Source organism: Puntigrus tetrazona, chromosome 22, assembly GCF_018831695.1.
Source record: "Puntigrus tetrazona isolate hp1 chromosome 22, ASM1883169v1, whole genome shotgun sequence".
In the NCBI taxonomy this organism is placed as follows: domain Eukaryota; kingdom Metazoa; phylum Chordata; class Actinopteri; order Cypriniformes; family Cyprinidae; genus Puntigrus; species Puntigrus tetrazona.
Genome location: NC_056720.1, coordinates 9,148,609 through 9,276,475, shown reverse-complemented (window position 1 = coordinate 9,276,475; position 127,867 = coordinate 9,148,609). Strand labels below are relative to the sequence as shown.

Below are 127,867 nucleotides of genomic sequence, written 5' to 3'. Positions count from 1 at the left end.
TATATTAGAAAATCTAAATACTAGTATTTATAAAATCTACACTTGAATTCAGAAAATGTAAAGTAAAATAAAATGAAATTACAAATAACAAGCGATTAGCAAATGAGTAAAAGTGGAAATAAAAAATATGTGAAAACCAAAACTAAGCTAAAATTTTAAAATGAAAAGAACTATAAATATTAAAATAGTATTACTAAAATTAGAAATGCTGGTGTAAGTCTGAGTTGGACTTTTAACTGGAATAAAATAGTTAAAACCAAATGAAATTCAAATAAATGAAACCTAAACAGTAGTATTTGTATAAATAAATATATAAATAAAATAAGACATTTAAAAGAGTAAAGTATTAAATAATACTAAAATACCACTGGTTTCAAAAGTACAGATAATGTTCTTTTGTTTTAAGTATTAAAGGATATAACTCCGGATGTGTTTTTTACTGTATGTCTACATGGAAACAGTAGAGAACCAAACCTCAGTGGTCTATGACAAACACATCTGGTTCGTCTTCTGCATGTAGAGGCATGTTCAGACGCGTTTTTAATTCAGCAGTGAGCTATAACGTATTCTGTTCTTCAACAGTCCAAACACACACACACACTGTTTGAGCCCATACGTCCTCCGCAATCCCATCATGCCTCTGCTGTATCTACAGCTTCACGCTTCTGAGCTCTTTACAAGAGGATTTCATTTCAACCGCCAATTAACCAGACGTCCATACAATAATATATATTATTTTCTAGATATAATAGTATCTAGAAATATTATAATTTTCTAGAGTATTTTCGAAATATTAAAATGTAAAAATAATAGGTTAAAACTTGACTAAGGACTTCAATAATCAATTGTTATTGCGATTTGTACTATTTACTGTTATATTTATGTAAGGAGAACGCTGAGGGTTTGAGACAACAATCATAAACGATCATACTCAAGATAGCAACAGGTAGAACGATAAAGGCTCGGTAAGACAGGTACGCCGGCAATACTTCACATTGTCCTGTTGAGAGCCTCAGAATATAAAGGCCTCCAAACAAGAAATGATCAGAGAAGAACCTGGGGCCGGGAGCCCAGCTAGTACTCGGGCGAGGGCTCCCTCTGCTGGCTGGATGTTACCATTTATACTGTTATATTAAATACTATTACTATATAAAAAAAAATTCATGAACAGTTTCATAAAGATAATTTATATTTACATTATTATATATTGATAAAACATTATTACAATTATTATCTAATAATTATCTATCTATCTATCTATCTATCTATCTATCTATCATACAGTGCATCTAAAAATAAAAAAATAAAATATTTTTTTGACAAGAATAAAAGTTTTTGTTTCTCTGTATTCTGTGTATATTATCTATATATAAATACACTTACATTTTGAAAATATTTGCATGTATTTACATGGATACATTAATTTATATAATAAATACATTTTATAAACAATATTTTTTTTTCAGATATATATATATATATATATATATATATATATATATACTGTTTATATGTACATAGCACACATACATATACACAAAAATAATTTTGAATTATTATGTGTTTTATAGAATTTAATACATTACTTTTATAATAATAATAATAATAAGTACTAACATAAAGAAAATAAAAAAGGAGATGAAAATGGCATACAATAAAAACATTCAAAGCAATAAAATGATTAACTCACTGTAAAACAACCCAACAAAAAAGTTACAATCAGCAAAGCAGTCCATTTTATTGACAATAAAGTCTTGAGATATCTTAAATGTAGTTGTTTGGTAATCTCTGGCTCTCCGCACTATTGGCTGGCTCTATTCTGAACTGGCTTTAATTCCTCTCGACTACAGAGGGCTTGGAAGCAGCTCACAGCATTAACCAATTTCCAGCCTCTAGAGCTCATAAACCTACTCACAGCGCTTGATGCCAGAACAGTGACCTTTAGAAGAACTCATATCTCGTTACGACACATGCAGCACAGGGAACGGAATATAGCCTTCTCCACTTTTCACCCATTTATTTATTTTACTGTAATATTTTACACCTTAAGTTTTTTTTTTTCCCATCTATAGCATTAAACGAGTGAGGTTATCTTGTGAACCAATCAAGTAATACCTCACTGTAATCTGCTGCAGCGTAAGATGTTGTCTTTGCAAAATCTCAGCTCCTGTTTTTCAATAATTCAGAGGAGCACTCCCGCAAACCTCCATCCCCAGCGGTTTTGGTCGTGTGCGTGGGTCGAGTTCATCCGACAGCTTCTGGAAAAGCTCTTATTTCTGCGTGTTTCTTCACGGAGTGTACTGTCGGTCGGCCACAAAGCCCAGGTGCAACCAGTATCTCTGTTAGAAAATCTCTTCCCATGAGATTAGTGCAAAGAGGGATGAGGGCTACATTCATGTAAGGTGTGCGGCATGTTGTCAAAGTAGCACAGAAATCTAAACCCAACTGCTTTCGACCTGTGATGATGCTGGAATAGCATTGCAATCAGGTTTGGGGTTAAGTGACATTTCTATCACTATCACTATTAAACTGATAAACCACAAGAGAAAGAGTTGGTCTGCAGGAGCGTCTCTCACTTAAAAGGTAGCTATCAATTGTTGCACCCTGTCATTTCTGGCTACTAAAACTAAAATACTTATCAAAAATGCTTATTTTTATCATTTTTTTAAGCGGGCGTGGCCATCTGTAACTTGAACGGGCTTTCGGTCTCTTTGCTCCAGGGTTGCCAGGTCTGCATAACAAAATAACTCAATTTCTGCTCAGAACCAGCCCAGTCACACTCTGGGGTAAAACGGCAAACATATTCGGTGTTTTTTTTTTTGAACGCACTGTCATGACTTGGCAACTTTGACAGTTTACTCCATAAGCCTCGCGCTTTCTGCGTTGAAGGAAAAGGTCAAATAACGCGAAAACGTGCAAATTAAGCTACTAGGTAGTGTCTTTCGGAGATAGCTTCGCGAATCGCTAATCGCGCGTGTGGCTAACGGTTGCCATGACGACGCCCTCGGGCCAACGCGACCTGTTTGAGCGCCGCTTTTCTAATTAGCCAATTTTCCTAGCTACCTAACTACACACACAACCTGCCTCAAAGTCATGAGGATGTATAGCTGCGAGGACAAACGCGTTATTTATAACCTATAGCTGATACGGTTTATACAGCAATACGCGAGTATTTAGACAAATAATAAACAAATACAAAAATACAAATAAGGTCATCGTCACTATACTACAATTATTCCAAAATTGTCTTGAAAAATACATTTCCGTCGACCCTATGCTTTTCTATAGCAGTACGAATAAAACAAAAACAAGACGTAAAGAGACAAATCCAGTCGTACCTTCAGCGAATGTCTGTAGCCCGTTTGGAGAGAGGTCCGGAGGCGAGAGCTCGATCATACCATCTCTCCTCCGATTACTTCCACACAAAGGGACCAAAAACTTGTCCTCCAGACCCGAAACCCGCCGGTCTACATGTTTCGCTTTGAGGAGCAAGTGCAGGAGACAGCGCGAAAGGAGGAGTTAGTCCCTGCGCGGAGAGAGACGCAGACTGAGCATCAGATGATGGAGACTCGCTCTGTGAAGGTCAGAGGCTGAGGAGATCTGAAGCCGTCCGCTGCTGCTGAAGAAGTTTTAGCGAGGAGTTTCACGAAGCAGAGTGTACAAATGAAACTGAAAACATGCCCCACTTTTGCTAGTGCTGTAGCTCGAGCTCCATCACGGCTGAGGGGACAGCGCTCAGTTCCACGGGTATAACTTAACAGACATTTTATACAATAAAAGTCGTTCATTGAGTAATGGAGTGTCCGTAGAGTTGTGTCGGATGACAGGGGTTAACTTGAGACCGGAAATAAGGGTATTTTATTGGCAGTTAACCCATTTAATCCCAAAATATTATCAGATATGAAAAGTGTCATTTGTAACCCCCTGAAATGCGCTAATTAGTATATATTATATATTATTTTTGAATGAGAAAGTGTGTGTTTTATGGTTGGTCAGTTGTGACCGGTGGAGGCCTGCTGAAATTTAATTCTGATATGAAGTAGGCTAGGCCTTCTAAACATAATATGAAAACGATAATTAATATTACATGCATACAGAGAGAGAGAGGGAGATTTTGTTTGTCTCACTTTTTACATTAAAACAAGCAACAGCGAGATGTAAAACAACTGCCTGTGCTGCTTAATATTGCAAACTGGTATCATTTTTAATGTTTACTGCATTTCCAATAATGTTATTTGTCCAGTTGTTTATCTATAGTTAAACTGAAGGATGAGACTTATTTTTATTTTACATTTTTTGTGATAAAATTAATAAAACAAGGTGTTTGTGAGCTTTATTATGGCTTTATTAGATTTTTGACTCAAAACCATATTTGGTTGAGGTATATGATAACTCGGTAACGAACATTCTGTCCACATTTCGACTCTTGGAGAGACTGCTTAGCTGAACAACAGGTCTCTATGGTAACCAGTGGCATCTTGGCAGGGAAAATGTCCGCGTGGGTCAGTTAACCAGGGTAATACGATTTGCCATGCAGCAGTGTGCTTTAATTTGATCCCTATCAGAGCTCTCTTCCCTCTTGCATTCGCACAAAGGCTCTCCTAATGGCATAAACCTCCGCGTCATTCTCCAAATTCTCTAAAAGTTCATCAGTGAAGAGCTCTGAGGCTTCGAAAAGGACAAAAGAATCACGACACAACCCATTTGGTGGCGGACGTGATTGTTCTGATGCTCCACACTGAGATATGATTTTAAATGAAGTCCTTATGTAATTTGTACGGCTCGTCACATGAATACAGACATGCTAGCATTGCTCTAACAAACAGTGGTGTCACCACAAAAAATGACTCACTGCCTTGTTTTGCTTATCGAGTTCATCTTCCATTATTGGAGCTGGCAGAGGTTAGCAAAAGATATTAGAATTCATCAGCTGTGGCAAAGCATATTATAAGCTTGACGAAACATAGAGAGGAAAGGCCTTTTGACTGCATGTGATTTGATTTTATGCTTCGTTTTCATTAAAATAATAAAAAATACTGACGTGCATTGTATTTCATAACAATAAACAGTTAATGGAAATGCAATCGACCTACCGCTTATGAGTGTGATCGCTAGTTTCTTTGTGTAAGAATAATTTCAAATGTCTGAAAAAATTCCCCCGAAGGAGGGACTTTTTTTTGGCTTGGAAGTATTAATTACGCCCAATATAAATAAAGTCAAAGTGAGATTCAACTGACAAGTTTAAATTTTGTGATAAGAGAAAATTGTGGGATTAAAAGTAGATGTGCAATAGAAAAATAAATAAAAATATAGTACGCTTAAATTGAGATATCAGGTTAAAGTAATAGGAAAACATTTAAAAAAAAATCTTATAAAAATATGTAATCAATGACTTTAATAAGAATTGATTTTACATCTTGCAATTTTTTTACTGTACATTTAAAGTCAGAATTGAAAGATTAAAAATAAATGTAATAATAAAATACAAATATTTTTACAATGTATGAAAAAATATACCACACTTATAAAAAGGACAAAAATCACACTTATAAAAATGTCAATTCTCAAATCAGCTTTTTATGCCATAATGCCATGTGACAAAAATGGACATGAAAAGGTATAACTGTGACAGTCAAAACTGACCAAGCCCTGATTTTTTTATAGCAGAAATGAGTTTTAATACTGAGAAAAATAATACTTCATTAGCTTAGCGTCCAATGCTAATTTGGTTTCTGCAACATTCAGCTTTTGTCCCTCCCTTCTTTAAATGAGGTCATATTTTTTGCTTCCCCAGCTTCCCCTCGTTAAGATACCAGGCATCTTCGGGGCCTTGAAGAAAGCCCATTAAGAAGCCATTAACACTAATTGGTCCAAACAAGGAAGATTCGGGAACGGTGGCGCTCCAGCAACCCGTGCTCCTTCCTCGGCTCCACTGTTTGTGTGGCACATTACGGATGCACTTGGTTACGCGACATCCTGCTTGAGTAATTTAATATTTCAACATGTTCAGTGGAGCAAGGATCCTCCCACGGAGGACTAAATATCCCAAAAGGCGGAAAACCAGTGGGTGGAATTGATCGAAGGTACATAAAATAAAACAAACAGGGATGTTGGGAAGCCACTGATTGAATTTCGTACACTGCTGCACGTTTTATGAACGATCCAGTGAAACCAGAAAACACTGGTCACGGAAAGATGAACAGAGCATCGGTAGCATGTTGGAGTGACCAATTTTTTAAAGAAAAGTCCCAGAAAAGTGCTTCAAGCCATTAAATACTCGTTTTAAATGCCTAAAAATAATATCAGACGCAAGACGCACACAATTTGATAATTTTCTGTGTTTTTTTAATATATATATAAAACATTTTGGTTCTTGATAAAAGTAAAAATCTGAATAGAACACCGAACAAGCAACTTAACGAATCAACAAACAAACGGCCGGTTCATGGAGAAAACACACAAAACGTCAGCATGCTAATACATCAAAATAAAGAACGACGTGCTGCTGGAGAAACATTGCGCTGAAAAAGAATAAGAAACTTAGCCACTTTGTCGTTGTCTGCGGCTTTTTTATGTATCAATTGATATATTTCTGGGATGTAACGAAAGAACTTAAGTTATTAAATATGACAAAAGTACAAAGCACGCACTACTTGTGGCCGGTCAGGCTATGTAATTGGAGCGCCAGTGCAGCATGTTAGCCCCGGCAGAGAGACGGGCGGCTGGTCTCAGGGCTAGCGGAGATGTGTGCTGCTGGAAGAGAGGGTTTGGAAGCGGTCCCAGATGAAATGGACTGCCGAACAACTGCTTCATGAAGAGGGAGAGCTGGGGCTGGACCAGATTAACAGGTACACCTGGAAAAACTAGGAAATCTCGTCGTCAAAACCAACGCGGTTGATTTGGATTTCACGAGGAAGCAAGTTCTTTGGTGGCACCGATGTGCGGTTACCTGCATAGCTGGAGTTGATCCTGATGGGGTCAGGGGTGTAAGGTCTGGTGTGTGTGAGTGGGTTGGCCTTTGGTTCAATCAAGGACGCGCGCGCACCTGTGGTTCACACACTGCTGCTTGGACGGGCAGAGGAGCAGGCGCAGTGTGAGGCTACGTGAAAAAACACAGGGAAAAAACCATTGATGTGGCCATGTAGATCATTTAATTTGTTTTTAAAAAATGTTTAGAGGAATAATTCACCCAAATGAAAATTGTTTCATTAATTAGAATGCCGTTCCAAACCCGTAAAATGGAACAGAAATTAAGATACTTTGGATTAAGGGTTTGGATTAAATAAATGGCTTAATTATAGTTATCTCTGCACATTTTAGCAAGTATCGTAAAATATATTTGCTTAATTGTACAATACTGTACAATTTTTATATTAATTAATAATAGACAATGTTAATGTGTGCGTTAAAATATTTTCCATATTTTACACATTAAACAATTAACGTTTTAACATTTAACATTAATATAAGTATGTAAGCAAGTATTTCGACATCAAAAATGACGCACTCTAGCTTTAAGAGAAACGACAACTGCTCAACTAGATTCTGTGGTTTCATCCCGCAAACAGCTGAAAATGACTACTGCATGTTTCTTGTAGAAACTTGCCTTTTCCAATGAACCGTTTTGTTGAATGATTAAACAGATGAACCTCCGCGGAGAGGCTAATTAACATTCTCATCTAATCACCACACAATTAAGATCAAGTGCCTCCCAAAGGGCTCAGCAGGAGAGCAGGGATGTAAAAAGAGGAACAATACGTCAGGAGATTAAATCTCCAGACGCAGAGCACCTCGTGTCATTTTGAGTGATGACTGTGGGCTAAACGCCACAAGGATTGAAAGTCTAAAGCTTCATTTATGAACGCTGGGATCAGATTTTTACCTCAGGCTTTACCCCTTTTACTTGTCAAAAGCGTGCGACACTGCAAAGCTGCCATGTCATGCCTACTGTGGACAAGTTGGCATCCTTACTTTCGATTCGTCTTCGGTCTTGACGTCAGGTTCTAGTTTGTTCTTATCATTTTCATCCTCTGCTGTCCATCCCTGATCCCATTCACTGCATAATGAGTCTTCAGCCTGCGGAGCCTCAGATGGATTTACTTTTCCACTCTGAAAGGAAATATGAGGTTTAAAGAAATTAATCTGAAAATATTATTGTGTGTGTTTGTATTTTATATATATAAAAATGCGACTCACTTTAGCTGCAGTATTGAAGTCAGGAATATTAATAAACTCAAGGGCAGGAATGTCGAGGGCTGAGTCCACATATACAGAGGAAAAGCTGGTTTCTCCATTTTCAGAGCTAGAAAGCTGGAAGAAAACAAACCAGGATTAATGAACTCCTTACATTACTTTGGTTAGCTGCCCACAAACTTTATTATAAAGCTACTGCAATATAACTTTAATACAATCAAAATATTACTATAAAAAAAAATTGCACAACTGTTTCATTGCTTGTAAAAATACTTATTATACGTACATTTTAATATAATAGTGCTTGAGTTTTGTAGTTTACTGATGAAATATGTTGTTTCCATGGGTTTAAAATTTATCTTCAGGAAATTTACATACAATAGATATTTTTACAAGCAATGAAACTGCATTGTGCAATTATTTTTTAATCATAATATTTAGTATTAAAACAATGTTATATTGCAGTAGTTTTATTATAATATATACACACACATTTTTCAAAAATTTGTGAAGAGACACCTTGTATATGAATTTGCTTAACTACATAGCAACATGCAAGATAATTCCTTTTGTAAAACAGATTTGCATTTGACTCACTATAAAGTAATAGTTCACCCAAAAATAAAAAAAAAAGTTACACCGTAATTTACTCATGAAAAATTATGAAAATGAAAATTAGCCCATGATTTACTCACCCTCAAGCCATTCTAGGTGTATATGAATTTCAGATAAAGACCATTAGGAGTTCAAGAAAAATCTAAGTTAGGGATTACGGTTTATAAAATAGAGATTTTTCACTTTAGGTGGTCCTTGTTAACCCCCTGGAGGCGTGTGGAGCACTTTTTATGATGGAATGGACGCACTTTAGTGGGCTTCAAAATCTCGACCCCCTTCACTGCTATTATAAAGCTTGGAAGAAGCAGGACGATCTTTAAATAAACTCAGATTGTACTCGTTTAAAAAAAGAAATCCATATACACCTAGAATGGCTTGAGGGTGAGTAAATCATGGGCTAATTTTCATTTTTGGTTGAACTATCCCTTTAAAAGCTCCCGAACACAGGATCCATTGATGCTCACCGTCTTCCCTTTACTGACAGCCTGAGCAGACAGACATACATAGAGCTTCACTGGCTTAGAGCCCATCAGTGCTGTTCCATAAAGCTGGATTTGTATATTAAAGATACCGTTAGAGAGGAGTTCTTGTTTTCTGGAAAAGATGTGGACGGTGAGAGGCACTCCTGTACTTCCCCAAGCTGATCATCTCCAAAATAACATGTCACTGGGTTAAACTTCCCTGACACCTAAAAAGCCAAACCAGAAGAAACCAGCAAGCACTAAAGCACTGATACTTGTTGGGTTTTATGCAAGAGGTTTTAAATAACGAACTGAAACCAGACCAATCCATAAGCGGTGATGGAGGGAAGGGCGTGGCCCTCCTTCTGTAAAGCAAGGTGAACGTAAACATCCTCCTCCGTGTTTGTGTCGCACAGGAAGAGCAACAGGAAGTCCTCTTGGTAGCTGTGGACGGCGGCCACCAGAGTGCGCTCACAGCACATCCTCTGGAAAGCGCTGATCGCACTCTGAGTCCAAGTGCTCTGAGGAAAAAATAGAGAAAGAAAAAGGACGTGAAGAAAATGAAAATAGCTAATGAGCAATAAAAGCTGGTTGTCCATCTACTGCATGGAACGCAAACACAAATAGTGTAGTCGGATTTGTGAATGAATGACAGATTTAGAGGTTAAGCATTTGAATCAGCCTAATGAATCACCTGCTCGGAATCAATTCATTCAGTTCACTGAATCAGTATCAAAGTCGTTATTACTTTGTTATAAGAAGCCCTTTTGCTTGCATTGAAAGAAAATTACGTAGAAAAGACAGACTGCTCATTTAAATACATTTTTTAAAAAGGAATACATTTTATTGCATTTGTGTAATTATTCATTTTCAATGAAAATAAGTACCAAGTAAAAAAAACTGCATCAAATATAAATCATAATACATCAAAATTCTTAAGAATGTTGAGATATTTGTGATTTTTATCTTATATTACCCAACCTTCATAGACTATTTTAAAGTAATAGTTTACTCAGTTGAATAAATTGTGACATTTTACTCCAAAAAAAGATGAAAAGATTTCATTGCAATCAACACAATGTAATGATCTATTTTGGTTTTAACTTAATTTTTTTTTTTTTTTTAAATGTTCAACAGTTTTAGTTAACAATAAAAACACTGCTTACTGTGAGGGGCCGAACTCCAGCTAACATTGCCGGGACAGCCTGAGCTGGAAGATCAGCATAACAAGCTCTGGAAAGATTTTGAGATTATACAAATGAGCAGAGATAAAAAACATTTATAGAAGCCTATTTCTGTCTCTAAATAAATAAATAAATAAAAATAAAAAGGTTATTGCAACTTTTTAATTTCACAGTTCTGACTTTTTTTTTTTAGAACTGCGTGATACAAAATCGCCATCCTCACTTTTGCAATTGCAAGTTTATTTCTCAGAACTGCACATTTATATCACGCAATTCTCAATTTATATATCACAATTGTGAGTTAATTTCTCAGAATGTCATGCTTATGAAATACTGACTTTATAAACCACAGCTGAGTTTATTTCATGCAATTCTGAGAAAAAAAAAGTCACAATTGTGAGATGTAAACTTGCAATTACAAAAAAACAAGAAGAAAAAAAAAATAGGGCAGATTCGTGAGATTAAAAGTCGCAATTACCTTTTTTATTTTTAATCTAGTGGTGGAAACTGGCTTCCATATATACATCCTAAACAGATGCAACATCTATAATTTATGGTGATGCCAATAATTGTAAAACAAATCCAAAAGCTCATGTAATCATTTACATGAAAGGTTTAGGTTTAAACAACACTTTCATTAATTTATTACATTTTATGAACTTACTTGAGAAACCGGAGGCTGTTTCGTTCCACTTTTGTTATGTCTCCAAAGTCAACATAGTACACCTTTACTTCAGTATCACTGAACAGCTCGTGGATCACTACCCGGTAGAACCACATGTCTCTGGGAGCCACACAGCACACTTGACCCCGCCGCACATACTCATCAGGCAGCCGGTATCTCTCCATCACTTCCGGGTAGGAGTAACAGCTCCTGGAAACGAGTATTAGGCATGTTCAAAAAGACATACTACTCAATCCCAGCCCACATGATACTGAAATAAATCGGTGACAATTCAGCGTAATGAGCAAGATACCGCATTTCAATCATCATGTTCTCCAGGGCTCTGGCTTCTTTGTTGTTGCTGAAGCGGATGTAGAAGTGGCTGGGAGACTCCGTCTGCTCCACCAGGACTGGCACCAGCTCTCTCTCCCTCCTGTGAGCCGGGGGCTTCAGCTTCTGGCAGCGCACCGCGTCTGGAGGAACCGCCGAAACTCCACTCACCACCAGCTCTGGGAAAAGATCCGTCATCTACAACCAACACATTACACTCTTATGATACTCAGTAGACTTAGTTGATCTTAAGAAGCACTAAAGAAATCATTTTTAGTATATTATGTTGTTCCATTATATGTAGTATTAATAATGTTAATTATAAGTAAATACCACGCAACTTTACTAAAGTAAATTTTGTAAGTATCCTTAGGATTGATATTGGAGGGAATGATAATGGATTATCAATAATGAATCTTAACCTGATGGATGGTTTTATTGGTGATTCTGAGCTCACTCTGGGACTCTTGGGTGTCTGTGCATTTCTCCACCTCTTCGCGCTCCCATGCAGATTCGGCACAGCTGAAGTAATTGGCTTTGCTGGAGGGATTCTGGGATTCGTTGGCGGTGGTGCCGTGACCCGGAGATGATTCTTGCAAAAGTTATACATCACAATCAAAATTTCATTAAAGATGATCAATAAGCAAGAAGCCCTCATTTGTCTTTTCAAATCAATATGACATAAAAGCTAAGTACCAGGTTCAGTGGGTTGTATGTCATTTGGTTTGAACTCGACAACCATCCATTGGTTTTCACTTTTGTCAGCACCTTCTTGGATGGACAATGTGTCACTCAAAGCCCCAACCATTTCGGTCACGCTCAGAAAGCCATACTGGGTCACCGGCAACTCCTCGCCATACATTCGCTAACATCAAAAACAGATAAAACAATAAGAAAAGCTCACTTGTGCCTTTTAGAAACTCTAGAAAAAAATATTGCGGAGGATTTTGCGATTCAAAAACAATACAATAAAAAGCACATATTGGCTATTAAATTTACTCAATGATAGATGTGGGAAAGTGCGAAAACCCAAGTTCGGTATTTTCAAATCGTAAGAAGTTTCACAATTACCTACTTTATTTTATGGCGGGGAAACAACTAAATCAAAAAGATTAAATAAAGAATAAAGAAAGTCTGAACTATGAGTTACAAATGTTTGAGAAATAGTCAGAACCTGTGGCAACAACAGGCTTCCATGGAAAAAAAAGAGATGCAGCAAAGTACAAAAAATGCTTAATTTTCAGTAAGCAGAATTGTCTTTTTTTTTTCTTCAGATATGAACTCCGATGTGGTTTTGACAGACTTTGTGACGATACCTTGTATTCTGTGGGAAGATTGTGAATGGAGATCCCGTTGCCATTTTCAGCTACAACCTGAAACAAGATCCATATCTCAAAAATAAGCCAAGGCGAGAAGATGAGACAAGCGAGGCTGAGTTTTAAAGCATTTACGTCCGACCTTCCGTAGCTTATCTTTCAGCTCATGGCTGACGGTGCCAGCGGTGCCCTTCTCGAGGATCTGCTGCCTGAGCTCCTCCTCAAGCTGTGAGAAGATGCATCTCAACAGTATTGATTCAGGCACAGCGCAACACCAAACGTCACCCTACTTTCATGTCAATATCCAAACCTTAAAAATGGTTTCTTCAAAAGAGTGCTCTGCCTTCACAGGTTCCGGTTTAGAAACATCACGGGTGGAATGCGATTCTTGCTGGTTCCTCTCTGGGGGCGAAGTTGCTTTAGGACTGATAGGCTTCTGTTTCGCCACCAAGGGAGTAGCCACTGCATGGAAAAGACAAAGAATTGATCTGAACCAAAAACAAGAGCTTCTGTCTCCAGAAATTCTATTCTTATATGCATACGTGGCTTTTTCATCAGATGTCTGATCCGATTTTGTGGCATTATGGCATTCCTCAGCAGAAGTTGCGAGCCTGTGCGACTCTGCTGCATGATTATGAAATCCGCGGCGGATGCTAGCATCTCGGAAATGGAGTAGAAGCCATACTGCGTGATGTTGAGCGGCTTTCCAAATTGCGCCATATACCTGGACTCCAGCTCTGATAATCTGACTGGCCCGTGAGATAGCAATTGTTTTAATTGGCTACGCAGTTGAGCGGGCAGAGCGGGTTTTGATTGGCCACGGCGTGGAAGAAAAACGGGTTGGTTTCGTGGGTAAGAGATGTGGAAGTTTCCTGGTGGTCCCCTCCGAAAGTTAGATTTTGTTTTGGGGTCACGTTGCTTAGCCACCAGCTCTTGGATGCCTTTGGTGCTCTCATTTACAACGGCTGCAAACAGAAAAATAAAAACAAAACAACTTTTAATAGTTCTAAAGGCCATGATATACCTGAAGCAAAATGGAAGAACAAACTGGTGTTACATTTTTGATCGCATTAAAACACATTTCGTTTTGAGTGTTTAAAAAGGTGTCCCACACATTGATATTTTTGTATCACTGAGGTAATTATTATTAGTTTTATTCATATTTTAATGTTTTTTTTTTCATTTTTATTTTATTGGTTTACATAGTTTTTGGTCATTTTATTTCAGTTTGAGGTATTTTAATTTAAACTAAATAAAAATGAAAAATGTTACCTTGGCAACTAGATAGGATTGTTTTTTTGTTTTTTTTTCATTTTTACAAATATTTCAGTTAAACATCAGTTAACGTCATTATATATTTTTGTTAACATGCTTTTTTCTCCAGGTCACATCTTTTTTTCTTTTTTACAGTTTTATTTTTTAACAGCCCCGGACCCACACACAAACTTTTTGCATGTGCAGTGTTCGAATAAATGCTGAATACATTTGTCCAAACCGAATTACCTGAACCAAAAATATTTGATATAAATGTTATTTACACCCATACTTTTAACAAATATCAAGGCTAAATCCAACTAACACATTGATATTTTTTAAAAACGTAATTATCTATCCACGTTTTTTTAATGTAAAAGTTTCTATGGGTTTAGCCTCCGGTCTCATCCCCACCCAGCTATTTTTAGTTGTCCAAAGCAGTTTATTTTGCTGCTAGATAATTGATGTGTCTTACCATATTATTTTAATGTATAATTTTAATTATGCACACACTGATTTGTAGTGCAAACTGTTTTACCGTTTACTGCATGTTGTTATTCCTCTCTTTATTTAACTATAGTGACTAACAAACCAGAAGTCCCGCCCATAGGATAAACAGATAAAAATACCAATGCCGATCGTGTCTTTTCAGAATTACCGGCCCAAGTCTTTTTTCCCCCTTCTCCCAAAACAGCTCTTACTACTGTTTCAGCAAATATTATTATAATTGTATTATTTGTGATCATGTAAACGTAGTCATTGACTCATCTTGCACCTGTGGGTGTGTCCAAATGTTTGTCCAATCAAATGCCGACTAGAGGGAAAGAAAACCCTCCCCCAATATCAACAGCTTGCGACTAGCAATACAACGCAGTAATTCATAGAAACCAAATGTAGCAACTTCAGGGTGCATTCAAGAAAAGGCATTCTCTATCCCATAAATGTTGATCGACAGCCAACCAAACTGATCAAATACTAATATCACCTTTCAAAACGATGCTGCCATCTGGGTGGAACTTCAAGTGCACGACATCCGGCATTTCCTTCACCATATCCAAAACATTTCTGAATCCCAGCAGCCTGAGGGGCATGGGGAAGCCCAGCATGGTCTGGTAGTCTTTCTTGAGCTGCTCAGGGGTCAAACCATGCTTAGCAGAGACCAGAAGAGAGCGGACGTCCTTCTTCAAACCGACCAGGAGCTGATCTTGGGTCATCCTGACAGCTAAAAACACAAGATGGACTCAATTCGCTTACTTCATAGCTTACAAAAACATGGCAATTTAACCTTAAATGTCATTCCTCCCTCCTGTCAACACCCTAAGCATAACCGTTTTATTTGCTTAAAAGCAAAACGCACGCGCTTACACGCTTTTAAACGCGTATATCTTTGCATTCGCGTTATTGTTGTGTTTTGTGGACGAGGCATTACCTTTTGCACACGACGAACGCGTTCTGTCGTTCCGTTGAGATCACGCGACAGGAAACGTATTTTTTTTAAAAAATGGGAATTTTGCGTCACAGTTGCGCGAGCGCTTTTGACACAATGGAAATTGCGTCAAAAATGTCCTCCGAGATTGCTTTTTTTTAAATCAGCAGCGTGCGCAAAGTCCAAAAGCGTGTTTTTCTTTAGTGTGGGCAGAAGCTGCAGACTTCCCGGGGCACGTGCTTCATCAGCATCAATCAAGCTCCTCGTGCTGACGATTAACTTTCTGACTTTATTTGCAGACGGCTTCACAAGGTTTTCTGATGTATATTTTAATTTTTCCCCACATAGTATCATTTTCAAATTTTCTTAAAAATGTAATTAAAAAAAAAAAAAAAGTAAATGCTACTAAAACGGCCTGAATGTGTAAATAAGCGTTAAAAACATTTTACATAGGATACATGCATTACGTTTATTATGAAAAAAGCCTGTTTACATTATTATTTCTTTCCAAAATTCTGCGATTTATTTTTTAATATAAAATATTGTGCAAAACAAAAACAAACTGAAAATTGTCACATGTAAAACACTCATTTTGCCAGATTTATACGTTTAAGGAAGTAATGTTCTGTACATATTTATAGCTATCTAATAAACATGACCTTGGCATTAAACAAAGGTCTTAAAATAATAATCTTGATCTTTCCTATTACTCAACTTAATGTACCCTATATACATGTTTGTTTCACAAAACATTTTGCTTTGCTTTTAGAAAATGATATAATTATACAGTTTATAATTTTAGAACACTAGGCGATGTAAATGTTTAAAAACTTTCACAAACATGACATTTTCCCCTGGATTTAACCAAATAATGCTTTTCGAAAAATGTTGCTCTTAATAATTATATATTTACTAAAAATAAATAAATATAGATGGATAGATAACACATATTTTCCAGCCAGTACCTCTGTGTAGGATGTTACCACTGTAAAAAATTAATTAAAAGAGTGCAAACACTCCCCTTTCATCATATGAACCTGCAGAGGCTTTCAGAGATACTCCCTGTTCAGACCCACAGAAGTTCTCAGGAGCAGAGCAGACATCAGATGCTTCTTATGAGCGAGGCCGTGATGGAGAAAAGAACAGAAACATCTCAGCAGTCTTCAAGAACTGGACGGGTAACGCGAGAACCATCGCCTTCTGCTAAAGAGAGGAAAACCAAAGCCCCCAAATCAGTGAAGCTCCAAGAGCCCCACAAAAGAAAAGAAAAAACAGAAGAGGAAGAAGAAAGAGCTGAAGCCAAAGAGGCTCAGATCAACTCCAGCAGCACTGTTGTAAATGTAGACAGTGTGAGGGAACGAATAAAAGAAGATCGAGAGGAGTTATTGGGATTATTAGAGACTGAAGGGCCTGGAGAAGGTAAGTGTGGAGAAGAAAACATTACAGAAAAGATGGAGAACCTAAAGCATGTTCTTCTGTCTTAAATGTTTTCTAAAGCCTTGAAGAAAACATACCTTGGAGTTTGCGAGCTGCTTCTTATCGTTTTTGTCCTGTCTGTGGTGATCTTCTTCTTTCCTATTTCCATATGGTTCTGTGTGAAGGTATGCTTTCGACTTATGGGATTAAATATTGAAAAAAATTATATGTAATTGGTAACTGTGTTCAACTTTAATTATGTATAAAATTGTTTATTTGTAGATTGTGAGAGAACATGAGAGAGCCGTGAAATTTCGATTGGGACATTTACTGCAGAAGAGACCTAGGGGCCCTGGTACATTTTAATTTATACATTAACATTTTTACAGTTAGCCAGGTTCTAGTTAGCATTTTATGTGACACGTATAAAATTTTTGGCAACTGATACATTTATTTTTAAATGCTATTTGATTTTTGTTCATATTTTGATATTCAAATGTATTGAATATATATTACAATTTAATTTAATATTTGAACAAATTTAATGTTATTTTGGTATGTTAACATTAATAACATTTATTTTCTTGTTTCATTTTGCTGCAGGGCTGATGTTTTATCTCCCATTTTTGGATGTGTGCCATATTGTCGACATTCGTCTGAAAATACTGAAGATCCCTCCTCACACGGTAATTTCTTTGCTTTCAAAACAACAACAAAAAAAAAAGCCTCTATATTTTCTGCACGCAGATTTTAAATCAAGTTTGATGCCATACTGTATTTAATGTGGATTAAAACTAGCATGTAAGGGATAGTTTAAAAGTCTTTACAATGGAATGCACTGTACGAAAGTCAAAACTCACGAACGGTTTTATTGAGTTTTTGTGTACTGAAAGTTTGTTTGGAGAGATATATTGTCTGCTGAACATTCAACAGATTGCAATGTCCAAAGCACTGTCCTCCTAGCGCTCCTATCCTCCCTTTCATTCCTGGAAAAAACTTAATGACTACTGACTATGGTCTGTGTAGGCAGCGTTGTAGTTTCTGAGGTGACCTTTAAGTCGTTTAATGAAGTGCACTGTAAAAAAGCTGACTGTGAAATACACCATCTCACTCACACGTATGTAAACATAAGGGTGTCAACTGGTCGAAGACTAGTCCAATCAAAACACCCCCTTTAGGTTTCTAGATATGGCTTGGGTCTTTCAATGCAAGTAAAAAGAAGATTTGGACCCATTTGATCAACTGGTGAGAAAGTCTAATATACTATAAATCCAGCAAGCCATATAATTCCATGTCATTGTATCCTCAGGTGGTGACCAAAGATCTGGTGTGTACCGAAGTAAGCGCGGTGTGTTACTATCGTATCGAGAATGTGTCTGTGTGTTATTCCTCCCTTGCCGACATCCCAGATGTGCTGCAGGCTTTGGCCCAGGTGTCTGTAAGAGAGGTATTGGCCCGTCACGCCTTCACTGACATTTTGCTGGACCGCAAACGCATGGCCCGGGAGATTCAGGTAGATGTCAACAGATACGACACCTCCTGAGGGCTTGAAACACGATGTTTACTAAGTTTTCACTTGTTGGGCAGGTCAGTTTAGACTCGGTAACCTGCAGGTGGGGTATCAATGTGGAAAGAGCAGAAATGTAAGTACACAGAGATTGGACAATAAAAGTCATCGCATTACGGGACTCATTACATACTGTACGTTTACTGATGCAGAGAAGAAATCCACCTTCCACCTGAGCTGCAACGCAACTTTGCTGTGGAGGCCGAAGCGAGACGGCAGGCACAAGTCAAAGTAAGGCCTTCTGTTCAAAATGGGATTTGAACCCACAACCTGTCAGTTTCCAAACTCAGCTTTTTAACCACTACGCTTGGCACAGGTGATCTCTGCAGAGGGAGAAAAGGCGGCTTGCGAGGCTTTGAAGGCCTCCGTAGAGTCTCTTTCTGGTTCTCCACTGGCTGTGCACCTTCGTCTCCTGCAGCTCCTCAACAATCTGCGCTCTGAGCAGCCCGCCGTGGTCCTCAACATACCTTCTGATGTCCTTACTCAATCCATCAACCTCACCAGTTTGACCAGACCTGCCAATCAAGGTCTGACCGCAGGTGACGGCTCAGATGATGCAAACAAAGACTCACCCATGATGTAAAGACAGCTGTAAGTGTTTACTTAGGAAGAACACTTACTTATTTTACCGATACAGTATTGACCTTGCACTCTCATTTTAACCTAACATACTAATAATCTACACTGTTAAAGCTGCAGTAAATTTTGGTGCTCTAGTGAAAAACATATTATAGGTGTAGTGTAGTGGTTCAGAAGAACCAAAACCAAAAACTGTTTGGAAAGTGGATTTATGATTTACTTGTTTATTATCTTAATTGTAAACAAAAAAAAGTTACAGACTGCAGCATGTAATCTTCAGCAAACCTCATAATGAATAATTATTTTACGTTATCTGCAATACAATTACACTTCAAATTCAGATGTGTTTTATGTTTTTTTTTTTTTTTTTACCACGCATAAGCTCCAGTGTGGTATTTTGTCCCATTTAGCGTTTTTTGGTGACTCTGGACAGTTTTGGGCTGGCTTCAGGTTTCTGACTTCTCGTTTTAGCTTCAGAAGGGGTGCTGGGGGCCTTGTGTGAGGGTGCTACATTCTTCTTGCTCGCTGTAAAGGGTAAATATAATCAGAAATGAGAAACAGGTCAGTTTCATACTGTATTTAAAAATTTACATACTGTATTTAAATTTCACAACAGGTTTAAGTTGAAGTTGGCCAATGGAAAGCTGCAGGGTTTGAAATGTACTTGAAAAGTCATTCACTACTAAAAATATACAACAGACAATAGACCTTATTGTCTGCAAAATTTTGAAAATATTTGGCTAATGTGACCACAGCATTAATCTTGTTCTGTATCTAAGTGTTAGCCTCTGACACACTTACACTTGGTCTCCACACTGGGCCGAGCCTGTAGCTGTCTCTCCAGATCTTGAATCTTGTCCAGAGCTGCCTGTAGGTCTTCCTCTGCCTTTAACGCTCGTACCTCCGCGCTGATAGCTCGCTTTTCTACATCCCTGGACAATACAGCTTATGTAAAGACCACTACTGTACAGATCTGATTAAAGTATTAGTTAACTTCCAGAATACAAACAATTCCTGATAATTTACTAATTTAATTGTTCATGTGTTTCTTTCTTCAGTCAAAAAGAAATTGATGTTTTAACAGGGACCAACATGTTGAAGGTTCAAATGGCAGTCCCATCGCAGCTTCATTGTACTTTACACGATACTAGCCAAGCATTAAGGGCCTTATCTAGCAAAATGTCTGGTCATTTTCTAAAAAAACTAAAAACTTTATGATGTGGAATACTAATATGATGATTACGTACTCATGTTGGAAATATGTCAGACGTTTTAAGGTGAATCTACATCTGCCTATATCCTGCATGACTTTCGCAGAGCTACTGCAAGGCAAGAATTTGTGGTTAAAAGGTATATTCAAAGGTATATGTTTTTTGTTTTGTTTTTTTTATGACTGATTGTTTCACTAGATGAGACCCTTGTTACTTAATCATGATTAAGATCATATAGAGCCTTTTCCAGAACTTCAACCTGTTAGTCCCTGGGGAAATCCACTGTATAGAGAAAAAAAAACTCTTTTCCTCAAAAACATTGTTCTGAACTAATCCTTAAAGAGGAAATGTATATGTCTAATACTTACAGAAGCCCTTGCTGAAGAGTTTTCAGTGTTTCTAATGCATTGAAGGCGTCCTTGGCATTTTCAGTGTGAGGAGATACCACAAGTTCTTCCGTCTGGTAAATAATAAGAAAAGTTTTATGCTTTACACTCTGTAGATAGGAAGCTGAAGGAGATGTTTGGCCAACCCACCCCTGTAAGTTGGACTGTGTCTTCTCCCAAGTTCTTCTCGATGATATTGCCATCATAACCAACAAGCTTCATGACTGAGCCATCTTTGTCATGTGTGCTGGCCTTTTCTTCAGCCTGAGGAGAATTTGGTTTATTTATTTGGTGTTAATCCATGTAACCAAACTAGCTATATGGCTAGCAATAGCTTATATGGAAAAAAAGAGTGAAAAAAAGTGTTAGTTACATATTCATCAGCACTTTGGAAAGAATAAGGCCCAGTGGTGTCTTTTATGGTCAAGTGTTCCTCTTCATCTACTTGGATAGGTTCATCTGGTTGTTGTTTGAGCTAAACAGATATACAAGAAAGTTACTCACATTATGTACTAGCATAGCTATATTCTACCAGAGAGCCTATGCTGTTGATGCTCACAGGCTGTGGAACAGTTTTTCCAGACAGCTGCAGGTCCACAAGGCTTCCCTTCACATCTGACAGTAGTATTCGACAGGCCTCCACCCACTCGCCACACTCTTTCTGACCAAACATAATCAATGGCATTATAGACGAGAAGTAAATTTAAAAGAGTTCACATTGGTTAAGAAGATCAGAGGGATCAAAAGCACCTGAAGTTTAGCAAGTTGATAGAGCTCATTCTCTGTGTCATACTGAGCTGAGCTCTTCTGTATTGCCTGCTCCACAATAGCCTGACAAGAGCTGCAGGACAATTGTGTAAAGAATTTATGCTTACTACAATCAGCAAAGATATATCTTCTTGATAAATTGAGTTTAATGAGATTACCTTGTGATGTACTTGGAGAAGTAGTCAAGCTTCCCAGAGAGGTTCCTGGCATCATCCTCCAGCTTCTCAACAGACACGTCCACAGTGGTGTTTAATTCAGGCATTGGAAGATTGGGTTCTTGGACTGGCACCATCATAAGCAGAAGGTCCACCATCCATCGAATCAACTTGGTGTGAAGAGAAGTTACCTGAAAACAAATTATGAGATCATCATCATTCATGGCTTGGATCTTGGACATCCTGTCCTAGTCGAGGAAATCCACCTTCCTGCAGAGTTCAGGTCGAATTGTGGTTAAAAATCCCTGAACCAGGTAATCCGAAAATGACTAAATGTCTTCGGCTAAATTTCTACTGGTACTAATGGTTTCTACAACATACTTAGGCTTACAATGCATTTGGTGAACAAATTATATCTAAACTCTGAGGTAGGGTGACCTCCAGGAACAGGAGTGGATGTCCCTGACTTAGGGCATGCCAGAAATGTTACGCAGTCTTGGGGAGTACCTCCTCATGAAGCCTCATATTTTCACAGTTGAAAAAATTTTCTTGAGAGAACCGGAATTCCTTCATTGCCTTTAAGACCTCATTCATTTCAATCCTGCACAGATACAAATAGGGAAATGTAACAATACATGTTGTGTCAAAGCACAGAACAGTATTAAATTTGGAGAATAGTGTGTCAGTAATGTATAGTAACAAGATTAAACACTCAATTTTCAGCTAAAGGCCTTTCATTATTGAATGCAGAGATGTTGTCTAGAATAGCTCAATTTCAATAGAATCTTTTTAATCATTTTGTTTAGGATGCCACCTTAAAAGTAATCCATTTTGCAAGATAGCTATAATGTTTGATCCTTGGATCTGTCTTACTTGGTGTGGGATTTCTTTTTAGCCCTGTCCCGTTCTGACTGTGTGCTGTTCACTAGTTGGAGAGCCTCCTTAGACAGATTCATCAAGTTAACAAGAGCTTCCTCCAACTTGAGCCAATCACCCAACAACTGCTCCTCTGTAAGTCCACTCAAGGTCTTAAATCTTCTTGACCAGAACTCCATATTTTCAATAAGCAACATTAGCGTTGCATGGATCCCTGCAAAAACAACCAAGAACAGATGTCAATATCTATTGAAAAACCAAACAAGACTATGTGAGGAAATAAAGAGCTTAGTTCTCACCACTTTCTCCACTAATACGGATTCCCAATTGGTTCTGGAGCCCTGTAATGGCCTTTGCCAACTCCCTCATGGCCTCTTGTCCTTTAGGTGGGCCTCCATCTGCACCAGGGTGTCTCCTAAAGAGCTGTAGACAAACCTCAGTCCAGGACTCTTGTATATTTGTTAGCTTTTCAAGTGTTTCCTGAGCAGACACTAGGTCCTCTCCTCCATATCTCTCACACTGCTGTGTCAAGACCTACAAGTAGACAGAGATAGCTATAATTTTTACATTTAAAGAGGAAAGTAGGTCATTATAAATATAAAAAATGATTGCTAACCTTTGACCATTGCTTCAGGTCCTGGGACAGCTCATCTTCTGAAGACTTGTCAGCATTTATATTAGGGTTCCTTTAAAACAATAGAGCAAAGTTAATAAAGAAGTAACAAAAATACAAAGAAAAAATCCCTTTACTGACCTTGATTTCTCTACATAAAACTTGTGCCACTTGACAACATTTGCACGGATAGATTCTATGGTCTTGCGCTGTATATTTTCAGCCTCTCTGAGGTTCTCCATGAAGTCGGTCAGTTTATCTTTCCATTGGTCAGTCAATTCCATGATGTAAGAAACATCCTCAGAGTCCTGTAAATAAAAATAACATGGATATAACATTACATGTCAAATCTTCACAGAATCATATATTGAGTACTTTATGTACCTTTGCTGTTAGGAAAACAGTGAAATGATCTGCAGTCTTGGCCCAGGTCTGCTCACTAATATGTAGCCGTCTGACCAGATGAAGTTTATTTATCTTTATTATCTGAAAGAAATATGTGCGATATTTAGACTCGGATATAATAAATTTTCAAAATAAAAGTCATTGAATTGCCAAGCAGAATGAGACAAAGTCACCTTGACTGCAAGACTATAGGTGGCTTTTCTCCAGAGGTCTGTTTCATCACATAGCTGAGACATCTGTCTTTCAAGTCTCCTTCGCTGCAGCTCATAAAGCTCATGGTACTCTGCTACAATACTGCAGAAAAGTCACTTAATTTGACTGACTGACTGATGTAAAATTACAATGAATCAGCGAAGGTCTGTGTTAAACAATAGGGGCCAGATTTACTGACAGCTTTTGTCAGTGCAAACCGTCTTTAGTATTGTCAGGATTTACAAAAAAAAACATGAAAAATTATCGATGAAATGGAGTGGACAGTTATTTTTGCACCTGAACTCAATGAACATTTACAAAATTTATGGGAGGAAAGTATTAAAATTAATCACACTACTAACAATTGCGCTTATCAAATGACTGCTATTTGCACCTTTAACGCCCCAAAAAAGCTTGTCTTTAACTATTTTGTGCCTGTGTCGTAAGTAGATCACCCCAGCCCAATCTCACGGCATACATATTTTATGAAGTGGCTAATTCATACGGCCTCAGTTGTACAAATTTTAAGTTAGTAAATTACCTGCAGAAATTTCCACACCCATAGGAATTTCGCTCTTGCTCTAATTTGCCCTTTTCAGTAAATCTGGCCTTACGTTTAACCATTTAACGCACTTTGCATTGCGTTGTGACTCCTCCAAGGCTTTAGCGAGCTCCTCCTTGACTTCCTCTGCCTCTTTGGACACATTCTCATCATGTTCTTTCATAGCACTCAGTTCCCTTTTGCAGGTCAAATTTACACAAGGTTAAAACTATCAAAAATCACACTCGGTCAATCTTTTAGAAGCTGTATTCAGCTTACAAATTAAGCTTTGCAATGGAGCTTTTGAAGTGAATGATTTCTTCAGTGAGCCGGCGGTCTAGAGCCTTCTGCGCTAAGGTTTCCGTGTGCAGACCCTTCACCTGCCGTGGGATACGGTCAAGTAGAGCCACGTACCTCTCCCTGGACAAGTGGAAGAGGAAGTGAGGTCACTCTTTAATGAAAAGCCAGTGGAAAAACAGAGGTGAAGCTATGATGCAGACCTGATCTTGGCGAGGAGTTGTCCTCTTTCGACACACTCAACGCTGACCTGACGGATTAGCTCGTGGAATACTATGTTGTAGATGTTCTGCTCGATGTGAACCAGCTCCAGTAAATTTTCAATCTAAAACATATGTTTTATAAACATACACTTACATCATTTAAGTCATAATTGTATGCATTATTTTTTTACATATTAACCTACATACGTAAACATACCAACCTATGAGAAGCTAAATGATATTCCTTTCTTTATTGATTTATTGTAATCTTTTTTTTAACTAACCTGTGAGAGTTCTGTTAACTCTTGAAACTCTTGATTGACACCTGCTTTTTCCAGCATTTTGTCCATCACTTTCATTAACTGTATCACCTCAAGACGTCCGCTTGGTTTCCTAGAGGTTGTTTAGACAATTTTATAAATATTACCATTAATACTAAAAATTCAAAAGAGATTAAAAGAAAAAAAGAAAAGTGGTTGATTAGAAAATATAAAGTATTATAAATATTTATATTATTAATGATTTTAATATTGTATGTAATAAATTAGACCATACATATGTCTTCTTAAAACATAATTAAAAGATAAATATAATATTATAAATATTCAGAATACAATATATATAACCATTATGTATTGATAAATATTATATTTTATATATGTTTATTCTAATGTTTTTAATAAAAAAATTCTTCTTTGTGGTTGTTTAAAAATATTTTTAAATATTTATAACAATATTTATAATAATATTTTTTAACAAAAACTAGATCCTAAAACAAAAATATTGGTAATATAGCATATATTCTAACAAAAAAAGAGCAATGTGTCATAAACATATATTATAAAATAAAATATTAACGAATAAATGATGTTGGGTACAGTTGGGGATAGATAAATAGATAGATAGATAGATAGATAGATAGATAGATAGATAGATGAATAATGTATTGCAGAATACGACTCACATTGATGGAAAGACTCTTAGCTTCTGTTTGTCATCTTCTAGGAGAACCGTAAATTTGCTATAAAAGAAATGAACCTTGTTTAGCTGTAGAACGAGACAGATGTTGTTACTGAACCCAACAGAGACGCTTACTCGTCATAGCACTGCAGTCCCTTAAGGCCTTTGTTTTTTATGATGTGATATTCTTCCGGGATTAAAGTTTCCAGTGAACTTGCGTCCTTCAACACAAAAAAACACCACAAAGTTTCAACATACAAAACGATATGAAGAACTTAGCACCAAATTCAGGTTATTCTCCCATCACGTGCATTTTGATCTCCCTGAGCGGGGCTTCGTTCAGCCGCTGGTGGGAGAGGCAGTCGAGCATCGCAGAGGAAGGATATGTCTCTGTTCGGATTCAAACAAACACAGTGAGACAGAAAATGTCTCGGTATATACTTGTATAAAGATTCATTCCAACCTTCCAGCTCCGGTCAGTGAAGTCGGCTGGTTGAGAAAGTATTGGTATTTCTCGCGTCTAGCGGGATGGTGCCACACGGCATCAGTGCGATGTATTAAACAAACCTGGGAGAAGAGGTAAAAAGAGATGATTTAGTTACTAAATACAATCTGAAAAAGAAAAGGTGGCACAGACCTTAAAGTCCCTAGGGGTTTTGGTTAATCGGAGGGGTCCGAGTCTGTTTTGAGGACAGGTGGTGGATGTTAAAGTTGCGAGGAGCTCGTCTGGAATTAAATCATCACGGGCTTGGAGGCTGCTTCTGACTTTAACAGGTGTCCTCTCTTTCACCTGAGGAAGATCTGCCACCACTAGACATTAAATAGACACAAAATTATGAAAGATATTGTATATATATATATATATATATATATATATATATATATATATATATATATATATATATATATATATAAACACACACACACACACACATATATATACATATATATATATATATATATATATATATAAATATAAATCACACACAAGTGATGAATGAAAGAATGAAAATACAATAAAGTAATGTGGAATAATAAAAACATTAAGAACAAAGTTGGTAATTAGGCATAAATAAATATGAATAGTAAAAGAAAGGCTTTGTGATGTGGCATATATAAATAAATGTTAAGAATAAAAAAAACTTTTGAGTGATATTGAATAAATGAATGAATGGGTTATTAAGAATAACAGAATTAAGATTGTGATATGAAAAAAAAAAACGTTGACTGAACATTTTTAATATTCAGAATAATATATAAAAATGAATTAAGAACAAAGTTGGTGTTTATCAATAAATTAAATTAACAAGAATGATAAATTATTTGTAATGTGGCATACATAAATGTTAAGGATAACAGATATCAAACCTGATTGGTAAATAAATAGGATATCAAGAATAACAAAGATGGCAGTTTGACAGAAAGAAAGAAATAAAGAAAGAAAAAGCTGAATCTGTAGGCTATTAATAATAACAAAACATTACAAGAAATAGATTTTGAATTGGAACAAATATTAGCTAACAATGAAGTTTATGCTAGCTTTAAAAACGTCGGATTAACAAAGAAAAAAATGGAACACATGAATATTAACAATAAAGTTACAGAAGAAAGTTGTTGATGTAGCTTTAAAAACTTGTGAGTGTAGATGTAGTCCGAGCTGACTCACGGTCGGTGGATCTCCTCGTCCGGCGGCTCTCTGCTCTCTCTCCCTCCGGAGGAGACGCGCTGCAGCCGACGGACACCGACATACTCACACCGGACAAACTCGCTGCTGGACGAAGGACCGCGAAAAGGCGCCAAAACGTCCAAATTTCTGCCGTTCTCCGTGCATCAGGTTCGGCTAGCGCCTGCGCGCGCGAGCCGCTAATCCAAACCCGCGGCTAATAAAAGTTCGTTGCCATGGATACGTCGCGTCTCTAACTTACGTAACTTTCCTGAGTAACAGACGCTCGATGAACATGAACAAAACATAACCCTTTATATATATATTACAGTTCTTTTATCGCTAGCATAAGTTGTTTCCTTAGGAAAATTAACCCTTTTTAAATATTCAAAAGTTGTCTTATTAATAATTTAGCGGTTTAATGATGCCATGGCAGCCAAACAAATGAGTTTTCTTTTATTGTTACCTTAAATTAAAATTATTAACTTTAATTGAAAAACTGGTCATCACTCGAAAGAAGTTGAAGTAGCCCACCAAAATGACTAAATACTGAAATATAAATAAAGCTTTACCGAAAAAAGAAACACACAAAAAAATGTAAAACAAACAAACAAAAAGGTAACGGCACATTACAAATTTACTAAAAGTTAAACTTAAATTAATACGAAAATTTAAATTCTAAAAATACTGATATTAAATAATAATAATATTAACATCCTTACTAATTCTTATTCATAAAAATAGATTAATTATTAATTCTGGCTAGTTAACGTAAGCAAATGGCCAATAGTAAAAGTTAATATTATTTTGTTCACATAAAAACACAAATAAACTGAAGTACTAAAATTACTAAAGCTAAAAAAAAAATTTAAAAACACAAAAATAACAAAAAGAAAAATAACAACAGCACATAACAAAATTATTTTAGACAAAAAAAAAACAAAAAAACTTTAACATGACAATTGAAAATATAAAAATAAAGGCTATACTATGGAAATAATAATATAAAACTATACAAATAATAGAGAAGTTTTTCTTTACAAAATGTAATTCTAAAGCATATTATGGTTTCTAATTACAATTTCAATTAATAAAATGAACATGATTAGACGTTGGAATAAAACGTGCTAAATATTATTCAGATCTGAGGTATAAGGCTTTGCGTTCACGTCTCCAAATTTTTATTCACAATGAGAATTCAAGATAAAATACATTCTTAAAAAATGATTTCCAGCAACTACTTATTTTCAAATACAATGCATATCTGATATATTGAGTGCACATATTTTAATGAACATAATCCCTGATAATCTAATACAGTTATATATCATTTAGATTTTTGTCCTCTACATGCAAAACCCACCATTTCTATGTCACTTGATTGAATCCGTATCACTGGTATATTTGTTTGACTGAAAACATGAGATCTGGAGGTAGCCGTGGCTCTTCAGTGTGCTTCAGTCTCACCGGAGGATCTTGTGGTAGGGGTGCAGGTTCAGGGAGGACGTGAATGCCCGGATATCTGTTATCCCGCTGGCTTCGGCGAGATCGGACGAGGCGGGGAGGAAGATGAGCTTGGACACGTCTCCGTATGAGGAAGTCTTCGCTTCTGTATCCTGAGACTCTGGGGACGAACCGGACCGATCATCTCCATGGGTTTCCTTCTCTTTCTCTCCGAACCCAACCACCTGTTTGAATCACAGTGCAGCGATTTGATGGATGCCAACACGATTAGCGGCTTAGTTAGTTTGTAATGGCCCTTTTCTATCTTCATTTGGGAAAATACATTGATTCGTCAAATAAATAACATACATGTATGCTTAGTTTTCTACTGCTGGCGTGTCTGTGCTCCATGAAGAAAGACACCAGCTCATCTTTGGTGACATTCTTCAGGACTTCAATCTGTTGGGTAAAGCAAAAAAATAATGCAGAATAAAAAAGAAGAATAGTAAAGCACCAGGCTGATATAGATAATATTATACATAATGATCATTAAATGGCCAGCATTACAATTCTATATTAATTTGTTTAAATAAATTAAGAAAATAGCACCCATATAAATATTAGTTATTTTATACAGTACAAAAATCAAGAAAGTAAAGAAGAAAGGAATAGACAGAGATAGATAGAAAGATAGACAGACAGATGACTAGATAGGCAGATATAGATAGATAAATAAAATAAAACAACAACAATAAAGTTTGCAATGTTGCATAAATATACTGCATTAAATAAGAATGAAATAACACTAATACAAAAAAGGTTGGGTACATGGCATTACTAACTAACCAATTAATTAACTGAATGCTAAAACAAAAACACTGGTAATGTGGAATATATTTAAAAGTAAAATGAAAAACTTTGCAATGAGTATATAAAATACAATCTAAAATAAAATATTAACACTAATAAATGAGGCTGGGTATGAATATGTAAATAAATAAAATACCTACATACTAGTGCTGTCAAATGATTAGTTGTGATTAATCACATCCAAAATAATTAAATACAATATAATAACAATACATACACACACCATATATATATATATATATAAAAAAATATATATATATAAAAATTAAACAAAAACTTTTGACAGCACTGATACAAACAAACAAACAAATAAATAAATATATATTTTCTTAAATATATTGATGCATGTGTTTGTATTTATATTACACATATAAAAATTAAACAAAATCTTTTGACAGCACTAATACATACAAATAAATATATAAATATAAATATATAAAGTGATAAAGTGATAAGTAAAGCATGTGTAATAATAAAGAAAAGGAATATATGGACTGTTTGACTGTTTTCTCACTTCTTTATTGAGCCTGTCAAAGACATACTGCTGCGTGACCACTTCAAACCAGTTCCTGTCCACTTCGTCCCCGAGCTGCGTGTCTTCACACTCCTTCAGCTTGATCAGCGCCGTCACTTGAGTTTGAAAAGCCTCATCCGACAAGTTAACCATCTTCTCCCCGAAGCTGACTAGAAAAGCTTCGATTTTCCCTTCCACAAAGTCAGTGCTACGAGCAAGACACAAAAAGAAAGAGTTATTGATATGAACAAAGACAACAAACTAGGTAAGCGTCTAGTTTTGACCATAAATCTTGCCTGAACTTGGTGGCCTGGGTCTCGACGGTAACTGAGAAGCCAAGGACACCCGAGGTGTTTCTGCAGGACGGGTACACCTGATACCTGAAGAAGAGTCAAACAAGATCTGTGTTGTAGCGGAAATATTTAGACAGTCTGAAAGATGACGCTTCATAACTGACCCCAGAGTTTCCTTTGTCCTCAGGAAATCAAAGCAGGGTTCTTCCATGTGCATCTGATGAACAAAAAAATATATGATTTTAAGAAAGGAGGACAACACAGAGATGTTCTGTTTGAACAACAATGAAACTCACCACGAGCAGCTCCATCAGTGTGTGCTCTCGCAAGCTCTTCAGCCCCGTCTGGAAACAAAAAACACTTTAAAGTTAACATTTTGGTTTTTGTTTTTTGCACAGGACTGTTAACAGGCCGTTACCTGATAGTATACTGTGACTTCGGAGTTAGCGTCCGCTTTATTGAGCGATTGAACTTTACATAAGTGGTGTGTCTCTGGCAGCTCCACCACTCGGAAGAGGACAGGAGGTTCAGCCGGAGGAGCTTTATACTCGAGTTTCCTGGAAAACACCAGCATGTTGTATTTGCCAGTAATTAAATAGCATGAATTAATTATTTTTTAATTATAATATGAATTCTTAATGCTGGGGTGATGCCCCCTAAAAAAGTAGGACAAATTTTTCAGCTACCCCATAATCTGATTGCTTAAAATGTTGAATAAAGATAAAACCCAATACAGTTTACATTTATTAAATCAATGGACTGTTGTAAATCAAAAAAAAATCATTAATATTTTGATTTAATGCTTTATATTTTTTCTCATGAAATATATAAACAATTACTTTTTATTTTTCGTGAAATCAAAATGATTGTATGAATATATGAAAAATAACTATTGTAAGTGTACATTCTTGTAAATAAACTGAATAAAAAGTTTTACTTTGCTATATTTTCCACCAAAAAGTAATGATAATGTAGCAATCATTACATGTAACACGTTACCTAAACAATAACAAGTTGTAAATAAAATAAAAAAACACTCATTACATGTAGCTATAATATAAATAATTATAAAATATATAACATTTTAATTTAAGTACACATTTTGTAAACTAAAATTTTTTTTTTTTTTTATATTATAATATTTCCAAAAATAACCTGGCAATGTAACGTATATGTTTATATATTTTATAAATATACAGACTATACAGAAACTAAACAGAATTTATTTTATTGTACTTCAAAAAAAACAACCTTACAAAGCCTTACATCTATTAGCCTATCTAACAAACAGAAGAAGCCAACTTACTCTATAAAATACTGCAGAAATTCCTTTGACTCCTGTTTGTGCAAAAATCATACAAAAATCAACAATTACAGTGTAAATACATGTTTAAAATGAAATAAATCATCAATAAGACTCACGGCACTTGTGACGTTCCCTTGTATGAGTCCTTCCACAAATAACTCAGCCTTGAATCGATGCACAAAGTCCATGAGATCAGTCACACCGAGGTCGGCCATGATGGCTTCATACTTCTGCATCACAGACCAGCGATGGTGCTCCAGGACCTGCAGTCGAACATCTCTGAAACACAGGAAGTCAGCCTTCATCCGCGTCAAAGAATGTGAACGGAGTCTGAAATCTGCAGTTACCCACCTTCCAAGCCGATCTGGCTTAATGAGGACGATGTAGTAGTTTTTCTTCAGCTGCTCAGTGAACATGCTGAACACTTTTGGAGTGGTGCTAAAGTTGGCCAGGTGGTCCACGATCAGGTTCAGAAGCAACTGAAGGATTAAAGACAGGAGCTTTACTCTCAGAATCGGTTTGTTCAAACGAGTCAGACCGGTGTTACTACACAACTCACAGGCAGTTTGTGACTGAATCCTTTGAGTCTGATGAACAAGCCGTGGTCTCCAGGAAATAACATATACTCGAGTTGAGCAACTTCAGCGTCGTATGCCGGCTCCGCCAGATTATGAGCCAGAATGCTGACAAAGAGATCAAACAGGACCAGGCTGGGAGGGAAAAAAGACAATTCACGTGGTAATATTCCCGCCATGGAATGAAAAATATAATAATGGTCACTTTTTTTCTAGAAGATATAAACTCTACATTTTTTCTCGCAATTCCACATTTACATATTCTAGCGCTTACATATTCATATATTACATATTCCTCTAAATAATAGGCAATCTACCCATACATAACTATGGTTGTACCTGCACGAATGGTCATGTGATATGCGTTTTAGGTTGTGTACTGTAAACGGAGATCGTTTCTGAAATGCAGCGAAAACGCCGGTGTAGACGAGGATCGTTTTAATTTTAAAACGGTTTAACATGAAAAGTCACTAGTGTAACACTAGTGTTTTCTCTGAATAAAATAAAAATAAAAATGGTAACTGTGACTTTTAAATTTTACGCTTCAGACTTCTTTCTCAGAAAAAAAGCTTTTCCTCAGAATTCTAAGTTGGAATTTTGCAATTCCGAAATTTTTTCTTGGAATTCTGTGTTAAAATCTCGCAATCCTAAGTTTATATCTCAGGCCCCGTTGACACCAGACACTATTGCTTCTGTTATTGCTTGTTGTTTATTCATTACTCTGGAGTGTTCGAGGGCCAAAAAAAGAGGACTTTCGAAAACGGCGCAGACCTCATTTTATTTTGAAAACGTTGGCGTGGTTGACCATTTTTGCTCTGCGTATCCTTGTACCCATAGATCTGTATTAATAGATTCCTTATTCATTCGCAAAAAGATGCAGTTACTTTTTACAATTTTGTCTCGTGGTGGAAACAGGCTATTATATGTGGCAGGGATGGCCAGAAGGGTTTTGGGAGAGGATAATTAATTAAATGCGTTGAGAAACAACTCACTTTTTAGGAGATTCCTGTATAAATGGTGTCAGCAGTTGGAAGCGTGCATAAGCTACCAGAAAATACAGACACAACGATATAATCACCACTGTTACATAGTGTTTTTCTTAGCATGTTTCATAAGTTTGTCTTATTATGAAGGTACCTTTGGGTATCTTGAACTTGTTGTCCTTTCTGAACCAAAGACGGCCTCTCTCGTTGTCAATTATTTTGACGGGGAAATCCGTGTCAGGACAGTCTGATGTTTTGAGGGTGAAATCCGTGGCTGTGAACGGATAAGACCAGGCATGAAAAACTGCTGTAAAAGGAAGGATGAATGGTCATTTAATGGAATGGGATTAGAACTGACCTATAAACCTGTTCTCAGCTGGGAGGTGAAGGTCTGGGTTCAGAGGGAAATCTCCAGCCCAGAGATCACGGTATTCTTGTGGAATATCTGTGTAGGTAGAACACTTCCTTATTGAATATTCAATATTATTATTTAACGTTAAATCAAACTATGAAATTAACTAATGCATGGTATATTGGCGCCATATTGGTTCTCAGCTGATAGTGACATTTCCTCTATTTTTACAATAGATTTTTTGGTGTTGTATTTTGAATGTGTTTATACCAAATGTCTATTTTGAATGTTATTTAATAATTTAATTTTTATTTATTTGTGCAATATCACATTTTTATATATATTTATGCCCCATAACCGACAGTTTTTACTTGTAAGGCTTAATATTTATTTATTTTAATATTTATCAATATATTTATGCCACAACACCAAACTTTTTTTTTGGTCTTATTTATTAAACACCACCAACCTTTTTGTTTACTTTTTTAATTTTCTATATTTACACATCATCACCTTTCTTTCTTTTATTAATACATGACTAAAGTTTTTATCATTTTAAATAACTAATTCTATTTTTTTTTTTACATTTATTTAAACAAAAGAATATAAAATGCTACAATTGGCCATTTATCAGTTATTAAATTATCTCTGTATTCTCTTTTTTTTTGTTCTGTATTATTAGAGATGATTTTCTTTTTAGATTACCTTCAATACTGTACTGTGTCCCAAACCACTTCTCCTTTAGAGGACAGAGCCCATCATGCTCAGGTGACAGAAGTAATATATTGGCTGTTGCTGGAGTCAAGAGTGTCAAAGCAGCTGAGATGACCTTCAACCACAGATATATCAGATTAAAGATCAGAACTACAGACATAAAATGTTTAGCATGGAAAGCTCAGTGCAGTAGACAATAACATGCCTCTGGGTTATATTCAAACATCAGCTGGTCTCCACACAGGAAGTCCTCTTTTGGGAAAAGTTGCATGTTTTCACATATGTTTGCAGCAAACTCAATCGGTTCTGTCTGGTATAAAAAAATATAAAAATATAATGAAAAATGAAGTCCTGCTTCTGGTCTAACCAGTAAACGATTTTAGATGATTTTATGTCACCTGCTCCTGATAGTGAAACGCGTTGGCTTCAATCTTCTGGATTTCTTCATACATCCTGAAAAAAAGCCATAACCAAGAGTGTGTTTTTTGTTCTTGAGATTGGTGTCTCGGTTTCTGGGTTCCTTTTAAAACCACTAACACAAATAGACTTAGACTTAGATTTTTATTTTTTATATTATCATTATTCAGTTATATATATATATATATATATATATATATATATATATATATATATATATATATATATATATATAAAAAAAAAGATTAATATTGCTCTTCCTCTATTATATATATATATATATATATATATATATATATATAATGTTTAATATCAATATGGATTTATACTCATAAATAATTACGTATTTATTAGTATAAATATTTATTTATTAATTTGCTTGTTTATTCTTTCCTATTAATTGTAGCATTAATTTAGGTTTAATTCAGTTCATCATATTATTTATTTAAGTACAATGACTAAATGTTTTAATGTGTGATTTTAGCTCTAAAATTAAAATATAAAATACTCTCTTTCTTTCTTCTTTTTTATACTTTTAGTTTTTTGAGATTAAAGACACATATACATAAAATGATCAATTCAATTATGTTTGAATTTAACAATCAAATTAAATTAAATATGTTATTATATTTCTTGTTAATATGAATCTAAATCAAAACGAATTATCTTCAGAGGTTAATTTCTTCTTGAGAACCCTTTTTTCCCCACTGTATATCTTTCTATAAAATATATAGATAACACTAAATGTTGTCCTGCTGAATCAGGCTGTATGTTTGTAATGTTTAGATTCTCACCTCTGTTGAGGTCCAACGGACTGAAGCATCTTCAGATACTGAAATACTATATGAATGATCTACGACCACAATAAGACATCGAATTATTCCTTTTTAAAGAAGAACAAAAGTATTCAAAAAAAACAAGTAAGGATGGTAAGCGACCAGACATGAAGGGTTTTTCTTTTTCAAACCTGGAAGAACTTCTGGAAGCCCTCGTCACTCAAGGTGACTGAAACGCTGAAGATGGAGTAGGTGGCGTTCTGATCGAAACCCGACTCGCTGTTTCCTCCAAACAGACCCAGAGCCCAGCACCTTCATATACAGAGCATTGATTCATTAGTGTTCAGTTTAAATATTCAAATATGAAAAGAAAGCCAAACTCACTTCTTTCTGATTAAAGACAGTATACTTCCAGCTCCTTCGTGACCGACCAACCAGGAAATGTAATGCAGGGGTTTCACTCTACAACCCGCCAAACAAACATATTTTAATGCCATTAGCAATATGCAAACTTGTAGTATTGCGTAGTGTTGTCCTGGTTTAGAAGCTTGTTGGCCTCAGCAGGGTAAGACGCTTTCACGCGGTGGATAGATTTTGACAGCTGTCAGGATGTGTTACTGACCTGTAATGTTTGCCCTGAGGCGGAAGAGCCCAGCTGATGGTCAGCGCATGAATCTTTCGCACAGGCACCACTGTAAATGTCACACAAAGTTATGAAAGCTTCCAAACACCCATTTCAATTTATAAACCGCATCAGCAGACTGAGATTTGACAGAGTCATTCAGATAAAGACAAAATTGATAAAAGATAAAATAAATGCAATTATTTGGTTCAAATAAATCAAATAGAAAAAAAAAAAAATACTATGAATATAAATAGTATTAGTATTTATTATGTAGTTGTAAACTTGTTACAAATGTACATTTTATTGACAAACATACATTTGATGATTAAATATTAATAAAAAAACCAAATATAATATTTATTTTATACAATTTGTTTCAATGTTTACTAGTTTATTATTATTATTTACAAATTGTTTACTTTTCAAATATACATGACTGTAAATATAAATTTAATTCACAATAAATTAAATAAACATAATAAATTAAATAATGATTTTGTTTAATAATTTTTACAAATAATTATATATATAATTTTCATACTTTTACATAATTTATAGTTTTATAATAACTGTTTAGAGTATAAATTAAAATGATAATTTATTAAATACATATGAACAATATATTTTATAAAGTATTATTATATGAAATGTCAGTTTAGATTTAGATTATTTATATGAATAAATAATAATAATAAATAATAATTTAATTAAATACAAAATATAAATATTTCATAAATTTTAAATATAAAAACCTACATTAAATATTATCCATGTATAACTGTTATTTATTTTATTTTTTATAATGCTATTCAAATAATTCATATTTAAAATTTAATATTAGGGTATATATTACCTTTTAAAAAAAAAAAAAAATTAAATGGTAATTTACTTTCAATTGTAAAATGGCTTTTAAAGTGACAAAATCTATCAAACACAAAATCCATTGCCACCTCTGTAAAGCTTGTTGAAATCTGGAGTTTGAAATGGATCCTGAAGGTCTGAAAAATCAGCTCGTGGCTGGCCACTGTGAAAATACCAGAAAGGAAATGACATAAAAATAAACCCTTGTAAACATAGAAATAAAAAGAAATATGACTGTTTAACATACATACTTGTTTGGGACATTAACAAAGATCTCTCGCACCCATTCCTCCAGGTTATCAAGCGTGTCTATCAAGATCAAGTGTCCAGAATTAGACCCTCAGATGTTATGTTAAATGAATTAGACCACAAAACCAGTCAAAAGTGATTTATATACAGTCTGAAAGCTGAATAAATAGGCTTTCCACTGAAGTATGGTTTGTTATGACAAAATACTGAATAAAAAAAAAAAATCTAAATACTGAAAAATATAATCTTTAAAGTTGTCCGAATGAAGTTCTTATCAATGCATATTTCTAATCAGAAATCATGCTTCAATATACTCAGTGCAGGAAATTTACAAAGTACCTTCACAGAACACGATCTTTACTTAATATCCTAACAATTTTTGGCATTAAAGAAAAATCTATCATTTTGACCAATGCAATATATTTCGGGCTATTGCTACAAATAAACCCCAGCACCTTAAGACTGATTTTGTGCTCCAGGTTCACAAATATGAGACTGGTACTGTACATTAATTCTCAGATTACTCATTTATCCTCATTACCTTTGGACTGCACTGCGAGGGTCATGTAATGAGCAGAGTAATACCTCCTCCAGAACTCTCTCAGGCGCTCATAAGTGTCGATATTCCTCTCTCTGGGCTCGTTTTTCAGCGTCTGAGCATTTCCTGAAAAAAAAAAAAAAAATAAATAATATATATATATATATATATATATATATATATATATATATATATATATATATATATATATATATATATATATATATATATATATATATATATCAATCATTCTCATCTTTGACATCCCAGAAGGTTATGCGTGTGCTAGTAACATGGACTGACCCCAGAAGAACTTGCTCATCGGATGACCGGCTTTTGCTAGGCCTCCAAACAGCATCTCTTTGCGATTAGAGTCTAACGGCTGGGCCATCTGATACTCTGTTAGCAGGTCAAGAGAATTTAGCTGAATTACAGTTCATTATTTAAAAAAAACTGTTCACCCATAAATTAAAGTGTACTCCAAGCCATCCAAGATGCAGGAGAGTTTGTTTCTTCATCAGAACAGGTTTGGAGAAATTTAGCATTACATCCTTTGCTCCACTGCAGTGAATGGGTGCCGTCAGAACAAGTCCAAACATCTTAGTTTCTCCAAATGTTCTCATATGAAGAAATATACTAATCTTATATTCCAGATTACTGACCGCTGTCTACGGCCTCCACCTCCCGGTCAACCGCGTCAGGATTCATCAGGGGGCCGATAAAAAACTGCGCCCATCTGTGGGCAAAAAAAGCAAATGCAGATTATTAAAGACACAGTTCACGCTAAAATAAACAACGAGTTTTTTTTTTTCTCACCGGTCCAGTGCTTCTCTGAGGTACTTTCTTTGAACGTCAAACTTGAAGATGGTCCGCTCGCAGTCTGTGGAAGCGTTGTCGCTTCCTCCGTGCTTTTTCAGGAAAGCGTCAAAGCCGTTTTCGGCCGGGTATTTCTCACTACCCATAAAGACCACTGAGAAAGAGATTTTTATTTAATGTGAATAAAAAGAAAATAAAAAGGTACAAATAAAATGAACATCAAGCAACGCACTGTGCTCGAGGAAATGGGCGAGACCAGGTAGATCTGCAGGGTCACTGAAACTTCCCACGCTGATACAGAGCGCAGCTGCTGACTGAGATATAAGATATAAGACATACATTTTATATTTACTTATTTTTAAATATATATATATATATATAATAAAGAAAATATAAAAATATAATTCTACATGAATAAAGTAACTGTAAAAAAATGACAGCCACCTGTTTCTCAGAACGGCAATTTTTCTTCACCCCTTCACTGCATTTATTCACGCAACTGCTGTCTTCATTAGTGCTCTCACTGTCCCCTTCCTCTTCCTCACCGAGTCTTCCTCCTCTTTGGCAGCTGGCTCTCTGCTACTCTCTGACTGGGCGAGGTCTGATATGAGTAGTGCTTTGAGTCCATTGCTCAGCTCTATGTACCTGAAACAGGGTTCATTATTTCTTTTCAGACGATGCATGGCAAAAATAATATAAATAATATAATATCAAACATAATTCAATAATATAATATAAATCAAACATAATTCAAAAATAAAAATAGTAATACAACAATTCATTGCCTGATAAAAACAACAATTGATTTGAATTTTTTTTTAAAATATATATAAATAAAAACAATAAAAATAAACATAAATGAACAAAATAAAATCCTGTATACATTTATAATACACTTGATAATATAATATAATATGAAAATAAAAACAAATTAAATTAATAACTTTTATAACTTTATAGTGCATATTAAAATCTTTTTTTATTGATAACAATAACAATAAATTTCGTAACTCTATGTTCACATCTACATTTGATAATAAAACTAAATATAAACCAAATAACAAAATATTTATTTTATTAAATTATTTATATGACTCTTTATTAATAGTTACTCAACATTTAGAATTTTAATTTCATTGATACATTTGATTATTTAATCCGATATAAACAAGATGAACACTAATAATTGTCATAGCAGTAAGTATTCACTATAATTAAACCCATTTACTAAAAACATATTATAACATGTAATTATACATTATAATTATTGTTGTTGTTGCTGTCATTACAAACCATAAAACATAAGGAAATCTTAGGTTAAGTGAGACCTGTATTTTTTGGGGTCGCTCGGTGATTTGATTATTACAGGGTCACTGTGATCCTCTTCTCCGCCTGGAGCCGGTGGAGGTTCCCCGCTCTCTGGACCGGACACTTCACCGGCAGACCCACCGGAAGTTCTAGCTTTACTCGTCTGGGGCATTTGGACTCAAACAGTCTGCGTATAACAACTAAAACCTGTCACACGGTGTTCAAACACAGTAGATTTAACGTGACTGACACCTGTCACCACCTGTAACCACCTTTGGTCTATTAAATCTCCTGTAACGTTAGCTGCTAATCTCTATCTGGAACTGCAACATGACAAGCGTTGTGATTAAAACAAAAAAAAGATCTGCATATAATTAAGTACATACCAATGTTTCTGTTGGAGGTGGGATTACGGATGTTGCGCCGAGGTTAACGCTCTTGATGCGTACACCTAATACACTGAAATTTTATTGGCTGATGAACCGTGGCATAAAAAACAAGAACTAATCTGATTGGTCGAGCCAGCCGGCGCTACCGCGAATGAAAGATGAGCGTTGCATTTAGGAACAGGTTTGTCAGGCCCTTATATAATCCTTCAGACGTGTTGTTGAACTAAAACAAACTCTGTTTTGAAGAAATATAAATAGGTTTCGGTAATTGAAATGCAGCTGAAATAACACAACACACACACACACACACACACACACACACACACACACACACACACACACACACACACACACAGATAAGATTAACTTCACTTGAAGTTAAGCACAAGACAAAGACGTAAGAATCTGTTTTTGAATGAAGAATAAGAATAGGCTACTGTAATTAAAGCTCTTTATTTTGTAAATTGTGAGTTTGAAAGTTTTCATTTAATATAGTATACTGTATATGTGACCTATAACCATTCACTGTATGGGTTAAAATGATACATTTTCCTTTTAGGCCAAAAACCATTAGGATAAAATAACCATCAAAATATTTACTAAATTTACTGCTGTAAATAAATAAATTTTGGATTAGTAATATCACTATTAGGATTTAATTTGGACTTTTTTTCAGTATAAATGTTTTTTTTCAGCACTAGCAGATTCCCGATTTCCAAATAGGCCTAGTTGCCAAGTATTGCCCTATCCTAACAAACCATATATCTATCTATCTATCTATCTATCTATCTATCTATCTATCTATCTATATATATATATATATATATATATATATATATATATATATATATATATATATATATATATATATATATCAATATATATCAATATAATATCAATAACAACTGGCCATCAGCATAACGTACATACAGTAACAGACATGGCACATAAATATTACCTTTATTATATGTGATTTGTGCTTTTATTGTTACAAATTGCATCTAAAAGTAACATTCACAACTGTACAATCACTGTACGCCCCAGTGCAAATTGTCTACAAATCAAAATACACTGACAGCAAAGGTACAACTAGCCTATATATATATATATTCCAGCAGCATAAAAATAAATATCTACTCAAGGAAAACAAAAAGTGGCCTATGGCATCGGAATTAAAAATATCTCATTTCGAATAATTTTCGACTATAGTTACATAAAACACTCGTACGTCACTTGATAAAAATCCAAAGTAGATTATACACACACGAACCCACGAGGATTTGCTACAAGTTTCTGAAATATAAAGACATCCTGGCACGAGTTCACGATATATCTCGACGTTCCGCTCGAGGTTTTTGAGCGAAGACGACTATCCTTCGAACGTCACCTGACTATGAAATGTGCTGATTGTGTTCGGTCTATTATTACACACAACTGTTACATGTGGTTTCTGACAATACTAAGTTTAACATGAATTCGATATCATATTTTTTTTTTTTGTGTAAGACATGAATTTTATTTAGCGTACCTAATCATGAAGTTAATAAACGTCACTTTTTTTTTTCTCTCTCTCGACATAAAGACAGCTAAAGCAAGTGCCAGCGGTTCGTAGATGGAGTCCAACGTGCGTCTGCTTCTGATCCAATCAAATCAAAGCATCGAAACCACCCCGAAAACTGCATAATGGCCTCTTTGCAAAAGTCTGAGTTTATTTGTGTGCCTTTTAACAAAATATCCACCATTTTACTTTCACTAATGGGATAGTTCACCCATTTTGTCATTTTACTCATTCGCGTTGCTCCAAATCGGTGCGGTCCGAACCAGCACTTCCATAGTAGTACAACTGTTTGGTTAACAACTTCTTTTGTTTTTAACAAACGGAGAGAGATAGTCATACAAGTTTGGTACAACTTGAGAATGAGGTAAAAAGCGACAGAATTTTTACTTGTTTTGCGTGAACTATCCTTTAAAAGTACTCGTATACTACACTCAATATATAATTCATAAGATTATTAAGATTGTGCCATAACAGATTGTGTTTTAAATCTAGTTTCGGCAGTGAACACTGAAGTTCTGAGAGCCAAGTAGTAGTTTTTGTGCTTTGCTCTAGTCCCTGCTTTGAGTTTCCTATGGACTGATTAAGTTCAAAGTGTACTATTATTACTGAACTACTTCACGTGTTTGACAGCTACAAACAAACAAGGGTGCGTTTCCCGAGGCATTGTTAGCCAACTGTGGTCGCATGTTCAGTCGTTATCAACGTAATTCAACGATTCGTTTTTTTCCCCATACCGTGGTTCCTACGAACAGCATCGAAACTCTCTTCCTGTGGTTAGAAGCATAGATTATTGTTACAATGTTGCCTTAATGTATATACAATATTTTGTATCTATTTGTGCTTAAATGCGTACGGGAACCCTGGAGGGCGCTGCAAAAGGAAACAAGCGATGAATCGTATATAAAAAAAAAACCCAAAAATTAAATAGTTAAGATGCTACGGTTGTGGAAAAATTACACTGTAAAAAAATGTTGTTTCAACTTAATAATATGTTACCTGGCTGACTTAACTTAAATATTCCAGTTGTCGCTTACATTAACATGCAATTTCAAGTTGACTAAACTAAACATTTTAAGTCGGACGTAGGCAGAGTTACATTGTGGAGAAGTACATTTTAAGTTAATTAAATAGTGTGTTCACTTGATTTTAAAATAATGAACAGGGTTCTGTGTGTAAATGAACTATAAACTAATTGATTATTTAGCAGAAGTTTACTCCACTTCCGGTGTGCGACGGCATTAACGGCAATTCTATACTGTTGATAAATAAAATGACGCAACCACGTTACTACGATTTTGTCACTGGCAAGTTACGTTTTTTCTAACGATGCATCGCACTATGAAACGCACCCCAGGTTGGTTCCAATCGCCATTAAAACAGAACATCAAACAACATCGGACCCGCTGCTGATAAGTGATGAGTTGAGATGGAAATCAGCAACAGTTCTGAGGTAGCTGGGGCGGCTTATCGGTTAGCCGAGTGGTTTTGGCACCGGTGACCACGGATGGATCCGTATCGACTCTCTCCGACATCTTCACGCAGATAATGTCAACTAAGCGCTCGAATACTTGTCTGACGTTAATGTTCTCCTTGGCGCTGGCTTCGTAGTACTCAAAGCCTGCGAGAAGAAATCAGAAGAAATCAGATCAAAAACCAACGCATCAGATAAAGGCTGGACGCGTGCGTGACTTACCTAACTGGTCGGCCAAGTGTTTCCCCTTCTCGAAAGGCACCACCCTCTCTTCATCCATGTCACATTTGTTCCCAACTAATATCACCTGAGCGTTATCCCAAGAATAAGTCTTAATCTGCGTCGCCCTGAAAGGAAAAGGGCATTTACGGCACTTAACTTCATTGGTGTATAAACCCACCTGGTCTCATGGCTTAAACGGTGGTTGGTTGGTGCACTTTTTAGCGAGACACGGAATGATTCAGTTTGCAATTAGACAAGGAATGATTCAGTTTCCAATTGGACAAGGAATGATTCAGTTTCCAATTGGACAAGGAATGATTCAGTTTCCAATTAGACAAGGAATGATTCAGTTTCCGATTGGACAAGGAATGATTCAGTTTCCAATTAGACAAGGAATGATTCAGTTTCCAATTGGACAAGGAATGATTCAGTTTCCAATTGGACAAGGAATGATTCAGTTTCCAATTAGACAAGGAATGATTCAGTTTCCAATTGGACAAGGAATGATTCAGTTTCCAATTGGACAAGGAATGATTCAGTTTCCAATTAGACAAGGAATGATTCAGTTTCCAATTGGACAAGGAATGATTCAGTTTCCAATTAGACAAGGAATGATTCAGTTTCCAATTAGACAAGGAATGATTCAGTTTCCAATTGGACAAGGAATGATTCAGTTTCCAATTAGACAAGGAATGATTCAGTTTCCAATTGGACAAGGAATGATTCAGTTTCCAATTGGACAAGGAATGATTCAGTTTCCAAAAGAAATGAACTCTGACATCTTTTATTCCTTTTCACACAAATTGACCGAGCTTCGATTAATGAAGCGCAATTTTTGCTTGATTACTTGAGGAATATCATGCTATGACTACAATAATAATATGCTGAGATATTTGAAAACCGATGCTTTTGAACGGTAGAGTCACACAGCTTCTTATCCATGGGTTTTCATAGATAGTAGGTTTGCTCGGCAGCTCACGGAGTACAGAGATGTACTTGAGAGCTCCGGTTCAAATCACGGTTCGACAAAACAGTTCAAATCTGTTTAAAAGGAAGCTGAAATGGCACGGATGCATCAGTCTAGGATATTTCAATTCTGAACCATTTCTCTGTAAAACCGTGGAGAGATGTGCAGTAAAGCACGTAAAAACAGTGTTGCACAGAGGTACGTATTTTTAAGAGACCAGGTTGGTATATTAAAGCTGCTCACCAGTCCTGCACTGCATTGAAGGACTCTTCATTTGTAATGTCGTACATGAGGATAAAGCCCATGGCTCCTCTATAGTAAGCTGTAGTAATAGTTCTATACCGTTCCTGTCCCGCCGTATCCTATAAACAACACAGATAATCACAGATTCGCTGATTAGGAATATCATCATATGCTTTAGATACCATCAGAACTATATGAAGAAAAGCTTTGCAGTGGCAGTGAATTGGTTTTTGGGATTTTGAAGCCCTATAAAGTGCATCCATCCATCATAAAAAGTCCTCCACGTGGCTCTGGAGTGTTAGTAAAGGCCTCCTGAAGTGAAGTTACGCGTTTGTGAAAGAAAAATATCCATATTTTCTAAGGTTTTATAAAGAAAACCTAGCATAGCGCCTTTAGAGGAAAACCATTCTCCTCTAATCTTACATCAAACTCCTCCAAAATGTTTAGTGAACATGAACAGTGAAATCTAGAGATTAGTTTATAAAGGTTTGGGCTTCCGTTATAGCTTAATAGAGCCAGGACATTTTTTATATAACTCCGACTGTAAATCATGGGTAAACATTGTCACCGAAACAAGCAGTCAATAACATTAGGTTTATTATTATTGCGCGCTGCGGTTTTATTGTCTACCACATTTATTGCCCAAGCTCTTTAAATTCTGTTTAGCTGTCAGTGTTTTAATCCGCTGGAAAAAAGTAGCTAATTCCAAACTTACAATTTGTGCATTTTTACAGTATTAATTTATACATTTTAATACAAATATAAAATAAAAATATTACATTATTTTTATATATTTTTATTAGTTCATCATAAATGCTATAATATCTTAATGCATTAATTTTATTTTATTTTTGTAATCAAATAAAAAAACAAAAAAAGTCTTATTTTACGTTTCTATTTCTGGAAAGTTAAAGATGAAATACAAACCTTGGAGGCATCGCTGTGTATAACAGCGTACATGACCTTCAATGCTCTATAAATTCAACCAAACATGAGGAGGACAGACTAAATGAATGGTTTGGTTGCAATTTCTCTATTTTAGTCCCGTCTTTATTTAAAGCCCATTTTGTTTTGTTCCACTTGGCGCCGGTTTCCCTTCAGCTGTTTCGAACGAGAGCCTATTTTTAACTCCTCTCGATCAATACACCCAGATTATGAATTATCGCAAACTGTGGCTGTGTCATACTTGTCACCCGGAGCTCTGGTGTGCTTTCGAACTCTCTTCCCACCCCTTCTCACCCTCAGGGGCCGCTTTAATTGGCTATGAGGATCTCTTTCTGCCAGGGAGCAGTATGGAGTGCTGCTTCCATGACAACCGGCATCGATGATGCATGTGGGGGGAAAAAAAAGAAGGCGCTTGCTTTCTTTTCCTCCGGAAAAAGATGGCTCTCATTCACAGCCTGCTTGAAGGTGGTTGTGGATGATAAAGGACGCGCACTTCACATAATACGGCAGGATGCAGTTCGGGTTTAACGATGCCAGCCAATCACATTAGAACAACTAACAAGCTGCGGCTAAAAATAACCTCGTTTTCATTCACATATTACATTATTATGCATTTGATTGCACCGTTATGCCTGCTCCAGCACTCACCCATATCTGGAGCTTCACTCTCTTGTCGTTCCGGTAAACCGTCTTCACTTTAAAGTCGATGCCGACCGTGCTGACGAATGAGTTGCTAAAAGAGTCATCTGCGTATCTGAATAAAAAACTGGTCTTTCCTACACTGCTGTTGCCAATAATCAGGAGTTTGAACATGTAGTCGAAGTTCTGATCAGATCCATCTCTCTGCCCAAAGCGTTGATCTGCTTTCGCCATCTGTGGGAATAAATAAACAGAGACAAGAGAATAAATACCTGTATCAACCCTGTTACTGGTACTGAGTAGGTACTGAGAATATAAATAAATAAAAATAAATATTATACACACTTAATAATTTAAAAGAAAAGGTGTCAGCCCTGTTACTATACATATAAAACTATACATATATACTCTGAGTACATATGTTTAGCTTTATATATATATATATATATATATATATATATATATATATATATATATATATATATATATATATATATACATACACATATATACATATATATATATACTATATATATATATATATATACACACACATATATATATATATATATATATATATATATATATATATATATGTGTGTGTGTTATACAGATGATAAATAATATTTGCATTTATATTTATTTATATAAATATTTCTATTTATTCTTTATTATTTGCATTAAATTATATAAACTCATGTTAATTTATTGTTTTTAAGTAATTTAATTTATTAATTTTTATTGGTTAAATAAAAGTAATTAAATTATTCATTTTCTTTTTTTGTCACAAAATACTTTAATTTAAAAACTATTTTATGTACACACACACACACGTGTTAAATCTCAAATAAATTACAGACATCAGTACTAATGTACAAAATACAGTAAATACTAATGTCCACCCTGTTAATTAATTATAAAATAATAATAATAATAATAATAATAATAATAATAATATATTTTCATAATATGAATAAATAAAATACATTTTAATAAGCACATAAATGTCAAGCATAAAATATGTGAATTAAAAAAAAAAAACAAAAAAAAACAAGACCACCAGCTGTGGTCTATGTATCATCAAAACAAGTCTTGAATGATGCATATGCCAGCGCATAATTTCAAGCCTTCGTTTCGTATTACGGTGATTTGTTTGGCAGGAACACCGTTAAAGCGTCGCGCAATCAACATAACAGGTTCAACTACAAGAGACGTTCGTCAGCTACATCCATTCACAAGCACGGACATCATTGCATAACCACGGGACGCTATTTCGACCGCGCAAACACACGAGCTCATTCATAACTCTCACGGAGACATTAACGACATCCTGACGGGACGACATTCGCCGACAAACATCCACAAACGACAGGCAGCCGTCAGTTAACGGCACACGACGGAGAAGCTCACCTCGGATGCAAGCGCGGCTCTCGTCTGCTTCTCTTCTAGGTGGGCGTCTGTGGACGCTGCAGCACCTGACGACGCCGTGAACGCGTCCTAAACGCCTGCTTTTACGCGCGCGTTATCGCGTATATTAGCGAAGGACGGCGGTTTTGTGGAGGTTTGTCGACGGGTTTGTTTGAAAGCGCGCTGTGTGCACGGCAGGGCGGGGCAGCCGGCTCTAATTCGGTCTAATTCAGCGCTCAGTGTAAACGATTCAAATCGGATTGGGAACGCGCGGCGGCCCCCAAAAATATTAAAACGCTTCGGCATTAACAAACGAAGTGCCATGGCATTAGAGATCAAAATGCGACCCGAAAATAAAATAAAAGCCAATCAATCAGGCTGTCGGTAATTAAATAAATGAATAATGAAGTAGCGTAGTGCATGGGCATTTTAAACAAGCATTTTTTTTACAAAGGCTTTTAATTAAATGTTTGCTGATAAAACAGTACTGTCCAGTTACTACAAATTTAGGAGGCTTTTACCATTTTCAACTAAAATCGGATAACTTCACGTGAGTTCTGGTCATAGATTTTTTGGGGGTCAAAGTGAAACTTTTTCGAAATTTTATCATCTGTGTTATCTGCAAAAATGGCTGTAACGGGTAGAGAAAATATCGAAAGCTAACTTTGCATTGAATTTTCTACTTTTTAGATTTTTGTTTCGAATTTGTAAAAATGGTCATAAAGTGCGCGTGTCGCTGTTTCTTCACAACGCCGCCACCTACTGGCCTGGAGCGCTGCTTTTTTTAGTTTTGTTTTTAGCACTTCATCGACATGTAAACAGATGCACTGGCAAGATTTTGCGAGCACCAAAAATAAATACAATTTTTTTAAAAATCTCGTCGCTCCTGTGAATTAATTTTATTAATGATGCGACTCTTAACAACAAGATTACATTTGACTGGAATTCTCAGAACAATGGTAAATGTAATCACGGGAGGCAAAAGTGGTTTCCCAAATTGAAATATTTTTAAGAATGTAATTTAAAAAAAAAAAAAAATATATATATATATATATATATATATATATATATATATATATATATATATATATATATATATATATATTTTTTAAAGGAACAGGATGCTTCTTGAATATAAATGCAATTAAAGGGCGTTTTAAAAAAACAATTTGCTAAAATTGAATTTTGACAACATTAACAACTTAGCTCAGAATTTGCGCACTAAGTCTCAAATGCAATTTAAAATTAAGTTTGTTACCATTCGAGCAAACTTCACGAATCCACAAAAAATGCGGTCAGTTGGTTAATAGTCAACAGCGGAATGACAACGAAAAGTCGGTTTTGAGAAATTCAGTCATCATTTGCACGTCGCTTATATATTTGGTTTTCAAATATGTATACAAAACCAGGTGCATAAATACCGCCAAAGCGTAAAGCTTTATTACGAACACAACCGCGATGGATATACAGGAACATTACTGCATGCTGCTTGGGTCCTCAGGGCCTTTCAGTCTATTTGTGGATCTCACTCACCAGGCTACAGGTGTGTTCATCTCAGTGGAGAAGGAAGAAAGACGGCCATAACTCCTTAAACGGATCTAAATCCAGTAACACTATACGTAAGGAAGAACCAAGTACGCCGTTTCCGAAAGAAACGGATGCGTAAGCATCTACAATACGACTTTTAATTTGCTGGAAACATACGGCATAAATAAGTTTCCTTTTTTGGATTTTTAAGCACAAAACGATCACACAATATTTCGTGCCCAACGCTAATCAGGACAGAATCAAAATCTGCATACACAGTAGCAGATAACCATGATGTTTAATATTCATACATCATGCCATATCTAACTCGAATCTACCGAAAGGCAACGCACATCTTCTCATCTGGCTGCAAAAGCCTCCGTACATAGTTACAGAGCGCTTCCTTCAAGGCAACAGTCCACGTGAAGAAACATATCAGTATTATTTCGTAGTGAGCGCAGGTCCAACGCCGCTCTGCTCTAGTTCTGCGATCACAGACATGTGTTTAAACTCCGCCGGTTGGTGGTTGAAGGTCTCGACCAATCGGAACGTCTCGAGCCGCTGCGATCCGTAAAACAGCTGCACCTGATTGGCTAAGCACTGCGCCTGGTGGACAGTCTGAAAAAGTAAAAAAAAAAAAACCATTAAAAATCGCACAGACCGTTTTTTTTGTATTTGGTAACAATTTAACTTACCACAAATTTGCTATCCATCTCAGCGGTCATCAGCACAATGTCTTTGTCCTTTTGCAGGTCCGTATAGTGGTATAAAATTAGATGGCTGGGTGCATTTTCTCCCATTGTCTGAAATACAACTCGATTTCAGCAGCTACGCCAACAGCAGTGGGGAACGGATATTAAATATTAATAATAATAATACCTGAACATTGATTAAAGATGTGAAGTGCAGTTCACGACCAGCCCACTGGCCCACAAAAAACTCATAGCCCTCCTTCTGGGGCAGAGCGTACAGAAACTGCAAGAATACACGATCAGTTATTATATATCTGTAAATCACACCATTAAATACCATTAGTATGAAGATTACACTTTCTGGTAACGCTCGTACATAAGGATGGGAATCATTACAAATAAATTAAGTGATTTGTTCGGGAATCAAAGTACACTCGCTGTGTCTGATTCACTAAAAAAAGAACTTACTTAAAGTGATTCATTTTAAAATCAGACCGGTTCATCTCTAATGAATGAGCGGTTCACTCATTCAGGTACTGCGTTTGATTCACTAAATAAGAACTTAAATTAAACACCCTAATGAATCACTTTAATGCATCACACTACACTGGTAATTCATCAAAAACAACTCCCTTGTTACATTGATTCACTCGGGAATTGGACTACGCTGGTATATTTGATTCATTAAAAAGACGGGTTTGAAAAACGGGCCAGTATCTACCGCCACCAAGTGGACCTTTAGCATTTTGCAGGGATATATATGATATAAGTGTAAGAACATGCTTACTGTTGGGCAAGATGCGGCACGGCCAAAAATAACGTCAAATGTTGAGCCCTAAAACAAAGAATTACAAGGTCATTACTCTTGCGTAAAACATACATCTGAAATGTGACTGCTTATTGCAATAAATTGAAATGCTTTAAAAAAAAAAAATAAAATATATATATAAGTAGAGTGATAAAACAACTCACTGGTATGTGGCACTGATCGTGTCTTTCTTTGAGAAGTACTGCATCCAAAGCTGTATACAGAAAATTTGGTGGTGGTCTATTTAACATTTATATATATTGTGTTACAGTACAATCTAACTTCATGTTAAAGATCATTGCACACTAAGGCCGAAATGTTCGTACATTTAATAAACATAAATATGACTTGTTGTGTCAATCATGTTTACATACTGCCTCCAAAACTTTCGTCCATCATAAAAAATAAAATAAAATAATAATAATAATAATAATAATAATATATATAGAAAATATATATAATTTTTTATTATATATATATATAAAAATATAATTTTTATCATATATATAAAAATATATATAATTTTTATCATATATATAAAAAATATATATAATTTTCATCATATATATAAAAAATATATATAATTTTTATTATATATATAAAAAATATATATAATTTTTATCATATATATAAAAATATATATAATTTTTATCATATATATAAAAATATATATAATTTTTATCATATATATAAAAATATATATAATTTTTATTATATATATAAAAAAATATATATAATTTTTATCATATATATAAAAAATATATAATTTTTATTATATATATAAGAAATATATATAATTTTTATATATATATATAAAAATATATATAATTTTTATTATATATATAAAAAATATATATAATTTTTATTATATATATAAAAAATATATATAATTTTTATTACATATATAAAAATTTTGATTTCCTGCATTTTTGCATTCGCAGCAAGCATTTTGATAGGAAAGAATGATGAATATGAGACAACTCATACAGTATTTTCTGCCTTCGGTGTGCAAGAACCGTAAAAAAAAAAAACAAGTCGTTTTAGTAATATTCTTCCTCTTACCTCTGCAATGTCAGCTCCAGATTTCTCCTGAACCATATCAAGGTTAAGAATAGACCCTAAAGTCTATAAAATACGACAAAATAAAAACAAAAGACCCAAATGATAAACCGTAAATATCTAATTTAGCATTTAAACATGAATGAGGTAACTAATAGCTTACCTTATCTTTGGTGAAGCCCCCGGGTCCTGCCTCACCACGCTATAAACAAAACAAAAAGGGCAAATTAACCCACATATTTCACTGTATTATTTAAAAATGCTTATTGCATTATCATATATCGCATTTACTAAAAATAATAATGTGTAGTTAAATTATATAATAAAATAAAAAGTTTAATTAATTACACAATAAATACCATTTTCCAAACACAGTGAGGCTACAAATAGGCACCTAAAGGTGAAAATCATCACCTCTTTCTCCATGTACTTGACGAACTCCGCTTGTCTGGACTGCCCCAGCGGCTCCGTCTTCACCTCACCGCGCTTCTCCAGCCGGGCTTTATACTCCTGAGGTTTCGAGCTGGTGTTACAGCACTACACGTGTTAGATCAACGCCTGACAGCTTATTTATTATCAGCGTTTGACGGCCGCTCACCTCCGCAGTTTCCTGATCTTCTCTTCATATTTGCTGTAATACGGATTTTCCTCCAGCTCCGGTTCTTTCTTCATGGAGAACGCCCTGAACTGAGACGGCACGAGTCCCGGGATCAGCGGGCGGATGCCAGTGGCTCTGACCGCCAACATCCCTCGGTACAAACATGACATTTGTACCACAGCCGCCGCCATCTTTTCCCCGTCCCACATCTATGAGTGTCCGGGCGGAACCAAGTTTTAAATAGACACAGAACATATTGGTTCCTACACTAAAAATGTGTGTATGGATTGATTTTTTTATGATTACGTCCTAATACAAAATTATGGTTAAAACTGTACATTAAATGCATAGATAGAGCAATAGATAGAACGACAGAACAATAACGATAAATACATAGTGTGATAAATAGATCGACAGAATGAAAGATAGATAGAACCACAGTACAATAGATAGATAACGATTTATATAGCTCAGAAATAAACAACTCCATAAACATAACCTTCTTATCATCACTTTTATTTGACACTTATGAATTGTATTTATTTTAATAACCCAAGAAATCATATCATCGTGAGCTGTATTATATTCATTCAGCACTTCAGTGGCTACAATGCATTTTAAACCATTAAGAAACAAGAGCATTATAAATTAAATATCCGTTTTAGCCGATTTGCGCAGGAGCTGAACAAATGTATCTGTGTTCGGATCCATCGACGCAACTTCTGGGAATCCATATCTTCTGGCTCTGAGCTAAAACACAGCCGGCAGCAGATCTGGCATGTTCCTCGACATCCTTCCTGAGTCTAGAGAACGTCAGCGGTTTCCCGTCCGTCCACGACCGCTGGTCTGGACCGCCAGAGAGCCCTGCACGAATCACACACATACGCTAATATACTGGACACAGTACATTCAGGGCCTGATCCTAAATACAGATTCATTTTCCTCACCAATCCAGAACGGTTGCCGTCCTGCAAACTTCCACGTCCACCTCATGTCGGTCTTGGAGTGGATGCTGATCAATTCACTTTCAAGCCTAAATTTTGAAATAGTAACAGTATTTAAAAGCTGTACGTAGCATGCATTTACATGTTTCTGTGACAGAAAAGATAACATACAGCGTGCAAGCGTGTTGTGCGCTGCTCCAGCTAGCAATACCAGGCCCCAAAATATAGCAGCCCCTCCGGTAGTGAGTCCAGCCGTCAGGACAGCCAATACTAACAGACTTCTGAGACTTTAAAAAAAACAGGGAGGAATTGTCAAATGAAAGCTCATTGTGTGATAAGTTACCATTTGGGAAAATAAAACATTCAACGGCTAATTCACAGTGTACGGTTAAGATATGATACCTTGTGTTGTTGTGCGGCTGAATCGGTTAGAAAGGAGGCCGAGTCGCGCTGGGGAGTCTCTAGCGATTCGGCATCAGCAGAGTATCCCGGCCAGCTCCAGATGGGCGTGATCTCCAGCTCAGAGTGGACACGAGGTGCCGGTGCTGGGGCCTTCTCCTCCACTCTCACTGGAATCAGGCCGTGAAACTAATAGAGGACAGAGTGGAGATGAACACACTGAAAGCGATAAATAAATGTTAAATCAATGAATGACACGAATTAACAACGCCGACGACAACAATACTATCCGTATTCAAAAATTAATGTAAAAAAAAAAGAATTAAAAGTAAACTAAATAAACAACACTAAATAATAAGTAATAGTAAAACAATAATATGAATAAGATAATGCCACTAAATACAAATAAAATGGATCAATAACACTTCTAAATAAATACTTCTAATACTTGTACATAAATATTATGAATAAAAAACAATACAGATATTGCCAATACTATCAAACTGATAAAAATACCAACAAATAAATAAAATGATAATAAATAACACCACTAAATAAATAGTTTATTAATAAGTATTATACTAATACTGATATTTATATCAATCAAATAACACAACTAAATGAATAATAGAATACAACTTCTATTAAATCAAAAGTACTACAAACCAACAAACAAATACTACTACTGCATAAATAATACTAGTAATAGGATTAAATTCTAATAAATAAAATTGAATTCTAAGAAATAAATACAAAAAAAACTAATATTACTGAAAGTAATACTACTACAAACAAATACCAACAATAAATAAACAGTAAAACTATATAAATAACAACAGTAACAAATAAACAAAGACAACCCAAAAATATCCAAATAACTTTCTCAATAAACAATAAATAACACAAATGAATTAATGAAGTACTAGCGAATAAATAAATCTTAATGAAGTTATAATAGAACTTACTCTCCAGACCCTTTCCTGATTTCTGTCGTCCACCTCTGACAGATGTGCCTAAAGCCACAATCAGATATTAAAAATAACTATGACTACTAATGTTATTTTTCAATACCGTACTAGATGTAAGAGATGATTGTGGACAATGTTGTTGCTAAGGTGACCCGACTCACCCCGTGCCTGTTTCTACCCAGAATCCTCAGCCGTCTTTGACCCAGACTGTGCGAGTTCCCCCGGTCCTGATGTTCTCCCTCGCTGTAATGGCTGAAGTGTGTGCGGTACGGGACGTCCCCTCTCGGTGGATAGTTCTCCCAAAGAATCCCTGTTCTTGGGTCTGGAGTGTATTCGTCGAGCGAGGGCGGTTCAGGCTCCGGGACGCGGGGGAGGCTTTGGACAGGATGCTGCATCTCATCTTCCTCGACGATAAGCTCGTCTGGATGACACCCGCCTGGAAGACAAATATTCAAGAAATATCCTCAGTTTATGCAGAAAGATAAAACAGATAATGTAGAACCTCTTTTCTACCATTTCTAGGATCCACAATCTCAACGGTGGCCTTGCTCCTCTGTCCCAGAACAGCATTTTTGGGGGTCTTCAAAACGACATCAAACTTCTCATGGTTCTCTTCTAGTCCGTCATTTTTGAGGTAGATGTTCCACGTTTTGACATTTACACCTAAAAACAAAGACAGAACACAGACTGAGCACATTCTCAAGGTCAAGAGTTAAAACGTTGAGGTTTAAATTGATAAAGACCTGGATCGAACTGTATAAGGTTGGCAGAGCTGTGAGTGAAGTCTTTCCCCTCTTTGGCCGTTCCTTCTTCCACCTGTAAGAGAAAATGATTTAATCGTCTAAATCTTCATGTGTGCAGGACGGTAAGACGAGCAGAGATAGTTCGGCGCACCTGTATGGCGATGTACGCCGGATCTTTGCTGTTCCCGCGGCGCACCACCTGCACTGCTAGAGTTCCTGCAGTCTCACAAACACGGTAACAGGAAGCTGACAGCTCCACACGAGACCACCTGAACTCCATCCTGTGTTGGCAGGCGAAAAAGCCAAGAATCACTTTGGGTCTGAAATTAGATTGTCTAGAATTGAGATAGAATCCAGATCATGTTTGGAAATGTGGAAAACAAGCTGTCTACTGTCTATATATATATATATATATATATATATATATATATATATATATATATATATATATATATATCATTTCTGATTTTAATTAAAATACTCATGCATTTTATCAACTGAATTCATAATTTGATATAAAAATGATAAATAATAGAGATATTTCATTACCTCTAGACCATTTTTTACGACACTGAGGAAAGTAATTATTTTATATATTTTGGTAATTTTATCTATAACGTATTTATTGAAGTATTTTATACATTTATGATTTATTATTTTGTAAAAAGGCTTAATAATTATACTAAAATTGACTCACTAAAATTGGATACTGATTACGTTAATGTATAAATATAATTTGTAATGATGTAAAATTTCTCTGGATTGATATTTATATATTTAATAAAATATAAAAAATATATTTTTAATTTGATATATTTGTGCTTATTATGCATAAGAGCTTAATATCAATAAAAATAACTTTAGCAACATAGAAATGCTTCAATCTATTCCTATTTTTACAGTGGACAACGTTTATAGTATATATATAATAACATTTAATAACTGCACTGTGTTAGTTCTGTCTGGAAATCTAAACAAACAATCCACAAATAAGGACATATATACACTTCAGGAAGCATGGTGTTTCCTGCAGGATCTGTGACTTGGAACTCAAAGCTGTCTGCTGTCACTTCCATATCTGCAGGAACGACGAAGAGCACTGCTTTCTGCTCCAGATCCTTCTGGGTAAAGCGTCCCTTGATATAGGCACCTAGAACAGGAAGAAAATTCATTATGATCCAAAAACAATCTGTGCATATAATAAAGACAGTCGGGACCATCAGTGACCCATGCACCTGCCTGTGAGGACATTTTCAAGGTAACCGAAGTGTGGAGGCCTTGTGACGCTGAACTCCAGTGTGTCGCCAGGACTATCTGGATCGGAGGCACGCAGCTCTTTGGAGGTGATGTAGATGCCCTGTTTCCCGTCTGCAAGATTCTCCAGAGTGCTTGCAATCCCTTTGTTTATGATACTGGGTGGGGTCTTGTCCAATACCTCGATCTATGAAGATATAAATCATGGTATATAGTTCAGTCAAATCCACACAGAGAGAACAGTACAACTGCATTCACGCTGCAACACCACTAGAGGGAAGCATTACACACCAATGAATGGGAAAGCATTTATTTCATAGCCACTTGTCAGTGTGGTTTTTAATCCAGGCCTGTGTATTCATATTTTTTTGTTAATACATTTAAATTATTTTATTAACAGTATCAGAAAGTTTCAAAATGATAAAAAAAAAGTGAGATTCCTAAAAAGACACTTTGAGGAACCTCAAATTATTTTTTTTTAAAATGTAATATTATTATATATTAAATGGAAAAATATATATTATGCATTATTTGGGAAAAAAGTTGCTGTCATGTTTCATTATATTAAATATTTCTAAGGTTATATTTCTCATTTTTTTTATTTTTAAGACAAATCACTGTAGTTAAAATCTTGTATCTTGTAAATCTTTAAAATTGTATTTGCCTTTCATTAGTTTGAAAATATAAATACACAGCATATTTATTATTACATGTTTTTGTTATTACATTTACTTAAACTGATTAATTTATCGCATTAAATTTAAACATTTCAAGGTGAAAACTATCCAAATTTGAGGAGATTTGTTTTTTTAATAAAGTAAATTTATTATTCCAATAAATATTTTATATAGTGGTATCTTTACTTATCTTTTAAAATGTATTTTTTTCTTTACCTTTAAGGGGAAAAAAGACCCAACTTATTTATAAAGGTCTTCATCTAATTTAAGGAATAAATCTAAAGAAAAACAAAATTAATCATGAAAAGAAAAGGGCAAGACACAAAATACAAAACTACTGCTTTTGCCTAAGCTCAAATCAAAAATTGATCAATTGTGCATATTTAAAACATTTAACCATGTGACAAAAAAAACTTGTTTTGAGAAAATGTAAATATTGAAATAAAGTGCACCAATTTTAGTTACTATATTTATAAAATCCAAATTTAAAAGGAACAAATTCACAAAAAAAAAAAAAAAAATCTGTATTTAATTCTAAAATGGTTCAAATATATATTTAAGGTTTATGAGTGCTGAAACGTATTGCCCACTAAAAAAAACATTAAGGCAACTTAATTTAAACACAATCTGAGCTGCTGTTGAGTGATATTTTTGGTGTGAGGGGAGGTATAGATATTATTCATGAGCTCCCCGCGCTCTCAGGGGTCACGCATTTCGACAAGCACAAGCCGTATTTGGCTGGAGTTAGCAATGCGCGTCTTCAGCCAAGTGACAACAAAGTTTTCGGCTGATTCACCTGTTCTGGCGGGAGCGGTTTTGTGTCTCGGTAGCGCAGGGCTGGTAGTGCCGGCCAGCGCGTTTACCGCCTCGCTGACCGCTTTAACGGAATATTAAATTGAAGTGTGGGCCTCAGGAGAACGACGCTATGACATGGTGAATGGCACCGGACCTGCAGGAGCACCTGGCCAGCAAAACCTCTTCGTTAGCATGCAATTCAACAGGGAGCGCTTTGTTAACCCGTTGGTCTCCTGCTGTGCTCAGTGGTTTGCATGCAAGTCGTTTATTTGACAGTTAGGGGGCTAAGCGAAAGAAATCGTTTTCCTCACTGAAAAGTCCTGACAGAAATTGTAGAGCAGCCGTGCCACGTTATCAGAATAAAACAATGGCTAAACTTTGTTTATTATGATTATTATTTTAGAAAGTAATATAATAAAATGCTGTGGCTTTCAGTTAATATTTGTTAGCATTGAGGCTACCAGTATGCTTGTGAACACCTAGTGCAAATGCTCCTGAATTTGGACCACAAAGCAGTCATAAGTTAAATTTTGATATATTTAAGGTAGGAAATTAACAAAATATCTTCGTGGAATATGATCTTTACTTAATGTTGTAATGATGTTTGGTGTAAAAGAAAGGTCGATAATTTTGACCCATAAAATTGTTGGCTATTGTTTTGTGGTCCAGGGTCACATATACATTTAAAAATAGATAAAAAATATTGATGACTCATCCTGCATTACACATTTTTGACCAGTCAGCTGCTCCCTGATATGACAATGCCCCTCCCCCCAAAGCCACCTGCAATCACTATGGTATTTTAAAGTAAATACTAGTAAGGATTGTTGTAAAACTGATTGTATGAATTAGTACATTTTTAGGCATGTTGTAAATTTAGATGAACATTTAACAAATTTAGATGAACATTTTAGAATATTTCCATTTTATTGGTTGTTCTCAAATCATTATCAGCCTACCTGTATAGTAAAAACCGCAGGTTCTCCCTTCAGCTGTCCGTACTCCAAATAACCTGTATTAGTTCCATCAGTAGGCTGAAAGGTGAACCTGTCGATCTTGGCCCGTCCGTTCAGATGATGGTAAGCTAGATCCATATTGTTAATGTCCAGCTGCGTGAAACGAGGCTTAGAGAGGGGCAATCCTTTCAAAAGCAACTTTCCATATTGTGGGCTTTGGATAACCACATAGGTGAGATTCTCCAGAGCTGTGTCTGGGTCGGTCAGTTTCAGCTCACCAGTGGAAATGGTCTTCACAGAGCCCTCTGTGAGCTCAAGGCCTTTGTTGATAGTCAGGGTTGGTGGGATACGGTCACTGTGTTCCACACTGAAATAAATTGTACCGCTTCTGGATGTCACACCATTGGTAACAGCAAAGCTGCATGAGAGAACATATTAGTTATTAGTTACATGTAAGTTATAATATAGTTCCTTATAGAAGACTGAACTGTTTTATCACTTTGTTTTCACTTTGGCCTAACACCCTTTAACTGTAGTAAAATCAGCGTAACACATGGTCTCTCATGCCTTCTCACTTTATTCTAAGGTCTTGTCAGTATTACAGCATGTTCTGAGCTGCTATCTTCACCCAGCACGGTTGATGTGTTGGAGCAGAAAGATGGGATAGGGAGGGGTGCGAGCCGAGCCGAGTCCCCATTCCACCCTCTGCCAAGCCAATCTGCCTCCCAACACATATTGCCCTGAAGCTGATAATTGCCAGCCATGGTAAACAACACGACTGCCACCTCGCACTAGACTCGCAACCAAACACGCAGGTCCACTCTCACAGCCAAACTGGTGCAACATCTGGCATTGCCATTGTCCCATATTTGCTCGGTAATTGTGCCCAGGGATCCCTGTCTCTGACTACATCTCTTAGAGCCATATAACCAATGCCAGGCTGAGTTATTACTCTCTTAATAATGGCCATTTATCATCAGCTGTCACAGCAGAGCAGAGGGAGACACAAGGCTCCCAGAAAAAAACAGTCTCCCTGTCTCTTTTGGCCCCCGCTGTCGGCCTGGAGTTTGACACACAGGTGTTTGCTCAGGTGTCTCTCCTGATCAGGGAGACCGGCTGTTCTTTTGCCTCACATTAACACAAATACAAGCTGTGAAGACACAAAAACCGTTTTAAACAATGAGTCCGTAAACCAAGTTTTTACCCCAGTCTCTTGCGATTGTGTCGGAATTGCTAATTGAAAGTACTCGGGCCCCACATGACTAACGCTGTAGTGTCCATGTGCTGCGATTGGACCCCATACCACCCCATGCTGTGCTGACTGAACACATTGGCACAGAGTGCTCCGTATCCTCTCCGAAGGGCCACTCGCCTCTCGTCAGGCTTGGCTCAGGAAGCTTTGTTTGCTCCCAGATGACCCAACGATGAAACCAAGCCAGAGTTTTGGGTGTCAAAGATTCACACGAGAAAGGCAGCACAGGTCAACTGTACGCCCTGACGGAAGTCAGCCTGCTGCCAAATTGGCTGGAAACCCATGCAAACGAAGCAAAAATGATCCTTTTCATTTTGCCTGTCTCTTGCTTGCACATAATTTTCAATCTTGTAATGAAAATGCTGAGGTTTTGCCATCTGTGGGCTGGACTAAATTACACAATTTATATAATATTATATATGATCAGTTATCAAACATAGTTTAGTGTATACACCTTGATGTGGGTATTCATGTCAAAACAACTGTTTTTTGTCTTGACTGAATATAAACAGGAAAAAGCAAAAATGGCATCTGTGCATTTGGCCTTAGAGTATAAATTAAATCTATACAAAGAACAATGAAAACCACTGACCTGAAAGAATCACGGTCAGCAAAACGGCTGTTGTCATGAGTGTAGCATACCCGGTTGGCAGCCACATCCATCTGGGAGAAGGAGAGCACTGGAACCCCTGGACTTTGGACCATGTGTAGGTGACCATGTTCAGGTGGGACTGATACAGTGTATATGAGCTCTTCTGGTTCACTTCCACTGTCTGTGGCCATCAGAATGTCAGTGGTCAGACTGACTTTCTCTCCCTCCATCAAGGTCACAGGTTTAGTGATTAGAGCAATGTCACCTGTATGCGCAAAGAAGGTCAAGTGGATTACGGAAGCATATGCATGAATATATATGTAAAGCTTTGAAGGATATAAACGTGTTACGTATTAAGCAAGCTATGTGCACGTAAGCTTATTGATGTTGTGTGACAGCAGGGACAGTGCTGGGATCTAGGGTCGGGACTACAGATGTTTGGCCTCAGCTCTGTTAATAATTCATGCTGGGCGTTTAAAGGTGGTTCATCCTTTGCAGCAGAACGTTCTCACCTCTGTTCCTCCAGGATAAGCCAGAATGGAGCCAAGAGGACAATGGCTGCCATGCTTCCATGTTCACCCAACTGGCAAAGTCATTTTGGCCGTAGGGAAAGCCATTGTTTTTAATTATACATGCACAGATTCAATCTGTCAACAAAGTTGTTTTTGTTGGACTTCGATTGAGGGAAAAACAAAAGCAGCTATCAGCGAGTCACTAAATGCAAGCTGGTCTGTCACTATGCCAAACTATGACAAATTTTGGATGGTCATAATATGCCATTGTATTTCACAATTGTATTGTTTTTGAGCCATGCTAAGTTTCTACTATGTTCATGGTTGTTATATTTTGCTGACAATAAAACTTACCCTTTCGAACAGTGCGGACAGAGATGAAGAAGCTCTGTGGAGGTGTTGTTTTTTCCCCGTCACTGAGAACAAAGTGAAACCTGTCATGGCCTTTTAAACCGCTAACTGTAGTGTGACTGTACCATAGGCGATTCATCTCCACATCCTCTTGGGTGAAATTCAGACCTGGACTCAGATCAATCCATCCAGCTTCTGTCTGCAGGAAATAACAGAATATCACATTATTTAGGCATCCATATATTCTTAAAGTATATAGTATGTCACACTACACCTGGATTACACTACATGATGTTTACCCAGATTAGATGCCATTGATGATTCCCTTCTATGATTCCATCAAGTCAAAGGATATCAAACATGTTTGATATTTTGAGTCAATTTTTTAACCCATAATTTTTATTTGTCATCCATCTCCTAGGTTTTTTTTTTGTTTTTGTTTGGGTGACTAGGGTGATCCTCAGTCATTCAGGCCTAGTTTATGACTCCCAGTTTTCACCTGTAACCATTTACAAAGTCTGCTAGTGTGTGATGCCTGGTGCTTTAAAATCTGTTCATATTTTAGAAGTTATGTAGTGTATTCCAGCCTTATGTAATAATGCAAAGGGACTATCCGTCTTTGCTAACCCTAAGCTGAAGGAGGCCAAATCTGGGACCTGCATTGAGAATGTAGAGAAGATGGTCGTTGGTAGTGTCACGATCCCCTGCCTCCAGCACTACACTGGAGATGACTCTCTTCCCCAGGGCCTCGACCTCAATGCCTGCATTTCTGAGAAAAAGAGATTGAGATGCCTTTGGACACTAAAGGTACAGGTGCCAAGTCTGCATGCTAAAATCCAGAATCTTAAATAAATAAAAACACAAACAGCTGCTTCTGGAAGGAAGAAACACCAACAGGACCAGCCTGTTATCTTAATCCATTAGGACTCTGAAACAAGGAAGCAGGCGTCTGCCAAAAAGACACATTACTTCTGCTGTTATGGAGTTTACATGCACACCCTTAGATCTTGCTGATCTTGGAGGAAGAGGATGGAATAGAAATTAGCAATTTACTCAAGGATGTAACTTAATTCCCAGTTACTCAGTCAGGGAAACAAAGATTCCCCAGCCACATGTGCAGTACAGGTTGTGTTGACCCCCCTTCCCTAAACCCTATCCAGGATCGGCCTCCCCCTTCTGTTCCTGTCCAGTCTCCACCACTAAAATCCCTCCCCCGTTCCCGCTTTCATCCGCCTTTTTGGCTCTGAATTTGTCCCAGGGCGTCCTTACTTTAGTAGCCATGGCTTTTCATCATTGACTGGTATGATGCGGACACACGCAGTCCCCTGGACTGTGTGCCCACCATCTGTCAACTGTATGGTGAAAGCGTCCTTGAGGGTTTCTGTGTCGTCGTGCATATACATGATCTTCATTCCTATAGATCAGCACAGGAGAGAAAAATTAAAAGAATATTTAGCAGATTAAGCGTTTAGTGACATTAAGGATATAACAATCATTAGGTACTGGACTCCTGGTAGCCTTTGTCAGATATAGCTGGTTCTTCCACTATTACCAAGAAGGACATAAGTGAACATGCTCCATTTTGTCAATGACCCGATCACCTATGTTTCTATGGCTCTTTATCACTCGCTAACAAGCAAAGCTGTGCAGTCACCAAATACCTCATGCACGGTGACTTAATTGTGCAGAGAGCAGTTGGAAAGACTTTGCAGATGAAGCAGAAGCACCACAGGCACTCTGTGACCTCTGTCTCCTGCAACATCTGTTCTGAAAGCCTGGATACCCACAGTGAAGGCACCGAGGGGTGGCTGGACCAAGGAAGGGACTCTGTCCTCACAGCTGTCCTCAACAAGCAGATAGTGGTACCCTGGAACTTAGGAAGAAAAAAGTTTGTGGCAATACCAATCACATGGATTCAAGAACTGACCTTGTTGTAGCTCCTGTAAGGTGAAAGACTGGATTGTGATGGTTCGTTGTAGGATCTCAGGGTTTTTGTAGCGATTCATCTCAAGACCATATATGCCATTGACCAGTGTACCATGGGCTGGGGGAACCAGGATGGTCATTGTAAGAGTATCTGCTGGAATATCAACGTCCACTGCGTTTAGAATATCAGGACTGAGGTCTTTCATCCCTCCCTCCATGACCTATTGTATGGTGCAGGGCAAAACAATAGTTAGTCAATAATTTGTTTACGGGATAACTTTGTCTCTAAAAAGTTTATCTTACTGTAAAGTTGCTAAGGAGCAGTGATGGGATCTCGTCATTTATAGGGTTGATGATGACGTAGAAAGGCTTCGGTGCTGATCTCTGAATCCCATCACTAACACTGATGGTAAAGAAGTCTGCTGTAGGCTCTACACCTTGGTGCACTGACTGAACATAGTTGATGAAACCTGAGCTGAGGTGGAGCTGGCTGAAAGAAACTTTATTTATACATTATGATTTTAGTGGTCTCAAAGACAAGGCCTTATAATAAGACAAACAAAAGATGAATTGTGATTTTGACAAGTAGGACATTAATTTTAGGAATAGCGTCTCAGGACTTAAATTAGCACGAAAATGCAATTCCATTGCAGCGCTGATGGGCAGGTGATTTACTAACAACATGCAAATTAAAGAAACAGCCACAATATAAATTCACTTATAATTTGTGTCTATATGTGCAATTTTAATTACATACAGACCAATACAATGTACCTAACATAGCACAAATTTGCATATAAAAACTAAATATAAGAACTAAATATACTGCTATATAAGAACTAAATATGCCATAGTATGTGGAAAAGAAGAAAAGCCAAAAAATTTAGGGTTTCAACAGTTTTGATAAAGGTACTATAGCAAGACTCCTAGTTGAGAGTTCCAAGTCATCTTCAATACGTTCGGATAACGTGTTCTTATAGCATTCAGAATAAATGTATATCCTCTTCCTTCTATCACATGCTCTCAGTTCTTTGTGGTCAAAATACTTCAAATGCTATCCTCTCATAAATTTTGTGTATTCAATTATAAATACAAAATTTTCATATTCAATAAGGTCAGGTGCAAAAATAACTGTCAATACCTTTTCAGCGCTAATTCGCTAATTCCCATCTTTAGTAAAAACCTGACAGTACTATTTTAACGCCAAAAGACGGTTTGTGCTGGCAACAGCAAAACTGACTGTTAATGACAACACTGGACTCTATGGAAAATAAACACAGACATAATATTTGTGTTTCAAAGAAAAAAGTCTTGACATTAATGACATGAGGGTAAGTAAATGATTTTGAGGTGAAATAGCCCTTTAATAAAAATTGCATAAAAATGATATCACTTATTAGCCTTACTTTTGAAATTAGGGTTAAACAACAGTGTTTGACAAATGTTAGTCCAAAACCAATAAAAAATATTAATACATAAATACGTCCTACTTGGCATAACCACAATTGGTGGGTACATTTAAAGAGCCTCAGGAAAGCTACTAACCCACTCGGAGTCCAGCATTGCTTTTCTCAAAGCCAGGGGATGGAAGGGTGTTCTCCAGGAACCCATATTGTGGTGGGGTCACCAAATGAAACATGAGCTGATCTGGATGACTATCAGGATCGGTTGCCTCCAACACCCCCCCACAGAGACATGCAATGGCACCCTCATCTACCACAAACATGGTACCTGACGAAACAATATACAGAAGTTATACATTGGCATTAATCATAGAGACCACATTTTAAAAGAGCTTGATGTGACTTCACAGAGTTATTCTTTTTCTTCTCAAGAGTGCATCCTATTATTTTTCTTCTTCTCCCTCTCATTTACAGGCAGTTCCCTTTGCTCCCCTCTTTCTTCACGCCTGCTATGCCACCCCACTAACACTCCCTCTCTTCCCCTGCTCTCTCGCTCGGCTCTCGGCCAGCCCGCTGCCACCTGGGTGTTGATAAAGCCATCATGCCAATGCTTACTGGCATCTGCTTCCATTTACTGCACTGATAAATAATGAATGGAGAATGGGCACTGATGAGGTTGTGCTTGGATAGAGCTCTGAAACAAGGGGAGGAATTAATGACCACCAGTCTGGAGTAAAAGTGATAAAACTCGTCCCATAGCAATGCAAGAGCTGGATTTTCCTCATTTTCCTGTGCTTAAACCTCTTATGCCAAACCATCTTTATTCAATGCAAATTAATTAGAAGACTACTTTTTTCACACAAACCATTCCAGATCTACTACACGGTGGCAACATTGGAGAATCCTGTTTTTTTGATGGGGATTAGCTGAATTAAGAGATTATAATTGTGATTGAATGAGAAAAGGGATAGAAGACACAATGGACGTGTCGTCTTTTCCAAATGCGGGCCTGTCGATTGTCTTCTCCTCTGTGTCCCTATTGTCCAGTTGTTCTCAGGGGAACATGTATCTCTTTCTACTGCGCTTTTTCGCCACACATGCTCTGCTCTCTCTCTATAATCCCAACCAGCTGTGTGTACGTCTGTCACCCCTCATACACCAATGACAAGCATGCAAGGATTTCCTGTGGATGTCCCACCGCCACCTAGCAGACGTCTTCTGCTCATTGTCTTGCTCTGGTCACTGTCCTTCATTGATAACTGCAAAGTTTCTGGCATTAACAGTGAAATCCAAATCCTGGCAAGACGTCTCTAACACCCTGCTTCGAATGTACGTTCAGGGGAACGTGCATTTGCCACACTCCCTGAGCTGGGTGTGCGAGACTGCGATTAAGTGATTCGTTCACCAAGCTCCAGTCCATCACCTGTCTCGAAATTCCTAGTTGCTTTATTACTTGATTTAAGCGGATTGTCATTACAATGAATTAATTACACCTTAGCCAAATGCTCTGGCGATTATATCTAGATTAGAGAGCATTTTTTATTCCAGTTGGTCCCTCAACACAATGCAGCGCACAAAATGTCTAAGAGATTTACTACGAGCCCTATTGAAGATGTTTACCCAGTGTTATGGTTGGGACCTGGTTGTTGACAGGCATCACAGTGATGTTGAGGTCATAGACCGGAAGCGTGCCATGCAGTGGAACGGGTGGGGGTTGTGCATCCTCCTGGCAGCAGCCATCTATTGTTCCAGCCTCTCCATCTGACACAATGAGAGTGACAGTGTCCGAGACAGGATCAGGTCCAATCTCACCACCTAGTGAATGGGGAAATGTGTTTATGTTTATTCAGGTCACAAAAAATACATTGAATGCACTTTCAGCTTTAATATGAGGCCTGCCTGTTACATACATCTTGCTTTAGTGTTGCATGATTGTTAACATATTTGCCAATATTATTTATAAAAATATTACTTAGAAATAATCTTCATCACACACACACACACACACACACACACACACACACAACGTCAACGCTAATAGTCCAATAAGCGCGCTTGCACTCACAGTGGCCCAAGTTACAATCAACTTTTCTATATTTAGTGATTGGATATCCCGTAGTTTGGACCCGCCCCAAATAGGTCAGAGTAATCCGATTGGGTAATAATAAAGGAAAGAGAAAAGAGAGTCTTGAGTAGAAAGAACTTGCTAGAGATGAGATGGGAAAATTGGCCTTTTTGTTCAATTGTTTGTAACAGTGTGTTTTTTTATTTTTGTAATAATTGTTAAGATACAGCTAGCCCACAATATGGGTTAACGAGTCGAGTTTTCAAAGAACGCTTACGGACATTACTGCCTTAGACAGAGACCGCTTACTTAGTGCATCATCTGTACTAAAGTGTGTGTGTGTGTGTCGAAACGTTCACACGATAGCTGTCGTTGTGTCCTGCTTTGAATATTCAGGGATCGAGATCCGGGAACGGGAAGAAGGGGTACTGTGTGTTTGTTTGTTGGTTTGCTCCCTTGAGTGAAGTGGCCAGTGAAGTGGCCAGTTTCAGTTTTCAAGGCATCAACGCACACCAGCCACGACACAGGCCTGCAGCGGGGAGATGTGTGTGTGTGTGTGTGATTTTGTGGGCCCACTGTTGTTGCCGTTTAGTTTTGTTGACATTCTTGCTCTTTAAATTGTATTGAAGTTACATTTGATTTATTTACCCAGTTTAGAAAAGGTAACTTGTCTGCCCTCCCATAAGCTAAAAGAGGGATGGAGATACGTGGTTTGGCGCAAATTGAGATTTAGAAGTTATTCTACTTAACTGAAGTATCTTGCTTGATTTTTCTTCACTGTTTCAGATTTCTATGTAGTTGTAGGACATTTAACTCTTATCAAAATAGAACTCAGGAAATAAAGTATATAATAGGTATAATCAAGGCATTTTGTTTGTGAACCAAGAGCAATCCCATTTTGTTTGTGAACCAAGAGCAATTTCTACTCCAGAAAGAGAGGGGGTGCTACATATCAAAAAACAGAATGTGTAAAACAGGCCGACAGTAAGTAACCTTAAGTATCACAAACTAGGCTCCTGTCTTGATTATCACCTGTGTGCAGGTAGAAGATGAGCCCATTGAGCACATCCAGCTGGGAGAACTTGTCCACGGTGACCCCATTTCGCTGCAGCACACCACGTGCAGGTGTTCTGGCAAGCATGTACGTTAGCTGAGTGTCTTCACTGTCAACATCTGTAGCAGAGAGGTACTCGACCGTAATCTGGACCTGACCCCCCTCTTTGCAGGACAGTTCAGCCCTCAAGTCGGAGCCTAACTGAGGGGGTTCATCGTTCACAGGCAGGATCTAAAAAAAATGCAAATAAGAAGCACTAAAAAAATGCATTTTAATAAGGGAATACTGCATGGTAGTACAATGCTATGTGCCAAATATCAATACTATTTTGTGTAAACACAAGAAAATTACCTGAACTAAAAGCGTTCCATGTGCAGAATTGATTCCATCTGTGATAGTAAGACCAATGCTATCCTTCAAGGTCTCAGAGTCATCATGAATGTATCTGTATTGTTATTTTCAACAGATTATTGTTATCGTCATCAATTCTTTTCACAACATGATTTTCCAGGCCAAACTTACGTATTCATGACATGTTCATACCTGACCCTCAATGCTTTGAGGTCCTGCAAACTGAAGCTATCTCCTTCTAGCAGTGCAGTGCCTTGCAGCTCCAGTCTTCCATGTTGGGGATGAGTCTTCATGTGTATCCTGAGCTGATCTTCTGAGCTGTCCACATCCTGCACCAGCAGGTGTTCCTCCATCAGGAAACTGCCCCCACCTTCCTCGACCCTCAGCAAGTTAGTGAACATCTATAAATGGGAGTTTTGGAAATGGAATTATAAATGATTTGACTTTTTTATTATTTAAAACTTTGGTACAATTTCTTAAAAATGTGAAGAAAAAAAAACTTATTTTAAAAAAGCTGGGCCATAAAAGCAAAGAAAAATATAAACAACACTGCAATATAACAATAAGAGTGAGCAACGCACTTCTGGGGCCTGGTTGTCAACAGGTGTGACTGTGATGTTGAAGGTGAATCCTGTGAGAGCGCCGCCCTGCTGGTCGCTCACAGAAAACTCAAACTGCACAAAGAGAGGCTCAGGGCCGATATCTTCTATTGGAGGCATGTAAGCTACTTTGTGGTGATTCACTGCATGCTATGGACGACAAAAAAGACAGTATCTAACTATTTAAAATACAATTTTATATTATAGTATTATAATAGCTTGTTATATTTAGGGAACCTCTTTGTATTCGCATTTCAGACCTGAGTAAAGGATTTGAGCACTGGAACCATTGCATCTTTTTTCATGGAGTTTGTGCTGTCGGTATAAAACAGCCTGCCTGCATCTGATAATCTGCAACAGATGCAAAATATTTAAGAAAGGACAAATGTTCTTCATTTTTTAATAATATTATTATTAATAATATTATAAATAAATATGTAAATACAAACTTAAAATACACAGAAAAAATAATAGTAAAATGTTATGATGTAATATAGCATTTTTCTATTTTAATATACTATATTTAATATTAATACATTTATTCCTGACATGCAAAGCTGAATGTGCAGCATAATTACTCCAGTCTTCAGTGTCATGTGATCCTTCAGAAATTATACTTACTATTATATTATCAGTTCTGAAAAAAAAAAGTTTGATACTTTTTTAGGATTCCTTGATGTATAAAAAGTTAAAAAGACCATTTATTTAAATTTTTATTATTTTTATATAAAATTTATTATTTATTTTACAGTATAGTACTGTTAAAAAGTTGGGGTCAGCTAATTTTTATTATCTTTCTTTTAAAAATTTTTTTTTCAAGAATGTGTTAAATTGAAAGTGATAGCAACAATTTATATTATTAGAAAATATTTATATATTTATTTATTTATTTATTAGAAAAAATATTTGGAAGCACAACTGTTGCCAACATAATTTTAATAATAAATCTGCATATTAGAATGAATTCTGAAGGATCATGTGTCACTTTAGACTGGAGTAATGATGCTGAAAAATGTGCTTCATCACAGGAACAAATTATGTTTTAAAGTTTATTAAAATAGAAACCAGTATTTTATATTCTAATAGTATTTTGCAATATTACATTTTTTTCTGTATTTTTATTCAAATAAATGCAACCTTAGACAGTACATTTAAGTACTTAGAAATTAAGACAAAAAAAAAAACATTAAACATTAAAGAACAAATCTTACTGATTACAAATTTTTAAATGACAGTGTATGTGTGTATATATATATATATATATATATATATATATATATATATATATATATATATATATATATATATATATATATATATATATATATATATATATCTACACACACAAAAAAAACCATACACACACACTGTATATAAAGGAAATACCTGGTGTTTCTTGGGCTAAAGCAGGGATGAGTGATCACATACAATAGGTCCGTCTCCAAATGCTCTGTATCTCTGAAGTGCAGATGGTTCTGAGTGATGTAAACAACCTCAGTTTCCTTAACCGTGATGGAGCGAACCGTTCCGGAAACTTCCTCAGGCAGCTGGTCCTTCACTGGAAACACGTGGATCACCACAGTCTATGGATGAAGTGGTAAAGACCAAACATCTTTCTGTTATAAATATTCCCGCTGAAATATAATTTATTATGAAAACAGATACAACATTACATGTCTGTCTGATAGATTCGGAGGCTGATGGAGATCTGAGAGGATGAAATCAAAAGAGTCCTCAAACACTTCCTCGCCTGAATGCTTATAGTAGATAAAGCCCTGAAACAGGTCCCTCTGCAGAAAGCTCTTCACCGGAATACCTGTTTGACATGAAACCATATAACGCAAGGCAAATCTTGAAGAAATATAACCTTTCAAATCCAACTGACCTGGTTCATGTGGAGAGGACTTCTTAACCAGTTGTCCCGTTCTGGGAAAAGTAATCAGCTGATACTGAATATAGTCATCGCTGGAGTCCAAGTCTGAGGCCATCAGCATGTACTCCTCGACCCTAACTATGCCACCTTCTTGGATCTCAAAGGCCACGTTATTGATTAGAAAAGGAGGGGTGTCGTCTTTGGGAAGAACGTAGATGGGAAATTTGTGTCTGATGCTGTGGCGACCATCTGTGATTCGGAAAACAATGTGATCCTTGGTGGTGTCGCTGTCTGAGTGATGATAGACCACAACGCCCTCTCTGAGGTCCTTGACCTTAAACATGAATCCTTTTCCACCTTTGGATGAATAAGATGGATTGGTTACAATACACGGTTTTCACCTGTTTGAATGATAAATGAAATTCCAGCTCAAATTAAATGGATAGTTCACCCAAAAATGGAAACTCTGGCATAATTTACTAAAGATGTTTCGAAAAATGTATTTATGTTGCCGTTTTGAACCCCATTGACTTGTCAAAGACTGTTTTCAGGTGAATGATCCCTTTAAGTGAAGTAGTCAACATAATAGGAAAGTATTTTCAAACTCATCTATACTATCATTTACAATATCATTAATTTGGCTTGATGCAATTGTGAAAAGTAAGTTTTGTTTTTCGCCTGAAGGCACAAACATTGGCTCTGGCTTTTCCCTATTGCAGAAAAATAAAAAGAAAGATGGCGTCCTTCCCAGGCAATGGCTGCTGCCCACCGTGAAGCTGAGCTTCTCCTGCTTGCCAGGGAGACAGAAGGGCAAGGTCACCAGACAGATTGAATGATGACTGGTTGCACAGCAAACCTAATTAGCAACTTTATCAGGGGGAAACGGCCACAAGTCCAATGGAGAAACAAGTAAGTAATTGGGCCCAAAGGTGGCTATGGGCAGAAGGCCCAAAAAAACAGTCTCCATATAGATAGGCAACGAAAGAGGACATTGGGCGGCATCTTTCCATTTGGCCGAAGGCTGACTGAGGACTTTCCCAAGGGTCGGAGTCCCTGAGTTCGGGGTCTACGTGAGCAATTCCCAATCCCCATCTAGGTTCTCAAGAGAGACCGGTCCGTTTCTGGGCCAGAACTTGCTGTTCAGCTCAATCATCCTGTAGTACAATGAAGTGCTTTTGAAGTGGATTTGGAGCCAAAGTTATGGGTGGATTCAGCCAGAGGGATCACAAAGTGACACGTCAACCCCAAAAACGTAAACACCAATTAAATGAAGGGTTTTGGCTTAAAGCAGGAGCTGTTGTTTGAGTAGGCTTGAGGCTTCTGCTGATCAGGTGGTCTTCTGTCATAGAATGACACAAGGAATGAAGCCATGGGCCTGGAAATCCTCCAAACCAGGAAACACAAAAACAGCCTAACACAGCTTTCACAGGAGAACACATACAGCAAAACAACCCATTCAATTCCTGAAATCACAATTCGGCCTCTCCTTCCAAGAATCCAAGGATTAACAATAGTTCACCCAAAAATGAAAATTCTGTCATCATTTGTTTGACCTCATGCCATTCTTAACCTGTTAATCAATTTTCTTTTGCGGATCACACAATGTTGTTTTGGACCCCAATGACTTTAATTTTATAGACAAGTACTTTCTTTTTGGGTGAACTATTCCTTCGATTTAAATTCTGGAACATTTCTACGGATAAAACTTTTCAGATACACACATGATTGTCACCAGTTCTCAAAGCTTGCTAAGATACTGCTCTGATGAAAGAGAAATGACCTTGTGTTGGACATCTGGCATGAAATGCCATAAGTCTTTCCAATCTGCTTCTTTCAGGGTCTGTGCAAACAAAAGTCTACTGAAGTGGAAAGACAGCCGCTACGGCTCTAAAGACATCTTTGGTCCACGGCCCACGGCAAAGTGTCGCCGAAGCATTTTACACCTGATTAGCAAACTTATGCAGGCCACCCAGACATATGTTTCTTGAATGATGCCTGCATAAAGGATAGTTACCACATGGATTTAGAAAGAATAAAGAGTGGGTGTACACTTTATGAAACTTACTATGACACATCAGTGGGAAAAGGTCCTGGAAATTACATTTGGATTGGCTTCTACTTTTAAAAAGATGACAGATTAAATTCATTTACCTCTAACACTTAAGTGTCCATTAATTGGGCCGTCCATAGCTATCAGGGTGACAGCATTTATGTTGTCATTATCAACAACCTGTAGGTGCTCCCATGTGATTGGTCTGGATTGACCTTCCAGTAGATCCAGCCCTGTAAGGACAGAGATGTTTAGCCTGCAGTATCTCCTTTAGAAGATTATTTATATTAGCTAATCTGCTAACATACCCATATTCCATGAGACTCGAGGAGCATTGGTTTCTGCAGTGCGGATAGAGATGTGCATCAAGATCGGAGGACTCGGCACAAATGAGCCATCGATGGCCTGAAACTCCACCTGGACAACAGATGAGTTACATTTTTATTAAATATGCCACAAAATTTTCCTTCCCTAACACTATTTGGAAGTCATATCAAACAATAATTATTTAACAGTTCTGATAGATAAGACGCAAACAACAAAATGCAGTTATTGTCACATTTTTAACATATTTATTACATTATGTATTTTAGTATGTTGTTGTAAATATTTTACACATTTATAATACCCTTTATTACACAGTATAAGGTGGTGTTATTTTATTATTTACTATTAATAATTAGTAAAAATTATTAATAATTTGTGTGCTTTGTTTAGTAATTTTAGTTCTTTAACTTGTTTTTTTTTTATCTAGTATATACTTTTATTTTAATCAGCGGAAATTTTTTAAATACAATTAGTTAACAATAACAGCACTGGTATAAAGGTGCCTTTATGCAAATAATAAATCTGTAATACTATACTATAGAAAAAAAACAGCGGCTTGTCTACACGTTTTTTTTACAGAAAATATTTTTTTTTTTTTACAGAAAATGTGTTTTTTTTGCCTGTCAAAGTTTTTACACAGTAATTTACCATTTCCTAACCTCATAGTTCCTCCTGGCTGTGTCACTGCTGTTTGGGGGCTGATAAGCAATTTTCATCTCATTCAGATCTTGCCATGAGAAGGAGAATGCAGTTTTGGTGTGATCATCCAAATGAGTAATATATCCCTCCTCTGGAGGTTTGGTCACGTTGAAGATGAGCTGGGCCTGAGGGGTCTCATCATCTTTAGCATCCAGGGCAGCAGTGGTCATGGGGGTGAGGATGAATTGATCTACCTCCAAGATGAACGTGGACATGAAGGCAGCATTGGGAGGTTGGTTCTGCATTGCCCCTTGGATCAGTACCGGTATCCAGATACTCTCAGTCTAATTGAGAAGAAGATAAGTATAAGATTATGTGCCCTGTTGTTATTATTTTACACAAACCTGATTCTGTTGCCATTTTACCTCCAGCATTGCTCGGGAGGCCTGGTCCCTGAACTCCACTCTGATTGGGATGTAATCAATCTCAGGTGATGGAGGACTGAGATGTTGGTACTTCAGACGTGATGTGAGGAACTCGGCACAGTCAGTCTTCAAGAACTCTACTTCCCTTGTGTTGTGGTCACAGGCTTTATTTCCTGGGCACGTGATTCCAGTATGACGTCCTTAAAAAGTTTGAATGCAGATGAGAGATTATTATATATATATTAGGGTTTTGCACCACATGACTCTGCTTCGTGCCACGGAACCACAGCTTCTTGGGGCTTGCTGCTTTAATCTATATACCATATGATTATCTATAATTCATTTTCAAAAATTCATAATTATATATAATCATAATTTTCAAAGATGTTTTAAAATATATTTTAAGTTATTTTTTGTTCCAAGTGTAATGAATTATAAATTAATAAAAAAATTTAATTTTTATGGTGGTTTCCAAAAATTTTGTAAAATGTATTTTTTTAAATAACAAACTACAATTTTTTTTTTAAATTCTCACAATATGACAACCTTAACCAACTTTTTATTGGTTTTTATTAATGGCAGGGTAGGTAATTTTTCAAAAAAGCTTTAGAAAACAGTCGGACCGAATGCCAAAACAAACCTGTAGCTAATTAGCAATAAGGGTTGTGTCTATTCAGGATGTGGAGGAGAGAGCGTTCTGTGAACAGCCAAGCTGAGCAACAGAAAGATAAAAAACAAAGTAAAATACATTACTGATTATAATGACTTCTATTGTATTTTGTCATGCTGCTCGCGTCCTGTATAAACAAGGTGTAACATTGGTTCTGTTTGTGTCATGGAACTATTTGTTACCTGGGTTGCGTAGGCTACATATGTGTGGATTGGATCTATTAAAATAGGGGCGAGATCCTTTTGGGGTAGGGGCGTGTTTGTTTTAGTGATTTCAACATCAACATTGGCTTCCAGAAATCGCTTACCCTGCCTTTAAGGTCAACTTATTTAATATTTTAAGAGACTTAATAACCTTGAGGGTCTTGTTTCTTTTATATACTGTACATTGGTTGCATCACATGATTTAGTCGGTTGAACCACGCTACTGTGATTTGACGCACAAAATGTATATATTTATAAATTTCTATACCATTATATACTTGGTATACCTTTTCTCGGTCCAGTCTCAGATGCTGACACTGATTCAGGATCCTCAATGACCAGTTGACCAAGCATTGGGACATTGATCTCAGAGCTGAGAAGGCGTACTGTGCAGCTCATATTGGGTTGGGTTTTAAAGGCAAGGACACTGCTATTGATGGCATTGGAAAGGCTGTAGAACTCAGAAACCACCAGAGGAACATTTCCAAGCTCTGTGAGGCTCCTTTGTGGTTCTACTACATGTATCCTAAGCACCACAGTCTCAACAAAAGTATCAGTTTTTGTAAACCTAAGAACAAACATAGAAAAAAGCATTTGTAAGTATGGAAATTATATTAGACCTTCCAAATGGGGGTTTTGAAGCTCCCAAAAGCCCTAATTGAAGTAACAGCTGTAATATGTTTGTGTTGGACAAGAATAATGACCACACAATGTTTCACCTGTAGACCCTCAACATGACAGTGTCCTCCTCTAGAAGTGGGCTGCCATTGTGAACATATTTCACTTCATCCGGAAAGAACTGGCAATCAAAAACCTGGGAAATGGTACAACAACAATTATTATCACATATTATATAACGCATAAGCCAATTCTGGATTTGTTTTGTTACCTGAGGAGTGAGTTTCCCCACTCTTTGTGTGATAGGCTCGGTGAGAACTACTTCGACCTTACAGGCCTCAGAAACCCTGTCCGTGTGGAACTGAAGTTCACCAGCCGTGACAAACACCGACTGGCCTCTGGCTACCCGAAGCCCTGTGTTTAACCGAACTAGACTTGAAGCTTGGACATGTGGCCACAGGTGACTCAAGGTGAACAATGTCAAAACCAAGATGTCCACCCCCATTTTTTTGCTCAGTTGCTTGCTATCCAAGGTTATTCGCTTCAGATGAACTGTCTTGCTCTCATTTCCTTCAGTATGCTGCATGAAAATGAGGAAAATAAACCAACAAAGAAGTATTGAATAGCAGAAAACTTCATGAATATTTAAAAACAATAGATTTAACAATAGACTACAAAGTTGACCTAAAACTGCACAATTGAGTTTGATTGACAGGCGATCTAACTAATCATTATGTCAAATCTGCATTTTTTTGTCCGATAAACCAGGCCAGACTGGAGAGTAGACTTACGCTGGTGGACTTTAACTTTGTATATGTTCCCTTGCCTTTGTTGAATGTTTATTTATGCTTATTGCATGCTATCACTAGTGAAGAGGAAGTCACGATCGGTTTATGTGTTGGTATTTATTGTTTTATTAAAAAAAATTTTTTTAAGGAGTTTTAGTTTCATACCAAAAGTAACCTGCTCAGACATGCGTTTGTCGATGCAGACAATGGCTGTGATTTTGGCTATATTTGCATGTAAAACAGAGTTAGAAGTAATTCCAGAATATCTATTTTAAATGCAAGCTCTGCTCCATTTAGTCACTCGCTGAACAGAGCAGATGCAGACAGATGTGTGCGCGCACTGACAAACCAAAACCACAACACGAATCAATCACAGACACTCGCTAAGGTTTGTCCAAGAAGTTAGATTTGTTGCTAGTCGCTGGGGTCAAGAGGGTCTGAAAAGTCACTAAGTTGGCAACACTGCTCAATGACATGTAGAACTGCCAGATGAGATTCTTTCTTCTCCATTCTTTCAATCGCTTGACGTATAAGCCAACATTTCATGTCCCTTATTGTGAAACCCACGAGACAAAACAAAACGCCGCTTCTATCACAGCGCCCTCCATCCTCCTGTTGTTAACATTGTTTTTTTTTTTGTACATTAAAATCATCAAGAGTACTTTAGAGTACTTTCTGGAACTAAAACTAAAGTGGTGTGAAAGGCCCTTATGTGGTAAAGAAGGGGTTAATCGGCCTCACGCTGCAGCATCAAAGGAGCATGTGAAATTCAGTAATGTTGTTGTTGTTGTTGTCTGCTATGCATCCAAACACTACAGGTGCTATCAACCAAAGGTTTAATCCATGCAGAACATTTTGGCCACAGTGAGTGTTTTATCACTTAATACGAACTTAAACGGGCTATGCTTATCATCATGCCTCATGGTGCAAACATGCTCTTTCTACATGGCTTTTGTAAATGTTTTGACATTCGAGAGAAGCGTTGAGCTCCAACAATACTTTAGACCTGCACGTTTAAACATGACTCAGCATTAACACCGCACACTCTTGACATTAAAAACATGTTCAGACAAATAAAGCAGGCAACAGCCTCTTGCTAGAACTTTATAAAAGGCTTTCAGAGAAAGTAAGTAACTCAGAAACCTTGATTTGCATTTAAATTTAGTCCTATTTTGCAACATTTTATCAGTCTAAAACATAGAAGATGGACAGAGAAGAATAACATACCTCCAGCTGAATCCACAGTTGGCCTGTAGTTCCTTCAGTGTGTGTAGACTAACAGAACAGCTCAGCCCTCCTCAAACTGCAGAGGTTTACCCTCAGCTGCCCCCCTGCTGAAGAAAACCACAAAGAACTGTTAGCAAAACACAAACAGAGCCTGAAAGACAGATAAAGAGCTGGGGATAAGAACAAAAGACACTGAAATCATGCCTGTTTGCGTTTGTTTCTCCCGTCTTACCTTGAATCATAGCAGAACCCAGCAAAGTGAAGGAAAAGACATGAAAAAGGGCAGGAAAAGTTCGAGCTCCTCACACAGGAAATGTGCAGACCAGTTCCAAAGGTTTCTACTACTCACAAACCCAGATGTTCTTATTCCCCCAAAGATGGAAAGACCCTCCTGCTCAAAAAAAAAAAGAAAAAGTATAAAGGTTAGATGAGCATAGAAGCCCATCTCTGCCTCTAAATTCAAAAATAACAAAAAGGTTGTTACGATATGCGAGTTAAAAGTCAGAATTGCTTGATGTAAACTCACAATTGCAAGTTATAAAGTCAGAATTGGAGAAATAAACTTGCAAATCTTAGACTTTTTCTTTCGCAATGCTACCTTTTTTCTTGCAATTCTGAAATTATGTCTTGCAATTGTGACTTTATATCACACAATTGTGGGGTTTATGTCAATCGAGACTTTATATCCTGCATTACTGACGTTATAACCTGCAATTGTAACTATCAAACAATTGTGCATTTATATTGGACTTCTCGACTTAATATAACGCAAGTCTGAGGAAAAAAAAAGTGAAAGAATTGTTAGATGAAAAGTTGCAATAACCTTCTTTATTTTTTATTCAGGAAACGGGCTTCCATAAAAACACTGGTTTATGAGTTGAGAAAGTGAAATTAGTAACAGCTTTAAGTAAGTTCTTAATTTTTCAGAGGCAATGCTTTGATCTTTTACGGCCTTTGTGGAAGGAAATGGAAGTTGCGTTTTTTGTTAGCTAACCTTAACAAAAAGGTGTTTTGGCGAACTGTAGCACATCCGCACTCACATGATTCACAAACACAGTCTAGCCGCCGCATACACCTTCCTCTTGCCCTAGGCTGACCCGCAGGACAAAGGCATGCCTCTCCCCTGCTGTGCAACTCTGTTCAAACCAAGACTGATAAATGTGGGCCGGTCACTCTTGTCCACCCCCTGCTGCCTCTGCATGGGGGTGAGAAACTCAGTTGCCATGCCATGTTTTCTGGGTTTTCAGGAAGTCATTATAAAGGAAACTGTAGTACAGGGGACTGGTTACGCAATTAGAGGTTTTAGCAAAAATATCAAAGAAGAAAAAATGTATATGAATAAGGCTATCAAATGTGAATGAATAAATGTAATAAAATACATATTTATAATAATAAAGAAAGAAATTTGAGAATAAACACTAACAATAAACATAAAAAGTAATTATTACATTTAAATGTATTCAGAAATGTAAAACAATGAGGAAAATCTATTAAAAGTAGATACTGAACATTTTGCAAATTATGTGCACTATGGTACAAAGGTTTTGGGTCAGCAAGATTTGTTTACTTTTTTAAAGAAATTAAAACTTTTATTTAGCAAGAAACCATTAAATTAAACAAAACTGACAGTAAAAAAATAAAGACTTTAAACTTTTTAGCTTTAAATAATCCTGGAAAAAAAATTAGGCATCACAACCGTTTTCTAGATTGATTTAAATAAGTATAATAAATGATTCTTGAGCAGAAATTAAGCATACTATAATGATTTCTGAAGGAATATGTGACACTGAAACTGGAGTGTCACATCATAGGAATACATTTGAAAATACAAAACAGTTATCTAAAATTTTATTAGTATTTTTCCATAATACTGTATTCATGATTTTTAAAAAAAGACTTATTTCAAAAACATAAAAGACAAAAAAAACTTACCAGCCCTGAAAGTTTAAGCGATAGTGTAGAACAAAATAATTCTAGAATAAAATATTATTATGGAAATAGTGATAAAGGGGAAACTTTATTTAAAACCAATGTCTTTTCATGTTTGCAAAAGGGGGTATTTAAATCTTGCTTAAAGTTTATTTCAGATTTTCCCTCGAACATCTTAACCTTTTTTGGAAACTTGATAAGGAGCCCTATAACCTACGTTTCCTGTTTTCTTTAGACGTTTACGAGATCCGGCAGTGACTGTAGGAGAGCTTACATTCTCATACATATATCAAAGTCTCTGGAGAGCTGAAGTGGTATAACACATGCTGTAATGAAAATACAACTTGTTGTCCTGCCCTAGTTTGAGCCCTGCATTTCCTGCTTAATGACAGCACCCCTCACTTGGTGGATTCCTTTGAGTAGGCCTAATTTTTGCTCTTTTTGGTGTTTTTTTTTGGCAGGATCAACTAGTAAATATCCTTTGAGGATTTCAAAACGAAAATTACATGTAAAATATGGTGATTTACAATTTTGAACTCCCTCTCTGTCTGACTGAGCGAGCGATCTCAGGCCGCATGCAGACAGAGCTGATGGCGCCGACACGTCGCTTCTAATTAATCCAGCGCTGCATCCAATCAAGAATGTGTTGAGGCATGTTTAACGAGACCATGACACAAATCGCGGTCACTTGTTTCCAGCTCAGTCCGAGCTGCTGGCTGAAAATACCCCGTCTACTTGTTTAAAGATACACTACCAGTCAAAGTTTTTGAACAGTAAGATTTTTTTAAGGACTTTCTTCTGCTCACCAAGCCTGGTCCAAAATAGAGCAAAACAGCACAATTTAGAAAGATTTGTAGCATTTGATATGACTGATTTGAATAAAATTTTAAATGTAATTTATTCCTTATTTATTAATTATTTCAAAGCTGAATTTTAGCCTCTTCACTCCAGTCTCATTACCCTTCAGAAATCATTCTAACATTGTACTTTATATCAATATATATCATTTATATTTATTTTTCACCATTTATTCAGGTTTCTTTGATGAATAAAAAGTTAAGAAGAAGAGCATTTTTCTTAAATAGAAAGAATATATATATATAATTATTTAATATTTTGAATCATCTACTTTATATTGTCAGATATATTTTATTCTTTCTATTTAATAAAAATGCTTAACTTCATATTCATCACAGAAACCTAAATAAATGGTGAAAAATAAATAAATATGAAATATATATATTGATATTGTCACACCGTCACTTTCCCCAACTGCTGAACCCGCCACCTGGTCACGATCACAATCACCAGAGTTCTGATCACCCGCACATTTAGCCACTCACCTGCTTCCCAATAAAACACGCTCAACTCCATTCCTTCAGTGGCTGATCTCAAGGTTACATACCTCAAGCTCTGGTCATCGTTCTGTCTTCCTTCCAGCCTGCTCTGTATGCCTGCTGGAAGGACTCTCTGTCTCCACGATGATCCTATAAGGAAAGAACTTGTTACTTACCCTATTGAAGTACTTGACTGAAAGATCCTCTGTTCCAGCTAGAAGTCGCTCCCTGCATTAATTCATTAAAACTCACCTTTCCCTTCAATCCAGTTTTGTCTCCTCGACAAGAGCGTGACCGATATGAAGTGTAGAAAACACAATATTAAAATGATTTCTGAAGGATAATGAGTAGCTGAATTAGTAGCTGAAAATGTTGTGAAAATATTATATGGTCTTAATTATAGAAAGTTGACATTATTTAGTATTAAAATTGTTGCACAACTTAAAATAAGCTCTTAATATGTACTAAATCCATTCAAAAACTCCTTAACTTTGATCGTATTGCAGCGTAAAAAAACAGCACCTTCATTTTACAATCTCATCTTTGCGAACATGTCTGACACTGTCACAGAGTTGAGAGGATGCCAGCAACTTGTATACGCTTTAGTTTTAATGGCATTTGAAGTGTCCACTCACTTCTGATATGTTCTGACTGCTACCCTTTCACAGCAGCGGCACTGGCCGAGTGCCCACCTTGGCCTTGGGCATCTGTCATGTTTGGGCCATGACTTTTTGTCTGGTATCAAGTTAATGTAGCTTCTCGACCGTTGATTCGGGAAAGGCAAGCCCAGTGAGCTGCAAAAATAACATTTGGTTTGCATGAGCCAGGAGGTTTACAGATAACTGGCTAATTGTAGAGTATAAAATCGATGTAAATGGTTTCATACATTACATATGTGACAATCCCCCATGCTAGCAGAATAACGTTTTGATCATCTGTGTACCAACAGTTTTTGAAAGTTGGAACAAGAGTACCAGGAAGAACTTTTTTAATTAACAGGTAATACTTGCATATCACTGGAGACTGGAAGGATGAGGATGTTGATTTAACGCCTTGCTATCACAGGATCAAATAAGGTGATATTCCTCATCCGTTCTGCTAATCAACAGTAGTACGATTGGTGATGCTGGCATGGTATCTGACCCTGAAGCCCAATGGCAGCCTTTTCATTGCACAAACTTCTGAGTTGTGAACAAATGCAGTCTTAGTGTTTTTCCTCACTTCTGTACTGATTGTGTTTCTTGTTGGATGCAAAAAACAAAGCAAGAGGTGCTCAACTAAGACAAAAGTTTTCATTGATAAGGTTGCTATGTGTTTCAAGTCATATCTATGAAATATGATGGAAATAATTGGCATAATAGTGCTAGCATGATGTTTTAACAACGCTAAATTTACTAACAGAAAGCTGTTTTCAGGCATGGTAATATCGTAGTACCAAGTTTTTGGATATATATACTATTAATAATTTGGGGTTAGTAATGGTTTTTTTTTTGTTCATGAAGGAGTTCTCTTCGAATAGAAACAGAAACTTATATAAATATTTTGAAACGGTTCCCTGAAAGCTACTTTGAGGGACCAAAAATGGTTCTTTTGGCACTTCTTATGGCACTGTAGTAATCTTACTACCATATCAAACAAAAGCATTTGTACTATTAACACTAATCAGGGTTCTTTAGATGCTAACATCCACCTTGGGGTTGTGGGATCTTACTGGGGTTACTCTGAGACAAGCCGAAGGAGTGAGTATGTGTCTATAGGCCACCAGAGGATAACTGACAAGCTCCTACAGTGAGGTCTTGTCAAATGTAATGAGCACTGATGAATCATGTGTTACATGTAGAGGGATCAGGGATTAACCAAGTGGGGAGGCCCACAGTCTTCCCTGAGGTATCAGGTAAGGGATTCTTCTGCATGCTGGGTATTAGGACGGCTGTGTGAGAGTTTTGGAAGGTGGGGGGCAGTGGTCTTGAGGAACTGTTTGGAGATGTTGACCATCGCTGGCAGTAAAAAGGGAGTAATCCCGCAATTATGCAAATTAGTCTGACTTTGATGCAAAATGTCCCAGACTGGTCACTAATGTTCATGGCTCGTGAAAGGGCAATACTCCCTAGGAGAAATAACGCATGTTAGCTGAGTGGATGAAGATAGAGTAAGTGAGAGAGAGAGATGTGGATTAGAGCAAGGAAACAAGCAGGGTTGCATGGACTCTTAATGAGAGTCGTAGGCGACTCCTCCAGCACAATACATTATCATATTTCCACGTAATTAGTTTGTTTTTCCACATGAAATGAAAAAAGCGGGTCGACGGTGCATCCAGTGCTGGAGGGTTAAGACGGGGTAGCCACCCTGCATGCTCCTCTTCCATCCTTGCATTCTGCATAAACCCTCTCATCCTACCACGTAACAACAATAACCCCCAACCTCCATTATCTGGCAATGACATGTTCATATTTGGATAAATGTAATTAATGTACAGGGAGATTAAGATTTCTCAGTTATGGATCTCATGAATATTGTATGCAGGCCAATCAGTACGGGTGAGGGGCATTTTGAGAAGGTGAGAGTATATGGTAAAAAGAGACAAGAGCAGATGACTGCTGGCACTGTTGCTCTGTATCAAAACCCATGAGATGCCTCAGGGCTCAATAATGGGGCCGCTTTATTTTGAGGAAATTTACTCAAACTATTCAGTTGAACAGAAATCGTAGTGTTTATTCCTAAAAGTTAAATATTAGCTAAATGGACTTAAGGTACACTGGATACTTTCCCCCTTGTTATGACAAATAATAGTAGTAGTAATAAAAAAACCCCCCAAAAAACATGATGACTCATTAGCATTTCATATTTAATCAATTAAAGACTTTTGTTTCCTGCAAGCGGAGTGGGTCATCTCATGGGGATTAACATGTTAAGATCACATGATGAGCAAAATGAGCTAAAAAAGTGTATCTCGCAATTCTGAGCACTTTTTTCCCCTCACAATTGTAATAAAATCAAGATATATACTTTCTATGTCACAATGCAAACTTTTTTCTTGCAATTGTGAGTTTATATTTCACAATTCTGAGGAATTCTGAATTTTATCAGAATTGTGTGACAACTCACAGTTGCAAGTTAAGACATAATTGTGTGATATAACCTAATTCTGATCTTTTTTTTCTTAAATTATCTCAGAACTTTATAGCTCACAATTCTTATAATCTTCTTATAACAAATCTTATAATTCTGGCTTTATAACTTGTAATGGCAAATTCTGACTTCATATCATGCAGTTTAGAGAAAAAGTCAGGATTGCATGAAGTAAGATTGTGAAAGAAAAAGTCGCAATTACCTTTGTTTTCCCCAACTAAAAAATATTGAAATCACCTTCAAATGTGACACTTTGTTATTTAGACAGTCAATCAGTGACAGATTTCCTAAAGATTTACAATTAAATTTGTTTGCATATAGAGTAAATAAGAAGTTTAGTTTTAAATGATGCTCGTCCGCCAACAACTTCATGCGGGAAGGGTGTTGTTGTTGGTTTTATCTACACACAGCTATATGTCAAATTGGCGAAAGACGCAGCACAAGTCGTGTGTTGTGTTCTGGTTAAAGGTCTGATGTGACAGCCACGCACAGATTTACCAGCGGCTACGGTAGCCACGTGTCTCCTCTAGTGTGCGCTGAAGCAGTAGCGCAGTAACTTTGCATTAGAGAGAATGGCTGGAGTAAACTTGGCCACCGTCCTAACGTCATGCCTCATCGCTTACCGCCTAAAGAGGATGGAAGCATCAGCCTCTGTTTTCCAGAGCTTGTTCAAATAAATCTTGATGAAATGCATAAAACTTCAACTGTTCTAAAATAAAGGCTGTGTGGCCTTATACTAATTGGATACGTTGTAAGAATCTAGATTAGAATTGTTAGAGCAGAAGGTTTGTTTTCGCACATGACATTAAATAAGTAGGTCGAGTTTAAACTTAAAATTCATGAATATTATGGACAATGAATTGCATGCAAAAGCTACAGTTAGTAAATATAACTAATGCAATAACACCCAGTGGAGATCTTGCCTTGTTTGTGTACTGTGCATCCTCTCTTGCTTCCTTTTTGTTCCAGACTTGGTCTCACCAGGGCCGGAGAATCTTGGCCGGGCAGCTCGCGCAGACAAGGGCAGCGTGGCGTTGGTCCAGAGCTCTGGCCACATCCCAGTTCAAGCTTAATCACAGTCTCTGGTCAGTACAAGGCCCTTTCCCTTTCACAGCCAGCTGACATCAGAGCGGTCTGGGACAGGGGAGCAGAGCTGGCTGCCATCCGCGAGGCTCTGCCTCCATCCCTGGCTGCTCACGCATGCCAGACAGGTGTGTAATCTTCAGCTGGAGACGATGGAGGATGGTAGGTACTTCAGATCAGCACACATAGCCCTGGCAAAGAGGGGGTCTGGGTGGGGAGGGGAGGAGGAGGAGGAGGAAGGACCTGCCAAAACCACGAGCACAGATTGCGCGGGAGAGCCAAACCTGGGCCTGCCAAGCCTGGGTGACCTAGTCGCTATCTTTGTCCAGACGCCGGGTGTCTCAAGGTGTCAAGTGGCTTGTGTATTTGTGTACAATCAGAATGTAAATGCGTCTTAGCTTATGCTGTCCACGTAAGGCAAGGAGGCTGACTCATTCTGATTAAAACGGAGAGGACAGTGTTATACAGACAGCGCATGCAACATACGTCACGTAACGGCGAACACAAGCTCAAAAATGCAAGCTCATCAAAAGCCATTCCTCCTCCAACATTTTTAGGATGAAAAAAATTATTTGGTATAATCAATAGGGTAAGATGAGGGAAGTGTAAATATAGGCGTGTTTAAATATAGCATGTCCACAATAATACTCTGTGGGTCTGTGTGTGAGTATAGGGAAGATATTATTTGCAAATTTAGCTATTATAGCACAACTAATTTGATCTTTTTACTTAAAAATACTATCATTTTTAATCCACAAATCTAAAAACATCGACAGGTCCACTTCAGTCTGCCATGGTCCGACCCATGAAATCGTCCTAACCTTCTGTTCCAGACACAAAATTAGATCAATTAACTTCAAAATGTTCAGACTAAAAAAAGCAAACAAACATGTATACCGTTCACGTGAAGCGGCAACCTTGCTACGGTACATTTATAAAATGTAAGTTCTTTCATTATATCTCAAGTTATTATAGATTTACAGATCACAAATATATCATTTAGTGGACAACATTTGCGCTTCAAACGAAAATCGCCTAACATAAAAAATTCCAAGTTTACTTTAAACACACTCAGCATCTGCATGAACTATTTTGATATCTATTGATATTATGTTCCACGTTTCAAAGGACCCTTATAAACACTTACCATTGCTTTAATAATAAATTAGACCTATTCTCACAAAGCACGATAACTATAAGATAAAGTTAAAGTTCTAAAACAATTTTCTGAGTGCTAAAGAATAGCAGAGTACACCACAGCTATAACAACAAAGGCACAGAGAAACGATATCTTTAGAATCACTTCCTGAACATTTTTTTCAGCTGATGAACCATATTTTTTGACGCATACAAACAGTCCTACTTTCGTGATTTTGAACATTTAAAGTGGCAGATTTATGTACGCTTAGAATAAACTGATGATATATGTCACATACAACAACTCTTATGATTATGATTACGCCTGCGAACATTTGGGGTAAGTAAATAAATAAATAAACAGTCTGACGTGAAGGCCATGTATGCAAATGAGTGAAGAAATGTCAAATTTGCATACATTTTCAGTGACCCCCGTCGTTGTCTTCCTCCCAGCGAATGCTGCCATCTCCTCTGACAGCTCGGGCCATTGTCCAGACGCTCTGTTTTGAATACGGCCTGTCAGAGAGAGTGAGTCTGATGCGAGGTGACAGCAGACACTGCCTGAATGACTGACCGGCCACTGACACACACACCCACACCAAAGATGTGCTCTGGGCCTAGCTGAAGTCCTAGAAGAAATACAGAATAAAAGCCACTCAATTATGCAAATGTTTCTGTTAATTTAATCAATTACATGTTGACTGTACATCAAAAAATATACAAGTAACCTGGAGGTCTCGTATGCAAAGAGGCGTTTGACTGAAGCTAGAGCAAGGGGACAAGAACAATCTTATAATAGACAGGCTGTCAATCAAGGTTTTCAGTCAAAAACATATTGCACACTCATTGTGTTTGTATACATTATATACATATAATATACATATACGCATATTATAGTTATTTACCCATAATTTGAGTCATAAATACAGCTTGGTTATATGAAAGTACATCCATTTATGTGTTTTGCATTTGGATTCCCTCTGCTGGACTTTATTGGCAATGCAGCAGGATCAATCCTTGCAATTGTGCTTAATTTATTCAGACTGTCTCTTATAGTCCGACCCTGATTAAATAAACAAGAGAGCTACTCAGTTCTCAACTCAGTTCTTTAAAATGCATGAAGGTTTGGCTTTATGGTATTTGTAATTTAAATCTGCTTGAAGTGGGCTAGCATTTCGGAAATGCAAATTTGGGGACAGTGATTTGATCTGCACGATTAATATATTCATTTATGTTCCAGGTCCCCACCTTGCATTACGCTATTTAATTTAGATGAAGTCTTGCCTGGAGGTGATGAATTTTATAAGCCAAATATATCAGTGATAATGTCAAATGTCTGGTGGGCTGGTTGCCAAGAAAGAGAAAAGATGAAAAGAAATTAGTTTTCAATACAGATAGCAAAATAATGGCTTTTATTTAATGTAAGCAAATCATATGCTTTTTAATCTATATACTTTATTAACGATATTGTATAAATTAATGTATAATAAATGTAATTTAAAAGAAAATATTAATACAAAACCTAATCTAAGTGAATTAAGTGAATCTAATATTTATATTACAAACAACTGAATTTAAGAATGATTTTGGTGCAATTTAATATTTCTATATTTCTTTAATATTATAATAATGAAAATATATAATTGAAAATAAATAATCATAGTATACTTTTAACTATTGTATAATGTACATCAATGTATGATAATATTTAATTAATCAGGTAGATTTATATATAATAATAAAAAACTGACAGATAAAAACAAATGTTGTGTAACTTAATATTTATATAGCTGAATAAAACTGTAGGAAATTATATTGCGTGTTAAAATTGATATTTAATCCACACACATCTTAGTTTTGCTTCAGGACACAATATCAAATCCGAAATCCATGTTTAACAGTCTAAAATGGTTTTATGTATTTATATGCATCATTTTGTTTATGATTTTTGAGGATGAGGGCATGTCACATAACTTGCCCATGTTGGCATATGACATTTACTTCAGCCAAATGACAAATTCATGCATGTCAAAGTACTGTAAAGTTTGATTAGACACATGACTTTTCGTCATTTTCATTCCGTGTTTTTCCTCTCTTGTTCCCAACTATATTCAGTAGTTGTGGATTACAGGACATCTTGCGGACTTCTGCCAAGTGCATCGGTCTCCACGCTCTCGATCTACAGAGGGGTGTGGAGCGGATGTAATTTTATTTGACTGCTGCACAGTTCACCTGAGGCGTCAGCTGCTGCCTGACACGCTGAGCATTTAGGGAGCTAACACATCTATTATATATACATGAAACCTAACTTGGGCACGAACGGCAGATGTTGCCAAAGACGCAAGTTTTGTTGTCGGCTTAGCGCAGGGAATTGTATAAATAGGACAAGCTGGATGTCCGTGCACATTCGTATTGCTTGCAAATGGTCACATGTGCGTAAACGTCCCGAGTAAGAACGTGCAAGGACCTGGAAGAGATAAGAGACAGCGGCGAATGTAGCCGGACGGTGTGGGAACAGAGATATTGGCCACGGTCGAAGACCTGGCTGTGAGCTGTGCGGACAGGAAACAGATTTTGCTCCTCAAACACAGTGTTCCTCAGCCAGATCCAGACTGTGAGTTCGCTGCCAGCCACTGTTCACAACCAGCCTGGCCACAATCACTGTGAAAAAACCCAATTCTGTTTGTTGTGTCAATGTGCTGTACCCAAAAAAAAAAACTGAATAAATAACAACAAAAAAAACTTACAAGCCTAAAGTGGGATAGCTAAGGGGGGTTGGGTTGCCCACATGGGACAGGAGCCATCTCAAGCTGGACAGGTTCCCCATCATATGGCAGTCTTACACACAGCACATGGTTCTTGCTGAACATGACAGCCACAACAACTCTAAAGCCAAAGACACCGCGCTAGTTCTCCGTGCCATTTTGGAATGCGCGGATGGCTTGTCTTCAGTTGATGACTCGAGATAGCATGCGGTGTCTTGAGTGCCGATCCTTTGTCTGAATGTTTGATGACATTGAGTCTTGAGCGGAGCCAAAGATGTCGAACGACAAAAAGAACAATGCCGTTTCTTTCGTAACTTATGGTTTATAAATAAGATTTTCGCTGCGTGTGGTCGCCGTTTGAGAGCTAACGGACCACAGGACAGAACATTTTTTAAAAATTAGACCTTGTTGTATCTTAAAATAAACTCTTTGTCCTAGACATAAAAAAGAGAAAGTCTCACGTTGTTGTCCAGAGAAATCCTGGATGGAGGCTTTCAAAAATACCTCAAACTGCTCTTTTGAGCAAAGTCTATAATTAACAATTCTCTCTAAGAGGAAACCTTTTAAATGGTTACACCACCCCAAAATGAAATTTTGTCATTAATGACTTACCCCAATGTTGTTCCAAACTCGTATAAGCTTTGTTCATCTTTGGAACACAATGTAAGATATTTTAGAAGAAAACGGGGAGGCTTGTGACTGTCCCATTGACAGCCAAGTAATGTCAACACTGTCAAGGTCAGGAAAAGTATGAAAGACGTTATCTGAAAGCTCCATCTGCCATCAATGGTTCAACTGTAATATTAAGAAGCTAAGAGAATACTTTTTGTATGTAAAGAAAACAAAAATAATGACTTAATTCAAAGAATCGGCACCGTAATATATTTGTAGCACCATTTTGTAGATCGGGTGTCCAAACTTCAGCCCACGGGCCACATGCAAACCAAATTTAAGCAGCCCGCAGCATGTCTATTCAAATATATTATACAAGGCCGGCAAAGCATAATGTATAAAATGTGCAGTTTCATAATATCTCAAGATGACAGCACAACATTTTAGACCACACGTAGCAGTAAAAAACGAGTAATAGCAATTAGCTCATATCCGTTCTCATTTCTTTTGAACACAAGAATTCCTAAATGCACCAAAAACGGAGGAAATGTGTTTACTGTCGATCACGCAACTACTAAATAGCTCTGTGAGAACCATTAGAGTTTGGAGGAGAGAAGAAAAGTGTGACAATGCAGTAAGAATACTTTTTAATCCACACCCCACCAACATTTGCAGTGGATTTACTGCAGTAACAGTAAACAGTATTGTGGCAGAAATGTAGGAAATTTATACATATTCAAGTTCAAGTAGACATAAAGGCCAATTATATATGGAAAAGTGTGTCCACTTTGTTCACACACATTAAGTAGGCAGTTTCATGTTAGACGCAATTGAAAGATACGTCTTGCACATGTATTTACACTGATTTGTACAAACAGCATCTTTTTCCATTGCGTTACACAAAACTGCATACGCAATGTGTGTCCACCTGATGCTGTCCGAAATGGTGCCACGAAGAGGTTACGGTGCCAAATCTTTGAATAAAGTATTCTCATAGCTTCATAATATTACAGTTGAACCACTGTTGGCAGATGGACTATTTTGATTATGTCTTTCAGACTTTTCTGCACCTTGACATGGGGGTTAATTATTAATGACAATTTTCATTTTGGGGTGGAGTAACCTTATAAGTACTTACTGGGGTGGAGTAAGTTACTTATTTGTTACCATCTACATACATTTCCAATAAATACCTTGTGTTACCACTCACGTGCCTCTAGGTACAAGATAGTTACCATGTAACAGGGAAGTACAAATACTGTACAATGAAGTGCCACCAGATACCAGCGATATCGTATTTATTCCAAGCACACGCTCGTCTCACTGCTCCAGCTTGTTATAACAGGATGGATTCTGATAGGCTGTCAATGTTTGTATCATTCATCCACTGGAAAAAAAAAAAAAAAAAAAAAAAAAAAAATCATTCTAAATGTGATTTCAACTATATCATTTATCTGTGTATCTTTACAGCTGTGGTGTGTATTCTGCTTTTCCTGAATACTGAGAACATTTTATCATTATCTTTATAGTTTTTGTCCTTGGTGTGATCAAGTCTTTATACTGACTAATACTGCGTGAACCTTAAAGAAATCTAAATTACTGGCCCTCCAGTAAATTGTTGCAATAATCTCAGTATTATCAGGACACTTGATATTTAATTACTCTTTATGAACAAATCAATAATTCAGGGGATCTGCTGAAGAAATAAAATCTTCATATACTTCATATGGTTTCAGCAGAAAACTCTCCCACTTTCAAAACCCCCCACAAAAGTCTATACATTAGTTTTCTGAGCTGTTTTAAGTTAAAAAAAAAAACTTTTTGATATAGTGTGAAATATGTGCCACTAATAACCTTAGACTTTATGCAAAAATAATGGTTGTTACCAAAGTCAATGCTGCTTTGTCGACCACAGTTTTGTGAAGAAAAATTTGAGTAGAGAGAAAATATTAGAGTAAAGATTAAAACGTTGGAGAAAAACGACAAAACTAAAATATCCTCAGCATTTGGCAAGTAGAGAAACAACAAGAACAAAGCCAGTTGTTCATGAATTTTGTCTAGGGGCCAAGGGCCAATTTCTAAGCTCAAACGCCAAACCTAGAGGCAGGAGGAGGATGATGGGATTGCAGCAGTGGCCAGTTGGAAACTGCATTCAAGTGGAGCTGCAAAAGCCTGATAGCGCTCCAGCCAGCACAGAGTGACCAGGGCCAAAAAACGCTGGCCTTCCCCTGACACAAAACTTCAAAGGTGACAACATGTTCTTGCGATTTAAAAAAAGCAAGATTAGGCTGATTCTGATGGCGGCTTGTACTGTCTAAACATCTGAACCTGAATCCTTTTTCTATCTGCCTATCCAGACGCTGTACCATTCCGCACCAGATTGCCAGGCCCCCTCTCTCTGCCACACATCAGTACCCAGCCTGCTGCCTGCTCCCTGAAGGATGGACCAACACCTGCTGTTGGCAGGCACTGCCTCCCCCTTCCTCGTTTCCCTGTGCACTGTCTTCATGAGCTCCAGCGCTTCAGGGTGAGATACCATGGGGAAAGAAAAGGCTTTTGGGAAGAAGGAGGGGTTCGTTGAGACCATGCTTGCTGTGTTCAGTTGAACCGGCTCAAGGTTCTTCCTCTTCATTGCCCCAAGCCCCTAGTGTTCCGTCCATATGGTTGTCGCATCTTTTCTCTTCTGATTTTTTTTTGGTCTTGGTGGAATTACTGGATGGTTGACCTGACCTGCATACATTTAGGATGAAGGGGTGAAACTAACCAGAAAAAATGAACGAAGGAATAAATATAGCATGTGGTGAATACGCGGCCATGCGCAAGAGTCAATGAGCCTCCATCTTCATTGACTAATGGGTCATATTATGGTGCAATAATCCTGCTTCACATTAATTCATGGATATGGTTGTTTTCTCAAGAGTTCATAGGCTAGTTAAACAAAACTAAACTAACAAAACTAAAACTAAGAAAAATCTGAAATATTTCCTGATTTCCATGTCATTCCAAACATGAATGACTTACATTTTTATGGAACATAAAGTAAGACGCACTAAATTTTAACACTGCAATTGATATATTACATATAATTTGTAATTATATGTAATCAACTGCTAAGAAGTGCTTTCATTAAGATTTGTCATTAATGCATTGTGAATAATTAATGTTCAAACTGCTTCAACATATTACATTTAAATGCAAGCTAAATAAATGTGGATATCTAGATATTCTTTGTCTACTTCCAATCTGAATAATTGGGGGTTCAGTGACTAGATGGGAATTTCAGCAGCCTTGGCTCTCAAAGGCAGTGTAAAGACAACATATGAAACCTAATGAGATTTATGAGACCAAACAGAAATTTGGAAGTCCAGAGTTGTTGCCAAAAAAAGAGAAAAATATAATTTAGTTTTTCCTCCTGAGGCAATACCTCAGAAAGGCCATTGAGCTCTTGCTAAGAGCATCTGCTGGCCTATGCTAATTTCAGGCCTGAATTTTTGTAGCCCAGTATGGAAGAGTCCTTTGGCTATATTTCATGCACGCATCTAGGTTAAAGGACAAGGGGAGGTTGAAATGACCGAGTGGACACAAAGGCCAATAGTGGCCCTGATCTTTAAACCCTACACAGGAGAAAGTAGGACATTGAATGGAGTTAATATTTTAGCGTTCATGTTTATAGCACTTGACCAAAAGAGAAAAAAGGTGGACATTTGAGTCTTTACAAAACATATAACCAATTAAGAACATGTACTAATGAAGTTAACTAATTTCTGCTGACAGCTCTCCTTAATCATGTAAAATTAGAGGAAAAAGGAAAATTAGAAAACTAAATATCTAACGTCAGCCATTATTGCCTCAGCTTGTCTAAAATCAAACCTGCATATTGGAAAATCTTAGTCTTACTTTAAAATTATGTTCGTAAAAAATAGGCCTGGCTTTACCGGATAAGGTTTTAAAAAACAACAACATTCAAATAATGAAACTTTTAAATGAACACACTTCCTCAATTTACAAGAAGCATATCAATTTCCAAAAGATTCAGAGTTCAAAAATTGACCGGATTGCAAGAATGGCGTGAATCTATGACAGTTTTGCTTCGCGACTATGTTGAGCGATGTGAGCAGAGGGAGCGGTTTAGACGCATAATTGAACGTTTAAAGAGGACAAGCTTGGGGTAATTACGCTAATTAAGAGCAGTAACTAATGAAGCCATCCCTCCCGCGACAGAGTCACAGTCCCTCGTACCATTACTCGCCATTAATCTTCCATAATCACCTATGTCGCGCGTTAGGGACATTCAGGCACGCAGCAAAGCATTTTGTGACAGCCAACCAATGGGAGGAACATTTCAGTCCTCACAATGGCTTGTAGTGTTGTCCAACTGTACTAAAATGATGAAATAAAAGAGCTTCTAAGACCAGGCATACAAATTTACCACTGTACTGTAGTGCACAATGCCAAATAAACTGATACACACTGTCTCTTTCCAAAGTGATTTGAACTGTTTCACTGCAGGGCATTCTGGGCATGGACCACCACTCCAAAACAACCCTCAGTGGCTGCCATCCAGCTTCCGCTACTTTTTTACACAGTACGAAATATATAAATGACAGCACAGAGCCAATAGTGTTTTACATAATAATGAACAGTGATTGGATGATGGCTGTAGAATTGCATTTTCATCTTGACTATGCTAAAAATGGTCATGGTTATGTAAATGGATACAAATACGGAAGTACAATCAAAGTCTGTTATGTTGTCATATTTCGGATCAACTGATGAGAGCTGAATTGTTTCAGCATTTAGATAAACAAGTTATCTTTCAACATCTGTCTGATGGCTTATCCAGAGTGTGAATTTTGGAAAGAAAAATGCTCAAAGATGTGCATTTACGATCTAAAATACAGGAAAAAAAAGTAATACTGTGAAATAAATTATTAAAATCATTAGTTTGATTTTGAATTTATTCCTGTCATGATAAAGCTGAAGTTTTAGTCAGTTTAATCATTTTACTTATTGCTCCAGTCTTCAGTGTCTTTTGGAAGTCATTTTAAAAAGCTGATTATCTGCACATGATTATCATTATAAATGTTGAAAACGCTTCTTGAGGTTGTTGTTGTTTTTTATATAACAATATATTTAAAAGTTTAGGGCAAGTTTGTATTTAAAATAGGGCAAGTATATATATATAAAACACATTTAGCAAGTATTCATTAAACTGATAAAAGGTGACAGTAAAGACATTTATAATGTAACAATTGCTGGGCAATTGTTTGCAGTTTATGCTGTATAACAAAACATAAAAGCACTTGGTTTAAAAATTGCTCTATATTAAACATTTTATAGTTCTCATTCTTCGTTAGAGCTAAATTTTTGATGTTCAGTATAGCCAAGAAGAAACTTTGCTTACTCTCACAAAAACACTATATATAGTCACATCCACCCTTCGAGTTCATGCGTGAAAGTTCTTAGAAAACCTTTGCATTTCCCCCTAGAAACTTGAAATATATGTTTTCCTTTCGATTTCATTATTTCCATTGCCAGTTTTGTATTTTTCCCTCATCCCATGCCCTTTAATCGTGCAATCGTGCAAAACGACACCTACGATTTTAGAGGAATCTCAGCCTGGATTCAAACCTGCGTTACCCACCAGAGCTGGCCACCGCACATGCACTAACCTCTAAGCCACATCTCAGTTAAATATTTACTAACTCGTTTGCATTTTCTTTTCAGGCCTTAGGTTTCTCAGGCTGTAGCTCAACACTGATCTTGGACAGCGATGCTACCTATTAACATTTAAACCTAGCGGACGGCTGAATGTAAAAAGAATCACTTTACAGGCCAGTGGTGACACTCTTTAGGCCTTAACCCCCAGTGTCCAAGTCCAGGCCTGTTCCAAAAGTCACCACCTGAGTCTGACACCAGACCTGAAGGCCTGCGGGGAGGTAACAAGGTGCGAGGGCAGCTCTCCAAGCAGACAAAACCAGCCAACTAGACTGAAAACAAATGAAAGCACGTTCGTTTAGGCGCTAAATATATCGGTTTGCAACTTAAAACACAGAAGGAACTTGCATAACTCAATCAACACGGACTGCAGGGAAAACCGGAGCAGAGCTAAAACACACTCCTGTCGTCAAAGCAGGAAGGTGGTTTGGAAATCAACCATCCTTTGGGTTTGTGAAAGAACAGTGGCAGTATCACAAAGTGCAGAGGCTTTTTTAATGCCGTCTCTGGGGGGGGACGATGCTACACCAGGCCAGTGTGACTGCCAGACAGCTCTGCTTGTCTGTTAATCTGCGCTCGCTGTGAAAGGGGGGCAAGCGGACGGCGCTGCCAAACACGAGACGCACTGCAGATGGCAACACTTCCATATTCTGTTTCTTTTCTGGCCGACTTTCCTTCTCACCCGCCGTTATTCATATGCATGAATGTGCTGTGAATAGGAGCGCCGTCGCTTTCCCCAATTCCTGTATCTCTGTTTTTTTTCCCCCCCTGCAGCTTCGTGCGTACCGGCTAACGTTTCGCATTCGGCGAGGTTCGGACGCACCTCGTTTCCAAAATGTCGAGCGTAAACGTCTCAAACGAGCACAATGGAGATGTTACTTACAGCCAGAGTAAAGCATGCCCGTGGCACACTAGCTCAAAGTGCTTGTGATGCCCGCATGCTTTTTCTGGGTTTGTGCCGCAGCTCTGCGATGGACATCTGCTGGGGCTTGGTGAACATATGTTTCCACAGCGCTCCATTTCCAAAATGAAAAACATAATGTCTGTCCAATTAAATATGCAAAAAACAAACACCTTTTTAACTAGCTCAAAAGACATTTTGTCATTTTGAAGTTTAATATTTTGATTTCGTGACTCTTCTGCAACTTTTCTGAGGCACTGACGACTGATAAGAGCGATATTGTGAATTCTAGACAATTTCAAGTATACTTAAAGCTATTTAATAGTATTTTAAAATAAAAAAATAACGTTAAAATGTGTGAAGTGCATGCTTGTAATCATTCAAGGTGTTTTAGCTGTCGCTTCTGATTGACAGTAACACCTTTAAAAGTGATAAGGTATTCAAAATCATCATCAAAATCATTCTGTATATTTGTTTAGAACTGTTTTGGACTTTGCTCGATCTGCGCATATTTCTCTCCTGATTCAGATAAGATAACTTTTCCACTATGTTTACAGTTTTCATTATTGGTTTGCAGTTAAAAAACATCATAATTACATTTTTGTTTATTACAAATACACCGCTTTTAATTTCACAAAAAACATTAATTGATGTATTTGATCACTTGCGTATTATTGAGATGTTTTAATCAGCTGTTTGGACTCTCATTCTGACGGCACCCATTCACTGCACTTATAAACAAGTAAATCTGTTCCAAATAAATAAACTCATCTACAACTTGGATAGTTAAAGGGTGAGGGAATTTTCAGAAAATTCTTGTAACTAACAAGTAGACATTGTATATGCGGTAGCTTTAATAAATAATTTGTATTCCTAATAACTAACTACTAAACTCATCACCACTGGCGCAGGGTATTGTTATGATCCCGACCACGACAAAATTAATTGCATTGTTTGATCCGAGCCAGTCCAGCGTGAAGCCTGTCGTTTGTCCAGTTAGCACATGGATATGATTAACTGTGGCAGGAGGCATGAAAGCACTGAGCCTTACTGTAGGCTGATCAAATTAATTATGCTAAATAGCAAAACAGGGAGAAGGCCAAAACTACATTGTTCGATGCGATCGTAGCTTGTGACCGCTCGACACTGACTGCTAAAGCTAAACATTGAAAGCAATGCAATTCTGGTATGCGGTTTTCAGTGTTTTATGTCATGTAAATACATACATTTATATATAAAATTAAATAAAATATATAAATATTACAATGTGTGAAAGCATTTTGTTACATATTTGATGAACATCTGGGTTCATTTGGAACGCTGTAACATGGTTGACATTACTTGCAAAAAGATTTTATAATATTTTATATTAATAACTACAAGTTATGCTTAGACCAAGGTTAAATTATTTAAGTACAAGAGCTCATTTTACGAGTTAAAATTGGTAATGCATCAAATTTGTAGTCAAAACTTTGAGCAGAAGAACAGAAACCTCACATAAGGCCTCAGTTCAAAACTTTAATCTGATAAGTTTTAGCCTTTGCTGGCAGCAGATCACCTTCAGTAGCCCACTGTCCTTCTCGTCCCCTCCTTTCTACAGTACCTTTCTCCATTTTTCCTCATTTACTCTCATTTTTCTCTCCACGCCTTATCTTGCACACAAGGCCCTCTGCCAAAATCTCAATATGTTGAGCACCTATAGTGACGATTTTCAATTAATGCCTCCATTCATCACCGTACAGTGATCTAATTCTGGATGTCCCTGTTCTAGAGGGAACAGTGTGCTACGATTTATGATGCCTGGGATACAGTAGCTCAGTTTACCCTGATGGACTTTTTCATCCAATCACATCTAATAAATTACGTCAAGTAGGCCTTTAGACTCATTATTTTTGTGTACGCACGATGATGACAAAGAGTCATCATAACATTATACAGCTGTGTTTTAGTATGGGTACTTATTTATAAAATGTGCCCACTTTTTTTTTTCTTGAAACATCATGAGCACTTTCTCCACATTGTCATTTATATTATCTCACAATAAAATCGCTCATGCTATGCTATTTTGGCAGCTAGCATTTCCTAAATCCACACAGACAAACAATATTTCCACATATTTTGAATACTTTGACTAAACTTCATAGGGGACAACGCAGAATAATGCAGACAATAAATATCGTAAATATTTACCTTGATTCTTTAAGATGAAGAAACGTAGGCCTAATAGTATTTTGAAGCTAAACACACAGTTTAAAAATCATCCTTATATAAGCATCTGTAAAAATGTCTTTTTTTTAACGCCTATGGATCTGTAAGATACATCATCCTGTATTTTATTCAAGGTTGGCCTATTTATGAGTTATATTTCTATACCTTCGAGGCAAAAACTGCTTTTCCAATCTTCTTCTTCTATGTGTTTTTATAATGGCGGGTGGCAAGCGTCCTACGAAATGTGCGCGTGCGCGGAACGTCGGTTTCCCGCGCCAACCAAGCACGTGCGCGTGCGAACGCGCAAGGTTTGAACGCTGTGTCTTTTCTTAAAAATATCGTTTCACTTTTTATTAATGACAAGTCGAGATGAATAGATAGTAAATTGTATATTTAGGGTGCCATTTCGTCTGAATTTAGTTCGTGAATACTTTTACTTACTTCGTGAATACTTCTATTTACCATAATGCTAGTATTATGGTATTTGGACACGGGGCCATGGTACCATTATCTCACACAGTGATATTTTTGGACTATTTAAAACGATTAAACGTGAGTATCTATCTATCTATCTATCTATCTATCTATCTATCTATCTATCTATCTATCTATCTATCTATCTATCTATTCATTCTTTCTCTCTGATCTAAACAAACAATCAAGTTCATTAGTGACTAATAAAAAAATAGATAATTATATTAATAAAAAATGTGTGTGTGTGTGTGTGTGTGTATATATATATATATATATATATATATATATATATATATATATATATATATATATATATAATATGAATGCTATTTATTTTGCAGGACTGAAGAGATGAGGTGATGAGTGGGAAGATGAGTGAAGGTCAAGACAACAGTGCTGAGGATGCTGCTGGCTGACATGGGACATCTCGGTGACAGCTTTGGCCGCCATTCATCGCCATTCTCTGTGATTAACTATGATGTGCCAGGATGGACATCACTGAGGCGGGTATATTGTAGGGCAAGAACCCTGCACCACGCAAACCGCCTATTGCCTTAAATGGCAGAATGGCACCACATCTTGTTATGGGGAGTTGCAGCACTGTGGCATTTGGCATACCTTATCAGCATTTGGCCGCCATTCATAGTGTCTGCAGGGCTTTTTTTCTTCCAGCGCCCCAGTTTTCGTACTCATGCAACAAAGCAAATCCTTCAAAAGTTGTATGTTTTTCTTGACTCAGCCATCAACTTTCCACCAGGAGAATTGATGAATGCCTTCAAATGATCCATTATGATGTCTTTAAAGATTTGCGGGTATAAATAGCACTGAAGGACACTTCCAGAGAAAGGTTATCTGCCAACCGGTCATTAATCTGTTGCGTGGGGTTAATTGTCTCAGAGTTTGTTCTCGTGTCAACAAGGTAACAAAATGACCATCGCTTTAAAGGCATTTATCAACTCCAATATTTACAGGAAAAGTTGCCTGGGTGTGATTATAATGAACGTGAAGCTGATATAGCACATCTTGGCTACGTGTAGATGCTTGAAGCAGATGGTCCTCATGGCCGTAGCTCAAGCCTCTTCTCTTTACCCGACTTTCTTATCTCTGCCAGGCCCTTAGTCTCAGGCTGTGCGCTTCTGGCACCCGTCACGCACGATATTTTTCACGCACACAGGCTATACCGACCATAAACACAAACAGATATACGCACACTGGGACCAGCTGTCCCTTTCGTTTCACATTCTTACTTTTATTTGTATTATTTGCACACCTTTTTGAATTGAATTTCCAACTCGCACCAATATATAAATCTCCTCTATGAGTACAAACGGCCGTGTTTTTGCAGACACATGCGGTGCAGCTCCAGTAAATCGTTCTGGATTTCATTCCCATTGATTCCAGACAGGTTTTTTCCAACAATGGGTGCATTATTGGATGGTTTTCCCTGGCTTCCTCTGGCAAATTGAAACATTTTGGACCGCGCTGGGGCAGACGACCATGCGGTGTGTTTCTAATTGGTGGAGCGCATTTGCAGCAGGTCCCTATTACTTTCATTGTTTAGCGTTTGTCTAACTGGCGAAATCAAGCGGAAGTTTTCCACAGTGGCATTAGGCTTCTATTTCTCTCACATTAATGGCTTATTGGGAAGTATTTCTGTCATCGCTTGTCCGCAGTAGTTTAAGCTCTCGTATCTTTTGACTGCTTGTCTTGGACTGGAGCAGGCTTGGAGAATTTCGGCATGTGACATTTCAAAGACATTGTTGAGGTATCAGTCATAACAGCCGAGTAATATCAATGCTAACAAGACCACAGATGACGAGGAACTGTTTATTTGGCTTCATGCAATTCCCTTTACAGTTTAATAACCTGGAACATAATGGCATCTGCCAACAATCAGAGAGGAGAATGCATGGAAGTAAACACTGCTGCTTCCTGGTTTTGTCAAATGCACTCAAGTTTGCTCCGCTAGACATTTTCTTTTGCCTGGAATTAGATTTTCTAGGATGTTGAAACTATTTCAGGCCATGCACAGGAGTGGTATTTGTACCAGCTGATAATTTTATTTTATTGCAAGAATTTAATAAATTATTTTTTGGACTGAAACTAAAACTTTAAATTTGGCATGAAATGAACATTCCCTGTATCTGTTTTCATCTTATTGTTAATTTTGGACTATTTTTTTAAAACGTCAATTTTTCTTTTTCCTTTTTGATAATCCATTTAACTCAAATTTGACTTGACTTTGAGGAAAATTCTTCCAGTTCTTCACAACTTAAATGCAACAAATTTAAACATTATTATTAACATCACGTTATTCATAGCTCAGGTTATATTTTCGGTTAACTTTTTGTTTCTATTAAAACTCTTTAGCATAGATAAAAATAGACAAATAAAACCATTATTTCAGTACAAAAAGACATTTTAAGATGTTGAGATCTTTGAGAACATTAAAACACCACAGTTTACTTCTGAAACTACAGTTGTGATCATACAGAACATTTTAGTTGTCATACTCAACTTCATAATTCTAAACAACTTGATAATTATATAATCACTTTGCATAATTATAAAAAGGTGTAGACTGAAGTGTCATAATAAGCGTAACTTCCACTACTTAATAAGAACTTCACACCTTTCATAAATTAGTACAAATATATCAGGATTTTATAAACAAATACCCCCTTTATTCCTTTCTGAAATGTATTATTTAAATCCTTAACTCCTTGTCATTGTTATTCTTTCACTTCTTTAGCACATGTACATCTATTTGTTTTATTTATCAAATCAGCAATTTGAAAACCGTTAGTAATGTCAGCGTAGCGCGGTTTAACGAGCACGCCGTTCGTGGTTCGCCGGGTTCCAGCTGCCGTTTTCTGAATTAGAGTTTTTCTGAATCTTCATTTTGGCACTCGCGCGCCATAGATCTGTACCTTTGTAAATTTCAGACCTGCCTTTGATCTGCTGAGTCTCCAGTAATATAGAATTACTGGAAGCGAAGGTTTGGGCATTGCTAGGTGGCAGAGTACTTTTCCATTGCTGAAACTTGTGCCAGATGAAAGAACAAAAGTAAAACAGATGTAGACATTTAGGTTTTGGAGTGTTTGAAGTAAAATAAGGTTAGCAAGAAGATGACATGCAAGCACGTGTGGTTACTTTTTAGATTTTTCACATTGATTGAAATAGACTTTCTAACCAATATAAATACGAATGCAGACAAGTTTTAAATCCAAAAAAACAACTTGCAATTTTGTGTATTTTTTATATATATATTGAGACTAAATCTTATGGCTATGATAAAGAAAGCAGTCATTAGAATGTCTAACCACTATATTTTTGTAAACGCATGTTGTCGTCTAGGCTCATCTACAGTGAATGCAAGTCTTTCTTCTTGGTTTTTTATTTACAGAGAAAGGATGCCAGCTATATATTCAAGCATATTACGTTCCTCATCAGGAGAAAGTTTAAGGTGAGATTATACTATAAAATATCCCAGTGTTGCATGTGAAACTTCAGAGCAAGTTTATTCAAAGCAGGTCAGATCAGTGCAAGAGTGCCTTCTACTGGGCAACAGAGGAACGTATGTTCATTTTGTCCATTTTTTTTCTTGTGCACAAAAGAGGTGTTGATTTTATCTCCATAATTCTTTAAAAAAAAAATAGTTCGAAAAAATGAAAATTGAAAAAATGTAAATTGTAAACTTTTTCGAATTTATTCAAAACTTATTTTTTTCGTAAATGATTATTTGTTAAGACAAATTAGTTTCTAACCGGTAAATATTGCATTTATAAAATACAGTCTGATCCAGTGCTCAACATCCTCTTTATTTAAATTCATTTCACCTTATTTATATGCAGTTTGTATCCACGAAACTGTTCCGAAGCAATACCACTTAAACAGACCGCATTGTTGAAATGATTACCCCCCAAGCTTTCATACTGAGAGGGCTGTAATTGCATTCCTGTGCAATGTTAGCCCATTCTTTGGCTGTGTGCGGACCCCGATGACCTGTGAGATGTATATAGTAAACAGTACTTGCTGGCCGTATGGCACGGCTCCCAATCAGGGCTAGTGTCCAGACCCCTGCCGTTGTGTTCGCAAGATTATCTGCCGTCATTTTTGCGGTGGACCACGACTGTTATTTTGAGCAAGTTAAGTTAACTTAAAATAGAAGAACTTACAATAATAATATACAATAATATGTATAATAATAACAATAGTAAAAATGTCAAAAAGCTTAAATAATAAAAAAAGATAACATATTTTATTAAAATTGCTATTTAATTTAATTTCATACATTTTTAAGGACACTGAGTATTTGAAAGCTTACTTTATTATTATTATTAATCAGGTTTAGGCTTGTGTGTCTTTTTGGTGTATTATTCCAGTAAGTTTACATGAGTGAAAATTTAATCACACATTTGTATTTTTTTTTTTTTATCTGCTCATAGGTTTGCCGCTCACTTTTTTGCGATTAGCGTCTCAGTCCTTCGGATAAGAGTTACCTGTAGTGCTCCACTTCTCCTTTCCCAACAATGTTCTCAATATCTCCGGCTAAATCACATTCCTCAGCCTTCGTCACAAAGGGAGAACTGTTTGATGGTTAGTCTCTCCCTCTCTTGCTCATATCTCAGGTATTCCCCTTACTTAAGAACCTGAAGCTCCCAGACCTTTTCTAACCTCTGTCGCTATATCACTTTTGAACTTTTAAAAAACATTTTTTTAATTTATATGTAATATAAAGTAAGTGAAGGAAAAACAAATTCCTTATTAAATTATTTTAGAGTGTTTTATTGTAAAAGAGGTCGGGGCTTTCTTAATAATTTAAAGTAGGATTGTTTCAATACCGTAAAAAGCAGATCTGTCAATAAGCATAAAATAGTTTTGTTGGTGCGCTCTACATTTTGTAAATAAATTTGCACCCCCCCCCCTCAAAAAAGAAACCTTTCCGGCTCAGGGGGATGAAGTCCAAAACAAAACATTGCATGATAGTCTTTAAGTAGTTCCATCTGTCCAGCAGAATTTCAGGCTAATAGCCTGTGGCGCATCAGTCCGTTCCCTTAACTCCCGCAACCTGACTCTGTCCTATTAAATCTCTCCACTCCTCCAAAAAAAAAAAAAAAAACTAAAAAAAAACAAACTAGTGAATGAAGGAGAAAAAGATCTCGAGCAGACCCAAGTCAACTAAATTGTGATAGTGATGATGATGGTGACGATGAAGCGCGAGCCCTAATTAAGGAGAAAAAAGGACCTCAGGCACTCAGTGATGTGGAAAAAAAGGGCTCATCATTGTGGTGTATTTTTTTAAGGACAGCTCGCTCTGTGAGCAGATGACTGCCGCTCACCTTGCCACGGGGTCTGCGTGAGATTGGTTCATTGTCAAGGATTTTTTTTTTACCCATGATTCCATATGGTATGGAGTGGGCTACATGTTGCCCAACATGCCAGTGCAAATGTTTTCTCAATTAGGTGTCTTATCTCCGGTGAGTGCACTAGCATCAGATGAAGCTTGCTGACAGCGTAATGGCAGCTAAAACCTCGGAAGGCTCCATCAAATGGCAGCTCTGCTACGACATCTCGGCCAGGACTTGGTGGATGGTAAGTTGGCAGCAAATGAACCTTTTTTTTTTTCTTCTTCTTGTTCTTTTTACCTTTTTTTTTTTTTTTTTTTTTTTTTGAAACTCTCCTCCATTTTTTTTTCCAAATGCACACACAGCGCCCTTACTTTTTCCGAAACTCCGCCGTCTTCAGTTTTACATCCAGTCGGTGGAAATTAGTTTTTCATTATATTTTTGTTCCGCTTAATAACTCCTCCGTGGGTTCTGTCACATTTGTCTGCCCTGCTTGCTCTTTTAATGCACTCCTCTTTTATTGTCCGAGATGTCAAAGAACAATTGGCTGTTTCTACAATTGACAAAAGCTCTTTTGTCACTTTCCGCGTTTCATTCATTACTTTTCAGCGCTGTCAGTCTGTATCCGCAAACGAGACGTCCCGCACGCGTGCGTGTGTGTGTGTTTCTCTCCGCAAAGTCTTCCGAAGTTTCGCGCTGGAGTCCAAAGAAGGAAAAACGGGACAGATTCTTCGCATCGGTTCTTTTAATCCCTTGTTTACACTGAGGTTTTGTGGTCCATGCGCGGTAGCTCGGCGCTCCGCTCCTCGGCTGTGACACTCCGTCGCTGCAATTAAAGCATGGAGAGGAGGAGAAGGAAAAAAAAAAAAAAACTCCACAAAGTGTTCTGGGACAAGACGGACTCTGCGCCGGGGCAGATTAACTTGCTTGTTGTGGTCAGCGAGGCCAGACAACCTTTGACATAACTGTCGCTCCACCAGAAATGAGGAGAGGTGAAAGTGGGAGAGGAAAAAAAAAACGTGCGGTTTGTAGATCGCAGCGAGATGAGGAGGGGTAGGGATTCACAATAGTCTATTGTGGCCGGCATTTACAAATGAGCCGGGCACATGAAAGGCTTTCCTGGGTTCATTAGGCATTGATTCATTAGCCCGGCTTGAACTTTAAAACGGCATTATTGCCTTCATTATTTTAACTGCTGTTTTTTAAACGAATGAGTCATTTTATATATTTTTGAACAAATTTGCATGGTGTCTGAAAGAACTTTTTTTGTTGTTGTTGTTGCTGGACACGCTCCTTCAATGCGAGGTAGCCGCGTCGTGCTGGGAGAAACTTCTTATTTCCCAGTTAGGGGAGCGTAAACTTTAGATGTCGGATTGTGTCTCTGCCCTCCCCACCCGACCCCTTCCACTTTTCCCCTCTAACCCGGGTCACACAAGCTTGTTTCTCTGTGTGACACTGCCGAGGAAAGTTGGTGAGAGAGAAACTGGAGTCTCTTTTTACCGGCTTTATGGGAAACTGCTTGAGCGGCCAGATTAGAGGAAGAGAAATGTTAGATTGTGGTGTCTAGGTGAAGGGCTTAATGGGATCGGTGCATGTTCTGTAAAATTGAGGGTGCGTGTGAATTTCTTTCTGCGATACATGCTGTAGCAATGTGTTTTTTTAGTAGTTTAGTTAGTAGGAGATTTTTGTTAGTAGTTTTTTTTAGTAAATTGCGCTTTGTGTGATTATATTACTAATTTATGTGATATCAAATTAATTTGGATTGCAAAGGCAACGGAGAAAATAGATGCATGACTCTCTTTTCACTCTTGTGCTGGTGTTTTACAACTTGACGTTTTTAAATAAAATTGTTACTGTGAAATCTCAACATACTAGCTTTTTTAAAACTTAATAGTAAGTTATATTAGGATATTTGTGTTTTTTCTCTCTTTAGGTTAAATGATTTAATATGATTTGAAATTCTGTAATTACATTTTGTAAATGCGCAATGTAAATAAATTGCATGGTTTTGCTTGAAATGTTATTAGAATCTGAGTTTTTAAACCGTCTAATATTTTTTGTAATGCAACATGTGGCCATGTGTGGATCAGAAGATTTTGCATGCATTCGTACTCGATGTGTTATATTTCAACACACAGATCAAAAGTAGTGTATTTTAAATGTAACAAATTTAGGCCAAAATAAATAAATGGCATACAATAGAACTTAATATTAGTTCTTTTTTTATTTTCTACTTTACCCTGTTTTTTTTGTTTTTTTTAAAGAAATAAAAATATTTTCTGTGAATAAATAATCTCATATCATTCAGTATTTTAATTTGCTAAAATAAATATTTGGTTTGGGAATTAATTTTGTCCTTAGATTACATGGTGTTTTTTTATTTGTAAAAGAAAAGACAGCGAACAAATAATATTATTGTATTACAGAATTATTCTCTCTATGGTAGCTCCTGTAAGCTCTTTTTTTATTTCAAAGTGAATTGTAGTAATTTTAGTGAAAAGCTTTTGCCCATTCCTGCTTTTTCAATGTCTAAAAAATATCCAGGCAACAAAAATGCCACCGTTTGCTTTAATTCGAAAATACAAGCTTTTATTAAAATCCATTAGTTCAGTTCTGTCGACAGATCATGTTTTGTTTTTCGGTAGCAGTTACTCCTAAAATTATAATATTTGAAAGCAGCAAGGCTGACATCGTCAAAAAAAAAAAAAAGTAATCATCCATGTCCATTATATTTAATTTGCATGCAGACGTTGTTTTGCTGCGATTAACAGCACTTGTTCTTCTGAGGTACGTTTACTTTTGGGGCAGACCGGATCAGGGGGTGATGTCCACTCAATAGTGCTCTAATGCTGCAATGATGGGATCCCTTACCACCTGAGGGGCTAATGGGATTTTACCCTCTGTACAATTGGCACTTCTCTAATCTGCTTGTCAGTGAGCAGACACCCCCGAGAGGCACAAAATTTGAGGGCGAGAGTCTGAGGGAATAGGTTGAGGGCATAAAATCATTATATGATGGCTGCTGTCAGGGTCCACCGGCTCACTGCAGCGCTAACGTCACCGATCAGATTAGGTGAAAAAAAAAGCACTGTCCTCCGTGTTAATTCATGCCCTTTAAATATGTTTAAGTTTTGAAGAGAACCTTATAATTATAGCGTGATATAATTGCGTCCAGCTTGTTAATTAAAGTCTTAAGGCGAATTCGAGGGGATGTAATGGAAAATAAATTATTCACGATTTTGCGATTATTTCTTTTATTGGATTTGGATTATTAGAACTTTTTATAGAGATGAGAAATTAAGTCTGATTGCTTGCGCCCCTTCATTTGTTCGTTAATAAATCAAATGCTAATAAATCATTGAACACGCACTGCTAGCACAGTTTAATTGTGTATTTTTAATTGTAGTCATAGGAACATTCTTACTTTTTTAGAACGATTGACCATGCAGTGAAATAATAATAATAATAAACAGAAAGTTTTATTAGGATGCTTGTTATGAAAGCAGTAGGTTTTTTAACAAAGCTGTTTTATTGTGACGCAACAAGGCTTTAAAGCGCAAAGCCCACATGGCAAATTCATCGTGGCGTTTTGTTTAACACAACGTCCCAGTTTTGCCGCCTGTTGTCCGGGTAGTGTGTGTGTGTGTGTGTCACGTCGGAGTGGAAGATGTTTCTAATTTGGCCTCCACCGTGGACTACGGAGAAATGATTAGAGTGGAGGAAATTGGAGGATTAAAATTGTCTGCTTGAACTTCCTGAGCACCGCATGCTCTCTCAGTGTCTCTGCTCTGGGACTTCCAGGCCGAGCCCTGAAGCGAGGGAGCAGCTTCTCTATCCCACTCGCTCAGACCTCCAGAGCTGGGCTGGTGCTCAGGGCACACACTGAGCTTACAGTGACTCTCAATCTGTTAATGTGTGCTGCGTTACCAGCCCTGAATGACTCACCACCCACCTGATGGAGTCGGAATTAATTTGTCAATGGGTGACAGAGCAGCACCTTTAAAAGAGCAATTTAGACCTGTACACTTTTTCTTTTAGTTACTCTGACTCGAAGTCGTTTTTAACTTTTTAGAGACATTCTGCTTGACTTAAGCAAAGTCTGTAATATCCGTTCATATGTTTAATGTCTTTTGTAGAAAATGTGCCTGAGGGCGTCTTTGCCTCTTTTGTAATGTGATGTATATCTGCTTCATGAGTCTAGTGTTTGATGCCCAGTTCCAAGAGCTCTTTTCGGGACTTGTTTTTATCTTCTGATTATATTCATGCATATATATATTTCCACCCCCCTCCCCCCCATATTAAAACTGCCAGAAGCTGTGAAATGCATGTTCGAATAAATTAATGCAGTGATGGGCTCTGAGAATATTGACAGGTGAATTTTAGCGTTCTCTGAAGCTCGCACTTGGCACGCGATTGTTTTGTTGGCGTTCCATCAAGAGATGCGAAGAAACGAGGATCAGATTTGGATGTGGCTCTGTGTCAAAAAAAAAAAAAAAAAAGAGGAAAAAGAAAACAACAGAGGAAGTAAAGGAAGCTGAATTTGGAGTTGGTTCAAGATATTAACTGAGAAACCTTTGTGTCTTATCAAATATGCTGGACCGTTTTGCAGTGTTTTTCAAAAATAGGTGCTTCATGTTGGATTCTCACTGTTGTTGCTTTTCAGAGCGACGTACTTTCTCGTGAAAGTTTTAGAAGAATTACATCAGTTACTATTTTAAGAAGCAGGATTTAATTGTATAATATATTAAAAAAAATATATATAAAAATATATATAAATATTTTATGTATGTTATGTGTATATATTTATTACAAAATAGATGATAGATAGATGTGTGTATAAAAAAATCAATTTTTTCTTCAAATTCACATATAAAATGTTATGCATGTTGTGTATGTATTACAACATCTATCTATCTATCTATCTATATATATATATATATATATATATATATATATATACACACACACACACACACACACACACACACACACACACACATATATGCAGGTATATGTTGAAGAGTTTATGTTTGTATATTCAATATATTTCTATATATTAATATAAAAGATACATTACATGAATATATAAATGTATAAACATGTAAACAAAAAAATTCAAAATATATACTCTGTGTGTGTACATATAAATATATAAATTGATTGATTGAGCTCTACATGCTTTTAATGTCTTGCTCTGTAACACATTATACACATTATGCATATTAAATGTATAACATGCTACATTTCTCCATTATAGCGACTTGTACAGGTTGATGTCTGTTCCCAGTGGCCGGGTTGTCACTGCTATGTGACACCTATACCCTTGCCAAGGCCAAATGGCCTTTTCTAAGCATGTAGAGCGAGCGCTAAGGACAATTTGGCCCAACTGCCACAAAATAGTCCTCCTCGTACATGCAAAGTGCCCGCGTTCGTCTATATTTGACCTGATGCTATCAAAGCTGTTTGTGAGACGATTCGTCCCGTTGTCTCACTTATACCTTCCCTACCTCCCCCTCTTTTCAATGTAAGCCTGTCTCTGTGTGTCTATGCTGTGGAATGAAAGGATCAATTGTGTGGAAGAGATGCGTGTGAAATCCCTGCTGTCTAGTGGGGGTTAGGGGTCGCTATGTGAGAAAAAGGACCCCTTTCTATTCCTGGCATGGCTCTGTGTGGAACGCCACTCTTGGCAGGGCAGCCCCCCTCCCCGTCTCTGTCGCTCTTTCGCCCAAGTCCCTCACTTTTCTCGTACTCTCTCGCTCTCTATCTGCCCCTCTCTCTTTCGCTCCCTGGAGATCCGTGGCTACTGGCCAAGACAGCTGGGTCTTTGGGCCAGTCTGGTGCCTTTTTCTTGTCTTGTTTGGGGCTATAAAAGTGAAGATTCTCCCTTCAGATGATTATTTTCACTCTTAAAAATAAAATTTCTTTATTTGTATGCAAGGTTCCCTGAAGGACCTGCATCAATGGAATCTTTCCATTCCACAAAAAGAAGTGGAGAATTTTTTTTACATTTTTAAGAAAAAATGGTTCTTTTAAAAACTGTTTGCTGAGGGGATCTTTGAAAAACCAAAAATGGTTATTTTGATGACTCTTCAGCAAAAAATAATTTAGCAAATCATAAGCTATGTTTGCTGAAGGGATTTTTGAAGAACTGTTCAATGAAAGGATCTTTATGGAATCAAGAATGGTTCTTTTAAAAACTGTTTGCTAAAAGGTTCTTTGAGGAACCCAATACTTTTATTTTAAGAACTGATTATTAAAAGGTTCTTCAGGGAATAAAAGAATGGTTACTTTAAAACAGTTAAAACAGAGTTCTTTGATGAACCAAAAATAGTTTTTTTAACGAGAACAATTCACTGAAAGGTTCTTTTTCAGTGCAGCTCTAAGATCTTCAGTACTTTTTCCATATACTTCCATACTCTTTACAGGCTTGATGTAATGGTGCAGAAAGGCTGATATCAGCTCTTCAGGATGTCTTTTTGAGGAGTTTCTAAACCAGGTATGGATCGTGCCATGGCACTCAGCCATTCATCTACCAATTATGGCCTTAACCAAACGCTCTCATCTTTGCAGATTGACGCACTTTTTTTCTGCTCGTCTGTTTTCGTGTTCGCCAAGCCGCAATCATCAGTTTGTTTACAAAGTTTTCGCTGTCATGTCTCACTTGATACTCGTCTTTCCGTGAACGCAACGGTGGTTGTATGGATCTGTACCCAAGTATGCAGAATGCGTGTTTCTTGGGAGTTGTCTTTTTTTTGGTCATGAAAAAAAGGAAACAGATTCCAAAAACACCATCTGGTATTTGGAGGGGTATTTTTGCGTCTGTATCTGTGTGTATGTGTGTGTGTTAGGGGGGGTGAGAACTGATTTTTTTTTCTCCATAGCCTTTCTCTTGGTCTCCAGCCACCCACCGTTTTGCTGCCAAAAAAAGGTGTAAGTCGCCAATTGAAAGGGGGAACATGGGTAATATTTGTGGGTGCGGGGCTTCACTGGTATCACTGGATCTTGGCCAGAGCTATTATCCCTTCTAGTCTCCAACAGCACCACCCTACTCACCTGCTCCAAAATATCTGACAAAGTGATCTCCAAACATTCAATTATTTGATTTATGAGCATAGTTCCTTGCTGCTGTAGCACACCTTTAACTGGGTAAGTCACAGTGCTTACAATTGAAATAAGTCAACATGTACCTGACATTGCCATTTATAGTACTGGCATTCATGCTGAAAAGTAACTTGAAAATAAATTAATTGCATTGCATTTGATCATTTCAAGTGGTACTTGTAAAGAGGTTTTACTTTTTCTTTTTACTTGATACATGAAAAATTCCACAAATATTTGACAACTGCAAAGTATCACATTAATTTGTTAAACATTTAAACTGTACATCCATTTTATGTATTTGAATGAATTTTTTTTGGAAAGGTGTTGCTTAAAGTGTGTGCACCTTTTAATTTAAATTTATTAATCTTATTTTGAGTAAATACGTTTTGTTTTGGTGTTTTATATATTTCAATGAGATTCATTCTGTTACATAAAAGTGACACATGAGGGCATTTTGGCCTTAGACTCATGCACAAAATTCAGCCTAAAACTGCATTTGTTTTGTTTTGCTTTATTTGTTTTTTTTTACTTTTTTGTAGTTCTGTAGCTCACATGTGTCCTAGTTTAATTAGGACATGTTAGGAAACTCATCTATCTGATGTAGAGTCTGATTTTACAATCAATCAGATGAGTGGATGATTACTAAAAAATAAAATCTAGATTGCCACTTAATTCATTAAAAGTGTCTGCCTGGATTAGGCGAGATTACTGACCAGCAAATGATCAAATATGAGTGTTGGGTGACGATGCTGATGGAGACCGGACATACAGAGGACAGAGTGTGTGACTTCATGTGAGAGAGAGACAGATGTCACTGAAATCAGGAGATTAAATATGATAAGACCACCACTGCAATCGCCTCTGTGAAACATCGGTTGTTGCCAGATAATGAGAGAATTGGCCTACTTTCATAAGGTCAGAGATGTGCCACTTGCACGTAGTCTACCAGTTCGACCACTGTCCACCTGCGATTTTCAAGGGTGGAATGAATTAGAGGTTGCAAAGTTACAAAGACATCCCTTTCATATTTTTATATTGAGTTTTAGGTAAAAAAATAAATATAGCAATCATGATATTGGTCTGCATTTGAAAAAAAACCCTGAGACCCGGTGTATTTTATTCTACTCATCCTGCTCCGCCCATCTAATTAAATTGATTCAGAGCTGTGCCTTCCTAGCAGGGAGGCCCCATTACTTATGTCTGCCCTGTGCAGGGCACCTCATGACACCCCCCCTGAGCCTGTCGCCATGTTACACATGCTGCCAACAGGGGGTGCTGCTGACCTCATGACTCTGGGGAGGCTTAACAGCTGGTGGGGGCATCTCTGGAGGCCAGCATCCCTCCTACAGGACGCAAGAGTCTCATCTAGGTTTACGCCATTTTGCATTTAAGCTCTAAAGCAAACGGGATAGACCTAACGCGGTATCCGCATGAGTTATCCTGTACGAGATGCTGTATTCCTGCCTGGATGTCTTGCTCTCCCCCTCTCTGGGCAGATTAAAGTGGGAGCCAGCTGGAGCCAGGGGACAAGCTGCCACGGGCCTCTCCAAGGTGACCCCTGGCAAAGCTGGCAGCACATCTGTAGCCCTGATGCATCCAGGAACTCTGTCGCCCCCTCTGCGGCCCAGGGATGCTGGCAGGGACAAGCCAGCGAAGGGCCGGCTGTCCTCCTGCTGTCTGGCAAGGGCCACGCTGGAGGGCACAGGGGCGAGAGCTGGAATATGCTGAAGTTATGGCACTCATAAGCGCAGCATTTGGACTGGACCTGGTTGGACCTTCCTAGGTATCATTTTGTGCACATTCACACTGAGTTTGAGCTTGCCAAGTATATATGTGTAAGTCTTTCATGTATTGTTATAATTAAAATAAAAAAAAAAAGTATGGATAAACGGGCCACACAGATTACATCCTTTTCTTTAACTGCCGTACTTACTAACAAGTTTTCCATTCGCAGAATTTAGTATAATCTACTTATAAAAAAAAAAAAAAATGAATGGGTAAAGCAGCAGTGTAGACCCATCAGCGATCCTCTGGCTCTTGGGTGGCAGCCAGACCCTCTATCCCAGAGCCTAAATGTTGCGGTGTGGTCGGGAGAAGGTGAGGGCGTTGCCTTTCTAAGTGGAGACATCCTCTTGCAATCAGTTCGCCCAGCCGGAATCCTCCTTACTGCAAATCCAAGCCATCCGCTGGCACACTCAGGTCCCATTTAACTCTAATTGTTTCCATCTTCCCGTGTCTAAATGTGCTTCCCCTGACAAAGATCCTCTTCTTTTGCTCTCGTACTCGTTGACTCGGAATACTTTACCCATATATATAACCAGAGCTGCAGTTAGCAATTCTTGTGCTTGCTACAAAACCTTCATCACAAGCCTACCGTTGCAATCCCTCGGTTAAATGCGGGATCAATTTCCAAAACCCCCCCCAAGCCCCTTAAATGGGACGAAAATTCTGGTTTGTGGCAAACTGATTCCAGGGACACAGTTAGCAATTCAGCAATTCTCTCCTACTAGTGAGATTGAAATCACGATTCATTTCTAGGCCCTTAAAACAAGGCCTTTGAAATATTTTGGCTGAAATTTTTATAACTATTTTGGCTGCATGTTTTTCACCTTTAAATGGTCAGTTTCTTTTCATCCTACAATAAGAGGGTAAAATACCCTTTAAGTAGTAACTTCTTGAGATACTGGTAAAATGGCACTAAATGTGTGCAGAGCAGGTGATGGCACAGGTGCACCACTGTCGAGCGGGCTGAAATCTGAGCTATCTGTGGGAGACTGGCCCTGATGGTCGACTGGGAGCATTAATGAACCAGATTAGGTGTCCCAACAGAAAGTGGGGGGTGGGGGTGGGGGGTAAATGGGCCTCTCTGTCTGTACGTTTTAAACCAACATCTCAACTCTGTGTTACTGGGACTTGTGCTAACATATGAAGAAACGTTTGAGAAGAATGAAAAGGTTTGTTAAATAATAGAGCAATGAAACGTGAGAGCCAGTGAAGCTTATTGGGCCTGTAAATGACAGTCTGGACCTGTGTCCAGTCCAGCTGGAGATCTCTGGTTGAGCGGTTGCTCGCTCTGGCCAGAGCTAATTTGTGTGGTCTGGGCCTTGTCGTCCGTAAATATGAATGTTTCATGCTGTGGCATTTGGTACCCCCTACTGGTGCATAAATGAACTTTGCCCGTTGTACATACGAGAACAATAGTTCATTTACAGTTTCCTGAAACTTCCAGAGAGAATATTGTTTGTCTTTTCTCTTCTTTCTCAAGTTTAACCGTCATACATATGTATGTCTGAGCCCCTTATCCTTTAGGATAGTGGCATCATTATTACGTGACCTTTCTGTGGCACGGCTTCTTTCACGTTTTGCCACCGAAACCTTTGCCAGATGGCGTCTTCGCTCACGACTCCATCGGCTGATTTCCTCTTCTCCTCTCCCCCTCGCTCAATACGGTGTCAGGTAGACACTGTAAAAGAGGTGCAGGGGGATAGCTTTTCACCTGCTCCTTCTGTAGGACCCCTGCTGAGAGCAAGCTGTTCACCCAGTGCCCTCCTTCAAAAGGCACCGGTGCACTGACACACCTGTCCTCCTCTTGTTCCTCTCCCTGTTTCCACATTCAAGGTACACGGAGACATTATTGAACATTGTATTAATATAATAAGTGGTATAGGTAAAACCTTTAAGCTCATTTATACAACGCTATTAAAATACACACAACCTATTTGTGCATATTTTACGTAGTGGCTAGTCTGTACGAATTCGTACAACTTCACTCATAGGTTCAACAAAAAATCATGAATTTGTATTTTTGAGGTTGTACGAATTAGTCACCTTGTAACGTATGTACAAATTGCCGTGTGATCGGGCTGGTATTTTAACGCTTTTGTTTTTCTCATTTTTTGGAAGCTTGGTCTGGGTCTTCTGGTTTGGACTGATGTGAGTGCGAGTAAACGATGACAGAATTGTATGTTTTGGGTGAACCACTAATTCAAGGTCTGCCCACACTTCACTGCTTTTTGGGAAGGTAATAACACTTCTGCAGTGCTCCAGTACTGATTAGTTGGCTGTTGTCTGAGGTGCACCTGGAGAAAGTATGTCTGGAAGATCTCTTCAGAGAGGGGATGTTTATGATTTCTACAGGCTTGCATCGAGCGGGGTAACGGTGTATTGGAGCATGCGGTGGGGCAAGTACACGTGCAGGACTGAGAGAGAAAGGAGGGGAGCCAGTCATTGTTTAGTATCTTTACAGGACTGTAGCTAATAAAACTAAACTGGACCTGAGGGGAAGCAGCTGAACTTCCTGTAGCGGTTGTATTTATTTATTCGGAGGGTCCGTTTCAGGTCCCCTGAGCAGCCAGTAAACAAAGAGCTTTCCTCTGCTCTAGATTGCCTGTTTTATTCTTATTTATTTATGATTTCCCTGAAACCACTTTAAGTTGCAACTTGATAGCTCCTAGCTTGTGAAAACGCCGGTTTCATCGAGATCCCTCCCAAAAAAGACTAGCCTGTCCCTTATTTCTTTTTCGGTCTTTTAATTCCGGCCTCTGGCCACTCACGCAAATAAATACCTTTCTTCTTAAACATACATTGGCTAATTAATCTATCCCATCTGCTTTTGCACTCTACATCACTTCCATGACACAAAAGTTTCCTGAAACAGATTTGGATTGCATCACTTTGATGACTCGGACACCATGAAGAAAACTGGAAAATAAAACTGAGCTGAATTCACTGTACAAATAAACACAATCTGACGTTTTTCCATTTTTTACATACACCAAAAAAATGTATTTTCACTACTGATGAAGTTCTTTTTGCATTAAGCTTTTATTTTTATATTGTCAATAAATTGCTACCCCCGGATGCCATTTTAATTCTTCGTTTTAGATGAAAGCTCATTCTGAGTATTTAAAAATATGCTATTGTTGTCCTGTTGTTGAGAACAGATGATGCATCTGTGATCTTTGTGCATCTCTTGAGGAACGGCAGGTTTCGCAGACAGTTGTTGCTGGCTGCTGGAACATCTGGTCAGCCAAATGAGGATTTGTCTTTATTCCCATCGGTAATAGGAGCGAACGGTGCAGTTGTAATATTTAAGGAAAAAGTTGTTTTTGGAACTTTATTTAACCCTGAAATAGTGTTTGGGAACTCGCTTTAGGGCTCGCAGTACAACATTCCCCGAACACGATAGAGATGCGTGGAAAAGATTATGGAAGGAAAGGGAAGTTAACTCTATCCTGATGCATTTAATTTAAGGATGTGCGGATTCATATGATGAAGTATATAATCAAATAGATTTTTTTATATTCTCAGTTTAATTTACAAGCTATGTTATGCATGTTGTGTCTCCTGTTAAAGCTAGGTGGGGAAGTGGAGCATATTAAGTAGCTGGAAGAAGTGCTTTTGATCAGTTTCAGAAAAATACGTGTGAATAAAATAGAGGAACATAGCAAGTATACATCTCCGTCACTTCCCTCTCTTTTTGATATGCAGTTCTCCAGCAGACCCAGAAAGTGGCCTCGCACAACTGTTAGAACATGTGACATCACTCTGGCGGCTGTTTCTTCCAGAGGCTGGGCCTGAATATTCATGATGAGTGTATTCCCATGGCCCATTGGCTCCAGCTGTCCCAATATCAACCAACACACATACAAACTAACTCAACCCAAACACGCATGTATTTTTTTTTTAATGCACTTTAGCACCACTACTGGATCTTGATATGTTGCACTTTATTTATTTGGTTGATTTTGCGATTTATAGAATTGTATTTATTCATGTAATTATTCTTAATAGTTTTTTTCAGTTTAACTTCACTTTACAAGCTGTGTATAGTTGTACCATGCAAAAAGGACTGATTACCAGAATACTGCTGTTTTTACCCTTTAATGTCCCCTCCTTGTGTTGGTGGACTCTTCTAGCCCCTTGCATCTGAAGGTGGTCTCCGCAACACCGTGCATCATGATTCATGCATGTCCTTCCATACCCACTCTGCCCTCTGCCGGGTCACTTAGCGTGTAGATAAGAGGCAGCGAGGGCTTGCAGGAGGCCGTAGCTGTAACCTGCTTATGAGTGATTTTGCCAGGCTGACAGATGGTGCTGGAGCTGTAGTCAGATGTGCCACATCCTTCACCGGTTCCCTGGCCCTGTCATAACTCCTCCAGATATACACTTGGCCTCTTTTGCCTGCCTTCGTACATGCCTACTCTCGCCGGGGACGGATTCAGTGCCAGCTGGGACTAGGACTCATTTAATGTCCTCCTCGCTTTGATTTGTAGCATTAGTAGATCATCGGAAGTAATCAAAGTAGATTTTGAGACAAGTCAGGTCATCAGGTGGCAGATGTTTGTAGTTGAGCAAGTCCAGAATTGTTGGTTAAGATTACATTCAAATCAGGAGTATGTTTAGTGAACAATGGTGTCATTAAAATTAGCTATTTTAGCTTTAACAAAAGGGCTGATAGAGAATGCGTATTTGCAAGTTAAATTAATATATTTTAACTGTAAAGGCAATTATAGACTAGGTTTCGCATGCAAAAAAAACCTATATATAATGGTCAGTTATGCAGCAATTCATAAAGCACAGCTCACACCAAAGTCCATTACAAACCAAGCAACATTTTATTAGATGGTGCAGTGAATTTACCTGACACCTGCACTGTAAACCGTAACACATTTGCGCAATTGCAATTGAAGTTACAAAATTTTCACTGACATGTACAGTAAATGTGATTGTACTGGGATGGCATATTTAGGGTTATGTTTTTTTTTCCACTGTGATCTTCACTTAAAGGGAAGGTTTGCCCAAAAATGAAAATTCATTAATTGCTCACCCTCATGTTGTTCCAAACCCGTAAAACCTCTGTTCATCTTCAGAACACAAATTAAGATTTTTTCGATTAAATCCGAGAGATTTCTTTCAATGCATAGACAGCAACGCAACTACCACGGTAAAATAGTCCGTGTGACATCAGTGGTTCTACAGGAATACTTTTTGTGTGCAAAGGAAACAAAAATAATTGTTTTATTCAACAATTTCTTCTCTTCCGTGTCAGTGTTTGACCTGCGTTCACTACTGTACAAAACTAGCGCAAAACTTTGAATTGCGCAATTTCTATTGAAGCGGCAGTAAATGTTGCTGCACCCTAGAAGGAGACTGTAGATGTCATATTTGGTATTACGCTTTCTTCAGTTTGGTCTTTGTCTATTGGGGGTGATGCTGTCTTAGTAGGGACTGACAGCGATGTAGACGGCCAGTGATACATATTCTTTCACTTGGCATCGGCCTCTGGATTCAGGCAGTTTCGTGTTTTCTTTAGTCTGCTGCCTTCAGGGTTGAGCTCGGTTCATCATCCATCGAGAGCAAGAGTAAGTTTGGCAAGAGATGGATGAACCAGAGGGAGGAGGAGGTTTACTAAAACAGGACCCGAGCCATGTGCTTTTCATTAACTTGTGCGGAAATAAGTGCTGACCCACTCCTTCGAGAGGGCACATCCATTTAATGCTGCAATGAAGAAAATTAGATACGGAGAGGGCTCAGGTAGCAGACAGAGCAAGAGACGGAGCGTATGCGTGTACAGGGAACGGGTGGAGGGAGCAATCAAACGCACACGCAGTGCGTCAGCTTTATTGAAAGTGAAGCTGAAAACTAAACACTTCCTTTGGAATTCCTCTCTAATTTGTCCAAGTTCTGTGTGGTCTGCCTGGCCCGTCACCTTCGCTCCCTTGAGTTTAGATCCTCGTGTTGTTGTGCCGTCACACTTTGCTCCTGCAGTATACAGTCCAACTCGCGTTTGGTTTTAGCAGGTTGTGTGTCATGAATCCTGTTTCTTTGAATCTTGCTGTCAGTCATAGCCAGTCAAATACTAAAGACACTTGCTAAATTTCCAGTAGACAAAAAACAAAATGACTCGTTGAAGGCGCTATACATTATATTATAATTAGCGCTTTCAAATGATAAATTGCGATTTAATCGCATCCAAAATAAAAGTTTTTGTGCACATAATGCATGAGTGTGTACTGTCTAAATTTATTATTAATATAAATACACATACATGCTTGTATATATTTTGGAAAATATATTATGTTTATGGATTAAATTATATGAATATATTTTTTATATATATATATATATATATATATATATATATATATAAATGCATGCATATAGATTCCTAAATATATTCTGCATGTGTGTGTGTATATCTATATACACATAATAAATACACAAAGTACACAGATTGTGTAAACAAAACCAGCCCTGATTCTAATATTAATTTATTTTCATATTCTAGTACTGTGTATAATTGTAAATAAATAGTTGTCAAAACTCAAAAGTTTACATACACCGTGCAGAATATGCTAAATGTTAATTTTACCAAAATAAGAGGGATCGTACAAAATGCATGTTATTTTTTTCCACAATAAGATATTTCTCATAAAATTGAAATTCAGAAGTTTACATCTCCTTGATACTTAATACTATGTTGTTAGTTGAATGATCCATACCTGTGTTTTTTTTTTTTAGTTTTAGTGATAATGGTTTATGAGTCACTTGTTTGTCCTGAACAGTTAAACCGCCTGCTGTTCTTCAGAAAAACCTTTCAGGCACCATAACCTCTTTAGTTTTCCAGCATTTTGTGTATTTGAACCCTTTCCAACAGTGACTGTATGATTTTGAGATTCATCGTCTCACACTGAGGACACCTGAAGGACTCATGCAGAAGGTTCAAACACTCACTGATGCTCCAGAAGGAAACACGATGCATTAAGAGCCGGGGGATACAAAACCTTTTGAATTTGAAGATCGGGGGATAAATTTTATTTGTTTCGTCTTTTGGGAAACATGTATGTATGTTCTGTAGCTTCTGAGTGGCAGTACTAAAAAGAAAAGAAATATGATATTTAGGCAAATTTAGAAAAATGTACACATTTTGATTGTGTTCGGAAGTTTTCACCCCCTGGCGCTTAATGCATTGTTTTTCTTTCTGGAGCATCAGTGAGCATTTTAACCTTCTGTAATAAATGCATACAAGTCCTTCGGTTGTCCTCAGTGTGAAAAGTTGGATCCCAAAATCATACAGGAAAGGGTTAAAAATGCAGGAAAACCAAGGAATTTGTGGGATCTGAAGGATTGTTCTGAAGTACAGCAGTTTAACAGCAGGCCAAACAAGAGATAAATGAAAAGCTATCACTAAACAAACAAACAAACAAACAGCTGTGTATCATTCAGGTAAAAACACAGTATTAAATAATCAAGAGCATGCAAACTTATTTGGTAAAATACTGAACATTTAGCACATTCTGCAAGGTGTACAGTGTGTATATTTTTTACTTCAGCTGTAGCATCCTTTTTCATATAGTTCATATTTTGTACCTCGGGGTCGATGAGCTTGTGACATAAGTCATTATTTCATCGTGACTATAGCAGTTATTATTTTATGTTGTTAGAAATTTTTCCATTAGATATTATTATTTTAGAATTGTTCAATTTTGATGTGTTTTTTAATGTTTTTACATATTTAAAATACATGTAATATTTCCAAATTAACCATTTAATTTGTTAGGGCAGACAGTATTTTGTTAGCTAATTTATGCAAATGTAAGTGTCTGACTTCAGAAAAATATTTATTTTGTTTTTATATTTGTTTTTTTATTATTATTTAAAGCATCACCTATCATATAGGCCATATTTTGTATTTAACTTAAGACGTCTATCTTATTTTGATATAATATTCTTATATTTATGAATTTTTCATTGTTTTCATTTTATTTACTATTATATATAATATAATATTTATTGTTATATATATTAATTTATCTTTTAATATGATATAAACAAATGTGGTTCAATATTAATTAAATTATTTTTCAAAACATTTAGAGATATATCTTCCCAGTTTGTCTGAGGCAGCTTAGCTTCTTCTACAGATGCTTTGATACATATTATATTTATATATTATATACATATATTATATTTAAGCTTTTGCTGGACTCCTACCAGAGAAGAGTACGAAACCTCACCTAAGAGACTGGTTTGAGATGTGGAGACAGACGCACCCTGTTGCTCCTCTGAGCTGGGTGAAGTAAATGATGTAAATGATGTTGTCCCAATTCTCCACCTGTATCCTTCATCCAAAGTCTTTGTAGGTTTTTACCCCTGCTCTGGCAAGGCCCCTCATTTATTTACCTGCTCTTCAGGAAGCCTCAGATAACAATCAAAAGTGGTGTGGATAAACTTAAAGGTACTTAGATCACGTTTAAATATGATCTCTGCTCTGACTATGTTGTAGTGAAAATTTGTGTTGTGTATATATCTAACAATTCAAACAAAAGGTAAGGGAGAGAGAAGGAGAAAACTGTACGTATACTTTGTTTTAAAATTAGACTGGAATGCCTCCTTATATATGAACATCTGTTCTCAGAACATAGAGCTTCTGCGTTCAAAGCGGTTTCTGAGAGTGTAATCTGTGGGATTTATTCTGGAAGCCTCTCAATCCCGTCTTGACCTAAGGAATAGTTTGAAGTAGAACCAGAAAAAAGTAGGGAGAGTTTAAAGTTTGTTGTAGTTTAATATTGAAATTTAATAGCTTTTTTTCTTTTGCACAATAACTGTGTTTTGCATGCCTTAAGAAAATATTATTAGTAAGATTCAATTGCACCATTTTAGTGCAATTGCCATAATTTACCAATAGAGGGAGACATTGCACTAAAACAGAAGTCAAAGCCTTTCCAGCACCTTTATGATTCCAGATATAGATTTTTAGAAATGGAATAACATCTATAGATGTTTGTTTGTTTTATAATAATAATAATAATAATAATAATAATAATAATAATAATAATTATTATTATTATTATTATTATTATTTAAAATACAATAAGTGAAATTGTAGAATTTAATAATTGTTAACATTGTAGTGTTGTTAAAGATCAATATATACCTCTCATCAGCTATGCAAAAAGGAATATATACTGATAATCAATATGATTTCCAATAGTGTTCATTTTTTTATGTATTTGTGATAAGGATATTAAAGAGCATGTTCCATGAAGATAATTTCGTACCATAAATATATTAACACTTAATATTTGATTAGTAATATGCGGTTCTAACAACTTAATTTGGACAAATTTAAAGGGGATTTCCTCAATATTTAAATGATTTTTTTTTTTTTTTTTTTTTTAGATTCAGATTCCAGATTTTCAAACGGTTGTATCTCATCCAAATACTGTCCTTACAAACCATACATCAGTGGAACGCTTATTTATTCAGCTTTCAAATGATGAATAAAAATCAATTTTGACTGGTTTTGTGGTCCAGCGTCACATATGTACTGTATCTACACACACAAAATGTGTGATTTGTGATGCATATAATTTCTTATGATTTGAGCCAAAAAAAAAATCAAAATAAACATACAAAGGCTTGAATTGTAAAACACACGAACACACACAATTTACACACACACACACACACACACACACACACACACATATATATATATATATATATATATATATATATATAATATAAATTATTATTTTTTTGATTTATTTTTTTTCTTTACGTCACACATAGCATTCAGGTTTATTGTTTTTTGTTTTTTTTTCTCAATTACATATTCGGACTCAATCCTTTAAAATGTGGTGCTCCCCCCTCACGTAAGTTCGCCAGAAAGCATCCCTATCCTTTTTCACCCATTTCCCGCTCTCACCGTATTAGTACTTTACAGTATGAACCACACATATCAAACAGAAATAAATCCCTCTCCTCCAGTAAATAGAGATAGACAGATCCACATGGCAAATGAAGACATTACACACATAGCTGCGAAAAGCGGATTTCACGTTTCTCTTTTTTTTTTTTTTTCAGTAGGATATTGCCAGTGTGGGTTTGATAGAAGCGTATGTTGTGGGAAGATAGTGAAGCCACAACAAAGGCTGCCTTGAGTGGAGGCAAGCAGCAGTGGCTCCCTTGGCAGGGCCGGGGCCCTCTTCATCCCTGGCACTGTCGTCATGAGTTAGTCACACCGCAGGAGAGGCCCCCGAACGGCCTGTCTGTCTCTGTCTGCCGCAGATGGGCACAATAGGCCTGGCACTGCCACACACCTCTGATCGTACACATGAAAGCCTAATGATCGCGCATCAGCTGCGTTACTCTCCAAAATCATTGACTGAGGAGTCTTTTCATGCGCCTTATCGAAATGACGGACGACATCTCGTTGGCGCCGTGTCCACAGCTTAAGCTGGGAGTCAAGTTGAAAGTTAGGTCATCCTCACGTCATTTGTTACGTGCTTTTTTTTTTTTTATGCTCTCGTGCAATACAGCAAGAGTCCGGTCGTATCAAAACAACCGTTCGTTGTCAAGTAGAACTATTGATGGAATTTCCCGCTATTTTTGGTGCGTTCTCGCCACAGGAACTAGGAATGTTAGTTTATTTAGTTAGCTGGAACTTTAACCTAATTTACCTCCTGCTTCAGAGTAGGGTCTGAAATATCAGTGACGCCGTGTACGCCGACTGGCCAAACGCATTAGAAATGTTTTATGAGTGCAATATTTTTTTACAATATTTTTAAAAATATTTACTCCACGAATACGGAAAACGGTGATCATAACTGCTTTTACCTGTTGTCTGCGTGGTTGATAACACTGCAGGTTCTCATAGGAGATTTTCATGCTCTCTCAATTGCGTCTATTGTGCCTTTACATTCCATCTGTATTATCGCGAAAGACATTTTCGTTCATTTGTTCAACCTTGCAACTATTAACGGCTGTAATCCATGTATCTTAATGCTGCTGTGATCAACAGAGTCTGCTCGTGTCGAAGGATTTAGGATTGGTGTAAAATGAGGTGTATATAATATTTGGGATGCATATGAGAATTCCCTTCGCCTTCTGATCATATACATGAATGCCTGTTGTGGTGATACATTACTGTCATTAGTTTTTTTTCACCTTTTTTCACCCTCCTCATTAGAACAATTTTAAGGAAAAAGACCTCAAGCTATTGGCCAGTCTTGAACCGGTGCAGTCCATTTCTACACTCCTTCATTATTAGAGCGTGTACGGAAGGATTTTCAATGGCGTAACAAGGAAGCTCGCTTGGGATCGTCCTTGTAGTTAATTTTCATCTCCGTCACCTGTCGGTTCCTGCATGCTGAGAGCCGAGCGCGCGTGTATGTTGGGAGAGGGACTTGTTTCCATATCCAGCTGTGTTCTCCGAGCTGCAAAACGCTCCCTCTCCGTTTCTTTTTTATTTTTTTCCCTCCAGCCAGGAACAGCTGTCAGGTGTCTCGTAGTGTTTTTTAAAGTGTTTAGGGTGGGTAGGTTGCCTCGCACATCTGCTTGTCTGTGTGCGTGAGCCTGTTTGTGTGCGCGCCTGATGCTTTCGCGTTCTCACCGCGATCCTCTCCATTGATGTCGGCGTCCTTTATGCGGCCGTATCTGTGCTGAATGAACGCACGTATGCGATGAACAGTGAGCATGCGGTCTGGTGTGCTCCTGGCGGTCTGCGCCGCGATCAAACAGAAGGAATGAGGGGGAGGGTGAAAACGTGTTATATATACCCAGCATATGCCTGGCTATTGCAACAGCTTGCATATGGACCGTACTTGCCTGGAGGCTTGTTTTCAAGAAAGACTCTCTGTGAGTTCTGGACATTGGCGGACATGTGCGGCATGATTTCTTTCCCATATATACAGTTTAGGGATGCACAGATTTTATTTTATGGCTGATAATATCAATATTGTTCATTCTGATTCTGATTTACGTGTTGAGAGTAGTGGCTCAAATTTAATATTTTTCAACAGTTTTGTTGCACAGTAGATGAAAACAATAAAATGCAGGTTTTTCGCAGTCATAGAAACCTGGAAATGTCATGGAATGTGGCATTAAAAGTAATTAAAACGAATAAGCTAAATCTTAATAAGACATACATTTGTAATTAACTTTTGATATTGCATACAAACATTTTTTTTAATGTTGTGTCAAAACGGTGGGCGATTCGTGGTTCCCCATTTATGGAAATATTTAAATATCACAATTTTTAAAATGATCATTTAAATTAGTTACAGAACGTGAACTTAAATTATGTATTGAATGTATATTTTGTTATGTGGAGCTCTCAAACATTTAATCAGCTAGAAATTGCTCTTTGTGAGTGCAATCTCTTTATTGATATCTATTATTTATTCAGTGATCACAAATAGTCATAGGAATTTATATTTGTATGTGTATCGAGTGCTGTCAAACGATTGATCACATTCCAAATAAAAAGTTATTTATTTATTGTCTATATAAATATACACACATGCATGTATATGTTTAAAAGTATGTTTCTATATTAAATGTTTAAATGTTAATTAAATGTTTTTGTAATATAAATATATACATGTAAATATCTTTTAATATGTGTGTGTATTTATGTATGGAGAAAAATATATACAGTACACACATAACATATAAACAAAACTTGTGATTGTGACACGTGTGTGTATATATATATATATATATATATATATATATATATATATATATATATATATATATATATATATATATATATATATATATATATATATATATATATAAACTTATTTGCAACTCAAAATATTTATTATTTGTGTTCACTCTCACTTGACCAATTAAAAAATAATTCTTATTTTTCTTATGTCTTACTTTCCTATACAGTATTGCACAATTGGTGAGAGATTGCACTTTCAGTACAGTGTGTATTAAAACAAAAGATTGGAAATTCATTACTCAAAGTCACAGGAACCTTGATAACCATTCAGTGCTTTTGAAAGGTTTCAAAGTTTGCTGATTACATTTCTAAAACATACTCTTACAAAAACTAACAAAAAATAAGGACATTTTATAATTACTACTAAACCCTACGCGGATTCACAGAAGACACACACACACACACACACAGTCACTGAGTTACTCTTGATGGCTCCTCATGTGTGTGTTTCCTGTCTCCTCACACCGTCGTAAGGCCCATCTGTCTCCTTTCACTCCTCTTTATTCTCACAACTGCCTCTCGTCTTATCAAGGCCTCTGTCTGCAGCGCACCGCACTCATTAGAACCGGCGTAAGCACCGCTCTTCATTAATCTACGCCCAATCTGTCTGAGTGAAAACAGGCCTTTAAACACCACATCAGTCCTATTGTTCACAGTATTTGTGGCGCTTGGGAAAAAAACCCTCACTTTATTTATCGAACAACACGCAGCGAATGCGAGTGGAGTAGTGCCTGTTAGCTTTGTGTTTGTGAATGAGGAGAGAGCGCCGCGCAGGCCTGATTCACACATCACCAGTGTGTGTGTGTGTGTGTGTGTGTGTGTGTGTGTGAAGGGGGTAAAACTTGGGCCAATCCTGGCCGTATTCCAGCGCTGGCATCTCAGTGGCAGCAGGTGGAGCCCACTGCTTCCAAACCAGCACCAGCACTCCTCCCCCACCCCGTCTCACCCTTACAAACACAAACACACACTCTCTCAACGCTGATTAAACTAGAAAATGCTGATTCCGAAGTCGGACAGGTCGAAAAAATTTTAAAACGGGTTTATTTGAATGGTTCATGAGATTTTAAAGGAATATTCCAGGTCAATGATGGCATTTACGGAATGCAGTGTTGCTACTGACAACTAAAACTATTTTTAAAATTATTTGTAACAAGTAAATTGTTAGGTGAACAGTTACACTTATGAGCTTAAACGAAAATGATAAATGTTGATGAAAGTTGCAGGACTAAAATGACTAAAACTGAAATTGAGCTAAAAAACAAAGTACGAATTAAAGCTGATGAAAAATACAAAAGCTGAAGTGTTATCATTTACTAAAATATGCACTAAAATTTAAATGAATACTGAGAATAAAAACGTTTAAAAAATAACACTAAAATTCTGTTTTCTTAAAAAAAAAAGATTTAAATAGGTTAAACTGAAAAAAATGGTGTAGAAATAATTTTCACTCAATTTTACAAATTGTGTAAATTCTTAAAAATGTATGTGAGAAAAGGATTAGAT

The 127,867-nt window shown here is 37.1% G+C and overlaps 9 protein-coding genes across 15 annotated transcripts in view; 2 read left to right on the top strand and 7 right to left on the bottom strand.

Annotated features, from left to right (window-relative positions):
- The window catches only part of fam163ab (family with sequence similarity 163 member Ab), a 9,089-nt gene extending 5,367 nt beyond the window's left edge, over nt 1-3,722 (bottom strand). The window contains exon 1 of the mRNA XM_043223505.1: nt 3,339-3,722. The gene's annotated coding sequence lies outside the window, so the exon portion shown is untranslated. The remainder of the gene's footprint in view (nt 1-3,338) is intronic.
- Nucleotides 3,723-6,340: 2,618 nt separating this feature from the next.
- On the bottom strand, nt 6,341-15,714 carry tdrd5 (tudor domain containing 5). Its single transcript, XM_043222312.1, is given in 18 exon segments — nt 6,341-6,854; nt 6,950-7,028; nt 7,031-7,099; nt 7,972-8,109; nt 8,197-8,310; nt 9,380-9,496; nt 9,593-9,790; nt 10,436-10,502; nt 11,118-11,327; nt 11,431-11,645; nt 11,870-12,039; nt 12,144-12,312; nt 12,764-12,820; nt 12,906-12,989; nt 13,074-13,225; nt 13,306-13,728; nt 15,003-15,239; nt 15,447-15,714. Coding segments are annotated over 17 exon segments (2,682 nt in total). The 5' UTR covers nt 15,232-15,239; nt 15,447-15,714; the 3' UTR covers nt 6,341-6,663.
- A 783-nt stretch (nt 15,715-16,497) lies between these two features.
- Nucleotides 16,498-19,345, top strand: nphs2 (NPHS2 stomatin family member, podocin). Of its 2 annotated transcripts, XM_043222294.1 has the most exons (9): nt 16,498-16,862; nt 16,941-17,044; nt 17,142-17,214; nt 17,463-17,545; nt 18,169-18,198; nt 18,280-18,372; nt 18,447-18,502; nt 18,579-18,657; nt 18,743-19,345. In XM_043222294.1, exons 1-9 carry the CDS (start codon nt 16,550-16,552, stop codon nt 19,007-19,009), a joined length of 1,098 nt encoding a protein of 365 aa, XP_043078229.1. In that variant the 5' UTR covers nt 16,498-16,549; the 3' UTR covers nt 19,010-19,345. The 2 variants fall into 2 exon arrangements, with proteins under 2 accessions (XP_043078229.1, XP_043078228.1); XM_043222293.1 differs by having other exon boundaries at nt 18,169-18,372.
- Nucleotides 19,214-27,789, bottom strand: axdnd1 (axonemal dynein light chain domain containing 1). Its single transcript, XM_043222292.1, has 25 exons — nt 27,279-27,789; nt 26,250-26,422; nt 26,076-26,179; nt 25,924-26,002; nt 25,748-25,833; nt 25,617-25,673; nt 24,937-25,045; nt 24,653-24,774; nt 24,432-24,572; nt 24,245-24,349; nt 23,593-23,713; nt 23,399-23,500; nt 23,156-23,322; nt 23,018-23,087; nt 22,701-22,935; nt 22,399-22,615; nt 22,033-22,126; nt 21,529-21,716; nt 21,353-21,443; nt 21,162-21,263; nt 20,976-21,077; nt 20,753-20,866; nt 20,585-20,676; nt 19,807-19,937; nt 19,214-19,530 (listed from the first exon to the last, which is right to left on the bottom strand). Exons 1-25 carry the CDS (start codon nt 27,358-27,360, stop codon nt 19,412-19,414), a joined length of 3,003 nt encoding a protein of 1,000 aa, XP_043078227.1. The 5' UTR covers nt 27,361-27,789; the 3' UTR covers nt 19,214-19,411.
- Nucleotides 27,790-28,441: 652 nt separating this feature from the next.
- nrd1b (nardilysin b (N-arginine dibasic convertase)) lies at nt 28,442-40,377 on the bottom strand. The gene is given in 32 exon segments (XM_043222441.1): nt 28,442-28,963; nt 29,088-29,177; nt 30,103-30,310; nt 30,399-30,482; nt 30,560-30,612; nt 30,692-30,739; nt 30,814-30,952; nt 31,702-31,733; nt 31,818-31,980; nt 32,053-32,180; nt 32,261-32,411; nt 33,269-33,320; nt 33,414-33,533; nt 33,618-33,704; nt 34,317-34,440; nt 34,531-34,635; nt 34,724-34,778; nt 35,537-35,595; nt 35,710-35,830; nt 35,903-35,980; nt 36,141-36,210; nt 37,094-37,167; nt 37,256-37,313; nt 37,795-37,917; nt 38,095-38,190; nt 38,454-38,527; nt 38,608-38,761; nt 38,840-38,921; nt 39,052-39,153; nt 39,156-39,252; nt 39,936-40,102; nt 40,302-40,377. Coding segments are annotated over 31 exon segments (3,204 nt in total). The 5' UTR covers nt 40,088-40,102; nt 40,302-40,377; the 3' UTR covers nt 28,442-28,738.
- Nucleotides 40,378-41,245: 868 nt separating this feature from the next.
- On the bottom strand, nt 41,246-48,068 carry rab3b (RAB3B, member RAS oncogene family). The gene is made up of 5 exons (XM_043222442.1): nt 47,760-48,068; nt 46,359-46,583; nt 44,766-44,884; nt 43,556-43,680; nt 41,246-43,480 (listed from the first exon to the last, which is right to left on the bottom strand). The coding sequence occupies exons 2-5, from the start codon at nt 46,581-46,583 to the stop codon at nt 43,296-43,298; spliced, it is 654 nt and encodes a 217-aa protein (XP_043078377.1). The 5' UTR covers nt 47,760-48,068; the 3' UTR covers nt 41,246-43,295.
- Nucleotides 48,069-49,174: 1,106 nt separating this feature from the next.
- atpaf1 (ATP synthase mitochondrial F1 complex assembly factor 1) lies at nt 49,175-52,666 on the bottom strand. The gene is given in 9 exon segments (XM_043222443.1): nt 49,175-49,901; nt 49,979-50,086; nt 50,163-50,258; nt 50,763-50,810; nt 50,944-50,997; nt 51,846-51,908; nt 52,006-52,044; nt 52,257-52,365; nt 52,441-52,666. Coding segments are annotated over 9 exon segments (903 nt in total). The 5' UTR covers nt 52,650-52,666; the 3' UTR covers nt 49,175-49,724.
- A 273-nt stretch (nt 52,667-52,939) lies between these two features.
- On the bottom strand, nt 52,940-78,452 carry frem1b (Fras1 related extracellular matrix 1b). Of its 2 annotated transcripts, none has more exons than XM_043222439.1 (37): nt 78,334-78,452; nt 78,102-78,208; nt 76,358-76,666; nt 76,188-76,282; nt 75,756-76,036; nt 74,596-74,795; nt 74,191-74,514; nt 73,513-73,621; nt 73,306-73,437; nt 71,167-71,511; nt 70,955-71,097; nt 70,668-70,864; nt 69,542-69,632; nt 69,264-69,431; nt 68,875-69,083; nt 68,683-68,776; nt 68,310-68,562; nt 66,833-67,027; nt 65,355-65,540; nt 64,113-64,309; nt 63,811-64,030; nt 63,153-63,297; nt 62,511-62,652; nt 61,887-62,082; nt 61,021-61,285; nt 59,180-59,594; nt 56,734-56,935; nt 56,500-56,644; nt 55,646-55,775; nt 55,495-55,567; nt 55,265-55,414; nt 54,913-55,187; nt 54,749-54,796; nt 53,787-53,972; nt 53,556-53,671; nt 53,388-53,473; nt 52,940-53,304 (listed from the first exon to the last, which is right to left on the bottom strand). In XM_043222439.1, exons 3-37 carry the CDS (start codon nt 76,589-76,591, stop codon nt 53,102-53,104), a joined length of 6,450 nt encoding a protein of 2,149 aa, XP_043078374.1. In that variant the 5' UTR covers nt 76,592-76,666; nt 78,102-78,208; nt 78,334-78,452; the 3' UTR covers nt 52,940-53,101. The 2 variants fall into 2 exon arrangements, with proteins under 2 accessions (XP_043078374.1, XP_043078375.1); XM_043222440.1 differs by having other exon boundaries at nt 78,102-78,205; nt 78,334-78,427.
- A 26,092-nt stretch (nt 78,453-104,544) lies between these two features.
- The window catches only part of nfia (nuclear factor I/A), a 158,384-nt gene continuing 135,061 nt past the window's right edge, over nt 104,545-127,867 (top strand). The window contains exon 1 of one of the 5 annotated variants that reach the window (XR_006247692.1): nt 104,545-104,989. Coding sequence is in view for 1 of the 5 variants with exons in the window: in XM_043223036.1 (XP_043078971.1) it covers nt 104,894-104,989 (96 nt within the window). In the remaining 4 variants the exon portion in view is untranslated. The remainder of the gene's footprint in view (nt 104,990-127,867) is intronic. The other 4 variants (XR_006247693.1, XM_043223036.1, XR_006247696.1 and 1 more) reach the window with 4 other exon arrangements.

Excerpts from the sequence above, each read along its gene's own strand:
- nphs2 (XM_043222293.1), top strand. The coding sequence starts at position 16,550 with ATGCTTCTTATGAGCGAGGCCGTGATGGAGAAAAGAACAGAAACATCT. Across the intron at positions 17,215-17,462 it reads GAAGAGACCTAGGGGCCCTG|GGCTGATGTTTTATCTCCCA; the intron begins GTACATTTTAAT and ends ATTTTGCTGCAG. Across the intron at positions 18,503-18,578 it reads AATGTGGAAAGAGCAGAAAT|AGAAGAAATCCACCTTCCAC; the intron begins GTAAGTACACAG and ends TTACTGATGCAG.
- axdnd1 (XM_043222292.1), bottom strand. The coding sequence starts at position 27,360 with ATGTCGGTGTCCGTCGGCTGCAGCGCGTCTCCTCCGGAGGGAGAGAGA. Across the intron at positions 26,423-27,278 it reads GACGAGGAGATCCACCGACC|TGGTGGCAGATCTTCCTCAG; the intron begins GTGAGTCAGCTC and ends TTTAATGTCTAG. Across the intron at positions 26,180-26,249 it reads AAACCCCTAGGGACTTTAAG|GTTTGTTTAATACATCGCAC; the intron begins GTCTGTGCCACC and ends CTCTTCTCCCAG.
- rab3b (XM_043222442.1), bottom strand. The coding sequence starts at position 46,583 with ATGGCGAAAGCAGATCAACGCTTTGGGCAGAGAGATGGATCTGATCAG. Across the intron at positions 44,885-46,358 it reads GAGTGAAGCTCCAGATATGG|GATACGGCGGGACAGGAACG; the intron begins GTGAGTGCTGGA and ends TGTTGTTTATAG. Across the intron at positions 43,481-43,555 it reads ACACTTGGCCGACCAGTTAG|GCTTTGAGTACTACGAAGCC; the intron begins GTAAGTCACGCA and ends TTCTTCTCGCAG.
- frem1b (XM_043222439.1), bottom strand. The coding sequence starts at position 76,591 with ATGGGGGTGGACATCTTGGTTTTGACATTGTTCACCTTGAGTCACCTG. Across the intron at positions 74,796-75,755 it reads TGAGACTGGACCGAGAAAAG|GACGTCATACTGGAATCACG; the intron begins GTATACCAAGTA and ends AAACTTTTTAAG. Across the intron at positions 56,936-59,179 it reads CTGCGGTTTTTACTATACAG|ATCGAGGTATTGGACAAGAC; the intron begins GTAGGCTGATAA and ends ATATCTTCATAG.